Source organism: Amphiprion ocellaris, chromosome 16 (assembly GCF_022539595.1).
Source record: "Amphiprion ocellaris isolate individual 3 ecotype Okinawa chromosome 16, ASM2253959v1, whole genome shotgun sequence".
Classification (NCBI taxonomy): Eukaryota; Metazoa; Chordata; class Actinopteri; family Pomacentridae; genus Amphiprion; species Amphiprion ocellaris.
In genome coordinates this window covers 16817215-16956827 of record NC_072781.1, presented here as the reverse complement: position 1 = coordinate 16956827, position 139613 = coordinate 16817215, and the positions used below count along the sequence as shown (strand labels likewise).

Here is a 139613-nt window from a genome sequence, read left to right as displayed (position 1 = left end):
GCAGCTCGGCAGCCCTACAATGAAGAACCGCAATTGCCCTGCCAGCTTGAAGGTGTGAATGTGTCCAAGGCGCACCTGAATAAAAACAGTAATCTCATGGAAACTTTGCTCACTTAAGTCATTTAAAAGTAAAAGTCCAAAGTAAGATTTCAATTCAGCAGAACCACCAGACGACAGCGGAGGCAGCACAATCTGTTTACATGCTCAATTCTGTGGTTTTCACATTTTTGTTGTTGCCACAGGAGTATTTATCAAATATCCATTGGAGTGCTACCAAGCAACGCAAATACATAAATTGCAGCCCAGTGATAAATAATCCAAAGCTTGCAGAGGATGAGGGAGACAGTGAGTGAGCCATGTTGCTCTTCACACAAAAGCTATTCTGTTTTGCTCTCGAACAGAACTCAGACACTGTGGGTGAAGAAAATCAATCTAGTCAACCTAGAGAGGGAGAGAGAAAAGAAATGAGAACCGTGAGAGGCTGTGATTATTGTGATGGACTTAAGTCAGCTCTGCGAAAGCCACTTCATACGTCTCTGCTGTTTATCAAATCAGAAATGCATTTGCATCACATTTTCCTGCACTTGTGGCTGCTTGGAAGGAAAATTAGTTGCGGAGCCAGTCCCCTAGATTTTCAAGAATTTGACATTTTGATGAATAGATGTATTTTCAGTGAAGCCACAATTCAATCCGAAAGACACATAATTAATTGAATTGCAGCTGTCAAAAGCAAGAGCTTCAGTGAGTCAACAGAGCTGTCTGGGACAGATAGCCTCAGTCCACGATACTGCCCCTCTTTTCAGCAGCTGAGGAAAAACTCACAACAGTATTAGCAGGAGCAGCAGATGATACAGGATTTAGATGATTGGTGTCCACTATTCCAGACTAAAGTTGCAGTAAAACACCATCCAGTGGAGCCAGCCTGTGCGTGAAATCAGTCAAGGTCCCTCAAAAAAAGCAATGGCAGGTGATTCTGTAATAACTTGCATCAGTGGTTTGCCTCACAGCGTGTACTATTCGGCATGCAGGCACTGGTCACCTTGAAAAACAAACACATGGATCTGGTGCAACAGGAGAGGGCTTATGATTACATATACCGAGGACAGTAGCGGCTCTATGTTTTCTAAAGGTGGGGCCATGTGTATTGGGTGTGTTATAAAAAACGTAAGGAAATATCTAAAATAAATGGGAGCATGATCCTAGATAAGTCATCAGACTCAGTGTTTAACAAAAAGCATGAACCTACTAAAAACAGCACACATAACTTTTTTTCAATTACACCTGTATCCTCAGTAGTATGGAGAAATAGATAAATAAATGATGTGGAAATATACAGAGAAATAAAATGTGGAAATATAAAGTGAAATAAATAAAAAGGAAAATTTTGTCTTTGCTTTTCCCTTTTCACTTTTTTTCCTTTTATTTTTCCATTTTATCATTTTCTTTTCCATTTTGTATTTGCTTTTTCATTTTGTCATTCCTCAGTCCACCAAGTAAAAGCAAAGACAAATGCCTTTGCTTTTAATTGGTGGACTGAGCTGTCAATCAAATGGCTCTGGGCGGGGTTTTCTGTCCAGGGTGGGTAGTTGTACCCATAGGTATACAGACCCTTTCCAAAAAATTAGAATACCATGGAAAAGTTTATTTATTTCCATAATTCCATTCAAAAATTTCATAGATTATAGATTCAGGGCCCACAATTCAACCAATTTCAAGTATTTATTTGTTTATGAAAAGAAATTCAACAGGGAGCTTCTGGTATCCTGCAATATGAAGGTGCTCATGGGAAACGGCAATAGTAGTAGTCCACAAAAGAGAAGGTCCAGGCACTCATCGTTTGCAAATATGAAGATTTTTAATGGAGGGCCAGGAACATTAAAAAGCACACCAACGCGTGTCGGCTTACGCCTTCATCAGGATGTGAATACTCACAAACAAAGAGAGCACCTAATTATAGTCAATGTCTCCAGGTGTGCAGTCACATGACTGACAGGTCTGATGTAATACCTTTGTCAAGCTCTAGATGTAGACAATGGGCACAGAGAGCAGGAGTTTACAAGAGAATACAAATTTAACAGAAAAACTCAAGATTTTACAAAAAACTCAAGATTTTACAAAAAACAAGAAAGGTCAAAATCTTCATTGAGGCCAGGGTACACTGTGGCACTGAGTTCATGTATCCAGTAAGCTTCCCTCTGCCTAAGGCGGAGGACTTTGTCACCGCCCCTTGCATCCATAGTGATAACTTCAAGTGCCAACACTTTTAGAGTAGAGTCATTACAGTCATGTATATCCATATAGTGTCTTGCCATGGGGTAGTTTTGGTTTTTTGAGCGAATGGCATAGCAGTGTTCAGCCACCCTATCCCTCAACCTTCTTTTAGTAAGCCCCACATAAAAACATCCACATGGGCATTGGAGGCGGTACACTACATGGGTTGTTTGACAGTTGACAAAAGAATTAATGAAATAAGTTCTGCTCTTACCAATGTCTATAAAAGTATTAGTTTTTATCAAGTTATCACAATACCTACAGTGGCCACAAGGAAAGTTCCCTTTTGGACGGGAAAGCCATGTAGTGGGTTTAGATGAAGGAAGATAGCTCCTAACTAATCTGTCCTTGATTGTAGGAGCTCTTCGGAAACTTACTCCTGGGGGCTCAGGGAACACCTGTCTTAAAAGAGGATCACTCACAATAATATCCCAATTTTTTTGTATAACCTTTTTGACCAAGATAGCCTCCTTACTGTAACGTGTAACAAAAAACGGCTTTTGTGCTTGGACATTTTTAGGTTTGGGAGTGAGCAGTTCAGTCCTCTTCAGAGACAACGCTCTAGTGTGAGCTTGAGACAGCAGCTTCTGTGGATACCTTCTCTGAACAAAGCGTGCCTGCATGTCCCTTGATTGCTTGATAAAATCCTGGTCAGAGTCACATATACGTCTGAGTCGTTGTATTTGTCCTTTAGGAATATTGTCAATTAACCAAGGAGGATGGAAACTCTCCGCATGTAGCACTGTATTGCGATCTGTTGGTTTCCGGAAAATAGACGTATGAATGCTGCCTTGGTCATCTTTTGTAATATTCAAATCAAGAAAATGTATACAGTTCAGATCATACTTGAGATCTAGTTTCAGGTTAACATTGAGACCATTTACATAGAGGTGGAAGTCCTTCAGTTCTTTTTCTGAACCTGAAAAGAAAAGGATGACATCATCAATATATCTGCCCCAGAAAATAATATTATCCTTAAATGGATTGTGATCAGAGAAGATATACATTTCTTCCCAAAGGCCTAAAAATAGATTTGCATAGTTCTCCCAATTACTCTGGTAGAGAATTTGACACTAAAGTTGATCTCTTTCGATTTTATAGGAGTCTACATTTAAAACTGTGGTATTATCAGAATCCCCAGAATACAGTGTCTTACTCCACAAACAATGAAAATGGTTCTGTTAGAGACTACTCGCCCTTTCGACCCAAATCAACCTTTATACCTTGTGTAAATAACCCAACATTATCCACTTTCACAAAAAAAGTATCCTATGAGGTTGAGAAAATATTTCAGGGTCCCAGGGAAATAAAACGATACAACTTGACAAAAAATGAACATGATGCACTTGATTGGATATCAAAAAGAACTGATGTAATCATAAAAAGTGCAGACAAGGGTGGTGCCGTTTGTGTATGGAGCAAAGATAAATATGTGACAGAAGCGTTACGTCAGCTAAATGATGAAGAGTGTTATTCAAGACTATCTGTAAATCCTATAGACAATGTTAAGAAAGAACTTTTAGAATTGCTTGATGTGGCCAAAAGTCAAAATTGGATCTCAAATAAAGAGTATGATTTCTTGATTCGTGACAAACCACGGTTTCCCTGTTTTTACATGTTACCAAAGGTCCATAAAAACTTGATGAATCCACCAGGGCGCCCAATAATAAGTGGGAATGATTCTGTCACAGAGCCTGCTTCCAAGTTTGTTGACTATTTTATAAAACCTTATGTTCTCAAATTACCATCTTATCTTCAAGATAGTACTCAAGTACTCCAAAAGATATCACAAATGGGAAATATTGGCTCTTGTTTAATGGCTACTATGGATTTTGAATCTCTATTTAGTAATATAGTTCACAAAGAAGGATTAGCTGCCCTCAGACACTATCTGGGCAATAGAGACTCTGACCAAATGCCCCCCACAGACTTCCTAATACAACTAACGGAGTGGACTCTAAGGAACAATATATTTTTGTTTGAAGATAAACTATACAAACAAGAAAAAGGTACGGCCATGGGTGCTTGTTTTGCGCCGAACTATGCAAATCTATTTTTAGGCCTTTGGGAAGAAATGTATATCTTCTCTGATCACAATCCATTTAAGGATAATATTATTTTCTGGGGCAGATATATTGATGATGTCATCCTTTTCTTTTCAGGTTCAGAAAAAGAACTGAAGGACTTCCACCTCTATGTAAATGGTCTCAATGTTAACCTGAAACTAGATCTCAAGTATGATCTGAACTGTATACATTTTCTTGATTTGAATATTACAAAAGATGACCAAGGCAGCATTCATACGTCTATTTTCCGGAAACCAACAGATCGCAATACAGTGCTACATGCGGAGAGTTTCCATCCTCCTTGGTTAATTGACAATATTCCTAAAGGACAAATACAACGACTCAGACGTATATGTGACTCTGACCAGGATTTTATCAAGCAATCAAGGGACATGCAGGCACGCTTTGTTCAGAGAAGGTATCCACAGAAGCTGCTGTCTCAAGCTCACACTAGAGCGTTGTCTCTGAAGAGGACTGAACTGCTCACTCCCAAACCTAAAAATGTCCAAGCACAAAAGCCGTTTTTTGTTACACGTTACAGTAAGGAGGCTATCTTGGTCAAAAAGGTTATACAAAAAAATTGGGATATTATTGTGAGTGATCCTCTTTTAAGACAGGTGTTCCCTGAGCCCCCAGGAGTAAGTTTCCGAAGAGCTCCTACAATCAAGGACAGATTAGTTAGGAGCTATCTTCCTTCATCTAAACCCACTACATGGCTTTCCCGTCCAAAAGGGAACTTTCCTTGTGGCCACTGTAGGTATTGTGATAACTTGATAAAAACTAATACTTTTATAGACATTGGTAAGAGCAGAACTTATTTCATTAATTCTTTTGTCAACTGTCAAACAACCCATGTAGTGTACCGCCTCCAATGCCCATGTGGATGTTTTTATGTGGGGCTTACTAAAAGAAGGTTGAGGGATAGGGTGGCTGAACACTGCTATGCCATTCGCTCAAAAAACCAAAACTACCCCATGGCAAGACACTATATGGATATACATGACTGTAATGACTCTACTCTAAAAGTGTTGGCACTTGAAGTTATCACTATGGATGCAAGGGGCGGTGACAAAGTCCTCCGCCTTAGGCAGAGGGAAGCTTACTGGATACATGAACTCAGTGCCACAGTGTACCCTGGCCTCAATGAAGATTTTGACCTTTCTTGTTTTTTGTAAAATCTTGAGTTTTTTGTAAAATCTTGAGTTTTTCTGTTAAATTTGTATTCTCTTGTAAACTCCTGCTCTCTGTGCCCATTGTCTACATCTAGAGCTTGACAAAGGTATTACATCAGACCTGTCAGTCATGTGACTGCACACCTGGAGACATTGACTATAATTAGGTGCTCTCTTTGTTTGTGAGTATTCACATCCTGATGAAGGCGTAAGCCGACACGCGTTGGTGTGCTTTTTAATGTTCCTGGCCCTCCATTAAAAATCTTCATATTTGCAAACGATGAGTGCCTGGACCTTCTCTTTTGTGGACTACTATTTATTTGTTTATGTTTACATAATTTGGGCTTCCAGCTCATAAAACCCACGAAAACGGGAATTTAAAAAATTAGAATACTGTGAAGAAATCAGCCCAAATTTTGCAGGGCATGAATGTTTTAAACTGAGTGTCACACACTAATCATTTACTAAACTCAGAGCACCTGCACATGTTTCCCCAGGTGTCATTAAATTGTTTCAGTTTGGTTCAATTGTCTCAGTTTGGTTCAATATGGGAAAGACTGCAGACTTGACAACTGGCCAGAAGACCATCATTGATACCCTCCATAGGATGGGTAAACCACAAAAGTTCATAGCTAAGGAGGCTGGCTGTTCACAGAGGCTGGGTCCAAGCATATCAATGTAAAGTCTACTGGAAGGGCAAAATGTGGCAGAAGATGCACCAGCAAAAGAGATGACGTGGGCTTCAGCGGATTACCAGAGACGATTCAAGAATCTGGCAGAGATCCAGAGAGAGTGGAATGAGGCGGGAGTCACAGCTTCAATAACCACCACATTCAGACGCATCCGGGAGATGGGCTACAACTGTCGGGTTCCTCGTGTCAAGCCACTTCTGAGTCTGAGCCAACGTAAGAAGCGTCTCAACTGGGCCAAGGAGAAGAAGGACTGGACTGTTGGCCAGTGCTCCAAGGTTCTCTTTTCCGATGAAAGTAAAGTGTGCCTTTCATTCGGGAATCGAAGTCCAAGGGTTTGAAGGAGGACGGGTGAGGAATAGAACCCAAGGTGCTTGAGGTCAAGTGTGAAATATCCAGTCAGTCATGATTTCGGGTGCAATGTCCAGTGCAGGTGCTGGTAAACTCTGCTTTCTTAAATCCAAGGTCACCGCAACAGTCTACCAGAATGTTTTAGAGGACTTCATGATTCCTTCTGCTGAGGATCTGTATGGCGATGCAGATCTCATCTTCCAGTAGGACCTGGCCCCTGCCTATACTGCCGGAAGCACCAAAACCTGGTTTGATGCCCATGCCATCACAGTGCTTCACTAGCCAGCCAACTCGCCAGACCTAAACCCCATTGAGAATCTATGGGGCATTATCAATAGGAAAATGAGGGGCACCAGACCCAGAAACAAAGAAGAGCTGACAGCAAGCATCAAGGAAATCTGGGCTTCCATAACTCCCAGGCAATGCCACAGGCTGATTGCTTCAATGCCAGGGCGCATCGAGGCAGTGATTAAGGCAAAGGGATTCCCAACCAAGTACTGAAGATTGACATATCGTTTTGAAAGTACCATATTTTGATTGATTTGATGTGATCCTAATTTCTTTCTTTTTTTCTGCAAAAACTGAGAAGTAAATGGTGATTTCTTCACAGTATTCTAATTTTTTGAATTCCTGTTTTCATGGGTTTTATGAGCTGGAAGCCCAAATTATGTAAAAATAAACAAATAAATACTTGAAATCATTTAAATTGTGGGCCCTGAATCTACAATCTATGAAAGTTTAACTTTTTGAATGGAATTATGGAAATAAATAAACTTTTCCATGGTATTCTAATTTTTTGGAAAGGGTCTGTATATAGAAGACTAGATACGCTAGGGCGCTGTAGCAGCCAGCTAAGCTATGTGCCTACGTGGCGGCCATCTTGGAGGGGGCAACGCTCCCATTAAAAGCAATCTATGTACATTGAAAATAAATCATAATTTGCTCTTTCCTCAACCGATTTTCATGTGGTTTACTTTATTGTCAATGTCAAAACATGTGCTATTAATACAGAACATCTGATTAAAAAAACAGAAAGTCTTTCTACATTCAGTCATTACATACATAACTGTAAAATTTACATTGTAAATAATTAGATATATAGCTATATGAACAAAAAAAGAGAAAGATAAAAAATATACATATATAGAAAATATGTTTTTAGATCAAAAGATTTAATAGTAAAGGTAATCAAATAATAATTTATATTTATTTATCCATCTATCTCTCTCTACAGCTATAGGCAGTTATATACATGGAGATAGACTAGAACAGAATAGAGTTTATTGCCATTTACAAGAAACAGGTACATTGAACTGAATCATAAAGCATGACAAAAATAATTTAAAATGCTTAGACATATACACAATTGACATATATGTTAATAGCATGAAAGCAGGGATACAAGCAGATAAATATTATTTATTTAGATACAAACACAAGTAGGGTGAATAATAAGTGTGCATTGGGTCACAGTAGGTTATCTATAAAGAAACAATAAAAGTGTAAATTTTCATGAAAATAATGAAACTCAATAAAACTGAGTTGCTGCATCCTTGTCAATGATGCACCTACTCTTCCAAGATGAGCCAGGAAGTTTGAGTCCTAATCTATGCCTGTGTGTTTGCTTCTTTACACCGCTGTTAACAGTTTAGGCTGTTAGATTGTTCCAGATAAGACAAGTACAAGATTCTTCAGAGCCGTTCTACCACGATCCTGACAGGAAGAACTCCAACAGCTACTGAATGTTCCTGTGGTCCCCTCAAGGCTACAGGAGGAGCCCTACGAGGATGAGCCGGTCCACCTGATGGTGGCCAGTCGCTGCGGTTCAAAGCCAACACCGACTATGTGGACTTCTACTGGACCACATGGAGGCCTTCAAACCGGACCAAAAAGTTCACCGACTCCCCGACTCGTGGGTCTGAGGACGCCGCCGAGCCTCGGCCCAGCCGGCCTCCTGTCTGTGGGTGTTTGAATGCTGAGAGGTTTGTGGATGCATGTGAACGTTCTGTGTTGAAACAGCAGCTTTGGACTCAGTAACGCCGGGAAAAACCAAGAGCTCCTTTATTTGTGACTTCCACTAAAAAAACTGATGAAAATAAGTTTGCCAGGGTTCTGACTGATAACAGATTATTAAATAATGAAAATAATCATTTAAATATTCCTTTAAACAATCCTTTTAGGTCTACATTTCCTTTACACTGACTTCTTGGTATATGTACAAGTATTTTGGGTGGAATATACCATTAAGCCCAATGTTCAAGGGTTCTTCTGGGAATATACCATTAAACCAACCTTTTAGGTAAATGTTTCAGGATGTTGGGTAGAATATACCATCAGATCAACCTTTTAGGTCTACATTGGAAGATTTTGGAGTAGAATATTACTCCAAACCATCCTTTAGGTCTACATTTAAGGTGGAATGCTCCTTTACACCAAGATTATTTGGTCTACATTCAAGAATCTTAGGTGGAATATTCCTTTGAACAAACTTTTTAGGTCTACATTGGAGTATTTTAGGTGGAATTTCTTCCAAACCGTCTTTTAGTCTACATTTAAGGATGTTTAGGATGGTATATTCTTCCAAACCAACTTCTCAGGTCTACATTTCAGGTGGAATATTCCTCCATACTAATTTTTTTGGTCTACATTGAAGGATTTTTTCAAAACCGCCCTTTCGGGCCTATATTTGGGGTTTTAGGTGGAATATTCCTTTTAACCAGCCCCTCAGGTCTCTTTGAGGATTTTGGATGGAATACTCGGTTAAACCAACATTTTAGGTGCATGTCCAAGGATTTTTGGTGGAATGTTCCTTTAAGGTGGATGTGTGAGGACCTCGTAGGTGGAATACTTCCTGAAACCAACCTTTTAGGTCAACATTCAAAGATTTAAGGTGGGATAGTCCTTTAAATCAACCTAAATTTCATGTTTTGATCATTATCAAGTGAGAAACCTCAATCCAGACTCCTCATAATGACGTTTGAGATTTATGCTGCTGTTATTTGTTTAGTCCAGACTAAATGACAGAAATCCACAACTGTAATTTTATTTCAGGACTCGGTTATTAAATGTCAAAACAATCCATGTGACTCTATAAACTCAACAGCTTTACAAACTCTACGATTAAACTGTCCACAAGGATCCAAAATAAGTTGGACTAATACATGAGAGCTTTAATTATTCTTCATCTACTTCCTGATCAGTTTGGTCAATAAAAAAGACAAAAAATAATATTTTCAGCTGAACTAAAGACAGACTTTGTGATTTTTCTGCTCACATGTGTTGTTGTAAACTTACTCTTTCAAATAAATAGCCTCCTAACCCCCTGGAAACCAGCGTTTGTCCTGTTTTTGTGTTGCTCCTCGGCGACCCTAGACAGCCGGGTTGTAATTTTTTTTGAGCAACACACCATACTATGACGTTTTTACAATGATGGTTCTACTATGGAACCAGTTTGACATGTTCAGGTGTTCTTTGTGTGAAAACTCAGAGATTTCAGGTATCAGAAGGTAGTTTTCAACTTTCTTTGTTAACTTTCTGCTTCAACTTTAAATTAAATTTCCTTCACTAACCCAGCCCTCTGGACTTCCAGGAAGCTGTGTTCCTATTGGCTGTCCAGGTGGCTGCTTGGTGTTATCAGGAACACCTGAGCAGCTCAGTGTCTTCCTGCTTTATTAGTCAAACATTTCCTCTGCTTCTCTTCACCAGTGAACTGGGTTTGGCTCCGTTGTTTTAGTTTGTTTTTTAGGTGTTGGTTTGCAGCTTCCAGCAGTAAAATAGGCTTTAATGTGTTTCTTGGTGTGTTTTTGGGCTTTGTACAGGATGGTTGTCTTGGTAAATGTGGTTCTTTAGCCACAGTTAGCACATGGTGCTACTGTGTGCAGTGATTAGTGGATTTGGTGCAGCTGAGTTGTGTCTTTACCTTGGCTGTAGTGAGTCTTTAGAGGTTTTTGGTTAGACACATTCTGTATTCTTGTTTGTGAACCAGTGTTGGTTGTCAAGAAGGTAAGAGTTCCTGTCCTGATTCTCTGTTCTCAGAGGTTCTCTGGTAGGCTGCAGGAGACTTTAGCATTTGGGTTGTGCTGGTTTGGTTTTTGTACGGTTTCATTTGGACGACTATCTTGAGGCCCCTCCATGTGGTTTAGTGAGGTTTTCTGCAACAGTTCTACAAAGCAACCTGCAGCAGAAGAGACTTTTTAGGAAGTTCTGGAGACCAGACTTTAGAGCAGCAGAAAGATTTGTCAGCAGTTTGAGCAGGAGAAGGTGAGCTTCAGAGTAGAAATGAGACGGAAACCTTCTTGACCCCTGTGGTGAGGTCCTGTACCAAGAGTTTGAGCAGGTTGTGAAGAGTCGGTAGTTCTTTGGTCTGAAAGCACAAGAAGAGTCGACTAATTAAAGGAGAAAACAGGAGATATTGTTGGTTCTTCTGTCGCTCTGCAGTTTCCTTAGACTGAATATCAAGTTTATATTTTAAATGATTAACCACGTGAGCCCAAGAAGACTTCAATAAACTCCCTCCATCCCCTGGACACAACAGATTTTATTATGATGTTAAAAAGTTTTAATCATAGTTTTAGTATAGTTTTTTCTCTTTGCTTGTTTAGTTTTGTCATCTCTGTAAAAGGTGCTAAACAAATAAAGTTGAATTGATAAACTGAATAATTGACTAACTCATGATTATGACAACAGAAGTATTTTCATTGTGATTTAAGGGTTTGTTTCATTTTTAAGGTTGGGGTTAAAATCTTGACAGAAAAAAAGATTAAAGAAATAAACTACATTTAAAAAAAGCAATTAAATCAAAAAAACATTTAATACAATAAAACAAATTAAGCAAATTAAACATTAAATACAATTAAATTATATTAAACAGACAAAATATTTAATTAGATAATTAAACAGAAGATACAAAACATGTAATTATGAAATTAAACAAAGTTATTTAAACAAATATTAAATATTAAAGATGAAATATTTTAGATCATTAAACATTTAAAAAATTCAATTAAACAAGAATATTAAACATTTTAAAAATACAAAACATTTAATTAGGTTATTAAACCTTTAAAAAGACAAAATATTTAATTAAAAAATTTAATGTTGAATAAGAAAATTAAATCTTAAAGTCAATAAAACTTTAAATAGGAATTAAACAGAAAATACAATGAAGCATTTAAAAAGAAAATTAAACATTAAAGGTGGTAAAACATTTAAAAAGAAAAACCTTAAAGATTTAATCGAAAAATTAAACATTGGGAAAGAAAAGGAAATTTTTCAAACAAGTCGATAAAACATTTGAATAAACAACAATTAAACATTAAAAAAGACAAAACATTTGGAAATCAGACATTAGTTTTGCTCTTTTCTCACCTTTTATTATTTTCTAAACATTTAAGAAGAATCAAACTAAAGTCAAAACATTTGAAACGACACCAGTTAAACTTTAGAAGATCAAATTAAACAGAAGAGACAATAAAACAATCAAAAAGAGCAAAAACAGATAAAGTTCTTAAAGCGTTTTCTAATCTGAAATGAAAACATCAAGTTGTTTCTTCAAACATTTCCTCTTTCTATGTTCTTGGTTTGATTGTGGATAGATTTACTCAGAACTCATTTCAGAAAACTGCTTTCCAGATAAAGTCTACTAGTAGTTGAAGGCATTTATCAAACTAATGTTACCTTCTGATCTCCACAGACTTTACTGTTCAGTGAAGAGAATCAAAGTTTGTTCAGGATTTCTAAAAAACCCACAGGTGAAGGTCTGAGAAGAACTCGGATGGATGGTCTATATGTGAAATCAAGACTCATGGTCACACGTTTTAAGGCTTCTATTAACCAGAAAGTTCAAACTAATAGAGAAGTACTGAGAAACTTTTATAATTTCAGTCCTCAGACTGTCTAAAGGTTCAAACTAACAGAGAAGTACTGAGAAACTTTTAAAACTTCAGCCCTCAGACTGTCTGAAGGTTCACAGTAACAGAGAACTGCTCAAGAACTTTTAGGTTTTCAGTCCTCAGACTGTCGAAAGGTTCAAACTAACAGAGAACTACTCAGGAACTTAGAAGATTTCAGTCCTTGGACTGTCTGAAAGTTCAATCTAACAGAGAATTACTGTGGGACTTAGAAAATTTCAGCCCTCAGACTGTGTGAAAGCTCAGGTCCTGAGGACTCGGGAGGTGTGGAGGCTTTGGAAAGTCGTGAAACCGAGGGTTCCACCCTCCAGCACAAAGGCTGAAGTCCAACCTCCTGAGAAAAACGGTCGAGTCAAGACTCGAGTTCAAAAAAAACTCGAAAACGCCAAAAAATAGATGATAAATGCGCAAAAAAAAGAAGAATTAGTATCTGAGTGAATAGCTCAGGGGAAAAGAAGACAGACTACCAAGTGGAAGGTCGCAGGTTCAAGACCCGCCACTGGCCCTTTTCTTTCTTTGTCTTTGTCAGGATTTTGAGAAAATTTAAGAAGGGTCTGGTTTTGAACCAGCGACCTGCAGCTCCACAGGCAAAGCCTTAACTCACTGAGCTACAGATCAGGTGAAAATACATAATTTCGTCGTCCCTTTGTCATCGTAGTTTCCAAGTGACCACATGGGCAGAGCCAAGGCGGAGTCTGGGTGGAGTCAGGGCGGAGAGTAGGCGGGGAGGTGGGTGGCGGCCTCCCCCCTCTACTCCCCCACCTCCCACCACACCTTCCCCCGCCTGACGAGTTCTTTGAGTCTCGACAAGTTCCTCAAGTTGCCACGGGTTTTCCCGAGTTTCTTGAGTTTCCACGAGGTCGGAGGCAGAACAAGTTGTCATGAAGAGGTGTTGAAGTCGGCCAGGATGGAGTGACTTTTTACAGCGACTAGAAGGAAGACGCCTAGAAGAGCAGGTCTTTAACCACCATCCATAAAATCCATGGAGTCCCTCTAGAGAAATGAAGGGAGGTCAACTTTTATCAACCTACATCCACATGTTCAACTTGATATCTTTACTTGGAGATTTTTAGCACCACAAACCTTTAGTATCACACTTTATTATTATTTATTAGGACTTTAATGGAATCCACCAGCAAATTTAGTTTTTGTTGACAAACTTTATTCTTGTCGTCGTGGGACTGCAGTATTTAAAACTGTTCCTTCTATTTGACCTCATGTTTATTAGTTTTAGTGGAGAAAGTTATTTTAATTGCTGATTAGTCTCTTAAAAACCAAATAAATTGGATTAGTCAAGAGGTTTAAATTTCTTAGTCATATTTTAAATATGACAAAAAAATATAAAAATAAAGCGTCTTGAGACAATTTGACCTGTAATTGGCGTTATATAAATAAAATTGAATTAAAACTGTATGTATCTTGTAATGTTGGAGTAATTCAGCCATATATGTTGGAAAACACATTTTCTTTGTCCATTAATCTGTTGATTGTTTTCTCCAGTAATTCATTTCTTGTTTCGGTTTATAAAATGTCAAACCCATATATATTCAGTTTACTGTCATAAAAACCAAATAGATTTACATTAATGGTGCAGGAATCAGGCAGTTTTTCACTTTTTATCTTAGTTTAGTCAGAAAGATAGTTGATAATGTGTGAATTGTTGCAGCTTGTGAGCCGTAGAAGGTTTTAATCTTTAGGGACGAGTGTCAAAAAACATTTAGAAACCAACATCAACAAAACACTCAACAAAGATTTGAACATCATTAAAGGGAAATCCAACTTTTGCATGACATGACAATGTCTAATTAAAGGACATTTATTTCCAACGTGAACGTGTGATATTCATCCTCTGGAGCTTTCTCATCACATCGTCTTCCACCTGGACTGGTTTGGTCGGGAGCATGTGCAACAAACATTTGAAAAACTGCACTTTAACATCAATGAATGACACTGAAGTTTAATCGCTACATAAATGAGACTGAGTCTGGATGTGCTGCTCTGTCATTAACTCCTAAGTTTAGGGAAAGTTCAAACAAAAGAGGACAGTTTAAATAAGACTTGAGAATGAGCTTATTTTGAACAAACATCTCAGACTTTCTGAGCTTCAGCACCTCTAGCAAGATATTTTAACAACAAGCAACTCAAGAGATCCAGAAGTTGGAGAGTGTTAGCTTTAGCTGAGCCAAAGAACATGTGGGATGCTAACCTAGCAAACATTTCAGACTTTCCTCTGTGAATTCTGAGAAATAATTTCCTATTTAATGACAGCTACACATCTTAACTCAATCTCATTAAAACAGACTCTAATTCAGTGTCATCCATCCATATTAAAGTGCAGTTACCCAAAATGTTTGTTGCATGAGCTCCAACAAAACCTGTCCAGGTAGAAGGCCACTTTGACAAACAGGAAGTGGATGATTCCAAGCAGATTTATAGAAGGGGGAACCAGACTGTACTAAGTGAGGTCGAGTATAGAGGGGTGTTTTGTGGGTTTTTAAGGCTGATAATGACATTTGGAGTAGATATTCATTTGCAGTACATGAAAGTATTTAAAATCTTGGAATTAAACTTAGAACACAAACTCTAACAGAAAACTTTGTTGATATGTTTTTGTTTTGTATGCAGATGTTAAGTTAAAGGAGTTTTATTCGTGACATATAAGCAATCAAATCACTCCAGAAGACAGAGCGACCACAGGTAGATAAAGGTTCAGAGCCAAAGTAGCACCATTTTTAAATTTATTTATAACCATAAATCAGTAAAAAATAAAATACTAACAATCAGTAAATCAGTCAGCCCACAATTACTACAATTCTACAATGTATGTCTCTTTCCTTTGACTTGTTATTTGTACAATATACGATGTATATGATGCCGTTTTTTTCATACCAAAGGCTATACTATGATGTTTTCTAAGAGACATACTATGCCACTCGTAACGTAACGTAACGTAACGTAACGCAACGTAACGTAATTTCAATTATTGGTATGTCATGTACATATTGAAGAATTGACAATAAAGCTGACTTTGACTACTCTGTTTGTTCTGGCCCTGCACTCCTCCTCTGTTGTTTTCTGGATTGTACTCAGCTGCATGCCTTCGTCCACCTGGCCTCCGTTGACTCGTCCCGCCTGCCGTCTCTGGAGCTGAAGCTGGATTGGAACAGACCAAAGTACAGTCCAATCACGATGCCAGCTGCCTCTCAAAAGGCTCCTTCATCTGGTGGAACTTCTTCTGAAGGGAAGCTGAGCTGGCCCGGCAGAACTTTGGAGATGTGTTCCAGTGGTTGGTGGATGTGTGGGGAGATAGAGAGGGACTTTTGAATTGTTCACAAAGGAAAACAGGGAACCCATTGGTAGCTTTAGTTTAGGGAGCTACTGCAGTGTGTTTTTGGTTTTAAGAGGTGAACAGGAAGAGGTTTTATTTTGTATTGATTATCTTTTACTTTGTTCCTGGTTGGAATGCCCATCAATATCAACGTGAAGTTCACTTTTAGTTCTGTTTATTTTTATTTTACTAACATCCATTTGCTTTTAACCCCCTCACATGTTGTGTTGTTGTAAACTTCCTCTTTCAAATAAATACTCGTCTAACCCTCCGGAAGCCAGCGTTTGGACTGTTTTTGTGTTGCTCCTCACCTACTTCAGACAGCCGGGACAAAACAACGTTTTGTGGACTAAAGGCTTTTCTATGACGTTTGTTGGACGACATGCTATACTATAACGTTTTTAGAATGACATGCTACACTATGACGTTTTAGAGTGACGCTATATTACGTCGTTTGTTGGGTGACACGCTATACTATAGGCTTTTTTAATTGACATATTACTATGACATCATTTTGTTTCAGTTTTTTAGCAACATATAAGAATTTGAACAGTTTTAAAAATTACTATACTTTTACTTGTGCAATGTAATATTATTCTATAGTATTTTTTAGAGGACATATTATACTCTGATGTTTTCTTGAATAACATACTATTTTGACAATATACTGCACTATGACATTTTTGAACCACATCATACATGACAATTTTAGGCAACATCCTATCATTTTGCACTTTTTGAACCACCGAGTAATCTATGGGGTTTTTTTTGCCGACATGCTGTACTATGAACTACAGGCCATACTATGTTATTCTTGAGTAAAGTATACTATACTTTGACATTTTCTGAACTACATCCTATACTATGGCGTTATACACAGAGTGCTTCGGTCACATGTTGACTTATAATCTAGATTTTTTTCTGTTTTGTTTTTTGACAGGATTACCACAGACCTGACCGTGAACACCGTCGACACCCACCTGAGGGAGACGCTGTCTAAGATCTCAAGGCTGCTTGGTCGTGGTCTTTCTGGCACGTACTCTTCCAAGATGAGCTGTGAAGTTAAACACTGATGACACCAGGTCTAAGCCGACAAACCTGCCCAGCCCTGTCAAACTCACAGGTTTAAAATGATCACTGCAGAGCACCCACTCATCATTTGCAGCAAACCCCTCTCTCCTCAGAGCTACTTCCCACTTCCTCCTCAGCCCATAGTCTCTGGGAAACCTACATGGAGTAAAAAAAAGTAGACAGAGAAGTAAGTGAGTCTGTTCACAACATATTTAAAAAGAAATCATGCTAATAAATTAAGTACAAAGAACCAAATTAGCCAATATAATGGAGACCACAGCTATTTAATTTGATAAGTATAACCTTGTTTAGTAACATTTCAATTATTTGAGAGCAGTCCTAAAGAATTGTCTGTAATCCCAATTATACAATCGGTTTGGAGGAAGAACATAGATGGTAATCTGGATATACATGAGTTAGGCTTTATAACTACTATTAGTAGTATTGGTGGTAGTAATAGTAATGCGACTACTACTAGTAGTAGTGGTAGTACACCAACTACTGCTGCTGATACTGGCACTGCTACTACAACTTGTAATACTATTACAAATGCTGATACTATTTCTACAACTCGAACAGCTATTTATACTACTACTGCTTGTACTTTTAGTATTATTACCACTGCTTGTACAACTATACTACAGCCACTATTAATCGTCTGGTATTTGGTTGTCAAGCTGCTGGCTCGCGTTAGTGTTTTGCTAGTGGACAACTAGTTAGCTCTCATAGACTGGAAGCTCTCAATAAGATTTAATACTGAAAAAAGAGCCAAAAACTATTCTTACCTATGAAAAGTCATTCCAGGTTTACTTGTCTCAATCTTACGACACAGTGTGCAATTGTATGTAGCACAGTGAGACGGCATACTTGTTGTTTCCTTTACCACGCTGTCTACATCAACTGAATGCACTGAAACTTTGCCCCCACTAGCTTAGCCTCGCTGCAGGCAGCTCAAAGGGGCGTGTCCTATCTACTGATTCACATCTATGGGTATGACTACCCACCCTGGACAGAAAGCCCCACCCAGAGCCATTTGATTGACAGCTCAGTCCACCAATTAAAAGCAAAGGCTTTTGTCTTTGCTTTTACTTGGTGGACTGAGGAATGGCAAAATGAAAAAGCAAATGCAAAACGGAAAAGACAATGATAAAATGGAAAAATAAAAGGAAAAAAAGCGAAAAGGGAAAAGCAAAGACAAAATTTTCCTTTTTATTTATTTATTTACTTATCTTTATATTTCCACATTTATTTTATTTTTTCTCTTTATATTTCCACATTTATTTATTTATTTCTCTTTATATTTCCACATTTATTTATTTATTTCTCTTTATATTTCCACATTTATTTCCTTATTTATTTCCTTATTTATTTATTTATATTTTATTGTGGCACTCCTGTGACTCCATACAGTAGATGGTGCTGTGCAAAACTACAAAAACCAAACAGACAAGTCCACATGTTATCTTTAAAGGTTTTTTATTCAATAAATGCAAACAAGTCTTGAACTGCAGCACAGTGTCTCCTAACAAATACAACAGAATCACACTAATAAAATATAAGAAATGGGACTACTTCAGAACTCAAACCAGATGGAAACAGTCAGCAATAAAAACTAGAGCATCAACACAGTATTCCTATACAGCTGAGCATAAGCAGCATGAACGCTACTTAGCATACAATGCCAGCATGTTACATAACAAGGAGGCGACTGAGTTGCAGAGGTCTTTTCTTTAGGATTGGCACTCTGGCAGCTTAATAATTAAGGATCCCCCAAACCACACATTATACTCTGGAGACATCCTCGTCTTATTTTTAAACAGGGACTTAAGGAAACACATTCAGCATTCAACCGGCCCTATTTTCATTTGGTGGCAAAACAAGAAGAAAAAAAATACATTTATATGCACAGTAGTGCAGATCAAAAGAAAGGCTTTCAAGCTTTTTAGCCGTCTACGTATTTTTAAATTTTCAGAATAGCAAAGCTAACACCGTAAGAAATTTTCCATTTTATTTCATTTCCACTAACTGCACAGCTACACGTCGATACAAAAAATTTGTGATGTGTACAGTTAAGCAACACTTGAAAGATGCTATCGAGCACACAAAAAAAGAAAGGCAACATTTGGGGCCGCTCTGGTGTCTCACAGCTGCTGAATGCAGTTGAGGCTGTCTACCAGAATATAGATGCTCGTGTTCAGAGATTGACTGTGACTCAGCATAGTTTGTGAATGTAACATACTAGTGTTTGTAGAGCTTTTCAGGAATGTGTGTCTGCATCGCTGCATTAGCAAAGCATCCGTGTGCAAGGCTAATATGCAAGCCACGTGGGAGTACTAAGTTGAAGAGGTCAGTGGTTTGGGCTGGAGTGTGGCTCAATACTGGTCTCTGCTTTGGCCTCAGGCTCATGGTGCATTTTGCTGAGCTGTTTAATCAGACTTTCCAACTGAGGATTCCCCCCAAGCTCCCTAATGAGCCGGTAGGCCTCTGCCTCCAAATCCCGCAGAGTGTGACGGGTGTAGGCAAACGAGCCTACCTTCTCCAGGTAGTCCACACAGTATCGTTTGATGTCCACGTTCTCTGTTCGCTGCCTCAAGATGTTCTGCACCTGGGTACTCTCCGGACGTGACCATATGGCATGAATGGTGGGGAAAGAGAACTTGCCCTCAGTCAGGTCTTCACAGAAACTCTTGTTCTCGCTGTATTCAAGAGAGCTCAAGTTGGCGTAGTCATCACGGATCTGGAAAAAGAGGCCCAGAGTGTCCAGGAGGGGTTTCAGGTCCTGTTTCCAGTCAGAGAAGAGCTGCATGAGGCCTACAGCCAGGCCAAAGAGCCCTCCAGTTTTCTGCAGCACCATGTTACGGTACTCTTGCTCAGTGGGACAGGTGTAGGTGTCTCTCCAGTGGATGTCCAGGCCCTGACCACGGTGCAGCTCCAGCAGCTGCCGTGTAAACACTCGTACAGCCTCTGGGTGCTCCAGGATCAGCACCTTCTCCAGCCCCAGAAAGTAGACATAGTTGGCTGAGTTGATGACAGAGGGAATGCCATAGATGCTGTGAGCCACAGGGAAGCCTCGACGCAGCTTGGAGTTGTCCTCAATGTCGTCTATGAGCAGGCTGGCATTATGCAGCATCTCAGTCACCTCGGTGATCACCTGAATACGACACAAACGGATCTTAACATTAATACATATAAATATGCAGAAATGATCAAAACTATTTTTGTCAAGTATCTGGAAGTAAAAACACCACAGCCTTTCCATTTTACAGTTAGTATGTGTTCTACTTTTACAAAATAATCAATACAGAAAAAAATGTAATGAATACAAAAATCCTCTCCACTAAAAACTGACAGTAACAGGTTCTCAGGAGCTCTGTGTAAATTATGCACTACACGCTTTAAACAGCAGAGGGTGCCATGTCTACACTCTTGCCTACACCGCCTCACTAGTCAAAGTCCTCATCAATAGACTAAACAGTTGTTGAAACAAACCAGGTAATGAGAGTATGAAGAGCTCAGCAAAGACACAGTTCAGACTGGAACAGATTCAGATTCTGACAGAACTGCTGCTGTTTTCATCTGCTCTGCTTGCTCCAACACTCGGATGTTGCACACAAGAGAGCAACAGTGGCTTGATGAGTTTATCAGAAATGTAGTCACATGCTGACACAATTAGAGGTGTCACTGCAGTGCTTGGTACACTTTCACCTCGTGTAAAGAACGGAATGACAAAGGCCGAGTACTTAACCTTACCATTACCACAAGTGTATTGACAAGCTCCAACAGATTTAACACAGTATGACCCTCTCTCAACCTTAACACCCATGTACTGCTGTGGTGCCTCGACAGCTATGTGGACAATGAAGAAATTCTTGCTGTGCCTTTTTCACAGCACGACGCATTTCATAGAAGGTTTATTTGCTAGAATAAGGTCAAAAAATGTAGTCCTCTTTTATCAGCGAAGTACACCGCCACAGTAAACCATCTTCTGTCCATCAGGAGGAGCCTCAGCCTGTTAAACCGAAAACAGATTTGTTTCATGTCTATGTCTGACACAAAACAGACAGGATCGCCATCAGGTGTCTGCTGTCCTGAGCTGGCTATGCAGCCTGCTGGAGTGCTCTGCTGATTTAAGGGACAAGTGGTGTGGCCTGGTAATGAAAGCTGTGTTGAACGGGGCCTGGAAGCACAAAGAGAGACTCAGTGGGTCAGGCAGATGGCCAAGGCTGGGCCAGTTGAGCAGTTTATCCGCCAAACACAACCTTTTCTTCGCCAGGGTCCCGACACTCACTCACCCTGCAACCTCAGTGAGCCACTTACAAGACAGGGGGGTTGTGGGTACAATGAATGCACACATAAAACATGAAAATGGAATCTGTAGACAAAAAACATTACGAAACATTCAAAGGTTCATTGCAAACATGCTGTTGTGTTTGTGAATTGCATTCCTCTGCCTGGATAAAGGAACAAGGGCACAATCAAAGTAGAATTTGAAATTCACATCAACAACAGTTTCAGATAACAGCAGTTTTCAAACCTAAACACAAGCACAGACAATTTTCAAGTTTCAGACTTTAAAATGTTCTCCACTCTAATTAGTCAGGCTGTCACTGCATAATACAACTGTTTAAGTGCTGAGTGCAATCACTGCTTTCTCAAGACTTTATTGATTATCACCAGAGGTTACTAATGCAGAAACTCTGTTTGCCAAAGCTACAATCAGTGATCCATTAAAAATTCCTTTACAGAAATGCACGTACTACGTCCAATATCTTGAGGGGAAATAACTGAAAAACACAATTCAGCTGTGTGCTGGCATAAACCTGTCTCACTTCGAGGTACTACAACAGGCGCCAACCACAAGTACACCCAAGTCAGACTGCAGCACTGCTGAAGTCTAGCCAAGGATTTAACATGGTCATCCCACATGATCACACACACCTACTGGATTGTGTCATTCAAAAACACACCACTTTTAGTGTCTAAATAAAACAAAATGATTTTCAAGAAGCAATGTTATAAGCCTAATGTGGAATTGATTTTTTTTTTTGTTTTAAATACTGTTGGTTGTTGATTTTTTTCTCCCTCATCAATTGTGGCACTGATTGGGGCATGCAGCAGCATATTGTTGTTGATGCTGTGAAGTGGAGGATAAATTTTCTAAAATGTGGATAATGGAGCTCTGAATTAATTAACTGCCAACACACAGAATTAATATACTTTTGAGAATTAAAACATGAACAGTTCGGGAAAATAGAGGAGCTATTTCTTGCGGTGAATGCCATTATTTATTGAGTATAGATATTGCTTGTGGTGGCATCTGCTAATTAAGCACATCACAGATGAAATGTGTAAGGATCTCTCTTCTTAAATACTGCAGCTAAGCTTTGCTGAGAAAACTCGGCAATACAGATGCATTACAAATCAACTATGTAGCCTGATCCAGGTTTTACTGTGATACAATCTTCTCCTTCTTATCTCTTCCATGTGATGATAACCCTCCAACACACTACAGGTTATATCCAGACACTATCTAGCTTCTATATTGTCTATGTGAACCTGTCACCCAGTTTCTCATTATTTTCTCAGAGGCAGCTATGTTCTAATCTCTCTGTGTCACTTTCAAGCACACATGAAGCACCAAGCCCGAGGCAGCAGACACTCTCATGAACACATATTTTCACATAAAACGAAGACAGTATATAAAACTAACCTTTCTACAACGTCAGAAAGAACAAAAGGAAGTCAGTCAGCTAAAGGTTGCAAGGCACCTGATAAACACGGGGAATTTCCCCAAACATCCACAACCTGTGCTCTACTGCACAGTACAGAAGCACATATAGTGCCTTAATAAAAAAAATAATAAAAAAATGCAGTGCCAGATGAATGAGACAGAGCCCCCCTGTTGCTGCCTCCATCTATCTGAAGGTATGGTTGTTTCCATGGCGGCGACTCCTTGGCAGCAGTGTGCTAATGATGACGAGAGGAGCACTCTCAGTCTGTATGATGGGTTCAGCAGGAGTTTACAGAGCTGCTACACAGAGATGGAGGGAGCCATGGGGGGAGACGGGTCTTTGATACGTGATGTAGATTTAAACCGCAACTACCCACTGTACCATTGCGGTGAAGTTCTGTCTAAAGTGAAATTATCAGGAGAACATAAGTAGACTTGGATACAATCTGCATACGAATGCAAGCCGTACGAACCGACAACGAATCAAGAACTTGTCAAACAAAAAACTCTCAAGCAACATGTCATTTTATCTTCAAGGAGAATACGTGCTCTTGAACTGAAAACGTCAGCACTTCAATCAAGAAACAGAGCTATAGCCAATGTGAAAACAATCAAAAATGTCACTTTGAATGTTGAGTCGCTCCTTTTATTCATTTTTCAATCTGAATTCATTCATTTGAAGACATGCTACCCACTGTATCAGCAGTGTGAAAGCTGTGATTAAATATCTCTCTACTGATGCCAAGTGTAAGATGGATGCTGCTGCAGGGGAAGGTCTGACATGATAGGACTGATCTGTAATATCTAATAATTCCTCAGGAAAGGCTGACAATTTTATTACTCTTTCACATGTATGCACTTATTTTTTATTTGAGGCCTAAAATCAGACATCCCAACAGGAGAGGCCTTTTCTCTGTAGACTAGACAGTGAAATGACCACAGGACACAGCAGTATGACCTCTGAGCTTTGCAGCAGAACCAGGATTCCTCTGCTTGGGGAGGGTTTATAAAACATTCAGGACAAAGGGAGACCTGTTGAACGGCAAATGTAATGAGACCTGACAGGCTCAGCATTTAGCATTCTGCACCATGAAAGGAATGTAGATTCAGAAAACACAGATTAGATATGTTTCCGTATCTTTGACACTGCACACACAAGACAAGTATTGCGTCACTACAATGCTAATGCTATCAGTGCAATAAGGTCAATTACGTGATCTGCCTTAGGGGACAATGGTGAGGGTCCTACTCAATAAAACCAATAAATCCTGAATGGCTATTCTGAAATTACTTTTAACTGTGGAAAAGAAGGAATGCCTGCGACAGCCTGCTATCTGTATATGTTCTTCTGCTGCAGTCTAATTGAGCAGCATCCAAGAAAATGTTACAACACAGTACTGGATGAGTGGAGGCACAGGTTTTCACCTGGGAAGCTGTCTGTGGCTTGAATCATACTAATCCTTTTCTCACAAAGGTGATAAGGAGCACAAGAAGCTGAAAAAACAGTCATGTCCCACTGAAGATGAATCTGGGTACAGTATGTCTTAAACGCATAAACAAACAATCTCTAAATGCTGCCAAATACCTCCTTCAAACTACTGCATCATCTAGAATGCACTGTATAGAAGTACAAGTAGCTACCACAACCTACCTACTTTGATTCAAAGAGTATTAAATAAATGGATTTTAAGGTTTCTTTAACTCTTTGAACCCCAAAACCCTCCAGCAGGTTTAGAAGGCCTGCTGTCTGTAAAAAAAAAAATTACCAACACCGTATCATTTATTAGAGTCAGAATCACATAATACCGAAAGAATCATCAGATTTTCAATTTTCTGATGGTCCTTTAACTAAAAAACAGTGATGTTGCATTTGGTCTGCAAAAAGAAAATATCTAAGCCTAAAATTGTGATTCATCTACTTGTCATTTTAAAAGCAAACACCAAGAATAAAGTATTTGCAGTGACCAGATTCTGTAAAATTAATTAATCAATTAATAAAAATAAAGTCTGTGTTCGTCGGTAAAACTGAGAATCCACAAGTGACTCAAGTGCAGCCAAGTGACAAAGAAATCAGGGACTTTTCAGAACTACAGGCTGTGTTTGCACAGAGCAGATAGGATGCAAATAAATTGAAATTGTTAAAATAAACTGTAAAATATCTATATATTTAGAACAAGAATTAGCAACTCCTGTGGGAACTTGGAAAAAATTGGTACATTTTGATTCCATTTTTTTGTAAACAGAAATTCAACTTTAGCTTTTTCTTTTTCCAGTTATTTCTGACATTATGACGTTGTTATACTGCACAAAACAGATTTTTGAGTTCTTTCTAGCTCTAGCCATGGCTGTGCTGATTCCACAGAGGTGGAGGATTTTATGTTGCAGAGCAAAATGAACCCACACTAAGTAAAAATGTGGCATGAACAAAAAATGCTAGAAACTGCTTGGGTTTTAGAGAGTTGAAAAAGGCCATTATACTCCATTATTATTATCATTATGCAACCAGTGTTAATGACAAATCAAACGGAACTCAGGGGAAAAAAAACTAAAAAACACAGTGCTTTAGAGTCTTGGAAATGAACCAGTTTCTGAAATCTTGGCTCCACAGCTCGCATAGACAAAGTTAAACTGCTTAGAAAAGAAAGAACACCTTGCTTTTTTCCCCCTCCAGAAACAGTGCACTTTTTCATAAAAAACTCAGTTTGATAGAGACCGTGCCTTTTAAAAGCTCATTTACATTCACTGACCTATTCTAATAGATTTTTGTCCTTTTCAAAAGACGTAGAGGAGCATTAAGAGGAGAAAGAAAGACAGCATAAGGCAGACGCAAAATTCAGACTTGGGATGGGTGAATAGTGAACTTGCTCACCCAGTCCTCTGAGTAATAGCATTAGAAGGGGTGGCGTTGGGCGTCACATGACCAGCAGCACACAAACTCATGAAAACAATGATGTGTGCAGACCGTGAGCACCAAAACAAGAAATGGAAATTGATGGGAGGGAAAATATAGTAGATAAAGTAAACCTATAAACTCGCTGGCACTAAAGCTTTTATCAAAACAAACTGGCATTTTAAATTGTGAGCATTTTTTGCCAGCCACATTCTTAACACACACAACAAACTGGAGAGCAGACTCTAGGCAAAACCATCATGACTATACTAGAAGCAATCTGCAGTTCTATGCAAGATTTAAAAGCAGACAAAGGAGTGTGTGGAAATCCTATCATGTGGCAAACAGTAAACAAAAAACTGTTTTTGTGTGCAGGTCTACCATCTTCTTGGTTTCATGAAAACCGATTTCGAAAAATGGCAGTATTATATGTCTATTGTGTTGCACTTCAATTTTGTATGTATTGTAGCCAACAATGGCATTGTTAGCTGGCATTGGTTCACATATTTAATTAATTCTGGGCAACATTTTTATGTAAATTATTCTTTAGTCAAGTTTAATAAGAGTTACTTTGTTCTGTTCTGGGGGCGATGACTGCGTCATAAAAATGGGTAAATGTGAACACAACATAGCATGCCCTGATCTGACACAGTTGGATATTGTTATTCACATCAGCCTTTCTCTTAACCCACAAACCCTGATGAACTCTCTAGTTCCTCCAACTGGCTCAACAGCCATTCACCAGAGCAACGTGAGACCTTTTTGAATCATTGCATATAATGTGTGGCGTGGGTGGCAATTCAGGCATTTGAAACTGAGCTAACAGATCGTGTCTTATTGCAAACCTCACAATCATCTCAAACTCTTAATCAACTGACTGCATGTAACGTAAACAGGGTCACTAGTCATGCCAAACCCACAACCAATTGTGGTGCCACCCAAATCTGCAGCTCCATGGAGCTTTCTGCCTGCTACTGATTTCTTGTTTGGTTTTTTGGGTCCACAGCTCTACTATATAATGTATAAACCCGCTGTCTATAGCCAGCCTAGCACCAAACAAACAAACAAACAAACAATCAGTATGGGCAAACTGCACTCAACTTAAATAATTCATGAAATCCACAATAGGAAAAGAAAGGGAATTTTTTTAAAAAATCTACAGATGTCACAAATATAGAAAAGGATCCTCAGCTGCAATAATAACCTACTTGAAAAGAGAATTACAGATAATTTTTTCTATTCTACTTATTTTATTTGTGGCCCCTTTCTCTTTTACAATCAAAGACACCAAGTACCATCACACCTCATCACAGAAAGACAGGGGATTAATATCCACACTTACCACATACAGTTCAAAACTACCAGGCAAAATAGGAAACTGCACCTCTGGACCAGAAGGTAAGGCTAAAGGTATACATTCAGCGTCCGCGTTGGTCTATAGGATGTAAATGTTGTCCCCAAATCTGCAACAGTTCACACAGATTCCTCCGTGGACACTCGCATCCAGCCAAAAACTTGTGTGCACTAGAAAAGCAGTACTGTGCATGGATGGAATACGTAGACACTAATCTACTGAGCATGTATGGAACAGTGCTCCCAGTGGACTGCAAACAGACTAGAAGTAGCATAACAACAACAACAACTACGCTTCCATGGTGTCTGCAGCTGTCCACATCACCAAAGGATAAAATCATAAATAAATATTTTTTCACAAGCCAGAAAAAAAACATGGCTGAGGAACTTTCAGAGTATTACTAAGTATTTTGGACAAGGCACTGTTTACACAAAAGAAAGATAATAATATTACTAATTTTACATTAAACAAGGTAGCAAAGCTCTTAAGTTATAGTTATAGTAGGCCATAAAGTAATACTAAAAATGACTTCTTGAAACAGCTTTGGGAATTCCCTTCACTATGACAAATCTATTCTATCTTGGCAACGGAAAGCATCTTGTTGAGCAATCTCTTGAAACATGGAGAAGATGGAGACTTCCAGTTCAGTAATACTGATGTCACATTGATGTATTAACTACAACCAGCCCTGCTGTTGTTGTTTACTTGGAGCAACAAAATATTGCCAAATTACAGCCTGGCTGTTAGACCCATATTGTTGTAAACAAATAAAGTACAGCACAGCAGAAACTACTTAGTGCCAGAAAAACTGTGACAGTGATCCTTCAGCAGTACTACATCTATAGCATAAAACTACAGATATCCTGATCTGACCTCAATGATCTGACGTGAATGATTCAGACTACTCTACATTTTTTAAACTGTATTGTTTGGTATTGGTTTTATTGAGTGGGAACTTAAACCCAACCCTTGGTTCACGTCCACAGTCACACAGGTGCCTAACGGGAGAGCACAATTCTTGTCCATCTTTTGCAGCTTTTGGCACCACGGTACACCCCATGCTCAAACCACCTCAGACCCTATTGGAGTTTTACAAGTTTTGCAAATGCCTACATAAAATAAAGGGATGGCTTAGATCCAGAAATGTTTTCTTTCATTATAGAACAACTCTGTACACAGGCCAAGCCTTCTTCCCACAATCCACCGGACACTAAGACTCCTTGTAATGACAACTTAGGACATCAAATGTTTAGCACTTACAGAAGTAAATCTTTTTTAAAAAATGTGATGCTTTGGTTTGACACTCAATGCTCGAGAAATATGATTGAGGAAGGTGATATTTAGTTTGGCGCTGAAGGAATCACGCAGATTTGTTATCTATGTTAAGATCACAAATGCAGCACAGTCTCCCCTATCCCTCCACTCCAGAAACACTCCATTAGTGCAGGTTCGAACAAGTGATTGTATCCTATAAGGGTGTGTACTGAGACATTTGACAGTCCCTTTTTTTTTTTTTTATTTCATTCAAGCTCTTTAGAGGGTTTCTGAGAATGAAATTATGGCAAAGTAGTTTGTAGGAAGCCAGTGCTCCGGAAAAGAGGAGCAGTGGGAGGGAGATCTCTGAAATTGACATGGATTCAATTTTTAACCATAGAGTGGAAACAGCCCACCAGGAATCACCAGGCAAAACCCACTGCCAGAAGGTGACAGCCCTTGCATTTGCAGCCCAGTAGTTATGCCTGAATGTAGGAAAGGCATGGCCACCTTTGTTTACATTCTATTATAAGTGGGTTTTAGACATGCAAGGTGGTTTATTTGCCTGTCAAATGAGAAGATAACAGATTCCAGTTGTTTAAAGACAGACATCTATAAATAGTTATGGAGATGTTGGAAAAGGTACAAGATTATTATGGCATCATTGACAGGAGAAATGGTACTTTTAGTTTTTCTATTTTGTCCAGGAAATCAATTTCATTGAAAAACAGGAATGTGGATGAATATGTCAACGTCGGCCAACAAGTGTCCAGGATGAAGATCTCTAACATCTAAAATGATTCATATAAAAAAAAAAAAAAAAAAAAGCTTTTTGGAAAAGCTGCAAAAAGTTCATGCTAGATAAATCTGATCAATGCCATTCACGTTTTTTTTTGTGAAACTCCTCATTTCCTTGAATCTCTACAACAGAGGTGAAAAGTGCAAAGTCAGAATGGCCCATAAAGCCATAATAGGAACATTAATAGGAAATACACCAGGTCGAAATATACCATAAGCCTTCTGTAATAAATCATTACTGCTCTAAACTCCACACCCAAGCTTCACATTTACATTTGGTTAAGAAAAATTCAGCTGACAAAATGCTCATGTTGCATTATAAAATAAATTGCCTGTTCCAAACGAGCACAGCACCATTTCACCTTCTGGGACCTGTCTGCGGCAAATAAACATCAAACACCTTTGAATGTTAAGAAGCTTGAAATGGACCATTTCTCACCTGCAGTTTGTCGTCTGGGACATTGAGCCAGTGGTTAAATGCCTGGGCAAGTTTTGTCCTCACCTGCTTTCCTGCAGAAAGAGCAGAGCAGACAGTCAAATGGTTATAAAGTCAAAAGACATACACAGTGTGGTATGCAAAGTAAAACTCGAAAAAAATCCTTTAACTGCATCCTCCACAATTAATATTGTTGCATTCACTCTGAAATAGAAATTTCATTCTTACTGCTTAGACTTTGCTGCCACTAGTTTTTTTTGTTTAGTTTGTTTTTTCTGTTTTTGTCCTCGTGTTGCCAACATTAAAGAACGCACATCTTCTATGTCAGCACAGCTGTTGGATGAACATTACATACTTCCAGAGCGACCAGCTTTTAAAAACTGTGTTTTAGAACTTTAAGTCAGCATTGCACCAAACTCACCCTGTAGTGTTGCAGCTACAGGGCGCTCTGCAACAAGCATCTTTAGTGTCTAGTGTGGTCAATAAAATATTGGCCTCACACAACTTACCAAAAACAACTGAAGAAGACGTTGACATGAGGGTGAACACTGAAACTATTAACATTAGTACATTAGCTGTTGCAGAGCTCTTACCTGACTAGAACACTAAGAAGTTGCAGGTCTACATGAAGCACAGGAAGTTTTTTGTTGTTCAAAGACAAAGTTCAGGCCTCTCTTTGTTTGGCCCTATTGAACTCCGCTGTAAAGCTCTTTCCACTAAGTGGTCACAGCCACAATCTAAACAATGGAGGTTAGCAAAGAGTATAAAGCTGAATAAAAATAGGTACAGTCCAGACCTTAAGATTTGGGCGCTACGTGATTAAAAAAAACACTATTTCTCACTCGTGATTCCGACAGTATCATCACCCACAGACTCACATTCAAGCAAATACTTGAATTAGAATTAGAATTAGAAGTAGAATGGCTTTATTGTCATCATACATGGCATGATGAAAATATAAATAGCTTCCGCTGGACGGTGCACAACAACAACCAATAAGAAATAAAATATCAAGATTAAATAATAATAATAATAAAATCAAATGTACATATATAACAAAACAATAATAAAAATGACAACATCTGCAAAGGAGGCCAGATATATACAATATGGGAGGTAAATGAAATGGAATAAGAACCAGTAGAATATGATAAATATGTTATGAAATTGCACGAAAGCAGCAAAAAGTGACATTGTGCATTCAGGTGGACAGGTGTTTGGAGTTCAGGAGTCTGATGGACCATGGGTAGAAACTGTTCCTAAGCCTGTTTGTTCTGCATTTTGAGGATCTCAGTCTCTTCCCTGATAGCAGCAGGCTGAACAGCTTCCGGGCAGGGCACTTTAATGCAGAATCCACTGTTTTATCTCAAGTTCAGTCTGATGAAACAGAGTTCTAGACTGTACATTTTCCCAAACTATGGCAATAACACATAGGGTAAAAACAGTAGAAATCACTGGAAAAGTTCTGTTGCAACTCTTTAAAAATAACTAAATCTTATGAGCTTAAATGACACAGTGACACTGCCTTAGAGGAAACATCCCAACTAACTGAGATCCCAAGCACATGTCCTATTTACCCAAATAAAAATCTGGTGTTAGGTCAGTCTTTTCTCAACTGACAAAAAGTGACCAATCAAAACTGAAGAAACAAAAAAAGACTATCTCCAAAACAGCAGATAGTGGCCGTTTGGTAAAAAGAAATTTGAAGTGAATACGTAAATACAACCCATATTTAAGTAAAATCAATATGACAAGACTATTCATGTTTAAATCATCCTCTACTGATTCTACAGTGAAAATTAAAATGAAAATCATACGACTTAAGCCATGACAAAATAACACCCTTAACAAATTGTAACCATATAACCTGCAACACAAGTACATATTTTTAAAACTGAAACAAAATCATTCAGAACTTTGACTTATGTATGTTTACGGCTCCAGAACAGTGCAAAACAAAATTAAAAAAAAATGTGTTTTGTTATATGAACTGAATAAGTTATATTTTATTGTGAATATACCTTACGAATAATAAGATAATTCCCTTTTCCACTATCTGTTTTTGAGGATAAGAAACAGTTTAAGACTCATCCTTTGGAAAGTTTCCCTGAGATACCATTAGTCTAAGGAAAAAAGGTTCCTCATTACTTTACTCTCATAAAAAGTGAAACATGAAATACTGCAATACGCAAAACCCACATTTGTGTATCTTGTCTATCAGCCACTGACTCACACTCTCTGCTATCGGGCTCTTCAAACAGTCAGAATCATTTTTTCTCACAGTTAGCATTTTTTAGACAGTCTTTTTGAGCTCATCATCCATAATACCTGTAGTTCTTGGCTATCTAACAGCCTTTACTCTGTCTCATTTATGCAATTAAGACATCAGGAGACACTATAAACTCATTTTTCCTTATCAATAATTTATTTTGTCCACTGGAAAACACATTAAACAAGCCTTCAGAAAGAAGGGGGCCCACTAGCCTACAACCCAAAATGGAACACTCTCTGTAAAAAACAACGTTACTCTGGTGCTCTGTCAGTTCAAAAAGAATATTTCATGTTGAGAACACGTATTTGTCTAGACCTTCAATGCAAGATGAGATAAACTTCTTCACACCTAATTTTCAGAATGTGGTAATTGTCATCCTATAAGCCACAGCAGTAATATGCCGTTATATGAAATCAAATCAATCACCATTCAGATGCATGCCTGGGTGTCTCCACCTCTTCCGTGACCCCGCAGTCACTGAGAGGGTTAAAGACTCACCTGGAAGTTGCAACAAGTACTTGTATGGTTCCAACAAGATTCGGTCAGAGGCGGCCTCCATATCACCATCCACCACTTCAAGTCTACACAAATCTATATTGGAGAATGAAGAACACAAAAAAGTGAGAAAAATCAAAAACAGTTCTGAAGGAGAGTCTTTTATTTTTTAAGATAAACGAGCAGTCTGTAGTGTAATGCAATCTAATGGGGTTTGTACACTCTGCAGTCTCATAAACCTCTTAAAGATCAAACTAAAAAGAAGATGGGGGCATTGTTTAGAACAATGAAGATCAGTAATGCTTTCAAAATGGCATTTTCATGTTTTCAAGGAACAGGCTTCTGTACTGATAAAATGATTATTTAACTGATTCACATCTGGCAAGTGAAAAAACTAAAAGAATGCTTTTTTGGTCTTTACAAGACTTTACAACAGAGATATTCAAAATGTGAAAAAAAATAAAAGCTGAAATGCATAAACTGACAAAAAGGAGAAATATAGAAGAACACTTTTAAAAAGAAACAGAGTTTGCACTTCACCTTACATCTTCGAGCTGTGTTGTTTTTAATAATCTGATTGCAGAAAAATTGTTACATTTCAATTGATTACATATGACTTTCTGATATGATGCAGCAGCAGCTTCAAACCACAAGAAGGAGTCACCATCTAGTGTGTTGTTTAGGCATCAACTTAGAGAAATAACTGTGATATTATTGAGCTGTGAATGATAAAAAAAGGGTTGGTGTACGTCAAGTATGACACTAAAGTAAACAGAAGTAGTGATGAAGTGTATACATCTGATATATTCATCTCAGGTTACTTGTAGCTGCTATTTCTCACTTTAAATAAGCTCTTAACTGATAGACTGGGGAACAAGGGTTTTGTAAACAGAATCTTTGCACAAGAAATTGCAAAAACAGTGCGTTGACATGACAAGAACAATATCAGACTCTAAGGATGTTTTGTTTACTGACATTGGACATAACTGCAAAATGGTGTTACACACTCAAGTAGCATAGTACATAAGAACTGCGGAGTTATCATTTGCCAGGGGCACTTTTACCTGACAGTTACACTTTTCGGATAAAGAAGCACCTAAATGTGACACAAGAAAGAAAAGTATGCTTGATAAGCATCACATTTGAAATGTCCTAACTCATTTAATGTGAGACACGTGCGAAACCTCTTGCGCACAGTGACACACAGATCATCCATCACATGGTTGTATAATTTAAAATAATTACTAGTGAATCACAAAAAATGCTGAGGAGTGACTTAGCTGCACAATAGTTCGTGAAAGCTAAGGATCATCATAAAAGTCCCTCACAATCATTCTATAATATTATTAGGGAACTACATTTCGTAATCTGTTCACGGGTTGTTCAGTGTAATTACACACTTAACTGTTACAACCTATTATTTTCTTTCTTGGACGTGTCTATATAAAGTGCTTAACTACAGTTAATCACATTTCAATAAATGGCTATTTTCTTTTAAAATAGAACCATTTCTCAGTTCAACTGTATATATATTCCACATTCTTACATTTTAAATGCAGTGACCCTGACATTTAACCAAAAAGACAATGCAAAGTAATACTGAGAATGTGTTTTTACATCAAGTTTTTCCTTCATGCTGCTTTCTTTAAAGTAAGAACGTAACAATAAACACTATTATTGAATTTTAAGCTACACATACCCAGCAGAGCTTTAGAATAAAACTACTGCTGTGACATTTTGCAAGATGTGTGGGCTGAACTCCACCCACCTTGGCTGCTGTCTGTCAGTCTGCGGACTAACCGGTCCTGTATTCCGGTTAGCCAGGCGGCTAGTTAGCTAGCGTTAGCAGGCTAACATAAACGCGTCGGTATACCTCCATTGAGCATCTATCTCTTTGTTTTTCTAAATAAAATGTTCCACTTCTCCGCCGGTCGAGAAAGGCACACGATACGACCGTCACATCCGTACATTCATAGCACTTTAGGCTGGTGTACTTCTGGCTAATTCCCCTCAAGCTATACTAAACACGCTACCGTTATCGTTGCGCACTGCACAGACACTTTCCAACACGAGCTGATTTTGATGAGCTACATATATATGCTTCGGCTACGTTACAGAGCAGGCGCAGAGTGACTGTAACATGGGCGCCCCACACACTGTGGTGTTGCAGTTATATATCTACATAGCCCGGTAAACACATCTGAGCTGTGGAGACATAGGAAACACTATCTTTCTATTACCGGACTAGTCTGTGATACATATCGAACACACATGTTTTCCTAAACTGGGGTTTGTAGTTTTCAGCATTTTTTCTCTCTGTATTGTGACAACCACCCAGTAGGATTACTTCGTACACTTTACCATAGATATTTTTCTCTCGGATCAACGAATCGTGTGCAACTAAGGCGTTTTCCTTCACTGTATCATCCAATGAACCAGCTCGCCTTTCTGGAAGGCGGGACAAACGTCCCGTCGATCATTCTCAGGAGGCGGGGTGTAGATCACAGAAAGAGCTAGGCTAGAGGAGCTACTCAACAAGGCAAACAGCAGCTCTCTGCGAAAACCACTTTTACCCATCCGCATCCAACATCAACCGGGGGCCAACGGACGACGTTAAAACCTGTCAGCTTTTTCACATAAATGTTCCTATGGATTACTAATACACTTTCGTCGAAAAGCATAAGTGTTTCTCAACTTGACAGCATAGGTAAGGCTGCTTTTGTTCGGCAAAGCCATCGCTATTTTGAACATTTTTACTAGCTTGCTTCCCTGCTGCTACCAAGCCAACCTTGACGTTAGCTAACTTGTTAACTAATGCTGTGTTGTGTTTAGGGGGCTTTTGGGGAATGAATGAATTGGGCGACTGGACAGCAAAAAGCTGACGGCCGAAAATACAGAAAAAACTTGGTCAGCTCGATAACAAAGTTATGCTGTAGCCAGCCAAATTAAGCTGATGAGCACAGTGAGAGGTTATGCTACTCCGAGGGCGAATAGTTTCAAGTGTGCTGGACAAGCACCGGAGTGTTGTGTTGTTGAGCGGAGGAATCCTCGGGGAGGTTGTCGTCGAGCAGCGCCTGTCATGGTGTTCCTTAATAGCCGTCAAAAGTGATATTACACGAAACAATTTGCCACTGGTATACGCTCGACATCGTTGCAGGATGTGATTTGTCGACCGCCGAGCTAAACGGTGTAGTTTAACAGGTAAACTGCATTGTCAGGCTTTTCTTTTGTGCCACCAGTATCGTTAGCTTCTTAACGATTGACTTGTCCAGTGTAGGCTGGACCAGATGGGCTACCTCGTATCAAGAAACTCATCAGTTGTGGCTGTAAAACCAGACTAATTTCGCTCTGCTAGAGAGGACTGGTGTTATTCTCAATGCTGCGTGTGCGTGACCAGTATTTTTGCACATTTCCGTAACTGGCAGCATAGAAAACTGGGGAGGAATCATCAGTGAGGTTTAAATGGTGCTCGACGCTTTGGTTAGCCATGGTGCCAGGTTTTAGGACGGGGGGATAAGGCGATCGAGACTCGGGCTTATTGTTGGTAGTGGTCAGTCACTCCACTCGCAGCGGCTGGTCTAGCAAATTGTCTGGGGCGGATGACATTGTATCCTCCGCGATCATTCAACGCGACCACAAACGAGGGCTGCGACCTTGGCTTCTCTTCTAACAATAAAAAAAATGTTGTGCAGGATTTAACGCGATGTCGCTGCGTTGCAAAGTCTTCCTCGAGATTGACCTTGTTGCGAACCGTTCCGTCGACTTGTTTCTTTGTCAGAGGCAGCAACCCTCGCTCATCGCTGCTGAGTGAACAGTCAGCGAAATGCCAGACCAGTCGATAAAGAGAACATTTTGTGAGGAGAGAAAGTGACTTTTAATCGCGACTGCACGGCACGATCCTCACTTTGTTCCGACTTAACGTTGTTATTACGACACGGCTGGGAATATGACATTTGTGTGAAGGTCTGGCTCGGTGGCTGTGTTATTATCGCTCTATTTTTGCTGTCGAGTGGACTCTGCAGAGCGCAGCGCACCGAGACAAGGGGGAGAAGCGAAAACGAACGCTCTCGGAGCAGATTTCCTGCTCTGAAAATTAAAAAAAACCAAAGAGATCCGTCTCCGGAGAAAGAAATGGCTCTGATACGGTCAGGTGAATTGCGATCAGCGTTCCCGCAATTTCCAGTGTTTGTGCGCTCAAGTGTTTTCTCCTTTTTAGCCGACTGTCAGCTACAGAAATGGCGTCATCCTCTGCTGTAGTGTTGGTAGAGTCAGTGCAGTGCAGACGGCACCACGCTGCTGTACTCGGAGAACCGAGCGGCTTTTCCTCACTGTCTGTCACTTCATCTTAAACATTATCTCTGCATTTGTGCTCAACCGACACGAGACTCTCGCTGCTTTGGCCAGCGACTAGTTACTGCGCGTTGCCACAAGCCAAGTCAGCCCTGGTGACTGACAACAGTACACTGGGCATTACATAAACGGCTTTAAGGGCTCTGCGAATGAGTGATCAGCCTGGCCACGGTTTACTTTGCAACACATATTTTTTTAAGGGGAATGTGGCTGGAAAGCTCAGGCACACACACAGAGATACACACATCCTTGTCTTTCTCCTAAATCGGTTAAAGTCCTAACTCACTGCAAAATGATGTGCAGCCCCGATGTGTTTTTCCAAAGCCATGTAAAGTGTGCGTCTACCGCCCAGCTTTCTTCATGGCATCCAGCAGTGTAGCAGAAGAAGTGATGTCATCATAACATAATCGTATCTTGTTGTGGCAGACTGAAGTTGGCACTCAGTGTGATGCCTAACAGCTTCTTCCACCTCTGTTTTCAGCATCGGATTCGTTGCACTGGTCACCTAGAGGACTCATAGAGAGATGAAGGTATGTTCATTCATATTTTTTTGTCTCTTTGCAAACTCTTTTGCAGCTCACTTTCATTCAGCTCTTATGTAAACTGCAGGATTAAACACAAACTATTAAATGTGTTTCATATGCATGGCTTCGTCCCACTTTTGTTCTCATGAATATTGCCAGTGTGAACTTTTATTAAATGTAAATGTTGGTCTTGTTCAAACACAGCCAGGCAAGTGTCTTGGATACAGGCCAAAGTAATACATGTGTTTGATATGCATGATATTGAGTTTCCAGTGGCTTCAGCTGTATTTGCAAACACAAACTGAGAACTGTAATTTTGACGTTCTGCTTTGTTATGCTGTGTTATTGAATTATGTGCTGAGATGGGGCCTGAATGTGCAGTGATAATCTGAATCCATACTAAAGGTGTGGCATATATTGTGGATTTATATATGAATAGTGGAATAAATGAGCCGTGGAGTTTATGAAATATTCAAAACTCTGGCATTGTTTTCTCCAGCCTTATTCAATTTGATAAAGCTCCAGCTGTCATTGTTTGGGGAATATGCTGTGAAGTGAGCTATTTAATCTTTTCTTATACTTTCAATGGATCACAGTTGTGACTGTTGTTATGGCTGCAGGCTTTTGTGTCTTAACTTGTCAATTGTTGCAGTGCGAGCCGTGTGTAGCATCACAACCTGCAGAGCGGTTTCACTTTTCAGTTAATTAGTGTAACATACAGGAGCTTTGACAAGATCTGGTTTAGTTACATTTTTATTGGTAATGCATTGCATAACAGCATCAGAGAAGAACATGTGATCACTCTGACAAGCTTTATGATTGGAGAGTTTGTGGTGGACACATTAAACGCTGCTGTGGCAGTGATTTGTAATCTGTCACTTTGGCCCTAATGGTGTTATGCTTATTGTGGTTAATCAAACTATACCACCACCCACTAATAGACTTATCAACAGGCTGCCAAAGTATCCAATTAAATAGCAACCCTAAGCATTGTTGGATGTGAACATAATTGCCATATCTGCCATGTGAAATTGGGAAATAATTTTTTATCTAATACAAAGCTTTACTTCTTGTCTGCTTCCAAAACGCTGCATTCACACTTGTCCCACTAGTAGTGTTGAATTGATCTGCAGGATAGTTTGTGGTTATATAATAATTTGTTTGTGTCACAGGAAGGCGGTGGAATTCTGTTTGCTACGACTAGAAATACACTTCAATGAACTGAGTCATGGATGCTATAGGAAAATGTGGGTTTAGCAGAACCACCCATTTCACACTTTGGGCCTGCTTTGCTCCTTGATTTCCTACACAGACATTTGAAAAAAGGCTTAATATGTGAGAATTGAATAAATACGTTGCTGTTAGTGCCCGTGACAATTTCACAGTTAAAGTTGTCTCAGTTGGAATGCAGGAGGCGTATATTAGATGGTTATTATGCTTACACTGGCCTATCCGCATATTGCTTCTGAAAGGAGTGATGATTTCACATCTTCTTTCACATTTTCAGTTTAATGTTGTTGCATTTTGTTGTCGTCATAGTGATCGGCGTTGTCTGGGTCTGTTGATGCTGGAGGAGCACTCAGTTATTTTACCGCTGTGTGTAGGAGCATCTGTTCAGTGCCTAAACTGTAAACTGCTCTGTAACTAGGACAACTTTTCATTATATTCATTTAGCATTTCATATCACTTAGGCATATGGTGCACAGCATTTCTTCATAAGCTGCACGCACTGCTTAAACACCATATGCTGGATAAAATGCTCTAAGTATTAGACTTTCTACACAAAGACAAATATATTTGTGTGTTGTCATATTTGGGTGAGTGCTTAGCAGTAGTCTGTCTTTGTTATTTAGCAAATACATTGGCCCAAATTGGAAGAAAGAAAGGTAGCATTTTTACAGCCGAAATCTTGAAAAGTTCTTTTAATTAAATATTTGTAAAACATTAGTAAATTAAGTCATGTTTTGTGCTGGTGTTTATGTTGTTCTAAATTTACACACTAAGACTTTAATTTTTATGGCAAATTTTGTCTTCAACTATTGGTTTTGAGTGAGTGTAAATAATTGATATTGATATTGCTCAATCACCAGCCCAGGAAACTTCATAACATATGTATATGTATGCAAGGCAGTGGTACTTTCACTATATGTTCAAAACAACAAAAACTTCGACGTAGCCTATTGTACACTATATGACTATATCATAACACAGAGTGGCAGTTCAACAGGTGTAAACATGATTCTTTTTTTTTAATAAGAAGTATTTCACAAGGTTTTCTGATAAGAGAGCTTTTTGTATTATTAAAAAATACCTTTGACATGGTCTGACAATCAGATGTTTATAACAAACAAGATGAGTGGCAAAGTGAAGGTTTCAGGCTTGTAAGAGGGAGGCAGGGGATGTCTAATAAAATATGTTATTGAGTTGCACTATGGGAAATGTAGGATTTGGTATATGTATATCTGTCTCTGTTGTTTCCATTTTCACTGTTCTTTCTGAAATCCTTTTTTTAATTTATTTTTTTATTTTTTGGTGAATATTTTAAAATAGTAATTTCCTGGAGTAGTCCTGTAACTGCAATTGGCAGTCCAGAGCTGCTTTGTTGTGTCAAAACAAGAAAATTGATTTGCTTTGAGAGCAAAACATATTTTAGATGAGTTATTCCTGCATTTAGACAAGCTTCAGCTGCCATAGTGATGGTGAACAGCATGGGGTACTGAGGTAATTTGATCCAAATTTATGCATTTTGGAAGAGGGCCTCAGCAGGTCATGTACAGTAGGACGCTTAATATGTCCCTGCCTGGTAACAAAGTACTTTGTTAGACATTTTGCAGCACTTTAGTAGAGTCGTGTTTAGTCTGATTTACTGGCATATAACTAAGCTTTACTGTATATACTTTTAGCTGAGGAGGAAAGTTCTCCAGTCTGGTAATATGCTGGTCGATTTATACGTATTGCTTGGGTGTTGAATGTTAAAGCCATCAGAGATAGGTGCAAATAAGAGCAAGATACAAGTCTTATAGAAGGTAAGTGCAAAAAGAAAGTGTATTTGCCTCTAATAGATCACAGGTTTGCTCTCAGCGTGGGTGTCTGTGATTGATAAGGACATGTCAAAATCTTATTAGCCATCCTAAATTGACGCAAAATTTTATATAAATTTTTAGTGAAAAATAAGGAGTGGTTGGTGACCAGGGTGGAACAGTGCTGCTGACTGCCCTAAATTTTAGGAAATAATTGTGTAAACAAAATGCTTTAAGAATTTTTTTTTTCTAGTTTAAAGCTGCCATGGCATTGCCAAGGCAACTCCTGCTAAAGTACCAGTCACTGGAATTGTGGTGACTCTGGTTTGGACAAAGAGGTGATTCACAGCAGGATTATTGTACGTGTGAGCTAGGCTGGGAGGGAGCTTAATTCTTTCCTGCATGCCTCTTGCATGTTCCTTTGTTCAGCCTACAAGCCTATTCATTATAGTTCAATATAATGGGTCAGAAACTGCTGTTTATTGTGTTTACGTAACGCTGCCCAGTCCCTGAATATATTTAAAAATGAGCAGTTTTGTGTGGTCGTACAGACTTCAACACATTGCAGTTCTCAGAATGAAAATAATGGACTTGCATGGTAATACTGATTGGGCTGAGACATTTACATGTTACGTCCTCCTGTTTCGAGCACCCTGAGAGGTGCACAGTCTGGGCAGTAGCAACAGTAATGACCAAAAAAGCTGAGGATGTGAGGTGCATCACTGGTGTGAAAATGACACAAACTTTGACACAAACCGAGACTCCAACACTTATGATTTCAGTTGTATTTTGGGAATGACAGAATGTATGGAACAGCAGTATGCAATAAGGATAAGAAAACAGGTAACTATATTCTGTTAAAGTCACAGAACAACAGATGTAATCCGATTACCTATGCATTTAGTTAAAGCTTATAATTTGAAAAAAAATAAAAAATTTAAAACAAAGAACAAAGAACGATATGCCGCCTTGCTGCATCAATGTTGCCAATTCTCTCGCTTTTGGTGTGAGACACTTGTTTTCAGTCTCTGTCTCTCATTTTCATGCTGCTCAGACGAATCTCATGCCAAATAAGAGGAAGCCAAAGTTCCTCCTTAAGGAACAAAATATAGGTTAAACAGACTCTCTCTGCAAATAGGACGAAGTCTGAACATCAGGCATGTTGCACTATTCAGCACCAACATTGGTCCATAAATGTTACTGAGAGCACACACTGTTCAGTTTGTATGTCCTTAGTTGACTAAAGTGCACACACAGTGTAAGTTTTGCTTCATTTACTTTGCTCTACAATTTCCCACTCATTAATTACTTAATAGTATAAATTATCAATGGCATGTAGACAGGATCAATCAGGATCTAACAGTAAATAACACTGTGCACTTTTCAGACTTGAGACAGGTGAGCTGTCACACAGTCACAGTTAATAAGCTACAGCCTAATCATTTGTTGCATAGCAGTTGTCCTCAGGTTGACTCCTGAGTTCCATCACAGCTGTCAGAATGATTTTATTTTACTGTCAGCAAAAGTCTGATCTGTTTGCTAAAATCTGAAATATTTTTCTGGCCTGTCAAGTGTTTTATTACAGAATTTTTTAATTTTCACAATCGCACAGCGTACTGCCACTGGAGTGGCATTATTTTGTGTGTGGATGCTTCCATTAACTATATATTGGGCATGATCTCTCTAATCAATAAATGAACTAACAAAGTTGATAATAGGTAACTTGGTAACAATATAAATGTATTTTAAGGTACCATAAGATGGTGCAGTTGACATGCATCTTCAATGTTTAGGAAATATTCAATAAAGTAATAAAAAGATGTTGACAGCTACACAGTCAGCAGATTTAACTGATTATTGTTCATTTATTATAGGTCTTTTTAGATGAAGCTTTCCCCCTCAAATGCACAGCAACATCTCTTCTGCTGGTCTGTTTCAGGGTCAGTTCACCCAAATTACTGTTACGTTAAATTAATAATATAAATGAATTAAAAAGACTTTTTAGTTTCTATAACTAGTTTCTATACTGTGTTAGTAGTTTAATCAGAAATTATTAATGAAGTTCTATTTTTTTTTAATTTTGTCTTATTTAATGTATTTAAATCTGAAAGAGTCTGCATACTCACAACTCACCCAGGCATTTTCACCTCGGTTGCCTCATTAGAGGTCTTCTTAGAATGGTGTGGGCACATACAGATTGTGCTTAATTGACCCTTCCAATTGTTTTGTTGTTGCAGCCAGGATGGGAAGACACTCCATTACTTTTTCATTTCATTTTTATTAGACTGCATCATGCCATCATGTCATTCAAAGCAAAGCTCCACCCAATTTACACCCGAGTAGAGACCCAGTCAATCCAAAACACCTGTGTAGGTCCATAGAGTGTATATCTTGCAATGTAACTCATAAGTATAGCTGTAAAATAAGTGTAGTGGAGTAAAAAGCGCAACATTTTCCTCTGAAATATAAAGTGAAAGTAGCTGACATTGCTATGACTTTCCCGATGGACTTGTTGTGAAAATATGGGTCTGTCAGACTTGGAGTCAGTCCAACAAAAAGGGGAATTTAATGGGCCTGATGTAGATTTAGTGGAGATAACGTGTGAGCAGCCACACACTGTAAATAGTCCATGAAAGTGAAGAAAACTACACTGATTCTTCAACAAATGCATCGCAAATGCACGACTCATAATGACAGCATTGTTTCTGTTGGCTGACCATGCAAATTCTGAGGCTGGAGTTCAGCAAAGATGAACTTTGACTTGTGAATCGGTCTGAGCCAATAGTGTTGTTGATTGGGATGGTCATATCAGCTTTAACAGTAGTGAATGAGGGGCAGTGGGAATATTTTAAGAGACTTGTGTGAGTGTGTTCTAATACATCAGCAATATGCACAGGACAAGTCATGTGCACAGGACGCAGTGAAGTAGGGTTGTGTGGAGCAGTCCATGCCACTTTGTTTCCCATTTACGGAGCCAGGATTGTGTACCAACACTGGATTTTTTTTTTTTCAGCGTACACACAGTGTGGACTGCGAGTAGACCATGAGGAGATGTTTACTGCCTTTAGGGAATCCCTAGAGGCTTGCTTGATTCCTTCCCTAATAGTATAAAGTGAACCCGTACACATCACCCTACAACTGAGCCATCAGTATGGCAGCTTTAACTATTTGATTGCTGCCAGGGGGCGTCTTTTTACTGAACTGTAGACTGAAAATGCTGTAGTCGCTCAAGCTGTCCAAGAAATGCTCTATAAGCAGCCATTTATTTTCCAACCATGGAGTGGGCTGTTAAATTTTTCATGACCTGAGACTCTTTATTGAGCGCAAACCGAGCTCATTCTGCTGCTGCCAGTGTCACTCTAGTATGTTTTGATTTGGTAAAACTTGAATGATTTCAAAGCTCTGACTTTAATCTAGCATCGTTGCCTGTTTTGTTCCCTGGCTGGAAAGGCTTAACCACTGAGCAGGCTTTAGATCACCAGTAATCAGTGAGGTGCAACTGCTTAGCCTGGACTTACTTATTTTCTCTCAGATGTGGTGTATTAAAGCAAAGTCAAGCTGCAGTTTTTTGAAGAGTTCAGGTTTGTTTCTTGCCATCTTAGCCGCAGGTGCGTTTTGTCTCCTCATGCCAAGTCGCATTTGTATGTGTTTAATCAAGCACATGTGCCTGGAGAGTATTTTCCACATCAGTAGCGTTAGGTGAATAGATAGAACTTGTTTTGATTGTATTGCTGCTGTTGCCATCACGTTGACTTTTTGCATGTAGTGGCTGAAGTGGTGCTTGAGGCTTCTAATAAATACTGTTCTGCTCTTTTTTTCTTTTAATGACAAAATCTTAGGTGATAGCAGCTCTTATTAGGTCCATGACGTTATCTTGAGTTGGCGAGAGGATGTTACGTGTCCCAAAGGCACAGGAATTCCGCCTCTCTGAGCTTAGTCATCTTGATTGGTTGGTCTTTCTGAGCGGGGGAGACATTGTCTGTCATTCAGCACTGGCAGAGGCAATGAAAATAAAAAAAAGTAGTCAGTGTTTTTCTCCAGACAGCTGTAGGCAGAATAGCAATCTAATCCAAGGATTGGAATTTTCTTTCATAGTTTTAGCTCAGTGCAGGGAGGCGGAGAGTTATCAGTGGAGGCAACAAACTGTCCTCTATTTGTGTTGGCATGTGAGCACGACAAATGTAATTCAGGCTTCGGTAGTGTGTTATTACCCCGGCCTTGTTACGTTGTAGACATTTGACGACCACAGCTGTCAAGATAACCCAAACTGCCCTCTCTGACTCACTAGTATTTCTTTAAAAAGAAGAAAGGAGAACTGGCTTAGAGCAGAGGGAGCAAAAGGAGACAAGTATTAATATGAAAGAGGAGCCAGGGCAGTGTTTTGCACACAGTAGCGGTCCAGCTTTGTGTTGCAGCCATGACTGACAAGAGAGCTGGTCAGTCTCTGGAAATGGCTGCTGCGTCATGTAAACCCGGTGTTGGCTAGGACAGCCGGTGCTCGGGCCAGGCTACACTAAAGACTAATGAGGTGTTTATCTGAGAGGTGGGAAGGCTGAAGTGCACCGGACTCTGCCCCCTGAATCCCATCTGTCAAAATCCCAGAGACAGTGGAAATGAGGCACCCTGTCCTGGTTTAACTATGATAAACTATGCCAAAAAAAAAAGATGTCCTTGGATGTATTTGATATTTGTATCAAGTCTAAGTTGTAATTTGATTCAGTAGAGTTTTTCTTTGCAGTGAGACATTGATACACCTACATCTCCAAAATGATCTGTCATTTTATTGCACTTTTGCAGATCACTATTTTTAACCACAGTGCACAGAGAGCCTCATTACTAAGAGCTACGTGTACAAAGTCTTTTTCCCAGAGTGACATAAAAAAATTATGTGAGATGCTACTTCTAAATCAACAGAGCATCCCTGCAATTCTTATTCCACAAAGACTGACTGGATTTCAGTTGGCAACTAACCACTCTTATTTTTAGTGCACAGTACTGTATCTGCTTTGATATCAGAGCGGAGCATCCCTTTTGCTTGACAGCCAAATTGTGGTTCTCGTGCATGATAATTTGGCTGGCAGGCAGTTTTGGTAACACCTGTCTGATTAATAGAATGACAGTGTTTCCTTGTCAGATCACCAGTCTGCTTATCTAGATAATCTTCATCGCTGTTAATGTCTTATTAGACTAAATATTAGCAGATGTACACATAAATGAAGGAAGGATATGCAACCTCACAAGGGCAGCATTTTAGCCATTTTAGGATTATTAGCTTGGCAGTGATGACACTGATTAGGGGTGTTCTTATCATCATTATTTGAACCTCATCCTGAAAGGAATCTTTTAATATTCACTGTCTGCCAAAAACTAAATCCTTATAAAATATATATTTTCCCACTTAATTCAGCTGTAAAGCTATTTCTAAAGCAAGCCCACAGTAACACTAATAAACATAAATAAAATGGCTCATAAATGTGAAAATACAGCTTTGGGTACAGCTTAAAGTTTTTTCCTGGTGTGTTTTGATAATGTATTCACTGGTATGCCCAGTCAGTGGTTTTGGCAGAATCTGAATAACCTCTATTCCCGAACTTGAGCCAGTGACACAGACTCAAAAGCAGGATTCCAGCAATGCTAATGCTCGGAAGAGGTAGCGCACATTTGAACTAAACTAAATTATGTGACTCTGCTGTGGTGAAACACATCAGTGCTGGTGTCGATGTCGACATTTCTGCTGAATTTATGACAATCAGCATTTCATGGGTTGAAAATGGACAAATGTTAGCCTAGAGGTAGTTGTTGTTTGCCATAGTGAAGTGGACTTGGAAAATGATAACATGCAAATAGCGAAAGGAGTCAAGAAAACCATCTAACCAGAGCGGCCAGTGGCAGGCTTACATCTGCTGAGTCAGACTAACATAGAGTCAGTCTTTTGGGATTTATTTATGTCATGAAATTTCTATGTAAAAAAATAACATCGCCCTCTAATCAGAGGTAGGTGGCCTATTTCCTTCAGTGTCATGCTTGAGGGTAAATCTTTGAAACTATGTTCATTTTTAAAAAATCAATGATTGAGACGCTATTTTTTGCTAACCATCTTTTTAGTCATTTTCAGTTTGTTGCAGTGGTTCTGACTCATACTTTTGACGGCTGTAGAAGCACCACAGAACTGCATACTTCCCCCTTAAACTCTGCTGCTACACTCTTCCTAACTAACATTGCCACTCGGAGACTGCCCCCATCCTCCCTTGTACTGGCATTACCTCGGGTCAGAGAGCTCCGGCTTCAGGCTAGACCCGACGGCTCGATTCGATACAGCTCAGACCACCATGGTCCTTTACCACACTAATGTCCGCTTCAGGGGATGCTTGAGGGGAAAAGTCCTCTACCTCAAAAGACCCCATTGTGGCAAATTCTGTGTCATTCTCCATTTTTTCATTTTTCTCTCGCCTGAGAATGTCAGTGAGCAACTCCCGCTTCACACATCCACGTCTGCTTCCCTTCTCTCATCCCTTTGCCTACTTGAAACATTTTTCAAAATTATGATGTGGGTGGGGCTGCACAGTGCCGTAGTGGTTAGCACTTTCGCTTTGCAGCTAAAAGATCCCTGGTTCGCATCCCAGCCTTCCCGGGTTCTTTCTGCATGGAGTTTGCATGTTCTCCCTGTGCATGCGTGGGTTTTCTCCAGGTTCTCCGGCTTCCTCCCACAGTCCATAAATATGCTGAGGTTAATTGATTATTCTAAATTGCCCATAGGTGTGAATGCGAGTGTGATTGTTTGTCTGTATATGTAGCCCTGTGACAGACTGGCGACCTGTCCAGGGTGTCCCCTGCCCTCGCCCCAAGTCAGCTGGGATAGGCTCCAGCCTCCCTGCAACCCTAATGAGGATAAAGCGGTGTATATATAATGGATGGATGGATGATGTGGTTTGAGTTAGGCTCAGCGCTTGAGGTGAAGTAAACACTTTAATCCTCTGAACTCCAAGAAGTTTTGGGGTGATTTTGTTCCTGTTACATTTTTACTCACTGCTTTTTTCAGTGCAGTATAAAGCCTGGCATGTCTATATATTTATATATAACAGCACCGTTATGGCCACAAGCCAAGATAACTCAAACATCTCTTCAATGTAACATAAAAAAATTATAATGGTATGGATTATGAAAAAAAAAACCTCAATCAAATGCTGAATTTCTCATCCATTTTACAAGAATTTAAAAAAATGGAATCAACATTTACTGTGTTACTAACACTGGAGAACAAAATGGTAGCTGTACATAGTATTGATGTTTTACTGCTTACATTTTTTATTTGTTTTAATATTTATCTCCTGTCTGCTCTGTGTAAACAAAGCCAGCAGTTTAGCCCATTTCATCTGAAAACTCCCTGATTTTTTTGTGATGTGACTTTTGGTCATAACTGAGTGAGTCATGGTTTCTTAGTTGTACCAATGAGTGCAGAAGGCCTCTTTTTTTTAACAGAATCCTATTACGGTATATGGTTAAATGAGACATTTCATTTTCCTGATGAAAATGAAAATCACACACGATTTGTTCAGTGACTACCAGGAAGTTTAAACACCTACAGTTCTTCTGTTTTTACAGTTTCTGGCCATGACAAATGTCTTTCAAACCAGGTAGGTTGACTTCTTCTGGTGCACTCCATCAGTTTTGGAACTCCTCTATAAAAGTGCTGGACTTACTTATTTTCTAGTGTTTTTTTTTAGTGTTTGTCTTGTCACTCTACAGTTTCTTCACTTGCGATATATAAGGAAAAGGTTTAAGTGTTTATACAAAGGCAGTAGGTCTCTTTTGTCAGGTAGTGTACTAAGAAACAAAGGACATGACTTTGATTGAGATTCTTAAAGTTCATTAAAGTTACCTAACATCTTAATTGAAGTACATCAGAGTTGACAAAGGGACAAAGCCCTGCAAACAGTTTTCAGACGTGGATCCTTTCAGTCCTGAAAACGGCTCAGTCATGACACAAGTATGTGCCACAGAGGCCTTCAGCAGCTGGTGTCAGTGATTAGTTCCTCTTCACTGCTCCAAGCACCGCTAAACGCTGGTGGAGTTTTAGCTGGAATAGCAACCTGTTCACTGTTTGCTCTCCTCGTGGGAACAATGAACAACTGTTATGAATGACTCCCACAGTTCATTTGTTTGGGTTGTATCTGTTAAAGTGTTGAAAATGAAAGAAACAAACATAGAGTTTTATATCTTAGAGTTTTACAAGTAATCAGCCAGTAGTATGAATTATATGAGGCACAACTTGTCTGGAGGAATGGTTTTTCAGAGCAATGAGTGACAAACAGAACCGTCTTTCTGTTGTCAGTTTTGTAGATAGATGTTAAATTATGTGTTCTTGTTGAGCGTGTTCAGTTCACTGGGTGTTAATACACTTCATTCACTCAGAAAAGATGATGTGTTTTCTTGTTCAGTGCACATCCGAAACAGTACGTTTGCTGTTTTTGCACATTACAGGAGGAACTGATGTTTTCCTTGAGCAACACTTGAGTTAAAACCTGCTGTCAGAAGAAGCAGGAAGTGTGGCCCACTTTGGGGCTTATTCTAGAAAGATGTCTAAATATACCGCTGTTAGGTTAGGCCTTTCTCAAGTCTTAGTGAAACACCCTCAGTAAATTCATCTCCACATTACACGAACCACAAACATCATCTGCCCCCATCCGCACACAGAAAGTCTGTTTTCTCTGTGTACCCTACCCTCTGCAAATCGGCTCTTGAGGGGGGAAAAAAAAGGTTTGATAAACATCCAGTGATGACACAAGATGGTGCTATGTGTTTCGGATAGCTTCTTCTTTGTAGTCATCAAAGCTGTAGTGAAGTGGCCTTTTTGTTTGCTCCCTCAGAGGCTTGTTTTCCAATACCCACAGCAGATGGTATGTGTTTTCCATGGATGAATCACTGAGTCGGGTGGGTTTTGCGTTGCTGGCCTCGGCTATGTTAAGCTTATACGTGTGTCCTCCTGCTTTAGCTGTGAGAATACACCTGTGTCAGGAAACTATATTTATATCAAAAGGCTTTGAACTCACTGGATTTTTGTGTGTGTTTTTTTTTCTTCTATTTCCTCAGACTCTGGAGGAGCCCCCCTACCTGACAGTAGGGACGGATGTGAGTGCCAAGTACCGAGGGGCTTTCTGCGAAGCCAAGATTAAGACTGCCAAGAGGCTAGTCAAGGCCAAGGTAAGTCATATTTCAAAGTGGTCATGAGCCAGAATTAAAAATTAATTGTCTGTCTGTGTTGTGTGTGTGAAGTGGATTGCAGCAGGGCTAGGGGCCCTTGTCTTTGTGTCAAGATCACACAGCTCAGCTTTTATTGTACATCCAGAACAGTTTGTTTGGAGATGTCCTAATTTAAAAGATATTGTCCAAAACACTCCTTTACATGTTGGGTTGTCGGGATGATTAGAAGGGCCTTGTTATAGATATTAGAGGCATGTGCATTTAAATGGTTTTCTTGTGTGTAATGTTGCCAAAAATCCAGCTGTTCTGCTTACACGCTGCCACTCCACCACCTGGTTTACGTTGTTAGTACTGCTCATACAGTTGAAACACTAATCAGGGGCCCAGCTGTGAGAGATGCAGGCTCTGGCCTAGCCCACCAGGTATCCATCACATCCTCGGGCGTCACTCTTACCCACGACTTCCATGCTTTGTGGCGAGCACGGTGCGACTGCTGTTTCCCCATTGGTGTTGTGCGTCGCTGATGAGGGCATTGCATGATCCACGTAGTACCCTATCTCATTTCCCAGTGGGGCTGAAGCATCTGGATAATACAATAGAGACAGATCACTTGTCTCTCGTTCTGCTAGAGTGTGTGGGAGGAACAAAGATTGGATGCCGTTTTTTTCACTGTCAGTGCACTGTAGTTCCCTCTGTAGAGACAAAAGAGCAGTGATGTTCTGCTATTCTTGCTCACCGGCTGAAATCATCAAATGAAGTGCGTTTTTGTCTTACGGATAGAGACAAACAGCATGACAAAGTAGACCATGTGATGTTCTTAGTTTAAATAATGTGGGCTAAAACGAACCTAATAGGACAGTCTCGGCTCATAAATTAATTACCATACTAATTGGCTGAGTGCAGGGTTTGTTTTTGGGTAGCTGTGATGTGAATGTGAGCTCTGCTTCACAAATGTTGAAACATGGCGATTATTCAGTGGTTGCGAGTCTGAATATTCCACTGTAATGAATTCCTCTTTAGCTCTTTGGTTCATTAATCTCTGTCTGCTTGTTTAACAAAGTCAGTGGTTGCAGCATATGCCACTGGTGTCTTTTCAGTGATTTTAAGACTGTGAGAAGAGATCTGTGTGACGTTCTTATTTATGATGATAATCTGCACTAGAGGACCTGTACAAGTCAATTAGCACCATGTCAGTATCACTTACTGTAAAAGGTTCAGCACACATATTAGCAGTCTGGAATAAACCCTATGGCACAGTAACAACTAGTGTCAAATTAGTTCTGCGCGACAGTTTCTACGTGCTATGTGTCGATAGCACATTTTCATTTTTTTTTCCTTTAGATTTCACTGGCAAATGCAAAAAAGCTCTTCAATTAAAGAAATAATACAGCAACTTTTTGCAAAAGCGTATCTATGTGTTGTTAAATTTTAGTAATTACCTGATTAAATCACAATGCAAATGTATAAGCTGCCCCAAAGTACTACCAGTTCCATTTTTCCCAAAGCACTTACAGAAGCCTACTGTTTTTAGGACTAGATTCAACCAGTGATGACTAACTCTGTCATTTGAGTGCATTTAATCTAACTCTGAACTAAAATTGTATATTAAAATTGAAGTTCTGTTCATTTGTGGTCCCCCTGCTGCCTCAACAAATGACTTCAGATTTATTGCTATGGTAATGCTACAATACGTATCTCTGTTTTCCAAAAGGCAATGAAAATCTGCACCATTACCCACAATTGTTCTTGGGAGTAGATTCCAAACTATTCCCACAAGTACCTTTCAGATGGTGTAGTTTCATTATTATCCCTTTAGTACACCACTCTACTTTGCTCCATTTTGTGAACAATTTCAAAGTTAACTGAGAGTGAAACATGTCCAAGTGACAGTAGTTTTTGCAAATGACCCTAGAGGATGAAAACATGAAGCATGTTTTAATAACTGACTGAATTTTAAATTGGATTTGTTTATTACAGACCAAATATTTGTTTGTGTTTGTCATATTTAAACAGATGTTTGAGATTTTGAATGAGAAACCATTATGTAGAACTGCAAAAAACAAATGCAGTGAAAATTTAGTTGCATTTTACTGTAGCAAAGATGTATTGATGCAGACAAAGGTAATGGAAAGATGTTTACATAGGTGGATAAAACTGATTTACAGATACGCAAATTGTAATGGTACATACGCTGCATTTAGATGTTTTAGCTCAAGCAAAAATATACACTCACTCTGAGTTGTATTAGTGTATTTTACCCTTTTTAAAATTTATTACAAGGACAAAGCACAAAAAATAATTGTGCTAGTGCCAACTGACTAATTTTCAACTGAGGTCCCTTGACCACATTACTCATTAAAATAATAATGAAGTAAACACAATGAACAGAACAATAGAAGGCTTTATTAATGTGAACTAACAGGAACAGTAAATAATGAGAAAAAAAGTGAAAACTGGAGGCTTTTATCTGAGCTGTCACACATACACACATCAGCTACAACATTAAAACCAACTGCCTAATATTGTATAGATCCCCTGTTCGCCACCAAAACAGCTCTGACTTTTCGGGCTGTATACATCATGGGACCGCCGGGGATGTCCTGTGTGAATTCTTTGGTCCTGTGCTTTGCAATTGGGGTCTCCATTAATTGGCCTTATCTTGCCACATCTCACTGACACACAATCAGATTGGGATGTGGGGAGTTTGGAGGCCGGGTCAACAAATTAGGCTCTTCATTGTGTTCCTCGAGCCATTCTTGAGCAATTCTCGTGTTGCAGTCAGGTGCATTGTCCTGTTGTTGTCAGGCTCAGTTGTGCTCGGTCTGCAACAATGTTTAGGTGGGTGGTACATGTCAAAGTAGCATCCGCATAAATTCCAGGATCCAAGGTTTTCCAGCAAAACATTTAAATGCAATGAGATGTTCAATGTTCACTTCACCTGTCTGTGGTTTTAATGTTGCGGCTGATTGGTGTACAATAATACCTGTTGTTTGATCAGGGTTGAGACCTCTGGCTGTTTATGGCCAAAATCCATAGAATACACCTCTGCAGGCAGATTTGATTGAATAAATTAAGATCACTTAATGATGCAGTATTGAGTAGACAGCACAGCTGCACAGTTTCAAATTGGAAAACTGCTCTCTAACCATTTTGAATTTAGTGTGAGTGAGCTCACAGTGCTCACAGCTCAGTGTGAGCTCCTGATAAGCATGTCCACATCACATCAAATTTGCTGGACTGAGACTCTGTTTTATCAGAAATATGGTTTCATATCTTATTCCAATATTTGTTATCAAGTCTAAGTGGCTGTACCGTTTGTGTGTACAGCTACAGACCTCTGCAGGAGCCCAGCTCACAGTTACGAGGTTGTCAGGATAGTTAGGTGTTATTGACGCTCTCTAGCTGAGGCTTTGGACAGTAAGAGTCACCCTGCCTCTGTGTGTGGAGAGCAGAGCCTCCTGCTCGTTCCCGTAAAGAAAGGGATTCCTTTATTCCACGGGGCAGGAATGTTATTATCTCCATAACCGATGAAATGCTGCCTCAGGAAGCCGTTTATTCCTTTCCCTCACACCTTATTTTGTGACCTGACAGCATCTTACAGTATATATTTCTTTCATTCATTGTCTTGATTCTGCCTTCACGGAGAGACTTTGATTGCTGTTTCTGCTGTTGTTATGTTTGAAACTGACTCTAGAGAGCATTGTCTGAATTTGTTACCTGCAGGCTTGTTTTCTGAGACAGGGTGCTTAACTTTTTTTCTGCCCTTGTATGGCAATTGATTCTAAACTGAATCACAGTCAATAAAAGTGAAGCCAGTTTTCCAATATAATTATGTTACTATTTTACTTGCACAAGCTCTCAAAAATTACTTTAATTTCCCTCAGGAAACAGAGGAGGAAGCACATGAGCATTTTGATAACAGAGTAGGGAGGGGCATCTGTAATACTGAACAGATTCGGAGCCTCTGGCTGCTTTGAAACTTTTCACACAAGCTCCGTGAAAAATATGTGACAGTAAATGGCTCCAAGTGCGCGTGCCTGCCTTGCGGTCTTTTCTGGCACACAGCAATGCCAGGTTGGCATGCAGATGTAAGATTATCACAGCATGATCAGATTATGATCTGCTGTGGCTCTCTTAGAGGAGGCTGCAGATGCAGAGAGGGGGAGGGATGGTGGTCAGTTAGTGTAGTCCTAATGTTCACAGCAGAAGTCCACCACAGTTGGCATCAGCAGATGCAGCACAGTTGCCAACTGGAGGGTCGGTCACTCAGCGAAGCCAGAAAAGAGCCATGGTATTAGTATGTAGTCGAGTATTGCGTCCAAGTCCAGCAGCGTTAGTGGAGATGTGCTGCTTTTATGAAGGGAAGGATTGATGTGGCCTGGTCAGGTCTTCAGGGAGTTGTTTGTTTATTCTCATCGCTGATTCTCCTTTTGCCCACCACTTCCCCAGGTGACCTTTAAACCAGATCTGTCCACGGCTGAGGTTCATGATGAAAACATCAAAGGGCCTCTGAAGGTAAGGCAGGACAGATGCAGACTGATGCATTTTATCTTTAATGTCCCTTGATCACATTATTATTCATTGTTTTGAGTTTTTCTGCTCTGACTATTGGTAATTAATCCCTTGAGTTTAAAGCTCAAATTCTGTTTTTAGCTCCACTTTCTTTTGTATCCAAGCTGCACTTCTGTGTGAGAAGACTCTTCCATAGTGAATGCAGAAAAAGCACCAGAGCATCGGGCAATGAAGCATTAGCTTTGCAATTTAATTTCAATTAGAATTCTTGTAGCAGCAACATGCCCGTCTCATTACTTAAACACATTATTAGACTTATCATTAGAAAATAATGCTAATTACCCTATTGACAACCCAAATAACAGCAGTGTTTGCATCCCACAGGTGGGTGCTGTTGTAGAGGTGAAGAATCAGGATGGAGTTTACCAAGAGGCCACAATCAATAAGCTGACCGATGCTAGTATATATACTGTTGGTAAGTCAATAACGGACTGCTTTTCCTCCTCTCTCAGACACTTGTACTCTGAATACAGCTTGTTAAAAACATGTTTGTGCACAAATAGAATTACACAGAGTGGCTAGTATTTTCATTCTCCCTAGCAATACACTTACAGAACATTCTCCAATAGATGCCTAATAAAAGAGGAAAATAGAGTGATTTCCCACAGTGCTGCTATTTGTGTTATTAAAATGTTCAGTACAAATAAATTTGGTTTTAGCATTTTAATCTGAGGTAGCTTTAGAAGCTGATTGAGCATGGTTAGCATGCTGGGTCAACATTAAAAACCTTATACAGCATAAATTAAGAAGCAAGCGGTGCTGGTAGATGCTACATTTCAGGGTGTGACTACAGTTACTTGTTTACTAAGCTGCCTATTTTGATATTATTTCAGATAATGCTGAAATCATTTAGTACATGAAATGTCAACAAAAAGAAAAAAATGCCGATTGCTGTTTTCCAATGCCCGGAGTGACATCTTCAAACAGTCTTTTTTTTGTTTTGTTTGTTTTTTAAACCTTGTTAGCTTGTCCATATGGTTTTTATTGCTGGAAAAATACACTACTGTTCAGCAGTTTGGGGTCACCCAGACAATTTCATGTTTTACATGAAAACTCACACTTTTATTCATGTGCTAACATAACTGCACAAGAGTTTTCTTACCATCAATTAGCCTTTCAACATGATTAGCTAACACAATGTAGCATTAGAAGACAGGATTGACGGTTGCTGGAAATGTTCCTTCTGTACCCCTATGTAGATATTCCATTAAAAATTACCTGTTTCCAGCTTACTAGTCCTTTACCACATTAACAATGTTTAGAATGTATTTTTGATTAATATAATGTTATAATGTTAATGTTATCTTCATTGAAAAAACTGCTTTTCTTTCAAAATAAGGACATTTCTAAGTGACTAAAAACTTTTGAACGTTAGTGTATATTATGAACAAAATAAGCAGTCATGACTGAGCATTTCCACTTAGAAATTGGAACATACCAATGACTGTCTCAAAAATACAAATTCAGACTCACGAGATTTCATCGGTAACAAAATAAGAAACCATTCCTTTCAAATTGCAGGGTGAAATTTTCTGCATCATTCTTCTTATATGGTATTGGTTTCCGATTCGAACGTGTAAGGCTTAAGTCCAGTATTTCAGCTTGTCATTGTTTAGCACAGACAAGTTTTACAGTGTTTGAACAGAGTTGTAACTGAGCTGGTGTGCCAGATCTGCAGTGAGTAGGAAGGTGTCAATGAATGAGGCACAGACTTGATAGATCTGCACACACTGTAGACGAAGCAGTTTAGTTACAGTGAGGCCATCTTAAGGCTGGAGAAGATTATTTTCATGGAATAAACTTCTAAATATGTAACTTTAGTACACAGATATATGTTTTTAGGGGTTAAATAAACAACCAGAAAGGGATTTTATCTGAGAAAAGCAGTACATTCCCTTGTTGAGAAGCTGGAACCAGCAAATTTTAAGGGGGGGGGGGGGGGGGGGGGGGGGGTTTTATTGCAATTTGGAATTGCAAATTTGTCAGGAGTGCACAGTTACAGTGTTGGATAATCCAGAGTACATATTGTGTAGTCTGCTGCTCAGATCTGTAGTCTCCCAGCAGCTGCTCGTCACTTAAGCGCACCCATGGGGTTTTCTCTGCCTTGAAAACACTCATCTTGGCACATTTTCATTCTTTTCGTTCGCTGATAGAGAAAAAAAAAAACTTAGCTCAGTGTTGAAGTTACCTCAAGTGATTCCTCTTACTGTTGTCACAAAGTGTGTTTGAGCAATGAATAATCTGGCATTTATCTTTAATCTTTAGGAGCGATGAGACTGTCAAAAGTGAGTGGAAGGCTCCTTGTAACATTATTCAGATATTTGTTGTTATATTAAGCGTTATTTGATATCATTGTTTATTGCAGAAGTTAGTTTACAGAGATTTAATATCATAGATATGACTTCAGTTAACACATCAATAAAAACAGTAAATCCTCAGACACTTCTTCGCATCGCTTTTATTTAACTATTTGCTTTACTTTATGTGTAGCAGAGGATCCTTGAAGCTCTAGTAAAGCTGCGAGCTGATAGCGTCTCTGTCACTGCCTGCCGGAGAATATCTCCAGCCCTTAAAAGACAAGCATAATTTGTTTCCAGTGTATCTAAAGCAAGACGACATTTTGTAACTGAGAGGGGGAGTTTTTTTTTTTTGCCGTTAGTGTGTTTTTGTGTGTATGTGTTGGTGGACTCCTGGCCTACATACAGCAGCCTAAGAGTTTGTGTCTCATCTCTGCAGTGTTTGACGATGGCGATGAGAAGACCCTGAGGCGTTCCTCTCTGTGCCTGAAAGGAGCGCGTCACTTTGCAGAGAGCGAGGCAAGTATTGTGCTGTCCTGCAGTTTTAAAACAGACTCATCTCTCAGCTCTCTAGGAAAAAATTACCCATTTTATATATATATTTTTCGTTTTCTTTTAATTACATCACATAGAGTCTCGCATCCCTACTCGCAGTGTTCAAATTAAATTGCTGTTTATGAATGGTCCCATATCGGCATTTAGAAGTTCAGCTGTGAAATAAACTTGTCGCAGAAAAGTCATCAAAACAAAATGTCTCCACTGCTGAGCAAATCCATTTGTAAGTGAAGAAATCCCATGATGAGAATTCAAGGTTCGAGGTTTTAATACAGGGCAAATCTTTTATCTTCCAGTGCATTGTCTGACAAGGTGCCACTGAGGCTCTTTGTTGTTGTTTGTCTCCTCTGCAGACACTCGACAGACTCCCTCTCACCAACCCCGAGCACTTTGGCACACCTGTCATTGGCAAGAAGGGCAACCGCGGCCGACGATCAAACCCAATGTGAGTATCCGTCTGTGCACATCCCGCGGGGCTCGTATCAAACTTAATATATCAGAGGTCTGTGATGCTATGAGGATGGATTTTCTACACCGATCTACAGTCATCAGTAGCAGGCTCTCCCATTCTAAGTACGCTGACAGCAGTTGAAATGAAAGATTTACTCTCATCTCCATCCCCTCATAAAGAGCCCCCAAGGCCTTGAAGAGCAGAGCGCCTCCTCCAGCTCCTTAATCATGCCAGGCTCCTGTGTCTGCATGCATGCTGGAGAGGCATGAGCACGTGGTCCTGCTGAATGTTATCTCTTTTTTTCTGTGCTATAACTCAAATGTTCCAGTGGGTGTTTTATGCTCTGATGTCCCTGCTCCTGGGAGATGGCAGACTTTTCATCAGGGAATGGGAACTGCTGAGGGTTTTTATTTTTCCACTGGATATAATTGTGGCTTCTCTGTGTTATAAAGAGGACATTTGGCTACATGATTTTATACTTTGACACCCCTTGCTAATAGCACTTAGAGAATAAAGTCAATATTGTTCTAAACATTGATGCAATATTGACTTGGAGTGGTCCTAGCTGCACATTAGCACCTTGAACCTGTTGTCTGCCTTTGTACTAATTACAAATTACAAGGCTTCGGAAAACAATATAGATTGATATTATTGGACAAAGTACAGTGGCTTTTTTTAAGAATTAGATGAGAAGATGGATGCAACTCTCACATCTGTTGCTTAAATGTACAGCTACAGCCAGCAGCCCGTTAGAATAAAGAACAGAAAAAGAGGAAACAACTAGCCAGTAAATAGCGCACTTTATCTTGTTTATGTAATCGTGAGTTGGCCAGATGAGCAGCAGACACTGTCAGAAGTCATTGTTCTTGGCCAAGGAATTGTTCAGCAGATAACCCTCTTCAAGTCTTTTTACACTTATTTTTTTTTGCATTTGATAAAGCAATAACATAGAGGTTGTTTTTTTTTAACCTTTTAGACTGATTTCCAGTTCTTGTGTGATGCTAAGCTAACCCAGCTGCTCTTACTAATACAGAAATCCCAGCTTGCTGCAGGAAATGTTAAACTATTCTTTTAGATCACAGCCTTGTCAGTAAGGTTTCTTGTCAAACGATTCCCTGCTATCACAGTCATTATACATGCAAAAAAAATGTTTCCTTCATTGAGGAGTTTGAAGGCTTTGTTTATGACTTTGATTCACAGCTTAGTTGTTGTTGTTGTTGTTGTTGTTGTAGTTTTAGTTGTAGTAGTAGTAGCAGCAGCAGCCTGGCTGATTTACTGTTGTTGAGTCGTGCCAGACACTGTGTGTGTGTGTGTGTGTGTGTGTGCGTGCGTGCGTGCGTGCGTGCGTGCGTGCGTGCGTGCGTGCGTGCGTGCGTGCGTGCGTGCGTGCGTGTGTGTATATGTACATAGAGTTGAGCTCAGAGCTGGCCTAGTGAGGCATAAAAAGAGGACAGAGGATCTGTTTGCCTGCTGGTGCTGCTTGCATGATCACTCAGAGACATGGCTGGCTGTCTGCTGGCTGCAGTCAGGGCTCTGCCTGAGCATCAGGATGACTGTCAGACGGCAGTGAGTGAGTCGGCTTGTCAATACGTTGATCCTAATGAGTGAGCTCATCAGTAGAGCGAGCCTTATGTTTCACTGTGCTACATAATGATAAGCTTAGAGAGTGCGTGGAGGGTTTGCAGGGCTGCGGATTGACAATTGGAGATGTTTTCTAGCCGAACAGCAGTTAAATGAAAAGATGATTGGTTAGCAGAAATCCTCTTCCTGCCTTTATTGAGAGAAAACTCGCACTCGCTATTTTATTTTCTTAACCCGTTTATATATACATACATAGCATGGATTTAATATGAAATGCCATTCACTTTGCGTTTTTCTCTTTTAATACAGCAATGATACTCATGCATACATTAGGGCGATAAGTTGACCGCACTATCCTCAATCAAATGTCAACACTTTCAGCATTAAATCGGATTATGTTTTGGGACAGCGACCAGTCCACCTTATTGATGAACATATTATGATGATGACATGGAGGTGTTTGGAACCTGTGGAGGCTGGCACAGCTTTGTGTCTGTCCAGCAAGTTAGTCATACAATACTCTGAAGCAGAGGAGTTCTTCGCGGGATGATCATTTTTAACAATTACTTTCTCACTAATCTGATTCATCAATTTGTCAGAAAATGGTGATATCCAAGCTGACGCCATCGCATTTGCTATTTATTTAAACAGTCCTTTTTCAATCACAAAGAAAATCAACAGCTGGAACTAGCAAATGTTTGTTAATAAGAATCATGAAATCAAAACCGTCACATGGTAGTTGAATTTGTCGTATGTAATAAATGTAAAGAGTTTATGAGCATCCACGTACTCACTGTACCTTTCTGTAGTAAAGTCCACTGAGCAAACCGTCTTTTCCTCCCACAGTCAAGAGGAGGAGTTATCTTCATCCTCCAGTGAAGAAGAGGAGAGCGATCAGCGGCAGAATGAAGATCTGTTTGGCAAGGTGGTCTGTGTGGAGGGGGTTGCCACCGGTGACAAAAAGAAGACTACGTGGTATCCTGCTTTGGTGAGCTCATAGTCTCCCTTCCTTTGCTGCTCTCTGCTGCATCACTGTGAAGAAACAGGCACCACTGCTGCTGGGTCTCAGTACACTCGCAGCATTGTGCCATTTCATCAAAACGCCTGCTTATGTAACATCAGCAGGATTATGTTATTGCAATAGAATACACCTACCATGAAATGGTGCAACATGCCTGCCGTTGCCCTTCACCAGCTGATTTCTAAAAATAGAACAAACTTTTTTCTTCTGCAGGGTGAAGAGTTTGAGAAAGCTAATCAGCTCAATCATCAAAAACGATGACTTGTTTTCCCATCAATTTTATGTTCTCAGCTATCCATTTCTTTCCACTCACCCTTAACTCTCAGTCACTGTTAGCTCACAATGAAATGGTGACAGGCCTTGTTTGTTTGTGCAAGTGCTACAAGTCGAACTGGGAGAATGGGAGAGGGTGGGGAAAGCTGTCCCTTTAACTGTGTAGTCAACAGTGCCCCGCCTCCAGGATTTGTTGTTCTTGGCTTGCAGCTGACTGAGCTCCATGCTGCCTCCTTGTGACAGTCCAGAGAGGTGCACTCCTCAGTAGCCTGTCATTGTTTACACTGTGGCCGTATGGCAGAGGGGTGGAGTAGTATCCTGGTAGATGTCTCATGCAACAGATGATGCTTGGCTGTAACAAACAGTGTGATTTCTGAGTGGCTTAGTTAAATGAAAGTCAGAAGAAACGGGTCTGCATGTGTGAGCTGAGCACTTAGATTTGCAGTGCGGCATATGTGTCGGAGGACGAAATGGGATCACAGAACAAATGTGAGTCATAATGCTCAAGTGAAAAGCTTCCAACCTGCCAGCCTGTGTGTGCTTTATATACAGAGAGAGCAGGGCCTGGTGGAAATCAGATCTCCATAATGGCAGTGCTGCCTCCTCTGGGTTAGACTGGCGCTGGAGCAGCTCTCATTGTTGTGCTCCTCAACTTTAGTACACAGCACATGCTGCCAGAGGATGAACATCCCTTACACATCGCTCTTCATCGCTGCTGCTTGTTTGTTTTTGTTTCACAGACAGCTTATTTTGCAATCAGTGTGGCCTTTTGCAGAAACTACTTTAGTCATTTACTCTGACACCCCCCTCCTCTGCTTTGAGCGCACACACACACACACACACACACACACACACACACACACACACACACACACACACACACACACACACACACACACATCATACCGCATCATCTTACCTTTTTACTGTCTCTTTTCTCTGTGCAACAAGGTCATCTCCCCGGACTGCCACGAAGACATGTCTGTGAAGAAGGACAACATCTTCGTCCGCTCTTTCAAGGATGGAAAATTGTGAGTCATTAATAATGTGCTGAAAGACACTTTACATGCAGCATGTTGCATCAGTACACTAGTAGATCATATGACATAATTATAGACTCATGTTTTCAACTCATCGTGTAATAAATAAAAAGCATAAGTTGGGCCTTTTGAATTTATTACTTAGTTGTGATTGTTGGCTACAAATCTAGAGGGAATCAGTTCACATAAAGGAAAACCAAACTGTCTTCTGAGAGGCAGTGACAAGCAAATGACTGGCATTTTCATTTCATAAATTATCTAAGTTGTTCTTTATTGATTCTCAATTAATTTTCTGTAAGTCACTTAGCCAGATAATCATTTAGTACCACTGTTAAACATTCTCATCGCAAGTCTATGGATGTTTTTAATGGGATTGGTGTGCAATGAACCATTGCAATACAAGCACGCGCACAGTTTGGTATATTGACAAAGGAGATGCTTGACTGTGCTCTGCTGTGAGACATAACTACACAACATAATTTTTGGAAATGTTTCAGAAAACATTCGTGCTTTTATTTCTTATGCTTAGTGTTTTTCCTGTAATTTGGCTCAGTCAGATACCATTTATAGGTATTGTCTGATTAATATTTACTAAAGGAATTCAAACGTCTAATTGTTTTGAGTCTCAGAGTAGTATAAGCTCAGCTGCTGAGAGCCACAAACAAGATACTGTGTGACTTCCCCGGCAGCGCTGTTATTTTATTTGTCCTAAGGCTGTAAGTTGGTGGTGAGGTAAGGCAGGGTAGCTTCCCTGCAGCCTCCCCTCGGCATGGAACCACATAGCCGGATTGTTTTGTCTGTGGTAAAGAGAGAAATAAGTTCTGTCAAGAATGTGCACTCAGCTGGCGGTTTGTTATTGCAGTGTTTCTGGATGTGGGTAGCCCACACTCAGCGTAAACTAATCAGGTGTTTGTTCAGTGTTCCAAAGGCTACTTTTCCTTGTATTTGCATTGCACCGATGACAGAACAGCCTCGATGCATACTTTAATAGATGTCCTGCGTAACTCAGGACCCTTAATCTGCAGCTGAAGACGTATTTGCAGCACAGGAAGGCTTATCACTTGTTCTTTGGCTAATAGCAAGGTGAAGGGTAGAGCTGATGAGAGAGAAAACATAAGGAAAGATTAAAAAACTGGAAGTCATATCCTTCTGAAGTATTTCCTCTCCGACCAGGGCATCCACTGTAGCCATTTTCCTTTCTGTTCTGTAGCAGTTTGATTCCGCTCATTGAAATCAGCGCAGTGTATCCAAGGGTGAGTGTAACAAATAGCAATGTAAGAACTAGGAAAATCTATGTCATTGTTAATGAGATTTTCAGGTTTGTTTCCCTCCAATGTTTTAGCTTTTATGTGGATGGAATAACAAAGATGAAAGTGTGTAGCAATTTTGTAGCTCATGTGTAATGTGAGGGATGTCTCGTTTTGTTATGTTTGATATATCAGTCTTTTTTAGATGTCTGCTTCTGAGACAGAACAAAACTTTTTAAACTGAATCTACCACATGTAGTTATTGCAGAGAATGTGTCCTCTTTTTATTAATGCTACAGTGCTGCATCATTCCTTTTGCCCTCTCTGTGCTTTCAAGAGCTTTTCCATTCTTTTACAACGCACACGCTCCACTCATCATTGTTTGCTATTCTGCTTTTGATAATTTATGGCAGCCTCTTTTCAGCTATTATTATCAAGTTATTCTAACTTGCTGCTCCCTGTGTGATTTGTTTTTTGAAGAGTGGGTCACATCCATAAGCGGTGTGACCTCTCCCGCACAGCGCCGGGGTCAGCATGTTCACTTTTCCTCTGGAGGGTTTGGGATTGTTACTGATAACCATTCAGTGTGCCTTTCAAAAACAATGGCTTTGGAAAACATTTTTTTGGGGGGGAAAGCAAGGTCACATCCAGAGGGGAGGGCTGGTGTTTTCAGGAAGTGGTTATTCTTATTTAGTCAGATCTGGTTGCCGTAGTAACAATGGAAACAGAAGCCGTGTCTGTTTTTTTTTTTTTCGTCTTTGGCTGACCTGCAAGCTTGTCTGTGCTTTTGACGCACAGAGAAAAAGACAGCGTAATCATTGTGAGTAGGTTTTTAACCTTGGCTAAACAAAACTGGGCTGCAGAATTAAATAAAATCCTGAATGGGCTTGTTATTTTTACCCCTGAAAGAAATCAATGTTTAGTCAGTTAGTTTTAAAGTATATTGCTCTTTCATTATCCATCCGGTATTCTTTAAAAATTATCTACATACATTCTTTAACGTGCAACTCCCTTGAAAATGTGACCTCCAAATCTGTGATTTAAATGGGACTTGCCAGATTCAATAAAAATCCCATTTGGTTTGGCAAATTCACTACTTTCTAAACTAAATGAGCTATTATTTTAACAACGCTGCTTACTGGCTAATGAGAAGCAAATATTTTCAGCTTTAGTCCTGTAAGATATTTTAGTCAGGATGAGTGGCTGAAAGCTGCACTTCGTGTAAACTTTTTTTTAGTTTTGTATGCACACCAGTGGCATTAAGGGTAGCATCAGGGTGCATTGGGTAGCACAGTTGCCTCACAGTGTGAAGGTTCTGGATTTGTTGGGGCCTTTCTATGGGGTTTGCATGTTGTCCATGCGCTCCCACAGTCCAAACATGCATGTCAAGTTAACTCTACATTGGCAGTAGTAGTGTGACTTTGAACGTGAAGGATCGTCTGAATTAGAATGGCTTTATTGTCATCATACATGGCATGACGAAAATATAAATAGCTTCCGCTGGACGGTGCTGAACAACAAGCAATAAGAAATAAAATATCAACATTAAATAATAGAATCAAATGTACATATATAACAATATTAAAAATGACAACATCTGCAAAGGAGGCCAGATATATACAATATGGGAGGTAAATGAAATGGAATAAGAACCAGAAGAATATGATAAATATATCTGTCTCTCTGTGTTAGTGCCATGATTGACTGGTAACCTGTACAGGGTGTACTCCACCTCTTGCCCAATGTCGGCTGAGATTCCACTCCAGTGCTCTTCTGTGAGCCTTTACAGAATACACCAGGTATAGCTGATTGTATGGAGTAGTGCAAAGGCTTTAGGAAGGGCAATGTCGAATGGTCAGTGAGTCATTCCCCAGAGGATGAATGTTACTGACTTTGATGATCCATTGACTTTTCATCTTGCTGCACTATGAGGTTGACATTTGTGGTTCAGGGTGAAATGTCTTGGCAGCTGCTGGATGGTCTGTCTTGAAATGTGCTCCATATATTCATCAACCTCAGAGAAAGAATTCTAATCCTCAGTCGTTTTCATATAGTACCATCATCAAGGCAAAGATTCTCTTTTGTCCAGTATAGTGGTTTTTAACCAAATACCTGTAAAACTACTGGCATCCCTATGATTCTGAGCTGGACTATATTTACAGTTAATTAACAATTGCTACTAATTCTAAAAAGTTGATCATTTTCAAATTGAATTCAGCAGTTTGAAGCAAAGTAATTAGCAAATCACAAAGGCCACAATTGAGGATTTACATTATGCAGCATTTCTGACCCTGTTATTGTTCTTTTTCATTTGCAGAATTAAGCAACACTTTGATGTGGCTCCTGAGCTGTGAATTACCAACTTGTTTCAGTGTCAGAGTTTATTTGTAGAAAGGTCCCATTATTTTCCAATTGTATTTTTTTTTATATTTTATTATTATTACTTTGTTTAACTTAACAGAGTCACGAATTTTGTGGTAATTATTTTTTTTTCTATGCCATTTTAAATAATATAAATACACATCAGAAACAGTTTATATCTTTAAGTTTTCATCCTTGCATTAGAATATAAATCAGTGTATACATTTGGTGCAACATATAGTCATGATCCATCACACACTTTAAATCTGTTACACGGTGAATATTCAATAAGGCTTGACTTTAAATTATATTGCAACTTAGAAGATATTTTCCCCAAATTGTTCAGTCCTAAATGCCGCATGCTGAAATGGTGCATGTGTTGATGTGAGCATGTTAGTATTTAGCTCAAAGCACACCTGTTTGCAGCTCAAAATATTTTTTTTCACATTTGGGCATAGTTGGATGTCACTTTAACAACATACCCAATGCATTTTTATAAGTGATTATTTATAGGGCATGCCATCAAACAAAGCAGTCTGGGCTCTTTTAGCTGCACATGCTCGCTTCCTTAAAATTTCACTCCATGATAAATCTAGTCATTGGATCAGCTCAGTGGCGTACAGATACCGCGGCAAATCATATCTCTTGCACACCAGCCAAGCCTCTGACTGCTTTCAGCTTACAAGCTCCACTGATCCATCTATCTGCCAAATCGCCAACTCTTTGCCCAGCTGCTGTAGAAATGCTGTAAGAAAGTATCCTGTGAATGCAGTCATGACTGTTCATGTCATCTCAGGTTTTAAGGTTGTTATCAGTGCTGGCCTCAGTTAGAAAGTTCAAATACAGCTTTTCTCCTGTCAGCGTTCCAATTAACAAGACTGTGGGGGGTGTTCTTCGCCACTTCACACTTTGTTCTTATGGTCATAACTGTATTTTTTAAAAAGTCACACAATTCTGCTTAAAATTTTGACTGCCTTACATGGTTGAGCTCTTTTAGCTGAACCTTGATGTAACACTCAGTACTGTCCACTTGTCGTCTCACATTGTAATCAGAGCTGCTTTTTTTTTTTTTTTTGCAGTTACATGGTGCTGCGGAAGGACGTCCGCGAGATGAACAACGATTGTCCCCCAAAAGCCGACGCAGGGCTCAAACCAGGTGAGTTTAAAGTAAAGTTTAAAGAGCGAAATCGTGCTGAACTGGTGCATAGTGCGTACCTAGTCCCCGACATCTGTGGGCTGGTCTGTGTGCTGACAGACTTGGCAGAAAATGCTCACAGAGTGGTCTGCAGCGAGGCAGACTGAAGAAAGACAAGTTTTGTTTTTGTTCTGGGGAATGCAGCGGTGGAGAGCTCCTGTCTCTGTCGAGTCTATTTTTATTTGAAGTCCTCACCAGGCTTTTTATATAGTGCCCCCATTTTTCTGCTGCAGAGCTCTTACTCTCTCATAATTACAGTTAGGAAACAGCTTTGTATTATCACTGTCTTGGTATTCACAGGTGGTTGACTCACAACTGTGATATTTTCCGCGTTACAAAAGCGTAAAACAAGCATCTGCCCAGGTGGTTAGATGCTGCTTAAACCCACCTGTGACATTGTGGCTGAATGCTTCTGCTGCTCTGCGTCGCTGCAAATGCTGACAGATTTTCATGCTGCCGTCTTTTATTGCTGCTTGTCTTTTGAGTCTTTTTATACTGTCCTAGTTTTTCTATGGGTCTATTATTATGATAATTTCAAAGTTTAGATGTAGTTTTAAACACCTTCTCAGCAGAGATGTTTTTGTAAACCAGCGATGATTACACATATTTAGCCCGAGGACGCTCTAGTTTCATTTTAGCTTCTGTTATGTTGCACAATGTTAAGACCTGAAGACCAGGGAATGATTATTAGCACTTACAGGGATCGGATATTGTCATATAATCCATTTTCTTTATGCATTTGACAGCATTGGATGCAGCCTTGGAGTTCCAGCAGCAGTTGGTTGTACCCAGTACCTGGAAGACAGAAGTGAAAGAGGAAAGTTCTAGCAGTGAGGAGGATGATGAGGACGAAGAGGAGGAGCAAGAAGAAGATGCCAGCGGTGAAGAGGAGGAGGTAGAGGCAGAACTCACGCACATGTTTTTATCCCCACAACCTCCAAGTTTAAAGGATCTACAACAACTGTCTTGTTTCCTGCCGACAGGAGGAGGTGGAGCCGTTCCCAGAGGAGAGGGAGAACTTTCTGCAGCAGCTCTACAAGTTCATGGAAGACAGAGGTTGGTCCAGGGTGCTGGGAAAATTGATGTCTGCAGAGTTTCTTGGCCATTTGAGAAGAAAGATTTTTTGTTTCCCTTTTTTGGGGTTTCAGTTTATTGCAATTTTAAAATGAAGTACGTTTTATGAGTTTCTTTACACATAGTAAGATTAGGTTGAAGAAGGGATAACATGGGTGAGAAACAAATAGTAAAAGAAAAGTCACCCTACAATCCCAGATGTAGCTATCCTTACTGTAGCCCCTTTCAGAAACCTTCAGGTATTTGGTCATAATCTGAGCATGTCAGCTTGATTGTCAGCAGACACCTCGTCACTTTACCATTAAAGTTGCAAACCCAATCTATGTCGGACCCAGTAACATTTCTGTATCATTCTCAACAGGACACATGTCAGAACTGTATGCCGTCGCATTAATGGTTAAGCGCACACACAAGCAGCATACATTAAGTTGTGTGCTGTAATTTGGGGAAGACTTTCTGAATTTCAGCAGCAATATTCATCCAAAAACTTGCGCATGTCATACAAAAACAATAGCTTCATTATTGGTCATAATTGTCAGTTCTCAACAAGATGGAGTTAGGATTGGTCAGGATATAATCGCAACTCAATTTAGGTACTTTTCCTCACTTCCAAGTGTCACGCAGAGTCTGTTTATAAGCTGCGGTTTTGCCACTTGTTACATGGCGAGTTTAAATTTTGTCTTTTGTTTAATCGGGCATTATTATGCATTATTTCACTTAATGTACTGTCCAAGCTAATGTGGATGGCAAATATTGTGCCTCTCTCTGTCGCCATTGTGGGTATGTATGAAAGAAGTCACAAGGTCATGTTATGACATGAAAGTGAAGTATGTGTAAAAAAAACAGAATGCTGTTAGTTTAACAGACTGATGAAGCCAGCGATATCTGAAAAATACCTGTAAAGGTATATTTCTGCCACCTGTTCCTATACCTATTTAGCTTATTCAGTGCTTACATTCTAAAAGCCATTCAGAGCTCCAAATTTAAAGTTATTTTATTTTACTTTTGTCAAATTCAGTGAACATCTTCTCAAAGTCCGCTAGCCTACCAATTTGTGTATGTGCTGAAAACAACAAATCTGGTGTACGAACACAGCCTAGGATCTGGAATGGGAATCAAACAAAGTAGCTTCGACAGGTCCACACAAAGCTATTCCAGTGTGTCCTGTACACAAGCAGGAATATGGAGAACGTGGAGAGGGAGTTAGGCAAGAGCAAACTGGGGGAAAGGAGGCAGTGTACGTAACAGGCACAGTACATCTGGCACATGCAAAGTAAGCATGCTAAATAGCTAAATATCAACTACCATGTTCCAGAATCACACAAAAATATCCCATCAGCTTCTAAAATATAACTGATGATCAAATAAATAGCTTCAGTTAGCTACACCTATTCTAAAATACTGTGTGAAAACCTCACAGCGGGCATTTCTTCATTATGGATGCTTGTACTTCTGTATTTTTGATACAAAATGCTCAAAAACATTAATTTTGCAGCATTGCTACTGTTACTTAAGTAGAAGGTCAGAATACTTTCTCCAACACTGCCAAAAATGACCTAAGTTACAGTTACACAAAAAATGACTGCGCTCTCTTTGGATTTCTAAGTTAAACATCCATGTAAACCTGTGCCATGTTCCTTGTCTTCAGGAACTCCCATCAACAAGCGGCCTGTTCTGGGCTACAGGAACCTGAACCTGTTCAAGCTCTACAGGCTGGTGAACAAACTGGGAGGCTTTGACAATGTGAGTGCCACTTTGAAGGCAATTCCTCTTAGAGTAGTTTTGGTCACACTTGACTTGTTTGATGTTCACTCACTCTGAATTTGTCCTCAACTGTGTCCATTTTTCAACAGATTGAAAGCGGCTCCGTTTGGAAACAAGTCTATCAGGATCTAGGAATCCCTGTGCTCAACTCAGCTGCTGGCTATAATGTCAAATGTGCTTACCGCAAGTATGTACAGGCACTCATTCTGTAGCTCTATGCTGGTAAAAGGTGGCCTTTATTTCTGCTCTTCTGTGTTCTGTAGTTTGTTCGATTTGCTATCAATATTCAAGAGTTTTATTCTTTGCATGATTAGCTTTTTGCTGTGCATGTGTGTTTGACTGTGTACAGGAGCAATAAAATCCAACATAGGGACCCTTGCTGGATATGTTGACAAAGAATTACTCATCTTGCAGGTACTTGTATGGATTCGAAGAATACTGCACTTCCACTGCCATCACATTCAGGATGGACCTCCCTTTGAAGCAGGGTCCCAAGGGGGAGGTGAAGTCTGAGCAGGAGACGGGAGGAACAGCGGTTCCCACGTCATCTAACTCAGAAGAGCAGAAAGCCCAGGCGGATGGAGAATCATGCAGTGCACAGTCCGTTGTCTGCAAGGTGCATTCTCCTGAATATTGTTTGATTAGAATCAATGTCTTTACTTCATATGTTGGATATTAATCCAGACAGCACCTTTACTGTAGACTAACTTCTCCAGACCTGTACATGTTTCTCATAATGAAAGCATCCCTCTTCCACAGGATGAAAAACCTGATTTGACCGGAAACAAAATAGAGTCTGAACCACCAAAAACTGAGGGAAAGGACAGTGGAAACGACGATGATGACGAAGAAGATGGTCCCCATAAGGGAGACGCAGACGAGGGCTCGTCGACATCTCGCCTCGGAGCCGACACCATGAAGCAGGAGCGAGACGAGGAGCAGGAGAGCAAGGACAACTCTGGGTAGGTGGTCTAAAGAGATCCACCACGGTGGTAAAAATAAAATATCCTCATGGCACAAACACAATTTCCAAGCAGACCTCCTGCATTGTGAAGCTATTTTAAAATTCAACATCAGTATTTATGAATTTAAAAGTTTCTCCAGACAGAAGGACCTCAGGCATTCGCTGTCCTTAGTGGCAGTAAAAAGCTAAAAGACCATTAGCAGATGAGGAGCAGTGATCCCTCAGACCTTAATGACACTAATACCCAGTATACCCACAATCCACCTCTACCTGCTAACCAGAGAGAGGAGAGCTCTCCTCTGTCTCTCCTCTAACTAAGCTCTTACCCACTGCCCTCTGTGCTATTATTATTTCTCGTGGCTTAGTCGGCATCAGCTGGCAGAGACATCTTAGAGCACCAAAGCCTGACTGCTATCTTTCACCTGGCATGTCATGCTGTGCTCTCTCTCTCTCTCTCTCTCTCTCTCTCTCTCTCTCTCTCTCTGTCTCTCTGTCTCTCTCTCTGTCTCTCTCTCTGTCTCTCTCTGTCTGTCTCTCTCTCTGTCTCTCTCTCTCTGTCTCTCTCTCTGTCTCTCTCTGTCTCTCTCTCTCTCTCTCTCTCTCTCTCTCTGTCTCTCTCTGTCTGTCTCTCTCTCTGTCTCTCTCTCTCTGTCTCTCTCTCTCTGTCTCTCTCTCTCTCTCTCTCTCTGTCTCTCTCTCTGTCTCTCTCTGTCTGTCTCTCTCTCTGTCTCTCTCTCTCTCTCTGTCTCTCTCTCTCTCTCTCTCTTCGCTGGGATTGTTTGGCCGTGGCGAGCCTCCCTCACTCAGTGCACACAACATGGCTGTGCTCTTCTTGATTTCTGACCTCTCCTGATCTCTGTCTCTCTTCCCCCATTCCTGTCTTCTCTCTCATTTTGTGGCTTTTGATGTTCAGCTTTATTAAATGTTCCATGTGTGTGAGTGTTATCACTGATGCATTAACCCTCCAGTTGTAAAGTAGCGCTTCAGATGCAGTAACCATTTGTGGAAAGAGGAACTTTGAGTAAAACCTTGCTAAATGTTTGTTCTGGGTAGTTGTATGGTTTGGTCTCAGTAGATGCATTTCCCCTGCTGTTACCTGTCCACAGTGTCTATATCGCTTCCTTGGATCTGTGTTTGTTCAACCTCCAGAGTGGCAATTGTGTTAAGGTTGTTTGGGCTTCGAAGGATGGGCTAGACAGCCCTCCACTGGGAAATCTATCGGTCCTTGTACGTACTATACTGCAGTTTTTGTATCAGATTGAAGGACTGCAAAGTTGCCCAACAATAGGATGTTCACATCATAAGCTGTTGCTCTTTGTATCCCTCTCTGCAGTTCATATCACCTGTGGCCACGGCCCCAGTACAGTATTATCACGCTGATTACCATCACATTTGGACTTTCTGACAATCACAAAGTTCCCCATTTCTTTGGCTTTGTCAGGATCAGCGGTCCTCAGAGATTACGCGGTTGCGTGAGGGTTTACAGAGTCACTCAGCAGACAACCCACAGCCTGATCTGATCTGATCAGAGCTTTCCTGATGCTATCAAACCTGTTTGATGTTTACAGACTGTAATCTGGATGGACCCCTTGGTGTGTAAAGAATGCATTTCATTCTGGCAGCAGAGACTGCGTGTAGTCAGTGAAAGCAACAAGTTTACTGTCAACTTAAATGGGAAAATTATGTATTCATATATATCAGTGACAGTAGGTGATTATATAGAGAGAAACTCTGTTGTTAAGTAACTCCCTAAGTGCTATTCATCGTTGTGATGAAGCCTACGCAGCTGCTTTATTGAGAAATGTACAGTTCACTTGGACTGACTCTCAAGCAGTCTTTTTTGTGGCTTTTTATTCATAGTAATGTGCTGAGTCTAAAGCTGGAACTGTACATTTTTTGAAGAAGTTTGAAGTTTTGATGTAAATGATGCTTTCAGGTGATTTATTAAAGGCTGCGAGTAATTACAATTTTCAAGATGATATATCTGCTACTTATTTTTTGTTGTAATCTTATATGTGTGAATAATAGTAATATTATGATGTAAATGATATATATGATGTTGAGTCGAAGATAATCATCATTAAATGCCCAAAAGTCCGAACCACCAACATACAGCATTCACTATAATTAAGACCAAGAAAAACAAGATGTTGTCACATTTACGAACCAGGAACCAACATGTGTTTGGCATAGTTGCAGATTATTTTCTGTTACTTGTCACAGTGTGAACATATATATCTATTTTTTTTTCATCAAAGCTTTTTTAAATGTATCATGTGCAGTGTGCCTTTTAAATCCGTCAACATGCTGAGTGTAGTGTCTCCCCAGGGTTAGGACTGTACCAGTTTCTTCAGATGTCACACTACACATCTTCTTCATTTTCACTTGTTATATAAAAAATATCAGCAGAACGTACAGGCTCTGAGCAGGTAGCTATGTGAGGGATTACGTGGAGTACTGTGTTGTAGCTGTTCTCTGTGGCAGCAGACTGAGTTGGATCTCGCAGCCGTGCTTCCTCTCAATGCTGTAGTCTGGCTTTAAGTTGCTGTGCTGCCTGCCAAGTTGTGCTTTGCTGCCGTGCTAACCTGCCCCTGTGGCCCCTGCGCCTAAAACACTTACCGGCACTGCTGCACCGCCCGTATACACCCCAGCTTTGACATCTCCTGACTGTTTCCCACTAGCTCCTTCTTGTGGCTGCTTTGTTTCTTACAGTTTGTGTATGTGTGCGTATGAGTGAGTATCCCAAGTGTTTCGTGTAGGGTTAGATAGCCTAACAGTAGTGTTATTTCCCATGATCATTGATTTCTTTGCCATGAAAGAATGATGTTTTATTTGCTGACACACTCCATGTACTGTTCTTTGACTGGCTTACTATTAATGATGCAGCTGTTTATCCTGCAGTTTGCTGAAGGTTACACTGGTCTAGAGATAAGGCAGAAAAGTGGGAAGTTTATGTTTCTTTATAGATAAGGGCCTAGCGGTGTAATGGGACAGAGCAGGCAAGGGTGGAGCAAATTAATCAGAAAAGGGGCTTCCTAGCAGCAGGCAGTGAGTCGGGTGGCTGGGGGTGTGGGAGGGTGTTCTGTGGTGTTCAATGGGGCAGCCTAGGGCCAGGAAGTGCTGAACTGTTTTTCTTGCAGGGATGACAGCAGTCAGGAGGGGGAGGAAGGGGAGGAGTTTGAGTGTTACCCCCCGGGGATGAAGGTGCAGGTGAGGTATGGGCGAGGCCGCAATCTGAAGACGTACGAGGCCACTGTGAAAGAGGCAGACGTGGAGGGGGGAGAGGTGCTCTACCTGGTGCACTACTGTGGCTGGAACGTCAGGTAAGACAGGACCTGGGGAGAAATCACCTAACGTCTATATTCACCCTAAAAAAAAAAAAAAAAAGAAAAAGAAAACAACAAAAAAAAGACATCTCCTAACTTGTAATTCAACTCATGGGATCACCGCTACATGGGTGTCCCCGCTAACTATAACAGATACATCCCTTCTTCACAATTCTGCTTCGTCTGATCCAGTCCCATGGTCAGTACTCTGATTATGGAGAACACTGGGCCATCTAGTGGCAGAAACAGAACTGAGTACTGGGTCGATGCAGATTACTCCTCAGCTTCCTCACTCAGTTTTGACTGAATCCCCTGTCTGTCTGTCCCCCAGCTGTCTGTCTCTCAGCAAAATCTGCAGACAGGCTGAACTTCAACCAGTTTCATTCTGGGAATAATCAACCAGTGGTTTTTGGTTAAACAGTTTAATGTGATTTTTGAATGTGAGCTACCCTTTGGATCTCTGAATGGCCAACCAAAGTGCTGCTACACTCACCTCTACCTCTCAACCCTCTCCCCCCTCCCCAGTGGGTCAGGGTTAATGCAGTGTTAAGTAGAGTGTTAGGGTACCATGACACAGAGGTTAACTAGTGCAATCAGCATTTCATTGTCTCAATGTTGTTGTGTGGTCCTCTAGCACTCTATAAAAGACAGTGGGATGTTCTCTGCATTGTGTCTGTTGTGTGTGATGTTGTGAATCGTTTCATTTCCCCTCATACGACCCAAGTTAGCCCCCTCGGTACTGTTGGAACTCTGTTGAATATGATTTGTGTGGTGGTCGGTGTAATTATTGTTTCTTCCTTCATCATAAAGGTTTGTCTTTTTCCTCATACTACCATGGGATTTCTTCTTTTGCTGTTGAGGCTCATTGTGTCACAGCAACATGTTGGGATCAGACAGTAGAGTTGTCTGTGTGGTGGGTGGTGTGAGAGAGTGTTACTTAGCTCCTTTCAAAGACCTGAATGATGAAACTGTCTCTTGTCTTTGTACTTGATTTTAGATATGATGAATGGATCAAAGCAGACAAGATTGTGCGACCCGCCAATAAGAATGTTCCAAAAATAAAGCACCGCAAAAAAATAAAGGTACGACTTCGGAGAGTGTGCTCACTTTTCAGCTTGGCTTGATGTGATGAGATGATTCACTGATTGTGTTAAATTCTAACAGAACAAAACTGAGAGGGAGCGAGACAGGTTGGAGAGGCTCAATGACAGAGAAGTCCTCGGCCCTTCGCCCAACGCTAACCGTGTCCCACGCTCCAAGTGTGGCCTGAGTCAGGATGTCTTTTCCAAGATGGACGAGGGTGAGGACAAAGGGACTCAGCAGTCTCCAGTCAAGTCTATAGAAATTACTTCTATCCTCAATGGCCTGCAAGGTAGCAACACTCATTAGCCTGTAGTCTTCATGCACATTTACAGATTTAGCAGATTAGGACTGTTACACTTTGAAGTGGTTTATGGTGTCTGTTGATGTCCTGCTGAAACTAACAGACATTCTGTCTTGTTCACATCAGCCTCTGAGATGTCCACAGATGAAAGTGAGCATGAACAGGAGGATGAGGAGAGGGAGCATAATGAAGAGGATGGGCCTGGTTGCCGCGGCAGTCTCAGAAAAGGCCCACCTGAGCCGCCACAAATATCAGAGCACTGGGAGAGCGGAGCGCCTTCTGAAGGACCCAAACCTTCTCCAGTCTCAGGAAAGAACCAGGATGTTGTCAGCGCAGACAACGCAGATGTTGCTAAGCGCAGAAACCAACCAGAGACAGAGGGAGAAGCAAGCACCAGGAAGAGGAAATCTGACAGTGTAGCAGAGAGGACCTCAAAAGGCCAATCCAAAGCTAAGACCAGGAACACCAGGAGTGCTGACTGGTTACCTGGAGGCTCTCCCAGGAAGCTGGAAGAGAGAGCAGCTGGTCCTGGAGAGGAGAGGGGGGCCTCATCTAGCAGCAGTTCAGATGATGAGAGTGCAGCATTGGCTGAGTCCCAGGCTGAGGAAAGTGAGCGAAGTCGCCCTAAAACCAAAGGTTCACCTTCTAAGAAATACAACGGTATGAAGGAGAAGACCAAAGCTGGCAGACAAGCTGGCTTCTGGGAGATTCCTGAAAAGAGGGCCAAAGTTTCAGGGAATGCGGAGGAACGAGCTGCTGTTCGCCCTAAAGGACAGAAAGATGTCTGGTCCAGCATCCAGGCCCAGTGGCCAAAGAAGACTCTTAAAGAGTTGTTCTCTGACTCAGATACAGAGGCCGCCAATTCTCCTCCTCCACCGGTGCCCTCGTGTCTGGAGGAGCCCAGTGTCGAACAGGACGCTGGACCCGAGGATGAAGCCTCAGAGGAGCAGATGGAGAACGACAAACTCCAGGAGTTTCCAAGCAGTGGCAGCAACTCTGTACTCAACACACCACCAACAACGCCCGAGTCCCCCTCGGGAGGAGGCAGTGCTGTGGAGGACTCTGGTCAAGTGCAGCCTTCCTCTCCACCACCGTCTATACCTCCCGCCTTACCTTCAGAGCCGGTTTCTGAAACTCTTCCCCCTGGACCTATACAGGAGGAAGTGGCAGGTGGGCGTAGCGAGACAGACAGCAGCACGGTGGAGGTGGAGAGTCTGGGTGGGGAGCTGCAAGAGCTCCCTCAGGATGAAGGGGCAGGTTCCCCCTCAAAGGTGTTTGATGTCAGCCTCTCCTGCAACAGCAGCAGCAGCTGCAGCCTAGAGCTAAGCAACAGCAGCCAACAGGAGAGTGAGCAGAAGTCCAAAGGTATAAATACCAGCAAATCCACTGTATCAGGTGTACTTTTCAATGACAAAATTCATTATTTTTCTTTAGGATGGAACTCTGAAGAAACACAAGCTGACAACTCATTTCAGAGTCTGCCTGTTCCCTCACCGTCTTCTTTGCAATGTCTTTGTAGCGTCTGCAAGTCAGAAGCGGCAGAAAGAATCACAGACGGGTGGAGCTTCAAAGAAACACAAGCCAAACCGCAAGAGCCTAGGTGTGCCTCCCAAAAAGAATAGGAAAACAGGTAAGAACTGCTGTAGACAGAACCGCCGACACCCCGCTAACCTTCTCATTTCAAATGCCAGCAGTACTTTTAGCAGCCATAGAATTTCTATTTCATATTTACTGGTGTCTTGGTATCATATTACAGATTCCAGGTGAGAAAGGAAATGAGGTTTTTCCCGCTCAGTGTCCATTTGTTTTAATCTCTGCTGTCTGTGTTCCTCCAGCCAACAGCAGTGACAGTGAGGACCAGTCTGTTGTTGAGGGCACTGCCAAATCAACTGCCTCTAAGAACAACACATCAGACCTGAAGGCTGTCACTTCGCCCAAGTGTCACGGACGATCTCCCCCTTCGAGCCATAAATACCACAAGCAGGGTGACGCAGATCACACCCAGCACCGAGACCACGGAAGATCGCCTCGTGTGTACAAGTGGAGTTTCCAGATGTGTAAGTGTCCAACTTGAACTAAATTCTATTGAAGGTAGGGGTTGCTCTGTTGACTGACAGATTATCAGATCAGCATTATCATTTGCGTTTTTTTTTTTTTTTTTTTTTTTTAAATGATTCGCTGATTCCCATTAAAATAAATTATTTAAAAATACACAACTGTGGCTTTGATACAACCGCCTCTATCTGTAGTCAGCACTGGTCTCAAGCACCATCACAAGTTATACATCATGAATAATCGCCCGTCAGTACTGAATGATAAATATGGAACAGCTGTATGAATTAAACATGAAGCTAGTGTTATTCTAAAAATTGACACAAAGATTTTTATTTTTACTGTAAGTGTACATTGGTTTCAGATATGGGTTATCGGCCTCCTCGACTACCAAAATAATCTGTATCAGCCATGGAATAAAAACAATTGGTATTAAACAGTTAGAACCATGTGTCTTTTGAGATTTTTTTGACAATTAAGTATATCATCTTTTTTACAACTGATTGTTTAATTCAGCACTAAAAGTTGAGTTCTATGTATGTTTATGTCAACAGCATGTTCCTATGTCTCTGCCCTGTTGACCCTAAAGTCCTAAAATGAATTATTTTGCTTCCACTTAGCTGATCTGGAAAAGATGAGCAGTCTGGAGAGAATTTCCTTTCTTCAGGAGAAACTGCAGGACATCAGGAACCACTACCTCTCCCTCAAGTCTGAGGTGGCGTCTATTGACAGGCGACGAAAACGCATGAAGAAGAAGGAGCGGGAAAGTGAGTTGACTCATGTTAACTTCAGACTAGTGCCTTTATTAAATCTGGTTCCAACGTTAAAACTCAACTGTCAGTCGCTGAAACATCACTTTGAAAAATGACCTTCTTTCATGAAACAAAGGTGATACTAATCAGATGCTGTTTTTGTTCTGCAGGCACAGTGGCTGCGTCCTCCTCCTCCTCTTCCTCCTCCTCCTCACCGTCCTCCAGCTCGCTGACTGCAGCAGTCATGCTGACGCTGGCTGACCCTCCAGTATCATCCTCATCCTCTTCATCTCAGAACTCTGGGGTATCAGTGGAGTGCAGGTGACAGGACAAGGCACCAAGGAGCCACCGCACTAAGCACTTAACCAGCACCCTGGGGTCACCATCCCTGTTCCCTTTCAACAAGACGGACAAGTCAACCTACATACTGTAACTACTGGGGCACAAAAACCAGACCAGAGACAAAAAAAAAGAAGAAGAAGAAAAAACAAGAATCAAGCACTATTTTTTACTGACAACTGTTTCCTTGGCAAGCTAATGGCACTTAAGTGCACTTTTATGAAGATTGTGTAGGGGGATAAAAATTTGTCAAAAAATATTCAGAATTGTCTTTTGCGCTCTGCTTAATTGAACATTTACAAGAATTGTTTTTGCAAGCAATAATTGTTTCCATTTGATAAAGTCGTATCGGTAAGGGATGATTTCCGGTGAAGACCCCTCTGTGGTCTGTCCTCATAGGTCAGCGTGGTGCAGCCTGTGCTCGCCACGGTATTATGGGGAATTCAGAGGAACACTGCCACATTGGCATTAAGGGCATATGAGAGGTAGCTCTGCCACGTTTCTCTGTCCACCCTCATTAAAAAAGGCCTTCATGTGATTAAACCTGAAGTGGTTGATGACGCTCCCCTCGCGTACAGGCACGTGGTCCTGTACATGTTCGCATTAAGTCATATAGGTGGTGACTGATAGGGTTTCAGACCATCAGAGGTCCACTGACAGCCTCAGTGGGTGAATATGGAATGATACTGTAGTGCCTTTTTGTTCTTCTCCGTAGGGCACTCTGAGAAAGGACAGCAGTTTTATTTTTTCCTGATCCTCTTCTCAAATCAGACGGTCAGCTGGAATAATGTGTCCCTTATAAAAGACTGAAGAATGCTGTATGAGTGAGCAGCCAGTGAAGGGCTGAGTCTGACAAATAATGACGGATGTTATCAGCGTGTGGGTAACATTTAAGAATTGTAAAAGCAGAGCTCCTATACTGCATTACCTGTAATCTACTACTGAATACTCATCCAGCTTGGGTATTACTGTTGGGTCTGGCAGTATGAAATGTGCAATGATGGAGGTGGTGAATGCAAAGGTCACATTACTTCATTTCATCAGCCTTTTAAAACCTCATCTGCTTTATTTGATTGTGTTTTCATCACACCTCTCCCCCAGTCCTTTCATCTGCGCTGAAGATTTGATGATGCACATCTGCAACTGGATCAAGTTAACTTGAAGGCAGCCATAGGAGATATTCACAACACGTGCTGCAGTTCAGTCCGACATTTGCAGTGCTTAAAACAACATGAAGTTATTTAAGTATATTTTCGCTTCCTTAAACAAACCTATTTTTTTCACATCTCTTTATGAATTTTAGTCATGATCAAAATTGACCCGCCAGCTTCCTCTCATACTCATCCCAACCAAAAATGTTTTGGTTCCGTTTCCTGTACTATGACCAGAATAAAGGTAGAGATATTGTAAATGTGCATTTATATCATAAAGTGACGTATCTGTATACATTTCTGAAGACATCTCCAGTGTTTCCTTTGTATAGACCCCCTACTGTATGATAACCTGAAGTTACGTTTTGTTCGGCACTTGTAATTGTATGCTTTTGTTATACATTTGTATATTGAGAAGTGTTTTGAGTCAAGCTATTTAATATCTTGCACTGTTAATAACATGTACTTTTCTGTACAGACAGTTTTACGGTTTTAACTGTAGTTTGAGTGTAAATACTGAGGGTTTCAGCATGTATGTTCTCCCCCTTTGTCCCTTTTCTTGTTCTCTGGATTTGTTTGAGTTCATTTATGTTCTGTTCTTCCTCTTAATTATTTTCAAGAATTAATTTTCCTCCTACCTGTTCCGTTTTTTTTTTTTTTTGTTTTTTAAACTTAATTTCATGTTTGCTTTAGTTTGTATTCTGTTTTGTTTTTCTATAGCTTGTGCTTGAAAGAGAAGAATGCTGGTTTTGGATGCAGCTGAACTATTTTCCGACCTGTACATGGCCTGAAGCTAAAGCTGTATGAACCTGTATATGGAAAACAGTCTGCATTATAGATTAAGAGAAAGTAATGGAGCTTATTGAAAAATGCTCAATAGTATTTATTAGGCTCATCTGATGATGGTCGTTGTGTAATTTATTGTAAAAATGTAAGCAAAGCAGAAGCCTCTGTTTGAAATAAATGCCATAGTTTGTGAAGTACTCGGCGTGTCTCTTGCAATCAGTGGTGAAAAGCAACTTTTACTCAAGTGCTGTACTCACAGGAAGTACAGCTCTGAGGTACTTTTGCTTCAATGGTTTGAGGTTATTTCAACGGGAAGATTGTGCTTTTCAAATGAAATATTGCACATTATTTCACCCTTTACCATCATTGGTCACATATTCACGGCAAATTTTAAAAAAGTTATTTTGCAGATAGTTTTTACATATAAAGCATATGTCAGTCTTATAAAATGTGCATTGTCGTAGACTCACTGTAGTTGATGTTATCTCCATTTAATTTTGACTAATTGTAGCATTAATTTGCTAACAATGAGCATTGTTGCTGCTAATCCTATTTGTGCAGCACTTAATATTTATTCTTTGGTTTGTGGATTTTTTTAAAAATCTAAAACACAGCCTGGTAGAGTTGATAAGTGGCCCTGAGGCAAAGCTGACCAACCGAGACTCTATTAATGTCCTGTTTCTCCCCTCTCTGAGCATGCACGACTATTACAGGTTATTACCAGTCTGATGGGTAATTTAATTAAAAGTAAATTAATTTAGGAATTATTCAGTGTCTAAGCATAGCATTAGCTGAATTAATTACTGCATTTTTGGCAGTTGCCCACTTTTCACGGTTAGTATTCCAGCCTTGAAGGATCTGAATATTCTTCCACCACTGGTTACTGTGCATCTCTGATGTCACTGTGGATTCAAAAAACTGTCAATGTCCATTTAATGAACAACTACTAGGGACTAACGATGTAACAAACCAAACCAAATCTGGATCGATTTATTTCTTTCAGACTGTTTGTTAACCCATTTTATTGTACATGATAAATTGTATGAAGGTGGCCTTGGATTATTATTGGATGTGGGTGTGTTCTTTTTCCTCATGAAGCAGCCTAGCCAGTTTATCTTAGATAATGCTGAAATGAGTTCTTCCAGCAGTAATTAGGTCACATTTTCTCATTAAAAACATATAATGAGCAAAAATATATAAACAGTGTGTAACACTTTATTAAATTCTATCCAATATTTTCAACATATGGAAGTACTTGTTCCAACATACAGCATCTCTACATTAGAATAAGAGTCTTTATTTTTTAAAGAAAACTGGAAATGATAATGTGCACACGGAGAGAGAGAGGTCATAGACCAGAAATCACAAGCCAGTAACGAGTAAAACTTGAGACACATAAAGTGAATGAAATTGTTAATGCTGCTTGTAGAATGGTGTCCCATTCTTCCTGAAGGACTTGGTGAAGGTGGCTTAAATTTCTGTGGGCCAGGATCATGTTGTTGCAGCTGTCTCCAAAGATTTCAATCGGGGGCACAGTCAACCCTGAAATCTCATTGGCCACCACAGATCTGAGGTCAGCTTCATTCACTGAAACTTCAGTGTCTTCAGTGACTGTGATCCAACAGTAAAATACATTGTGCACTTTTCTTCACGCAGGTGAGCTGTCACACAAAATCAGTTTATCAGCTACATTTAAAACATTTGTTACACCCCTGAATCCTAAGTTTGAACCACAGCTGCATTTTTATTTTTATAATGTAAAAATTTAATCTGTTTAGTAAAGTCAAAATATGTTGTTGCCTGTCTAGTTAAATACTCTGCAGCATCTCTTCTCCCGGACTACTTTGAATAGCGGTCACCCAAATAACAAATAACTCATGAAATTAAACGTAAAATAAGAAACCTGGATATATCAGAATGTGCTACCTGCACTTTCATGTTCCTGAATTTGAGGTATGGATTTTGGTTTAGGTGTGCCAAACCAATATTTTCAGTAGCCCCGTCTGACCACTCCTATGAGATATCTCTGGAGGCGCTCTGGATAAATGGTGGAGATGTAGACATCCAAGTGTCTGGCTATAGCTCCCACTGACCTGTCAGCATCCGTCATGGCATCAGACTGTTCTCATCTTTCTCTTGTCATCTGTGGCATACTGTCATTTGAACAGAGCTGCATTTTAAGATGAGCTTTTATAGTATATGGTTTAAAGGAGTGTCTGTATACTGGACACACTATCTGAGCATTGACCCATAAAGAGACACCTAATTAGGCTATGGATTAACTCAATAGTATATTATTTGTCACAAGTTGAACAGCTCAAAAAAAAATGTATGTACAATTGACTTTATTTTTTGTATTTTTTTACGCAATAAAAATTATTTTTTAAAAATTCTCAAAGTCAAAAAATACCACCATTTTCATGCTGCCTTCGTATTTTTATTCAGTAAATTTCAATGCGTTAATCACCACGTGTTTATACCGTGACGCTGCGTCAACATACCTCTTACGTCATCACGTACTTCCTGTCCGTGCTTCCTCAGCAGCATGTTAGCTGCTAGCCGATGAGTAGTTTGAGATATGATGAGTGGCAGGACGAGCGCGATAGTAGCAGGGGTGTGTGGGGCCCTTTTCATCGCATACTGTATTTATTTTGACAGAAAGCGGCGGAGTGACCCTCAATTCAAGGAAAAGCTGCGTGAACGTAAGTGTTTGATGTGAACGGAGCAGAGAAAGTTGGCTCAACAGTCAGTTTAGCATCCACGTTAGCCTCCATGTGGCCAATAGACCGCAAGGCAACCAGCTGCAGCAAAAAGTCTTCACAGATAGTCTACCAAGCTACATTTTTTACTGTTTTCAGTTAGTCTTAGCGCAGGGATTTTTAGCATACACTCTGACCTGATTTTACTCCTCTACAGAGCGGAATAGATCATTCTTAAAAGAAACATGCTGCAGCCTACAGCTAAACTAACTCGTGACCATGTGTCTCTTGTTCTGTACCACAGCAAATCTAACATTCAGCAGAGTCTAAAACTACTTTTTTTTCTTACAGGTAGAAGAAAGCAAAATGTTTCAAGTGAGAAGTCTGGTCAGTCAAAGGTAGGACACATGGAAAACCCTCATTTATGCTCACTTTTTTGTTTCTAACTGGGGCCTAAATGTGCATTTCTGCCACCTTTCCACTGACTTGAAGCTGCCAGACATGAAGGACTCAGAAGCTGTTCAGAAATTCTTTTTGGAGGAAATCCAGTTGGGAGAGGAGCTCCTGTCACAAGGTTAGACACGTCTGTTCTACACTGAGCAAGTATTTCCTTGGCTTTGGTAGGTTTCCATTTGCGCTTTTGCAGGGTCATGACTTTAGTTTTAAAGTAGTTTGGTTAATCTCTATAATTAATAATTAAATAGGGTTTTAGCCCAAAATATTATGATAGTTAGGTAAAATAGTATTTTATATCATTTCTTTATTTTTATTATTTAAATTGCTGTGGTAAATGTACACCATAAATAGAACTGTAGTGTCTTAGCGTCACTACTTAGAGTTAATGGACTACTTTGTAACACCACTGTTATTTCGCAGAAACTGGTGGAAAGACACAATAGTTGTTGCTCTAAATGTGCATATAAATAATGATGGCTTAACTTGATAAGTCATCACAGACATCTGAGAGAGCAGTGTTCTTTGTGGCAAAAATAAATACTGGTGTGACTCATTTACCTACATAGTGCTTAATGGTTCCTTCAGCTTAAGCACTTACTTTGGAAACTTTGTAATTTGTTTTTAGTGTTTATATATATATATATATATATATATATATATATATATATATATATATATATATATATATATATATATATATATATATATACATACACACACACATGTTAAATGTTTACAAATACTTTAGCAATCTTTAGCAAAATTTTTTTGTGAATGTCTGACTTGCTTTTGGGTCTTTGTCTAATCATTTTCCAATCTAAACTCCCAGGTGACTTTGAGAAAGGTGTAGACCACCTGACCAATGCGATTGCAGTATGTGGTCAACCGCAGCAGCTGCTTCAGGTACTCCAGCAGACGCTGCCTCCTCCAGTCTTCCAAATGTTGCTCACAAAACTACCCACCATCAGCCAGGTAAGGATTTCTTGCGTTTCGTATATAAATTGCAGTGTGGCCAAGCATCCTTAGTAAACCCCCCGGTTGCTATTTGTGGTCTCTGGGACAAGGAAGGGTGCAAGATCAATCTTAGAATCATCCAAAGCTGAGAGCCATGTGTCAGTAGCTCTTGGTTATTTCACCTCTAAGACAAAACTATTAACAGTACAGTTGTTAATGTCATGTGTTTTCTGGGTTTTACACAAGTGTAGCTGTTGTGTGATGCAGGCACAAACTCTGAAAGACGTATTTTTTCTCATTTTTTTCAGCGAATCATCAGCTCTCAGTCTTTATCAGAAGATGACATAGAATGAATGTGTGTGAATGAGCGTGAGATTAAATCCACTATTCCATAAAGGGATTTCAGACACTGATATTATTGCACTGTTTGATACGTCTGACTGCAGTTGCTTGTGAGTTGTGAGTCTGGTTGTGACAGACCTCGATCATTGGATATCGTGTGAGAGTATCTCCCTCCATCGTGGCACTCCGAGGTTAAAGAACTTCCTCACAGTTACGCTTCTGGGAAATGTTAAATTCATTCCTTCTTTCTAATCCTGTTCCCACCAGATTTCATGTTTTCCAGCCATCTATTTGTTGTACTTATTTCCTTTGAAGGTAATTGTGCTTTGGGGGAGGAGGTTGCCAATATGTAATGTATTAAAAAAATATATGTAGATGATTTGTTACATATTGTTGCAAAGTTCATTTAAATGTGAAATGTGTGAAAGGAAGTCTACACTAAACAGACTTGACTTAATTGTGAAATACGAATTTTTCTGAAGATGTTCTTGCAGTGTCAGTTAAATGTTATTTTTATATTCCAGTCTTTCACATCTAGACATATTTTTCTGTGTGAAGTCCGACAATAAAACGTGAAAACACATGGGGAGTGCCCGAGTTTCCATTTACCAGTAGATGGCAGTAGCAATGCACAGGGAAACTTGAAGCATTTGCAGCTCCTAAGTATGGAGTGTGGACCGTTTCTGTTTGGAGAGCTGCACGGTTATTTTGCTGAATGGGAGGTGTTACGTGCAACAGAAAAAAAAAAAAGGAATATTCCTAGAGGTTAAAATATGAAGCAACATAATAAGCCAGTCTCACGGGATGCATACATCTGTGTGTGTTAAGTGCAAAAGAAATTCCCCTTCCATCTTTGTTTTGTGTCGTGAATCCTTGACACTTCTTAATATAGTCCAGACGCTGCCAAAACCAAGTTAAATTACCATCATGAGAGTACAGCATTTCTTGTTTCCAACCAGCGTGGTGAAACACGAGCTCGTGCGAGTCTGCTGAGCCACAATGTCTTTATTGTGAATGGCTTTATTGTGTGTGCAGGGGAGCAAAAAGTGGAGCAGCTCGTAGGGGAAGGGAGTAGGTCTGCTTGGAACTGTGTCTCTTGGAAGACAAATAGAGCTGTAATTATTTTTATCCCTGTCTGCAGCTGTTTTTCTAAGGGCTCTGGCCGGAGCAGCCTGGGCCTTTAGGTTGCCAGGAAACGAGAGCAGCGGAAAATAGTTTTTCTACATTAGGAATGAAAAATGAATAGCGGCCCAGAAATGTCGAGTGAAGACTAAATGGCAGACAGTGTTCCATTTTCCATGAACTCATGCGCTCACTCTGCAGTCTTTTCTTCGGCGCTCCTGCTGTTTTGCCATTTGGTGGAAAAGGAGAAGCCTGTCAGGGGCCTGCAGAGAGTCCACTAGCCCTGACTGAGTGTGTGCAGAAGAAGTGACTTGTTGTTAATCTGTCCTTTGGGGAAGCAGAGGAGAAAAATGACAGACTGTGTTGGAGGTCAAGCTGGAGTCGTGGTCTGCTTCAGGTTCAGATCCTTCCACATAATGTACCACTGGTCTGCTTCTCCTGTAAATAAACACTCAGTCCCCCGTAGGCTGGCGAGAGCTGAGGGGTCACTGAAGGATGCCAGAGCAGCAGTGCCTGCTCTGAAAACCTGCCAGCATAAAGTAAACCCAGTAAAACAGGCCTTGACACGAGGGCAGACACTGTTTGCTTTCAGGATGACACAGCAAATCTTTTGTGTTCGACAAAGCAAGCTCTGTGTCCTTACTCCTGAACAGAATACTAACGTAATGGATGAGCTGTTTGTTGATATTCTGTTAATGAAACATCAGTCTTTTAATTGCATTCCTGCTCTATTTCAGTCTGTATGAATGGGTTATGAGTCAGCTCTTCATATCTGATGAAGCAGGCAGGGGGAACAAACAAGGAATTGAAGGGACTCCCTAATGTTTTGCAGTAGGGGGCACTGTTGCTCCAAGCTGATTTAACAGAGCTCTATGGTGTTCCACTGAAGGACAACTGAATGGAGGGAGCTGAGAGCATAACAGTTCCAGTTGACAGCAATAACAATGGCTGTGCCTGCAGCACAGAGACCGTGTGCTTAGGAGGAGTGATTTTTAACAGTTTATAATCCTTTTTTCTAATGTGCACACGATGACAGATGCACCCTGTCACTTCATTACAGGGATGGGAAATAACCTGCTTTCAAAAACAGCATTAAAATCCCAGGATAGAAGCACAGAGAGGCTCTAAGCAGCCAGGGCCACAGCAGACTGACTGGCATTGTAATTTGTTTGCATGGATTCTGATCGTATGTCAAGTGTTGTGTTGGGAATATTCTAATCACTCTAATAATTTGAGCTCTGCAACTCATTACTGGAAATCCTGTCAACAAATTACCCACATCAGTAATGACCTTTGCTGTGTTACTGCACTGTGTGAGTTTGAATGTCAAAGCTTGATTACTGCTTCTGTATACTGAGCGCCATCTGACCGCTGGAGATGTCTGGTTATGTAGGAGCAGCTGTGTTTGGGAGTTTAAGGCAACCAGAAATAACTCGGTTGTATGTGGTTGCTATGGCAGCTTCACGTAGCTCTGCAAAGCGGCAGACTGTGCTGCACTGGTCTGAGATCCTCTGAGTGTTGCCTCTGAGCAGGTATTTGCTGCCTATAGCTCGCTGATCAGTAGCTGTCAGGTGGAGGTGTCCACAGAGGCCTGGAGTGTTTTGGAACATGTTTTCCTGCCTCCTGATGATGCTGATGTCACGGCTGTGGTGTCTGCAGTCTACTGTACGTTGTCATGGAGAGGGCAGACTGGGGAGAAACATGAGCCACGTCCAGGCTATTATAAAGACTGCTGCTCTCTTCTGCACTGCCACTTGTGTGCACAGCAGCAACACGGTATATTAATTACCCCGACGCCTTTTCTGTGTCATTCACCAGTGAGGGAAAGAAGGAGAAAAATTTCCGAGGCACGTCCTAAAAATAAAGCAGCACTGTACGTGCTCAGAGTATTAACTTCCACACAGATGACCCATTTTTCCATCTCAAAGGGTCTGAGGATGGGTGGAAAAAAGAGGGGAGGGGAGGCAACAGTGGAGCCAATCACGTGAATCTAAAGCAGGCTACAAATCCTGGCAGATTTCTCTTCCTCTGTGGGGTAATGCCTTACTGTCATCTGTTTTTCCACTTCTCTGCTGCCTTCTCTGTGGTAATTTAACTTCGACTGCTGCCCTTCCTCCAATGCAGGTTTTCTCCCTCCGTGTGTAGTTCAGCCTATTTAGCTCCGTTGTTTACATTCCCTGTGAGTGTGAGCTGAAGGGTGTGGACAGCCGCTCCCCCACCAAGCACCCAACCACCCAGCCAGGATTACTCTAATGTCATCCTGCCTCCAGCCTCCACCTATCTCCTCATCACTAGATCCCTGATAAGGCTGAAATTCAATAGCACTGCTCTGGCTGAGAGACGTAAGTGCATCACATGACCTGCGAATTCCTGTTTACACTGAGTGGTTTTCATATTTGGCTCTGACAACAAGCCTAGCTGAATTTGCCATGAAGAGGGAGCGGGAGGAGGGGGGCATAAGAGCATAATGGAAGAAAGAATGTATCGCTCAGCATCATCCTGTCATCTGTCATCAGCGTTATCTGTGCAATCTAGGCAAGGAGTGAAACTAGAAGAGGGAAGTGACGCCGAACAGGCGGGTGAAGAAAGGGTTAACCAAGCAGACTCTGTGCAGTTATTTTTTTCCCTCCCCTCTCTCTGATCTGCCTTCCTGTCTCACAAGCAGTGCAGTGCAGAGGCTTTGAACATCATGAGAGAGTCAGACAGGCTTGTTTTGCATACTGTAGGTCTGCTGCATTGACTTGTAGCAAATCCTTGCCCTCGGGAGGCACGTCAGAGGGGATTAATGGGAGGGCCGGGGCCTCACAGAGTTTCCCATTGTCGCAGCCCAGCCCTGCACTGTATTTTCATCCCGCAGAGTGAGAAAAGAGTGAGCAGGTGGGGTGGTGGTGGTGGTGGTGGAAGGAGGGGAGGTTTCAGCTTGTGTGTGTGTGTGCAATGTGTGTGTCAGTGTGGCCGGGGGAGTGGGGAGGTGGGGGCTATACAGTGGTGTTATTTCCCTCTGCCCTGATTCTTTGGAGCTGAGCTGAGGGGAGGGGAGGAGAGTGTAAATAATGTATTTGGAGCGTCGGGGTAGAGGGAGATGGAGGTTGACCGAGCTCAGAGGAGGCGACGGGAAGGGTTGAGCGGCCATGCTGCTGCACAGGAAGCTGGGGGCTGGAAGGGGGGATGTAGGAGGGGTGGGGAGGAACTGTACGAGCTACAACAGCGCTGTTGTGGTGCTCTGGGGAATGTGGGGCCTCCGCAAGAATGTGGCAATCCTCTACTTCCGCTCTGTTCTCTCAGCTTTGCAAAGACAAATAGTTTGCTGCTGCAGACTGCCATTAATAATGCAGCGTTAATAATAATGTGGGAGTAAGGTGACATGCTTTTTTCACAACAAGCCTGGAGCTGGAAGGGATTTCTCAGGAGAAAAGCTGGGAAACTGGAAACCAGTCTTCCACTTGCAAAACAGGGGACTAGTTAGATTCTTGTGTAACTGCTTTCCACATAGTCATCTAGGGAAAAAAGTTCTTTTTTCTATTAATAGTTTTGCATCTTGGGAAATATGCTCTTTTTTTTTTTTTTTTTTTTTTTTTTTTTACAGAAATTAGATAAGAGAATTAGTCCCACTCTCATTCTGTAGCTTAAGCCAATAGTGGGATAAGAGCTTAGCCTGGCTCTGTTCAAAGGTAAAAGCACTTGTAAAGGTGTGTTCAGACTGAAATTAAGCAATTTTTTTAATCATTCATGTTCATTCCCATTGCAGCAACCTCTAGAGCAAAAAATAAAAAAATCCAACGCAGAAATGCAATAAACTGCAATTCCTCGAATGACCACTTGGCGCTGCCTCCAAAAGCAAGTCAATCCTGATAAACCTCCATTTAAAATGACCAACTTCACAGCAGAAATATACACATTTATAGCCTGGTACAAAAAAAGTACTGTTTTTTTTTCCACTCAGTTCCCTGTTTAAGACAGCTATGCAGGGGGCGAATGGTGATATAAGACACCCATTTAAATTGTATTAAGGCTTAAAGTTGTATATTGATAATAATGGGAATTTCACTCACACTCCAAATGTTCAAGGGTTTATCCAGCTTTATGTACAGTCAATGATATTTGGACCAAATAGACAAAATACCAACTGTGAGGCATTAGCTGAAAGCCAGTTTGTAACGCAGGTTCCCATTCACACATTTTTTACTAACTAGACAGGCTGCTTTGTGCTTTGTCTAATTGTTTCTTTTAACTGAAGCATAAAAATGACAAACTGTCATTTTTATGGGGGTAGCAGTGTGGGACTTTCTGCGTCTTTATTCTTCTTCTGAGTCAGTTTCTGGTTCCAACATGTATGACTAAAATATTCCTGTATTACAACTTGCTGTTGCGTAATGTAGAGTAGTTTTACAGTGTTTGAGCAGAGTCACAGGTGAGCTGGTGTGCCTGAGCTGCAGCAAGCGGTATAGTGATGGGTGGTGACAGAGGTAAGGACTTAATAGATCTGCACATTCTAGAAGAAGCAATGATGTGGAGCTACGTTGAAGCCATTGTAAGGCGGGCAGGAATTACCGTGGTTACGTCCCAGACCCCTCCTCGATAGACGAAAATCTGTAAAGTAGCGATCATATTTATTTTATTGTTTATATATATTTTAAGGCTTTATAAACCTCCACACACACACCACAGAACCTCACAGAGCCACACTATGCTCAGTGATCAGATGTCTACGTGAAATGGACAAGGCCAGATGCTGAATGCTGCTATACGTGGGAGATAGAGGAGACTGATGCTACAGTCGCTCAGCCAATCAGCTTCCAGCGCTGTATGCACACATTTTATTTCGATTAAATAGGCTTTTAACATGTTTTAATTGTTATTTTTTTTATATTATTTTCAATTTTTTAGGCTAGAAAATGCTCATTTTACCACAAAAATAATTAAAATAATATAGCAATCGAAGAGCTGATCACTATAACTGAACTGTTGTGCTGCAATGCAACATGGGAGTTTGGGGTGTTGGGGGTTTAAATGTCATTATTTTGGTTTATGTGAGTGTTACAGTGTTATTAGTGTTTGTGTATTATTGTATTTTTGTGGTTTAATCAGCTGAGTTAGTTTGGTTAAGGCAGTGCCTCTCAAATAGTGGGGGACATTACAGGAGGGGAGCGAGCTACTGGGAGGAAATGTGGAACTAATTCGCTGAACTATTGTTTTAACGTCGGCCTGTTTTTCGCGGCGCACAAACTGCGCTGGCCATTGTGCAAGTCCGTACTTGCGTATTTGGCAAATAAGGACTACCGAGAACGCAAGAACGTATCGTTAATATGCAATTGGAACATCGGCGTACTTGGTCACGTCACCGCCTCGGCTCACCTATTCTGATTATTTAACCAGGGGTGTCAAACATACGGCCCGCGGTCCAAAACCGGCCCGCCAGATGGTCCATTTCGGCCCGCGGGACTACTTTGCAAAGTGTAAAAATTACAGAGAAGACGTTAACTGTAAACTGTAAATTTGTAAAACTGTAAATTTTAAATACTTTCTAGACCTTGACAAGTTGTTTTGATCATAAAGTAAAATACTAGATTGTTCAGTTCCAGATACCTGTGACTGAATGTTTTGTGATTTTGTAGATAAACAGTGATCTGTCAGTTGCAATGCACATGTGTAAAATGATCAACTGAGGCATAATACTGTTGAAATTGAACTTGTTTTTCTTAAGAAACTTCAGGGTGATCATAATGTTTTGTAAAAAAGATAATTCATTAAATGTGAGCATTTTCAGAATGCACTTTTTCAAACTAAAACAAAGGGGAAAAGTTGGAGTTGTGGTGATTTAGGTTATTATGCTGTGATTTTACTGGGGCTCACTTGAGATCTTATTGAGCTTTATGTGGCCCCTGGACTAAGATGAGTTTGACACTCCTGATTCTGACTGAAATTTGAGAACCACTGGGTTAAGGGTCACGTTGTCAGGATCGCGAGCCTTAAGTGTGGTGTGTTTGATGACTTCCTGCCACATTCCCTTTAGTGTTGCTCTTGATGTGTCAAAATAAAAGCATTGATTGTAGAGTGTCTGAAAAGCAGAGCTCCCGTTGTTCCACAATGCAGCTTGCCACAATAATAAATAAATAAAATTACCTATACTTTGCATAATCCTGCGAGAAAGCGAAAAATCCGTGATACAGTGAGAACACGGAAAGTGAACCAGGGACCACTGTATTGAAATGGAAAAACTTCTAAATATGTGACAAGACTCAGATAAGTTTTGACAACTTAAATCAATGATCGGAGACTAAATGTAAAATGAAATATCATCATAAGCCCGAGGTGAGTGGCTGTGCCAAAAGTTTTATTTGACTCTGTTACAAGCAAATCAATATGGCATGTTTTCTGTGTAAGTTGCAGCAGTTTCTTATTTTGCCCAGCGAATGTGTAAACTTGAAAATAACTGGATTTTATGTCTGCACCTGCCTGTGGGCTGTCAAGAGTAGGCATAGGTTAATGTAAACTCCACTACAAGGGAGACCCGATATTCTCTGTGCTTATAAAATATGTGCATATATTGGCATCGGCCATTGACCAAAGTGAGTTGGAAAATATCTGCAAAAATCCAATATCACGCACACCTACTGTATTCATCTTTTCATCTAACTCTCTGCTTGAATCCCAATAATCATATTTCCCAAAGAGTTGAATTGTTCCCATAAGGCTCCCCTCCCTCCGCGGTTAGAAAGTGATGAAACTGTTCACTTACACTATTATACCCTCCCCTCTTTATTTCTCTCCTTATCTCTCCATGTTGTTCTCCTCTCACTCTCCCCCGGCGTTCCCTCTCTCTTCTGTCTCCCACACCTGCTATGTTTTATGGCAACAATAAAAGAGACCTCAACCTTGAAAGATGATAGAGAAACCCCAACTACAATCATCTAAAAAAGAAAAAAAAATCTCTTCTGCTCTCTTTTACACACTATGTAACCTTGGTGTAACTTTTGAATTTTATCATCTTTTCTTGGGCTTGCAGAACTCTGCTGCTGTATCACTCTGTGCAGCTCGGCAGCTACAACCCACTCGTTCACCCGAGAACTACAAAGTGGGTTTGACGCCTTGCATCTTGTGTAACCATGCTCTTTGAAGACTTTGGCTTTGAGCTCTGTGTCTCATCAATTCCCTACACAAAACTAAATTTGAATCTGAGGCGAGCACATAAGGGGGTAGCTTATCTGCCCCACTCGTTTAATGTTATTCATTCATGCACGCTATTTTTTGACAGGCTGTGTATGCAGAACTATTTAAAATGGTCTATTGTTTATGTAACCATCGTCAGTTTGTATATGAATGTGTGTGCATGCTTAGAGATGTTCTTTACATGACGGACAGAGAGCACTGGTTGCTTTTGTAGGATGCATCAAAAGTGAGGGGCCCCTTAAAGGCGTAGTTTGTAATGTTCTTCATGAAAGTTAAAAGCTGTCACAGAGAAAGAAAAAAAAATATCATGAGTCTGGCCAGTTGTGGGTCTTTCTGGGTCATGCTTTGATGTCAATTCAACATGAGGGAGAGCAGAATAAAGTGAAACAGATATCCCTCCCTTCATTTCCAGTCTATGGAGGAGCCGCACCATAAAGTGAATGGTACTTATCACAGCAAATTCCTGACTTATTTGTCATCTGGGGCTCTGGATTTGTCACATCCAATCTGCTTTTCTCAATGAACTGGGGAAGGAGATTACAGGCTCATAGTCAGTGAGATAATAATGGCGAGTCAGGCTTTGACTCTCAAATGAAAGTCCTCAAGAGGGTGACGAGAATAGAACCACGTCGTATGCAGCGTTTCATTCTCATGGTGCGGATCAGGCTCATTTTTTGTGACCATCCGGTAATATGATTTATTTCTGCACCCGAGTCCATGTGAAGTACTGGCCAGCCTCGCCATTGTTTGGTGAACCTAAGCTGCAGAGCCTTGCCACTCAAATCAAGACTGAGCCGATGTACGTATCAGTGTAAGATCATGAGAGCAGTTATTATTCTGTCCTCTTGGTCTGATCATGCAATTAATGTGACAATTTTCACAACTTTTGCTTACCAAATGGTGTCAGATTTTGTCCCCTCCTCCGAACACGTTTGATATATTTCAGCATCATGTCATGAGCGCTCAGTAACACATCTGTGGTTTGCTCAGAGTCGACTCAGCTACATGAATATCCTCCGTCTGACCTATTTAACTTAAAGCCTTGATCTCCTTCCATGTTTGTTTGGAGTCTATTTGCAGCTGCTGTGATGATTTGATTTTGTTGCTGAAAATATGAGCAACTTGTTAGGTTGCTTTTCAAACCGCAGCAGTACTTTTATTAGCATATAAAAGACCGCTTTTGATATCCTTATCTTGTTTGAGGTGTTTCTCTCCATAAATTATTTTACAAACAAGGAGGGGGTCCATCAGAAGGGTAAGTTCTTTACCATATAGTTTCACCCTGAAAGTCCACATTGCTGGACTTGATTTGAATTTAATGGACTTGTAGATGATTAATGAATCAATTATTGAGTACAGCATCTGATCTCTGGGTGGCTGCAGAGGCAACACTGACAGCTTTTCAAATTGAAAGGAGCACAGTCGTTGTGGAGACTCACCGGCTGCCAACTCAATGTGGTCCTGTAATTATAAATGCATGAAATAATTAACAAACAACTCCACTGCGGAGCTGTTACACGCAGGGTCACCTGGGGTCAGCCGGAATGGTGGCGGAAAGTGGAGCTCGCAGATGATTGCACTCTGTCTGATGGGGACGGTAACGCAGATTGAGTTAATCTTGTAGCGAGAAATGCACTGAAGGCTTTTAGTCCAGATGACGCACAGTGTGAGGCCTCGCTCTCACATGGCTCAGTGAAAAGCTTAGCAAAAGCACTCCCACTACCACCACCACCTCACCATCCACACCCTGTCTACCCTCCCAACCCCCACCGCTCCATTCTTCCAGAGGGATGGCTTGTTGACATCCATTAGGAGGTTTCCCAGCATTGAGTCGGGCCAGGAAAAAGGGCTAATGATGTAATTCCCTGAGAGATGACATTAAAATGTCAAAGTGCCGCAGATGACATCATCCATTTAGCACACATTTTCCTATAACATACATTTGTCTTCCCTTTTTCCTTCCCTCAGCTTTCTTTCCCTGAAACTGGAGCTCCACACCCATCCCATTGCCTGCAGGCTCTACTTAGGTGTGCAGCCACACAGTGGAGGACAGACTAGAATCAAAGCGTGTCTTCCCCTGCAGCTATAAATGCCCTGCTCCAGAAAACAGTGTTTTGAACAGGCTATATGTGTCACGTTACATTTAGCCCTCCTTTTTTAAGGCTTCATCTGATGCTAATTCATCATGTCTGTACAACAAAGACGCTCACGCCCTACAATGCTCTTTCCTCCAGCTCCTTACGATTTCCACATGTGGGAATGACCTGTGAATGATTTGAGGTTAGATGTCTGAATTATTCCTCTTTAAGAAGTGTGATCTAATCTGATTGCATTTACATGTGCAACAGAATGAAGACAGCATCTTGGACAAATTGCATTTTTCTACCTGCCTCATACTGTGACCCTGTACATTTCCACGCCAGTCAACAGGCACACTGTTTTTCTTAGAAAATGTAGAATGTGAATTATATTTCTATGAGGGAGACTTGACAGCTCTCTATTCTCCAGCCCAGTGAGTGGGCAGGCTTGGACGTCAATAATGGATGCTTGAAGGCAGAGTAAGTAGACGTGAACTGGAAGCAGAGAAGGGGGCTGCGCCTCACTCAATAATGAATCAATTGATCCCCCTGCAGATGATGGATCAGGTTGCTATGACGACAGATGCGGTGTTACCCAGAGCGTGGAGAAGAGGTTTGTTTCCCAGAACCACACGCTCAAGGCTGTGAGTCGATCTCGGCATTAAATGTACGGTGACACAGGGCGAAATTAATAGAGGAGGTGAAAACAGAAAATGTTAAATGAATGCTGCCAGATGGATATTCTCCGAAGAGGAATTACTGTGCAGAATCAATGATCCATCACATCACGCCGTACACCACCAAATCTATTTTTCTCTATTTTTACCAAACATGCAGATGTAAAGATGCTGCAGGTGCATGAGATTATACTGGCAATCATTCCCGCTTTGATTAATCTGGGCGTTCCTCCTTTGATGGATGTTTCAGCACCGAGTCAGAGCTGAATACACATGTGGGTTTTTATTGTGCATGTAGTGCTGCGTTCTTTAAAAACCGACATGTTTACCGTGTCTGTGTGTGTGCGTTCTGTTGCCGTGGCAACGCGGCTGATGCTGGGTCCAGCTGGGACCATGTTGCCAAGTAACAGCTGAGTTATGAGAGTGGAGGAGAGCAGCAGCGTGGGCGTTGGGAGGGGGAGTGGGTGGAGGGAGTGCAGAGGATACGAGGACTTCTACAAAGACAGCAGCCAGCAACAAAGACTGCAAGCAGGAGGGGGGGAAATATCTCTGAGGGTTACAAAAAAAAAACAAAACGTTTATTTAGGTTACGGGCTCTGGATTGAAAAATAAGATGGTTTTCATCCCTCTCTGCACCTTCCTGTCAGAGAATATTAATACTTCGGTGCATCTCTCGTCTCTGGGAGAGGCACACAAACAAAGGCAGCAGCGTAAGCTTTCCGCTCCATGCTAAGCAGCATCTCCAATAATTCCCCTCATGTGCAGAGAAATTGGAGTAATGAGTGTAATCCTGTGTGCAGATCTGACTGCACTGACCCTGCTTCTGACACAGAAGGCTTCCAGCCTGGAATGACTCACAAGCAGGCACAAATATCACAAACAGTCCAACTCCTTCAGCTGTAAACGGTGGTGTGTCCTTGTAGTCCAGGAGGCTCAGGTGTGGAGCTGCAGCCTGTTGTTGAGTCAGCACTGGTTTAGCAAACATGCAGACAGAGAATGTTACGCTGAACTCACTCCTGAGCTCAGTTGTTTGGTTTTTAACAGCAAAAATGTGGTCTGTGATCAAGTGAATTACACGAAGGGTTAATGGTTTGTGATAACAGCAGCTGGTCATGTTTTTCAGCTTTCATTAAGATCGTTTCAAAGACAGGTTACACCCATTAAATGCCATCTGTGTGTCAGATGATTAAAAACGAAGCACGATGGTATGTTTTTGCAATCCATCCACTCCTCTGACCTGCTTGTTCACACAGATACTCTCAGTAATCATCGAAATCCAGCCTCAAACCTGCCTCACTGCATCCTCACGCTCGCAACATGATTATGCAGTTTTACTGTCTATCAGTATTTATTTCCAGCTCCCGGTTGAAACGCTTTTGTTCGTGCTCATTAACAACTAATTTTTCCGTCTTCCACTGGCTGGGCAGTCTGATTTGTTGTCATGGAAACTGATCCTGAAGTGCCTCTGTGCTTCATTTGGGACTAATTGTCATCCCCAAACAAACATGCATGCTCTGAGCCTCGCATTCTGGTATCACAGCATTCGTCGCTCGCTTTGTTCTAATATTCTCATGCTCCAGTACTTCTCAACAATAAACCTCTGACACAAGGCCGACAAAATCCTGCGCAAGAGTGAAATAGCTGCAAACAACTAACTCACAAAAAAAGAGAAAAGAAAAAAAACAGCTATTGAAGTTCCTGGATTTGTTCCCTGGCTGCTTGATCCAAATATGCTTGATGAATGTTCCCCATTTGACGCCGAGTGCTTTGATCGACACATTCGGTCCTCGGCTAAAGGGCTGCCTTATGTGAAGTGTCAAAGATCAGAGGGCCGAGTTGTGCAGTTCAGGAATTACAGGTGGAGAAAGGGCGAACCAGAAAAACAAAAACAACGGAGCCAACGTGGCCCCGTGCTTTATATAACAGAGCTTGCCTGTGGCGATTGTGCAATGCGGTGCAGTTGTCTGGGCTGATGTAAACAGAGCCTTAGTGCCTCTGGAGGCTCAGCCATGTGCCTTGATGCAGCAGTTATGGGCACATGCCCTACTTTCATAAATCAGAGCTGGAAAAAAAAAGAAAAGGAAACAGCGTGATGGGGAGAGGAGGGGTGAGAGGGGATGCCGAGTGAGAAGGCGAGGGAGGGAGGGAGGGAGAAAGAGAGTTTTAGAGGGGAGGAGGGGGAGAGACTGAACAAGGCTCATATTGATGTTCCAAACACAGCTGCAAGCGTCAGCTGACTAGCTGGCCTGGAAGCAGCCCCAAGCTCTGCCTCCTGCCTTTATCAGCTTACACTGCGACCTTTCTCTCTCTACTGGAATAGATTCCCCCCTTCCTCCCCCCCTATATCTGGCCCTTCACCACACACTGTCCACGCAGCCCCCTACTGAGCCCGGACCCCCGTCTGTCCTTTCTGACATCTGACTTCTGTCGGGGGGGGGTTTCTGTATCTGCATGCCTCCAGAAACACTGGCTCTCTTTTCGCCGCATCAGCACTTTCACTTGTCTCACATGGCTCGCTTTTCAAGCCTCGCCCCACGCTCTTACACAACTCACCATGAAGTCACTGTTACTCCTCACGTCCGCACCCGATGGCGGAGGATAAAGGGAAGAGTGATGATGAAGGGCTCGGTTACTGTGCAAATACATGCCAGTTCAGCAGGATTGTTGTGAGGCAGCGTGTGGTCCTTTTGTGTCAGGTTGCTGCAAAGTGTTCCTGGAAGCACAGACAGACAGGAGGATCTGGATACTATGGTTGCGCTGACAACTCAGGTTTGGACACAGTTGGTGTACCTGAAGTTAGCAATAGTTCAGGGGCAGTTTGAAGCAGCAGCTGTTGTCAGGAGTGTGTCCCTGAGGGGCAGTAATCAGCAGAGTTAAATGTCAATCACAGGTCCACCGGGCTCATGGGCTTTTTCTCAGAAAGACGCCTCCTCCACGCTCACACACAGCACACCTCCCCTTGATGACGCTCTTCAAGTGTTACTGGATAGTGTTTCTATGGGAGCTGTCCACCCACACACACACACACACACACACACACACACACACACACACACACACACACACAGCAGTGCTCCCTCCCCTCCTCACTGTTTGCAGGAAACACTCATCCTTCTCTGGAGATGTAGCTGGCGGCAGCTCATGCACTCATAAATCCTGGGCTCCTTTCTGGGAAATGAAGGGCTTGAAAGATACATACATACACACACTGGGAAGGGGAAAGAAGAAGGAGGGCGCTGGGTGCAAAACACAGCTTGCCAAGTATATCTCCGTCGCCTTTTTGACAGTGAAGAGGTTGGGTTGAGTGTCTGCCTTCTGTGGGAGGCAAATAAGGAGCACATTCTGCTCTTCCCCGGTTACTGTGTGAGAATCCGAGTCACTGCGGTATCTAGGCAGACCTCAGCGATACCCAAAACATCACAGGAATGACAAGTGTTTTGGCAGCGGAGGACAAAGAGGGACGGATGGCGGGAGCAAATAAGAGGGAAGGCGAGAGAAAGAATAGAAGCGTTTAAAAGCATCCATCGCTGGCTTCAAATGTCAGTCAGTTCCCGGTCAGACAATGGAACACGGCTGTTGCTAAAGCTTTGAACTGCAGCTGCCTGTGTGTCGCTGGCATTATTTGTGTGTACATGTGGTCACAGGGATGTGTTTGAACATGGGATGGCTATAAAGTATTATAGGGAGATTAGCGTGTACAATATTCAAATGTAAGAGGGTGGATCGAGGTCATGGGGAGCTGCGGAGTGACACATGAGTAGGTGGCGAGTATGTCAGATGCTCCTGATTTAGAAACCCTCCAGCAAGAAGCAAGAGATGAGGAGAGGTGGGGCGGCGAAGAGGCTACAGCGCTCAGTCTGGAGTGGGCTGTAATGGTTCAGGGGTTGAGGGTCAGAGAGGGGCAGGGAGATGAAGGACAAGGACATCTAACTCTAAAAGAAATAAATAAAAAATCCCCATCTGATTGAGGGCTGAAATAGAATTCGATTGCTTCTCTTAGCGGGTTCGTGACGGCGGCGGCCACAGTGTCCGTCACGCCTGCAAGCTCCTTCAAGTGCCTCATTATCAGTGTCATCTGTGGATCATTGGAGAACATCGCTTCCTCATCTCGGCTGCTTCTTTGATCATCCTCCAGACAATGCGCCATTAGGCCGGGGCTGATTTTCTACAGCACAGCTCAATTACTTAAGGGGAGGCTCATTAGCATATCAGAAAGCGCAGGCGTGACTCTGCAAATAAAAGAACACATTAGATCCCCTCACAATATGTTTCAATTATTCATATAATCTAAGAGCGAGCAGGTAGAACTGAGTTCCACTTTGATTTCCATTGAACCGAGGAAATTTTTGGAGCTCTTATTGGAGCTTTCAAAGTTTTTGCTCAAACATGTCGTTTGTTTTGCTTGTGCTTCGTCGCACACAGGTAGGTATGACAATAAATGTCACTTTTCATGCTACACCATTTTGTCACAGTAGTTAAGAGTGCCACCCAGGGTGCCTAGTCAGCGACTGCTCAGCTGCACAAGGCAGGACTTCTCAATTATTCATAAGGGGAAACACACACACATGGTTTCGCTTTGTGTATCTGGAGAAAGATAATAGCATTCTCCAGAAATGATCCCTCTTGTTCTGGCATTTTAGCCAAACAGGGGTGATGAAATAACAATGAAAATGTCAGTCGATGCCATTCATCCCAGAGATGCTCGCAGCAGCCATCGTGATAAATGAAAGCACCTCTCTGTGTGGATCAGATGAATCAGCAATATTTTACAAGACTTTGGAGGAGAGGAAAGTAGCCAGAATATCTCCTGTTTGTGAGCGAGATTAGAGGATGAAGAAGCTGCGAACTTCAACTGGAGTATAGAGGGAGTTTCCCTGAATAATATATCAACCCTTTGATTCAACCTTTTCTTTTTTTTTTTGCATGCATGAGTAAATTCCTCTGCGTGCTACTGGGCCTGCTGCAGTGCAGTGCAGGGCTCTGTGTTGTCGTACATAAAGAATGTGTGTGTGTGTGTGTGTGTGTGTGCGTCAGCCGCTGACTTTGTGTTCATTCCACAGTAAATTGATCTGGCTGCTCACTAGACTGGATGGAAAAGGGCCGGGGGCGAGAAGTGCACACTGCATCAGCAGATGGGAGAGCCCACTGTGTTGCCATCACACAGCATTCCTCCTCACTGGGCATGCTCAGAGGGCCACGCCCCACACCCCACCACCTCCGCCACCCCCTTCCCTCCCAGGGCCTGTTTGAACCAGTCAGTCGGAGGTGGCAGCGGCGCTTTCTCTTGTTTCTCATCTGACCTTCAAAGCCAGGCATGGGGACAGTAGGCTGACGGGGGAGGAAGGGAGGAGGGCTGTTTTTCTAAAAGCTCTTTGGGTAGCAGGCCTGATGTGTCACTCCTTATTTCCACTCGGTGCTTTTGCCCTGTCACAGCCCTGTGAGAAACACGCAACAACCTCTCTCTCACACACACACACACAGTATAACACCCAGCCGAGGAGAATACAGCACAATATGTCACCATCAGGGTGCTCGATTAACTCCTATCTGTTTACTTATGAACTAACAGCTGATGATAAATCTCCTAAATATGTACGTCTTCTTGACTGTGGGAGAAAATACACCAGTAGGCGTAAAAAGGGAACTTGTATAGTGCTTACCCAAAAGGGTAAATTACAAGGAAGTGAAATCATTTTAGTCACTCTATGCTTCACTTACGTAATATCTCAGTTGTGCAACCTGATAAAAAAAACGGGAATTAATTTAAATCATTTAGTCTCACATATACGCTTGAAAAAGACGTATACAATGAGAGGTGTAAATATATGCAGGAGCCGGGTTTCTAGACTCACAGCAGCAGTTTAATATTTCAAGGTGACCCCAGATCTCATTCACAGTTTAACAAACTGGATATAAATATAAAGATAAAATAAAATGATAATGTTTTATCCAATACACCGCAGTGCAAGAATACAATAGAATAATTATAATGTGCTTCTAATGTATGACTGGCATCATTCTTTGGTCTCCTGCCCGACTGTTGCCAATACAAACACACCATACTTTACACATCATCCCCATTATCATTGCACAGTGCCTGCTGACAATGCAGAGAACTGAATCACAGGCTGAATTCCTCCATGAGTCACATGGCATGCTACAAACAGAAAGACTTTTTTTTCTCTCTCTCAAATCTAAATCCCTCAGGCTTTTACACATTCTCTCTTTGTTTTGCCACCACATTCTGCTTGTCTCTTGTCCTTCCGTCTTTGTTCGCTCCCCTCTCTGACTTGCACGACTGGCTTCCTGTTTATGTCAGGCGAGCATCAAGCCAATCAGCTGTGAAGGCTGTGATCCTCCTCGTAGCTATTTACTACCCCGTGGTCTGTTTTAAAAAAAGACTGAAAGCGAGCTGAGCTCTGTGCAGGCTGCTGAGTAAGCAGACACGCAAAGCTCCAATCAGTCTGCAAATGACCTATATACATGTCAACCCTTCTGCTTTTGACAGTGTGCATCTGCCTGTGCATTTTCACTTTATGAAATGTACTCCTGCTCACTGGCTTTATTTGCTTGTGTTTCTCGCGGCGCAGCAGGATCTGCACGCTGACATTTTTAGTTGCCGCTGAGGGCTGGAATGTGCTGGTTTGAAGATAACAAAGCAGCATGAGGCGGCTGCGTGTAAACTTTGGATGAGGTCACGGTCCACCAACACAGCACGCTGCGACATGAGAGGGGATTTTGTTCTGGATTCTCCCTTGGTGGTGTCATACCTTTGCTCTGTCTCTCTCTATTGCCCTGTTTGCTCTGTGTGCACATTCACATTTGCAATTGCAGGTTATCCAAACTGCCAGCCTTCACTGACGTCTGTTATTATATGGCTGGAGTAAAGTGCAGCCTGCATTTGAAAACAACAAGAATAGCAGAGTGTGCAGAGACCTGTTTGTGACGCCAGCTAGTGGAGTTCACAGTGTACTATAAATCTGTTAGACAGGGAGAAAATATAATCAGGGCTTTGCTAGGCCATTTGAGTTCACTGCAGGCATTACATGAGCACTAACGCCTGATTCAACACTGGCTCTGGCAAACATGCCTGACATCCAGTGTTTACACCCCTCAATGAAAGCTGCTAGTCAGACAGACTGATAGCTGGGGTTGGAATTAGATTCAGGAAGTCATGAGATTTCCAGGTGGCTTGGCTTTCCTAGAATTGTTAAGCAGGGATTTTTCAAAGTGTTGCCAACACACATTAAACTAAAGACACCCTTCTGTAAGGAATAACACAGATACGTTTCCTGCACTTAGCACATGCCAACGTGTAAATCCTCCAAACATATACTGAACTATTCTGAGAGGAACATTCAAGCGCAGGGACCTTTTCAGACAGAAAAAGGCTCCATGGTGCCATCATTTGGTACACAGAAACGCATGAATAATGAATTTGTGCTGAACTCCTGCTGAACTCTCTGCACCAGCACCGAGGCAGAGATCTGCACCACATGACATCCAGGCAACACACACTCATGCACCCGGCGACCTCTGCAAAGCTCCAAACATGCGAGGCAGTCTGCTGTGTGAATCATTACACTGTAGTGCACCTGGCTGCAGTCAGAGGAGAGGGGACTTTTCCTCTGATAAACCCTGACAACTGTTGGGAGGCGACGCAGGACGCGGCCAGCCGAAGTGGAAAGATAAATACAAACTGGTGCTGCAGCGGTTAAAGCTCCCGCCCTTTTGGCAGCTGAGGTGTGTGTGTGTGTGTGTGTGTGTGTGTGTGAGTGTGTGTGAGCGGTTCAATGTTTAACCCTTGTGTCAACAGCACACATGTGTCACAACAGCATTCCTGTGAGGCGCAGGTCTTGTGACAGAGCGGTTTCATAATGGCACTCGGGCTGCATTGTTTAGTGGCAGAGAGAAGCAGGTTTGTCTCGGTGCACAGCGACTCGTAGCATGACGAGTTTCATGTTCCTGCACGTCGAGTGTTAATGAGCAGAGAGGCGAGGTAGTGAATAGCCGGGTTAACTAGTTCACACAGCAAACACAGCCGCCTGTTTACCCAGAATAAGCCTCTCTGTCTTCTTCCTCCCTGCTGTAAATGGTTAACTTGGCAACGATCATGTGAGAGCTGGAAAGCTGCTTCTTTTTTTTTCTTTTCAGTTACATGGGAGGTGAACTTTGCTCGTCTTGTTTGTTGGGCAATGGCATTTTTGATCAGAGCGATTTTAATCATGAGGGGAGAAAGCAAGAGCCACGTCACACGCCCTCAGGAAGGAAGACAGAAGTGAAGCTCTGCAAAGATGAACAGAGCAGATGTGTACATGTGAAAATAAAACTGTAGAAGTAGAGGGGAGGGCGCTGGGTCGTCGTCCTTCAGGGCAACCCTGGGTGTAGCTAGACTTGTCAGTCGGTGTGAGACCGTTTCCTCTTCAAGGCTGTCTGGCTCCTCCCTCCCATTGTGTGGCAACGCAGCGTAGGTGAACTTTATCCCTCTCTGGTGAAAGAAAAAGCTTTCAAATGATTTGCATAGAGCAAGATCGAGTTACACATCTGTGGGCCTGCTGAACAATGTGGATCCCATCACCTAACAGAAGGAAGGCTGGGGGGGGATAATCACAACCTTTCATATGTTAAAACAGTTTGAAAACAGCCTCTGCACAAACCTGACACACACACCCAGTGTAACATTACACTCACACACTGAAATGGCACAGATAACATTCACCACACCCAGCTCGACCTGCCCTTTGGACAGGCACTTTTTTTTAGTGCAAACACATGGTGTAAGACGGCTCACTATCAGCTCTGTGCTTGTAGTCGTTACAAATTTGCACAACACAAACACGCGGGTTCATATCACCTTGGGCGTTATCAGGCTCCTTCAAGGGCACCGAACTTTCCCACAGCGCTCTCCCCGCTCCGTCCTTCGGGACTTTGCTGTTGCGTCAAGGCCCTAGTAGTCACCCCATGTGCTTCCCACAGTATTACTGTAGCCTGAGTTCAGCTGAGCCTGTTGTGGTGACTAAACTCCTCACTATGTGCCTGTTAGGAATAATGATCGTATGCATGACAACATCTGTCTTTGTCTGTGTTGCAAAACTAGTTTGTCACTGAAATTCACAGTGTTAAGCAATGTGAGCTTAAGGTCCCAAACAGAAGCTGTCACCACTTTCATTTCAGCAAAAAATAAGAGCTCTAATAGACAAAAACACAGGAATAGAATTGATCTGTCTTCATGGGTAATTCCAATTTATACTGACTTGGATCCTGTTTCTGTAGTTTTGGCTGAAGATTTCACTCAACAGAGCCTGTCGCTTTCTTCACAGAAAAATATAATCTGACTAAAGTAATACTAATAAAAAGGTAATGATTTGTTTTGTAATAGATTCAAATTCAATATACTCATAAAATATGTTACGGATTTACTGTTGTCCTCTTGAATGACGAGTTAATGCTGCTGCAAGGTAAGTAGCTGCTGTCAGAAAACAGCCTTTTATGGGATTTTTCCATCTGTGTCGGTGAGTCTTCTACAGGTCATTGTATTTTCAGCATTGCTCACTACTTTGTGTCCTAGCAAAGACAACAACATCTCAGTTTATTTATAGATTGACACCACATATAGCAGGTCATATGGACAGAGCATTTGAGGAATGTTGAAGTACAAGATCTTTTATACTCACTAAACTTGTCCCTACGCACACTTTGACTGATAATATCACACCATCCCTTATATTATTAGCACTGCCACAGAAATTCTGGACTCCTGAACAATCTTTCCAACTATTTTTTCCTTGTCAGCAGTGGGACCAGGTTTAAGTAATTGCATTTGTGAGTCCAGTATTATCACTGCAGACAGAATTAATGCCCAACACAATGAAAAAAAGGACTCAAGTTGCAATAATATCCTTCAGTGTGTCTTAACTGTCCTTGAATTCACATGCACACGGTTGAACTTGTCATCAGAGCTCTATTTTCTATTTCGGCTCCTCGCAGCAAGCTGTTTTCTGAGACAAGGCTTTGAAGTGGATGAGGGAGGTGAGGCGTCGTGTGCCCAGATGCCCAGACGCTGTGGTTAAGGGGTCTTTATCATGCAGACAGGGGGACGGCACTCAACTCCTGCCCTTCTATCTCTCCCTGCGGCGGGAGGCTGAATGTGACAACCAGTGCTCTCCAGCTGCTCGGGAGCCAGGCCTGTAAAACCACAGGCGGATAATGAATGCCACACCATCGTGACAACTTGCACTTTTATGGAAAAGGGGAGGAAGGACACTTCTGGCACGGACGCTCGCAGTGTACGGAGGAACATCCTCCATAAACCAGACAATCAAAGAGAGGGCAGCGAAGCATCTGAGGAATCTGTGACGGGAACCTCGGCTGATTTATGACCACTACTGAAAAAGGGCTGTTTCCAAGCAAACGCATTTCAAGCTAAATTGTGGGAAAAGAGAAGAAATATCACTTTCCAAATTTAACCACAACATCTGTAAACGATACATTACAGTTGATTATCCCTGATCTTCCCTGCTTCCCTGAACCCAACAAGCCACATGCTATCTATGAACAGTTTCCTCCAAAATGAAGAGGCTTGAGGTTTTCCAATTAGGTCAAACTTTGCTATTCTTGGTTTTTCTTTCCTCCCACAGTCAGGTTATTTGTATTCTATACATCATAGAAATTACTCTGTATATCCTTTTGCTTTCAAGGCAAATGTTACTAGAAAAAGAGCAGCTTTGATCTTCCTCCAAAAGCAACTCTTCTAAATAAAGGAGTTATAAATATGCATGTGCATGCGTTCTTTTAAGGATTATTTACCAAGGTTTTATGCAATTTTAGCTGAAAGAATGAATAAATGCAAAAGGAGCAAAGGCAAATCAGTTAACAGAAAAGAACAGCAGGGATGTGAAAAAGACGCTTGAATATATGACATCCTCTGCATGTGCAAGCTGAGCTCTGAGTGCTGCTTTAACTGCTGCACCAGGAATGTCAGAGTCCATTTTCTAGCAAGGCAGCTCAAAAATAGACAGGAGCTACGGTGATAAATAACCCTACTTTGGGAAAGTTTTATTTTGGCTCAGAGGGAGAGGTTACATAACGCATGAAATACTCTTCATTCTTCACGGTTCAGCTACAGAAAAGGAAAGAAATATAACCTTCGTCAAGGAAAAGAATGCCATTTGTCCAAATATAAACACCCCTCTAACATAGATACACACATTCCCACACTTACTGTACATACACAGTATGTACTACAAACATCCTTATGATGTGTTAAGTCCCTCAGCAGTGTGTGTCATGATCCCTCAAGGTGTAAGAACAAACCAGGTGCACAGAAACTGCTGCAGTGCTACTGTCGGAGTGGCTGTGAGCGATGGCGTCCTTCTGGAAATTACAAATGTGTGTGAGGGGTTATGCAGCAGAATGACTTTTGAACATTTTGTGTGAGTAAGTCGCCAAGCTGAAATGACTTAACAACCATGAGTCAGGCTCCAAACTGCCTTTTAAGGCAATAAATAAGAAATCTTTGACACCAGCATGGCCACATAACCTCAAATATACAAATGCTAAAGGTGCATTGTGGTTTAGTGAGTTGGAGTTATGTGCAGATATACAAAAAAAAAAGGCCAGTGAAAGGTTGTTTACATCAGCGTCTGCTTGTGACTGAAAATATATGGGGGTTTCCGCTGGACAGGGAGTGATGTCATCAGCTCACGATGCATGCGAGTCTGCTTAAGCGAAGCATTACAGAAGCAAAGTTCAGGTCTTTCTGGTCCCTGCTGCCAAAACTGAATCTGCCCTACAAGCCACCGAAACTACCTGCTGTTTAAAAATGGATATGAAAACAATGCTGTTCATTTACATTCTTCTGCAGGGATTTTTTTCTTGCCTCCACTTTCCCCTCTCAGCCCTTTTTGCTATTTACCGAGTCGTCCGTCCCCTGACAAGCCCGGCAGATTAAGGGGATATGTTACCATCTTGTTTTTTTTCTAAATGGATACACATGTGGCACATCTGGGTCCAAGCCTGACTCATTACTCACTTTTTTTTTTTTTTTTTAATGTTCCATTCTCTGCAGCCATGGCAACTGCTGCATGTTTGGCAGAAAAGCTTTTGAAGGCAGTGGAAAAAGAGAGAGGGAGAGAGAGAGAGAGAGAGAGAGCCCAGGGAGGGAGCATAAAGGGAGAGAGAGAGGAGGGAGGGAGGGAGGGAGGGAGAGCTCTCAGTAGTTGGCCTACATCCAGTGTAATCATGCCATGGAGCTGAAATGAGGCCTTTGGCAGCACACCAGGTTTCTGAGAACAAAGATGTGAGCTTCTAATGTTGGCGGTGGGGCCTGCTTGGCATCCTTTGCCATTTCCCAGCAGCCCTTGCCTTGGCTGAGTGCCAGCGCTCCCCTCTCCTCCCCTCCTCCCCCATCCTCCTCCCCCCACCCCCTTCCCCTGCTGGGACTGTAAAGAGGATCAGAATAAAGAGAGAGACTTGTTTTTCACTCGCCTCTTGCTCTGGCCCAATGACATCACCTCTGCAGCCTCCAGCCCCCAGATTCCAGCCGCCCAGCACATTTTTCCCTTTCGCCGCCGACCCTCCATTTTATTTGAATTCCACCATTTTATACCTATATCAAAGCTGACTCCTTAGGATGCCTCATTTTTGTTTTTGTTTGAAATTGCGATTTATAGTCCCCGCATAATTTCACCGGATGCGGAATCAGAATATCAATAAAACATATTCAGACTAACATCTCACTGAAAAACAGGAAGTGGCTAATGAGGCAGATGGATGCTCATTATCTTTCAGAGCTCACCAAATTTTTTATCTGAGCTCTAATCCTTGCAGTGCAAAACTGTGGCTAAAAATAGCACCGTAAACAGGATATATATGGTAGTTGGGGTACTGTGATAATCTCCATGGTTACCTCTCCCTGTTACAAATGCAGGAACTCTGTAACTCATCGGTCCTTACATTTACTCTCCGTATATATTCCAGCCTTTACTGCTTCTCTGTAGCTATTAATCTCCAAGTCGAGTCACTGTTTAACGTCACTAATGTGCTCTCACTGTCCTGTTGTAACCTCCTTTTTGTGTTGGTGCAACATGTTACAGTGTAGTTTGATGCTCGCCTCAGCAGTTGAGCTACAAAGATTATATAACATAAATGTTGGTGGGGAGAAATGCAGAAAAAAGACATGGAAAAACATCCAGTGCTGTGCTCCGCTTAGGCAGAAAAACTTCACAGAGAATTTGTAATGATTCGCCTCCATGAATAAAAGATGGCCAATATAAAATTGAACAGGCTCAGAAAGCAATAAAACAAAAATAACGTCATCTCATCAGGTCCGTGATGCTGTCACATGCTGGGTATTCCCCTGGCCGTCACCTACATCTCACGCTTTATTTAGCTGCTTTACGTCTCAATTTACATACAGCACAAGAAAAAAGAGAAGTTCAACATTTGCTTTATACAGCTCCTCCATCTGGTTTAGTGGCGAGACTCAAATGAGACGGCCACCACCCGGGTCACACTGTGGTGATTTTACTGTATACATGGTTCATATTGCCAATCAGAGCCATCTGTGCATGTCTGGCTTCCTCTCAGACCTTTGTTGCCTCTGCTCTGTAGCCACAGCAGCATTTCTTTTAATTCTCTTTTATTTTAAATCAGTGGATCTTCTTATTATAGAATCAGGTCATTTAGGATTTAATTGAATCTCAGCATGCCTCCGTCTTGCATAATAGCTGTTTGGCCGTGCAGCTATTTTCTTGCACAAACATCGACTGAGTGGAAACCAAAGGGATCAAAGCATTAGGCAACTGTTTCCCACCAATCTCAAGGAAAGAATTTGTTTAGTTTGCCCCCTCGCAACAGTCATTTCCTAACCGTGTCATAAAGCCTAACAGCACTTCCTAGTGTTGTTCAACTCAACAAGGACTGAGGTTTGAGAGAAAGCGGCGATGGGAAAACAACGTGCTAATACAGTAGTTTACAGTCAGGGCACTGGACCTTGTGACGTCCGTAAAGGCTGGAAGGGGAAATATCATTGTGTAGCACTTTCAGTTGATGCTCATTCATACAAAATCATATGGTGGTAACAGATCAGCTACATAAGTGGCTTATTTTGTTGATGGAAACCCTTTGAAGGGGAAAAAAAAAAGAACGCCTCATGCCACAGTGCACGATCATGGCCGCAGGCAGGGAGCCAAATGGCCTGATGTTCCGTAGATGGGTGAGGCGGATGAGGGTACGTGACTAAACATCTTGCTTCCTCTTTCCAACGTCACATGGACTTGCACAAACATATCCTGCTTTGTGTCTGCAGGTTTCAGACGCATTGCCTCACCCAAAGCCTGAGGCGAAGCTGCAATGAGTTGGAATGAGCCCAGATGAGAGGGAGGAATCTGAACTTCTGGGACACTCCTCCAGTTCAAACCTACACTTTTACTTCAGGGGATTTTGGCTGGGCTTCTGGTATATGAGCTGTTTCTAGTAATGTCCCCCCCCCCCTCCCCCCACTTCACGTAATAATAATAATAATAATAATAATAATAATAATAATAATAATAATAATAATAATATTAATAATAATAAAAATACCCACACAGCCAACACACAGTTTAAGCCATTAATCTCTAAAAAAAAATCTTTTCACTGTTAACTAGTCTGGGTAGCTGATTCATCCGAGTGTAATTTCATTTAGTGGTGACAGATTTGGACGATTCATTGCATGAGAATAAAATGTGGGCAGAGCTATACTCATGCTGTAACCCCAATCCATTCAAGTTTACAACACACTGGCTGGAAATCCCCACCTCATGACAGAGCTTCCTGGTTACTGGCTAATGGAGGCGCCTTTTTCTTTTCTGTCTTTTCTTTCTTTCTTTTTATATAAACACGCCAGGAAAATATTATCTAACCCTCGCAGAGAGCCTGGGTCAGTACATTTTGAATTCATGCTGACACAAAAAAAAATGAGCAGTGGAGGAAAAATGTGGGCTGTAAAAAAAATCCTTCTATTAATCCTAAAATATGCCCTATAAATGCTGCCCTTGTGCTGCTGCTGTTTAGAATAATAAAACAGGAGAATTGCAGTTAAGCATGCAAGTGTGCAAGAGAAGAAATGTTGCAGCACATATAATTTTTTTAAGCTTCTATATGTGTATAATCTAAGAATTGCCATTGGATTAGAGGTGTTGTTTTTCCTTGGGTAGACCCACCTCATTCATTGCACAGCAGTAGTAGTAGCAGCTCATTGCGTCGAGGCTGTGTGCATTGAGAAAAACAAGCTGCAGCGCGTTTTTCAGCCTGAATTTAGGACAAAGCAGCAGCAGCAGCAAGCAGGAGAATGAAAGTTACAGCCACAAAAAACAACATCCTCTCTCGTCGCATGCAGGCTGGAATCGGTGATATTTCGAAGCAGATTCGGCGTTGAGAATAATAATAATAATAATAATAATAATAATAATAATAATAATAATAATAATAATAATAATAATAATAATAAGACGGAGCTGTGGGTTATTCCCTTCGAGTCGGAGGCGGTGGTGTTGTGAGGCTGAGCTGTTTTTTTTTTCTTTTTTGGCAGAGGCTCAAGTGATTAAATTAAAATAATAGACGTAAAAAAAAAATTAGCGAGAGAGAGAAAGAAAGCAGTGAGTGACAGAGGCTGCAGTAAAGCGGGGGGAGGTTGGGGGGGTCTGTCGAAGAAATCAAGTCAATAGAAACTGAAGTGGAAGCAGGCGTTTAGAGCTCCGTGGTGACGTCGCTGCTCCACATTGAGCCAGTAGTAGAGAGTCAGAGATAGACAGAGGAGCGCCGGAGTAAAGTACACACCGACATGAACTTCTCCCTCTAAAACTTCAACCGTGTTGCTCGAAAAGTCAGGAGAGGACGAGTTTACAGGGTTTTCTTCATCCCCTCCTTCTCCACCACCACCGCCACCACCGTAAGGAACTTGCTCTTTATTCTTTTTTTTCCTTTTCTTCTTTACACGGAGCTCAGAGGGGGGGAAATAATAACAAGAAAACGGAGGACAAGAAGGCGCATTTTGGGGTTTTACTTTTCCAAGGGGGGTCGACGACCAGCGCTATGTCGTCCGCGGCGGTCGCTGCTTCTTCCAGGAGGCAGTCGTGTTATTTATGCGACTTGCCCCGCATGCCTTGGGCCATGATCTGGGATTTTACCGAGCCCGTCTGCAGGGGATGTGTCAACTACGAAGGAGCAGACCGCATTGAGTTTGTCATCGAGACGGCCCGGCAGCTCAAGAGGGCTCACGGGTTTCAGGAGGGCAGGTCTCCCGGGCCGGGGAAGTCGCAGCTCTCCGGGAAGGAGATCCAGGCGATCAACCACGCTGCGGCGGCGGGAGACCCCGGATCCCGGCCGCCGCAGCCGCTGGACCGCTACCCGCTCTCCTCCGACCGCCCGCCCCGGCTGGGTCCAGAGTACCAGCCCGGCAGGCAGGCGAACGGCATCCCGGTCCCTAACGGATTTCCTAAACCCGACGAGCCGCCAGAGCTGAACCGCCAGAGCCCCAACCCGCGCAGGAACAACGCGGTGCCCCCGAATCTAGTGCCTTTGGTTAACGGGAACATGCCCCCGGTGCACGCCGTCAACGGCAGACCGGGCCAGATGGGGCTTCCCTCCGCACTGGCGGCCGGTAGTCCCGCCGACCTGGGCAAGAGACCCGCCTCGGTCTCCAGCACCGAGCACGACAGAGAGGTGAAGGAGAAGCACAGACCGGACAGCCTCACGCCGGAGATCTCGGAGAGCCACAAAAACAGGGCAGACCCGGAGTGGATGGGCAAAGGCAAGACGGTCAGGGACCTGATGGCTCTGCACACTTTCGACAGCAGGTTCAAGAAGGACCATGCGGCCATGCAACAAAGGGTTATGGGCTACGAGGCCAGCGCCACGGCTTCCAAGTCAGGTAGGCACCCGTCACTGCCTCAATATTTAGCTCATATTGTGCAGTTTTCATCTTTTTTTTTATCACATTCATCGACCTGTTTGGGCTGTGGGGTGGGTTAGTGATGAGCAAATGATAAACCGTGTACAGTGTCTGCACATTTAAAGCTGCATGGATGCATTTTCTTTGCTCCTTTGCTGTGTTTGTTATTGTTTTGTAGCCTGTGGTGCAGCACAGAACAGCCAAAAAAAAATTAAAAAAATGCACGTCTCCCTTCCTCCAGTGTAATTGTTGTCGCTCGTGTGAGCTGTGCAACTCAACTCTCGTGTTTAACCCTTTCCCACCTCCAGACAGAGGCAAACACCCCCGGAGCATGAAGAGAAAAGCGTCGCCTGAACCAGAGGGAGAGGGGACAGCTGCCAAGCTCAATGGAGACGCACAGCAGTGGTTACCACCGCCTACTGACGGACTCAAAATGCCTCCGGTCCCCCCGCCAAGCTTCGCCTCTCCCCCTTCCACAATATCCCCCCACTCCCGCACCACCCCACCTGAGGCCGCCCAGAACGGCCAGTCCCCCATGGCGGCGCTCATCATGGCGGCGGACAACGCAGGTGGGAACAGCTCCCCCAAGGACGCCAACCAGGTCCACTCCACCACCCGCAGGAACAGCAGCAGCCCCCTGTCGCCGTCCTCCATGAACCAGAGGCGGCTGGCGCAGAGAGAGGCGTCTGGTGCAGGTACCCCCCATGTGCCAGGCATGGACCAAGTGCACCCCCAAAGCATTCCGGACTCCTCGGTACCCGGCAGCATACCTCTGTGCTGCACGCTGTGCCACGAGCGTTTGGAGGACACGCACTTTGTTCAGTGCCCGTCTGTGCCCTCGCACAAGTTCTGCTTCCCCTGCTCGAGGGAAAGCATAAAGCAACAAGGTGCCACGGGTGAAGTGTACTGTCCAAGTGGAGAGAAATGTCCCCTGGTTGGCTCGAACGTACCGTGGGCTTTCATGCAAGGAGAAATCGCCACCATCCTTGCAGGAGATGTGAAAGTAAAAAAGGAGAGGGACCCTTGATTTTGTCTGAACACTTCTTTGGGGAGGGGAAGCAAAAAATATGAGTATAAATATATAAATATCACATACATACCATTCAAACAAACTAACGGACTTGTACATATTGGACCCAAGGGAAGAGTATACTTCGTAAACATGGTTGTATAATTTTTGATTTTTGAATACATTGTGTTTCTATATTTTTGAAGATAAAGGTATGTACTCATTATAATGAACTACGTTCCTCTTTGTTGATGTTTAACAAAATTCTTGATGTACTTCTAGGTCTGGTGGCAGTTCCTGTTTAACGTAGAATGTGACTAATGCTACTCTACGAGCACTTGGCAAAACTAAAATGCTTTTAGCTGTACTTGTATGCACTTGTTTAAAAATTGCCAAATACAATTTCTGATCTTGTATGAACTTATTGTCTGAGCTTGCTTCATTTGAGTGAATAAGCTGCACAGGGCTGTGGACAGATGATGAGATAGGGGCTCTCAGCTTGTTGTGACGGCTCATGAGACTTGATTTACGCAGCACAACACAAGTAGGCTACTGTTTCAAGCTGCAGGGCGGCAGCCTCTTCTACACACATGCCTTTCTTGATTCATGGAAAAGCTTGGCTGGATTAAAAACAAACGACAACAACAAAAAACTAGACACATTTTCCCAACTTTGCTCCAGTTTGCATCACTGTAACTGGCTGCAGCGTTACAGAAATAGGTGCCAAGTCATGTTCAGTCAGCTGGAATCTGTTGAGTCAGTAATGAGAAAGTGCATGAATGTCTACGTGATACCATCGTGCAACCACGTTGTGTAACCACAAATTTTGCTGAAATTAACCACTCTGAAGAACATTCTTGGCTTTTACAGTGGTGCCACATATTTTCAAGCTTGAATGCAAATTGTGTTTCATAGTATAAAGATATTTGGGTGTTTTGTTTTTTTTTTAAATTTTAGACAATACCTGTCGTCAGGTACTTTTGATTTCACCCAGCAGTTGACAAATTCTGAATAAAACCGCTACAAATTAAGTCCAAGCATGGATTAGGCACATTAGCACTGCAGCAACACCCGTATTTGCTCCCACTTTGAGCATTTCGTGTGGTTTCATTGTGCCACGCTGACGCCAGCTATCAATGCAACACGCTTCCACACGCTAAGAAGAGATTTTCCTCCTCAGTGTGACTGTGGGTCCTATCAGCGTAAACATGTTGCTGCCTTACATACCAACCTGGCTCTGTATCTCTTCAAATGCAAATTTAACTGTTGCAGATTCATGACAGCGTGGCCATAAAAACAGCAATTCTGTCTCCGTAATGGCAACTAGGCAGCCAGACTCATCTCTACAAGCACTGAGCGGCTTATGGGGGTCGTTAAGTGACAAACTGCAGTTACTGTGTCTGCAAGGGAGAAAGCAATCTTCAGGCTGTTTTTGCTCTCTCAGACAAAGAAACTCTCACTCCCATGAAGCTGACACTGCACCAAACGGACCCTTACGCTGGAGGATGATGTCTAGAGGAGAGGAGGACTTGGTGTAGTAGGCAGTTGCGTAATTATTTCGAGGCGTAATCTGCTTCTTACAAAACAAAGCACATTCTTTTTTAATTTTTTGCAATCAGGCCCCCAAAGAGCTCTTACACTTTTGCTTTATTGTGTTTCTAATGTATTTCTGGAAAGCAGTGATTGGACACTCCTTAATAAGCTTCATGGCGTTCTGATTAACTGATTGATTCATGATGTTGAATGAAAACATAGCCTTTGCACCTCACTATTTTGCCAACTAAGAAGGGCAGGGTATAATTATCGTCCCCGAACTGAGAAGACTAAAAAGGAGGCCAGATACAAAAATAACACTCAGAGCAAACAGCAGCTTTTCTACAGAGTGATATAAGGCCAAGTGTCTTTGACTGACAGAAGCCTGTTTTTATTGCATGAGTACACATTTTGAAGGCAGCTGTTTGTTTATGTGTCCTTTTCCGTTCTTTGGAAAGTTATCTTATCAGTTGGACTTTAAAACCAGAAACGCAGCCCACTTTGATAAAGGGTAACACTTTGCTGTGCTCATCAACAACACACCCACTCCATATTCCATCTTACATACTGTTCTCAGAGATTTTTTTTAATTGGTTGGCTCTTTGACCTACTTGTTCCTTATCACACTTTACTGGCAGCCAATTTAAAATTGCCACAACTGAAAATATCCGAGAGGAGAGCCATGTTTTCGTACTTTGAGTTAAATTATGATGCAATGAGACACGAAAGAACATTTCTATCTCTCTCTTCCCATAAAGACTTATAGCAGCAGAGCCAATACCTGTTTGTTCAGTGGTGACTAAAATAGCCTGCAGCATATCTAATACAGTGATAATGTGTCCCTGGAAGTGGGTCTGTCATAACACAATGCTCTGCCGTTGCATAGTTACCGGTGAAATCGGTGCACAGCAGATGCTCCGGTTGCAGCCTGTCGATTCGTATGCAGGAGGGAACTTTATGGGGAGATCTCAGTAGACAACCAGCATGTGAGGACAAGGTCACGCAGAGTTGATGGCGTGGAGTTCAGCCATCATTTTTATGATTATATATATTTTGTTTATGCTGCTACTTCAGTGAATCATCTTCTCTGTTTTCAGTATAATCAAGCAGGAGCCATTTGTGGTTAATGACTCACAGGTTTTCCTTTTTGTTTACCTACAAGAACCTTCAGGGCTTTTTAATGTTTAAGCTCCCGCTCATGAGGCAAACATTGTTTGACTTTGATGTGCCTCTTACCTTCAAACTCTTTTATGGAAAACCTCGTAAGACATTTCGTCTGAAGCAGAGCCAGGTGAAACCTCGGGCAAAGGTTCATCTAGATTCCCTCTCCTTCCGTTGCTTTATGATAGCAGCTTTTTGTCCAAAGTACAGTTGGGTGTACAGTCATGCAGTTTGCAGGATTAGAGCCAAGCATGTGAAATATTCCCAAAACCCAGACACTCTTTATCAGCCTGCTGCAACACAGAGCACAATCAATGGTCATAAAATCCTTCATTGACTGTTTGATTGATTTACTTGACACAATCCTGTTAATCAAGCTAAGTGAAAGGCAATAACAGACAGGTGAAGCAGGGAGTCTGTTGCCTCACTGCCTCTCCTTGTAATGGTTAACTCGGCTGTGGCTAATATGTAGCGTTACACATTGACATTGATGTGACAGTGAAGCCGTAACTCAGAGTTCATATTTGTTGTCTTTAGAGCACAAGGTGTGCGTTTTTTCTAGGACTTGCCTGCTCAGATATATGGCACTTTCTTCTTCAGTTAATATTTGATGAAACACTCCGTAATTACACAAAACAGTGTCGATGAACTATAATCGTGTTCATTTTGTTGGAAAAAACAGCCAACCGTAACGCTAAAACTGACAACATGATCGCTGAAAAACACAAATTTCTAATCCTCAGGCGCTTATTTTACATAAAAATGTTGAATATGGTCCAGTGGGTGGGTGGAGGGAGGGAAGGCCTGTGTGGGAGACAGTGAAGCTCTCAATGTAGCCAGCTGTTTCGCTAATGAATCTATGTTTAGCACAATAAATCAAAAGGCATGCTCGTGCTGCTGTAATCCCCTGAAAGCGAGCAGAGACAGGGACGCGCCAAAAGGAGAATCTGGTCTACATTTCTCCACTCCCAGTATAACTGATCCGTTTGGTTAATTTTAGACCTGTCAGGGAAAACAAGGTCACAGCAAATGTTGTATCGAGGACACGCTCAGATCTGCCTCGTTTTCTTTTCATCAATCAAAGTTTCCCTTTGGAGCTGGGCTCAGGCTCCTGTGAGACTAGTAATGACGGTTTCTCGTCTCAGCACCGAGGGAGAAGCTGGAGCTCCAACTAGCAATTAGGAGGAGCACGGCTGAATCCGCAGGATGTGTAAAATTTCCCTTCTGATTCTTGGCTTGGTCCGTAGAGGGGGGTTTACATCTGACTGGCCTGTTTACCATGAAGGCCTGCAAAGTTAAGATGATTACAATGCTGCTTGCCAAATGTGATTTTACTCAGACTGGTATGAGACCCAGGTGCTGCAAGAGGCAGATGAACTGTTTGGCGTTTTCTCTGCTGGAGTTTTTTGTGTTGCAGTTGATGTAATTTCTATGTCGAGTACCAAATAAAAACAGTGTCTTTAAGAGGTCACACAAACATGATGTTCTTTTTAAGATATTTTGGGGACAGTTTATTCTTCCCTCCACTTTGTCTTTCATGTCTGTCTCTGCATTTCTACACTATTTTCCTTTTTTTTCCCCCTGCGATCTAAGCTCTGTGCTTTCCTTATCTTTCCATCCTTCCTTTTCTCTGACTGGTGGTTACACTCAGCCTCTCCATTTTCCTGTATTCTTCCTTTATGCTGTGAATCAAGTCTGTGAAATGGAAATGAGGACTCTCGCTCTCTCTCACTCTCAGTCTCCCCCTCTTTCCAGACATCAGAACGAGGCTATGCCTCCAATGTTTTTCTCAGATCTTGGAGTGCTGCCAAATCTTATAAGTGGAGCAGAGAGAGAGGTGGAGGGAGAGAGTGAGCAGAATGCAGAGGAAGGAGAGGAGGCGTAGGACAAAAAGATGAAAGGAGAGAGGATGAAAAATGAACAAGGGAAAGAGGCAACGTGAGAGATGAGGACAAAGCATGGGACTGATCCAAGAGCATTTGGGCTTTTTCTCATATTATAGCCAAGCCCAGCACAATCCTTCCTTTTTCTGCTGAGCAACTACTCCTAGCTTCTGGCTCAGGATCAGCTGATAAGATGGCGTGCTGCTACTATGCCAAATGAAAAATAGGAGGCAAGTGAGGGGAGTGTTATCTCCTGCAATCGAGAATATTCAGTGCGTAAAAATATGGCTGTAGATTATAGCCCTCAAGAGGCTCTCATTTAGCGAAATTTGTCATGTAAAAATTCTCCTGCAGATTTTAATAATAACAGAGATCCAAATGTGTTTGGGAAAAGTCGTGATTTCCATTCTGCTCTGACTGATCTCTTCCTTCTAGACATATATTTTGGGTCTCTGGAAGGTGCATGCCGGTCACAGTAGTAAGATGCTTGTTGCCACCTCTGACACGCCGAGCTAAAGTTAGATTTGGCTGTTAATATGAGCCGTGCTAAAAGTAAACATGAGAGCAGCTAGCACAGCTTTGGTTTAGAAGGATCCTCAGCCAACTGCTCTGCCGTAAACTTTCAGAGCTTTGGAAAATCATAAATGAGTTATAGTTCATCAACATTCAGTGTGAATTCTGAAAGACGGGGAGCCAGACCTTTTCAAAAACACTGATGCAATCATAGTGATTGACTGCCTGCTGGTGTGTTGCCTCAAAAATGTCTTGCCTGTCTTGCTCTGTATGGCTGCTGATTGAGCTGAGCTGTCAGCTTGGTGCTGGTTGTGGTGTGTGTGTGTGTGTGTGAAGGCATGCGGGGGGGTAGCAGGTGACTGCGTCTCTGCACCCCCGAGATGCTTGTTTAGTCAGCTGAGAGCCTGGATTCAAATGGATGTGATGGCTTGTGAGGGCCATCTGCGCTCTGCCTGTAAAGCTGAATAATGACACAAAGCCCACGTAGGGAAACGCAGAATGGGCCTGTGGTCACAATAAAAAGGTTAAGCAGATCATTTCAGACAATGGACTCATTCAGAGACGCATGTTAAGATAAAATGGAATCACAACAGCAACAGTGATGCGATGCAGTGGAAAGGTTTTAGCTGACCGCCAGAACGCAAACTGTCTTTGCTGTTCTGAATGTCCTGATACAGGGACGGACTGGTGGTCTGATGAATGGCTCAGTTTCTAGGGCGTGTCAGCAGATCTGTGGTGATGTATTATCAGGCGCTCATTTCCTGCTGTCCCTTTCTGTTCTCTCCTCTGCAGAGCTACGTCCAGATACGATAATCACCAGTTCAAGCTGGGACACAGCCCTTCAGTGTCTGCATGCAACATGATCAGCTGCCTTCACCGCAACCACACAATTAAACTTTCACCATCACGTTGCCAAACAACAAAGCGCCACAAAAATATGTCTGAGACAACTTTTATGTGCTGCACAAATCCAGGATTCCTGAGAGATCCTCAGTGTGTTGTACATCTCCTCTCATCTCCTTGAAGGCATACAGTTGTCAGAAGATAAGAACAACACTCTTAGATATCCTGTCACTTTGTTTTTATCTGGGAATACGTCATGTGTACATCCCACACACACATACACGAGCACATGCACACTAATAGCCATCCACAAACTCGCTGTAGTTTCTTTGTATGTTACATAACTGTGAGTGGGAGCTATTTCTCCTCTGAGTGCTAATGTTGTTGTCAGTCAAGGCTTATAGTGGCAGCCACTGCACAATCTCTACAGAGGCAGAATAAAGCTTTTATCGCCTTTGTTCAGTCTCTCTTGCCACTCAAATTTCTCTTGCTTTCCCCTCCACCTCGTGCTCCTGCGTCTCCTTGTTTTCTGTGTTTGGCGGAAATAATTTTCCTGAGAATTGTTTACGTTGTCTTCCAGCCATGGAACATTTGAGTTAAGGAGCGAGGAGGAGGTCAGGTCAGCAGAGAGAACAAGCAGGGCCTGTGTTTGACAGGTGTGTTCTATTATTGGAGCCGGTGACTTCTAGTGTGTTACACAACTGTGTCGCTTGGACAGGTTTATTTAGACCGCTAGCAGAGCCTTTGGAGTATCTGATAACTTGGGAAGAGCATGTCACGACAGGTGTCGGGGGGATAATGGTACAGTAAATAAGAGAAGGGTTTTTATAGCTCAAGGTTGATAGATTGAAATTCGGAGTGCTCGGAGAAAGCATTCCCGAATTTAATTCTGCGGTGCTGGCACCGAAGCAATCCAGCTATTTAGATCCAACAAAAGCACACTTGTATTTAGCCATCATGAAATAAAGTATGCTAATGACAGGTTGTGCTTGATATACTGTATACATGTCTGCTACTCTGTAATGATATAATCACAGAGCAGAAACAGCAGCCGCTCCCCTCCCTTGTCCTCCTCTTTGGCTGGAATGTGCAGGGGGAGAAAAATGATCCAATGTCATCCGGAGTGATGGAAGCTTCTCTGTTGATCTGTTGAGCCAGAGGGATATGTTCAGGGGAGGGACGGAGGGAGAGAGGGAGAAGGAGGGAGAGCGGATATTTCTGGTTGAGTGTGAGTTTGAGTAAGTCCGGGCAGCAAGCCAAGCATGCCGATGGAGCGGAGGGGAGGGGCGGGAGGGTTTTGGAGAGAGAAAGGAGAGAGATAGAAACCCTTTTGGGCTGGCACACTGTCAGCTTCACTAGCACACAGCTGCTTCTGGAAAATTCTGCACCCTGCCCTACTAAACCACCAGGCATGACATGAATAACAAGAATGGCCTAGCCATCAACAGCGGATACTTTTTCTTTTGACGTGGGCCTAGCAGACTGGTACAAATGCCCTGGCCTTGCACATAGTGGAAAAATCAACAATGAAGGGGACACCGGGGCACAATGTGGAAATGAAATCCCGGGTTTAGAAGGCTTTGTCTGGACAAGGACACAGTTGACACAGACCCTGAGGGCTTTGCGAAAGGCCGTGTAGCAAAATGCCAACTGATGTGTTTTGATGGGGCTACTTGTTCATCAGCCAGTCACTAATTGGGGAGCAAGAACCCACTAAAATGTTCTCAGATTTTGCAAATATCCCTTTCCAACCTGCGTGCCTTTTCGAGAAACGCAGAAAAACAACGTGGCATCTGAAAGGACACGTACTGGCTGGTTTGCATTGCGATGCTTGTAACCAGTCAACACTTGCCCCTGGTCTCAGTGCAGTTATACCAGCAGTGTGTGAGCGCTGCTCTGAGATGAGATAATGCTAGCCCTTATCCATCCTCGAGGTTGTTAGCCATGCACAACCCTCTGTGGTGTTGACATTTTCCTACCCAGGCCATGCGTTCACACAGGGCCACCGAGGCTCCTCTCAGGCTGCCTGTATCCATGGCTGAGAGAGAGAGGTGAGTCAGCCACTCATCTTTCTCGTTCTTCTCCTCCTCTGCCTGGCAGTACTCCTACCCTTAACCCCCGTCATCCTCGTTCACAAGGCCTTATGTGTACATTCAGCACATGGTGGATTGTATAAATAGCAGCGACCACGTGGCTCGCCGCTGACACCTGACATTTTCATGCCCCAGCAAGCCGCTGATACATTTGGCGCTTGGCACGCATTCTTCTACCGGGTTTATCCATCTGTTGATGTAGAGCCCAACCCCCCAGCCACTACTATGTTCTTGTAACATAACACAAGGCTCGCCTTTCCCTCTATTCATCTTAACATGCAAGCACTGCATGGCACAGACTTCACCCCTCCCTCCTCCATGTTTTTCTCTGGCGCTCGCTCGCCCTCCCTCCCCGTCGTGCCGTCTTTCTTTTCCTCTCTCTGCCTAACAACCCCCAACAAACACACACACTACACAATCCACCCAAGTCATTAGTCTTCAGATTGGCGTTCAGCTGGTCTCAGAAACCCAGCAAGATGGGGAACAAAAAAGAGAGATGGGAATTGCGTGAAGCTGGAGTGATAGTGCTGGCAAAAGACAGAATGTGAGATTGTGTGCAGGCAGGGTGCTTCCTGGCTGCCTGCCAACATCCAGCAGCAGCACTGCAGCATGTCAATATGTCCGTTACCAGGGAAACAGGGAGAGCACACACAGCAACACGGTCCACAGAAAACCTTATCGCTACACTTTCCCCCGCCGTCTTCTTTCAAATATAAAAAGCTCTATAAAATTGTACTGCTCTCCTGTCCGGCGAAGGGCGTCACCACGAGGACACGACAAAACACCCACAAATCTCAGCCGCCCTCTGCACACGGCCAACCAGGAGGAGCTGCTGGAAGGCCAATGACACGATTTGTGCCCTCACTGGCTTCCCACATATGAATGCAGCCAGTTGTATTCATTGTGTAATGGTGAACAAACAAAAGTATCATTACAGGAGGTTGATTTGAGGTCTTTGCAGTCATACTTTAAAGAATGTCATCCCTTGTTTTGGATGAATCTACCCTAACGTGCACAATAGCACATGGTATTTACAGCCAGCTCCAGGGAAATACTTTTAAAATACTCCAAGAATGTGCGATCAGAATTACTGTATTTATAATGTTGTAAAACATTATAAATACAGTAATTCCAATCACACTCTATAAAGGACATATCTTGATCACAAAGACATTTGAATGAGAATATTATATTTACGTCCTTTATAGAGTGTGGATTTCTGTTCCTCCTTGCACATGTTATTAGGTTGGTGATTGCACCCTGCAGCAAACAGTGTGGCTGTGAATTATTACTGGCAGGTCCGTAGTCCTCTATCAGCCATTGTGAAAGAATGACCTCAGATACGTCAGCCAGCGACAGTGGCTCTGTTGCAAAGTCACAACTTGCAACATAAGTCATGTGTTTCAGTGTGTAGAGTGCAGCAAACTAATCAATCTGTCTCAAGCTGTGACCTTGATCAAAGCTACATTCTCTATCTCTCTGCAGACGCTTGTAACTGTTTTTTTTTCCATTTAATAACGATAAAGTAGAACTATATATATATATATATATATATATATATATATATATATATATATATATATATATATATATATATATATATATATATATATATATATATATATATATCTCGCTGCCTTCTTTGTGCTTTCAGTATGTCACTCTGGAGCAGCCTGTATTCGAATCTGTTTGAAACATATAATTTGTAACTCAAGCTGTCTAAAGTGACCACAGCAAGAAAATGCCTCCCCTTCATCTCTGTATTTGTTCTCAGCTCTGTCTGCTTTGTGGCTTTTTATTAATAGGTGGTGATTTACACATGAATGAGCAGGTAGAAAATGTGTCTAACAATGTATCTTGTGGGCTTAGATTGTAAAATCTACATTTATTTGGCCATAAACTCATAAATTTCACAGATTGGCTCACAGTCTAATAGCAACCACTGCAAATTGTTTTCACGCGTAAACGCTGGGAGTGTCTTCTTCATTCAGGGGAATTTTTGAGTGTAGCTGAAGGACAGCTAAAGGACAACTCTGTCAGCCACACCTAGCTTGGCACTCTTATCCAAGTCTGGCTCTGTCTGTGCTCATATCACTGGAGGGGGAAGGGGGTGTGCCAACTATAGCACCTTAGTACTTTTCAGAACTCTATCTGTGCCTGCGAGTGGTCTAACAGCTGCTGCTGCAATGCCTGAGCTTGCTCAGGGATGCAGATGAAAGTGCTGATGAGTCCTGTTATTTTAGGTTGTGTGCTGCCCCGGGGGCTGAGGAATTTTTGGAGGAGACCGGGTAAGATTGTTAGAGGGTGGGATGCGGGTGGGAGCAGGGGGTGGGTGCGTGCCAGAGGGGACATAGCAGAGAGTTTCTACCAGAATGCAATGTGACCCTCGTTGCCACATGGCACTATGGGAATCCTGAGGCGGGGGGAGTGGAATTGCTGACAGTACCAGACTGAGCGATGGGCACAGGCATGAGCACAATGACTGGACGTACTTTCTGTCTCTGATGAGTGGCAGCATTTCTGGCTGCTTTTTATACATGGAGGGAGCGTCTGCTGATGGCCTGTCATGCTACAAGTTTAGCACAATGTTTGATCAAAACTACAGTTTATCTTAAGTTTCTAAGCTCATTCCTGGCATTAAAAACTACTCTAACTGTCCATTTAGCTGTCCTTTTAGCAATGTTTTCATCAGAACAAGGATTTTGAACACTGAGACTGAATTTATTTAAACAGACAAGTCATTTTGTCAGCTACACTTTATCGTTTATAGCATTCTCATTAGGCTCAAATACTCTATCATAAGTCATAATACATTATATCTATATTATATTATGGTAATAGAAGGAATGGTTGATCTGATACAACCTGATGTCACCTAGTATTTGAATTAACTCTCCTGTTGTGCTCATTTACAGGCACCAAAAAATATTGTTTCCTTGTCTGAAAAAAATTCAAAAATTCAGCAAAAAAATTCCCCAAATTTCTGAAAATTTGCAAAACCTTCAGGAAGAAAATTCCAATAATTACTTAAAAGTTTCCCTTAAAAGTTTTATTATAAAAAAAAAAAATCCCCCAAATTTGGCAAGAAAATTCTTGTAAATATTTTCAAAAAATGAGTAAAAATCTTCCAAAAAAATCCTAAAAATATCTAAAGTGATTACATATATATCAGTAAAACTTCTAATAATTTCTTTAAGAACATTCACATAAAAATCAACCAAAATCCAGCAAAATTTGCTGGATTTTGGTTGATTTTTTTGTGAATGTTCTTAAGAAACTTTTTTTTCATTTCTTTTTTTCCACCAAAAAATTTTCAAAAATTTCCCAAAAATGTCGAAAATGTGGACATCAGAAGATTCACTGTGAAAATATATTTTTTTCCCCACATTTTCAAACTTTAAACCGGATCAATTTTGACCCGCAGGACGACACGAGGATTAATATGATAATTTTCATTATTATAACCAGATTCAAAAAATCCTATAGAAACTGGAAATTGGAGTTCCATCTCTAATCAGGTGCTCAGTCAGTTATTACAATACAGAACATACATAACGACTGCAATATAAAAAGACCAAAAACCAAATCCAGTCTTCAATAATTATGAGTGCTAATACCAATCTTACTTAAATTCTCTCTCTTGTCATTGATTAAGCTGAGAAAAACCCATTTCTGAGTATCAAAGCTGCACATTTACATATTTACAAACACAGACTAATTTAAATATTACATATTTAGATTACTTAGATCTAGTGCTTTCCATGAAAATATTCCATTCCTGTCCTAAAACGGCTTAGAAGTGACTCTACACTGTTTCGTCCATGCCTCTGTCTCCTCTCTCTCCCTATTTGCTGCAGCTTGAGCAAACCAGCTCACCTATGACTCCACTCAAACGCTGTGCGTTTCACAATGACAAGTTGTAATACTGAGGTAATTCAGCCATACATGTTTGAGCTGGTTTCTGGAGAAGAAGAATAACACAGAAAGCCCCAACCTGCAGAAAGCTGGCAGGGTGGGTTGCTGGAAGTTAGTATCATTAATCAGCATTCTTTAAACAAAATCATCAAAATTTATAGTAGGCATTTCTTTAGGTAAATAAGCATTCTCACATAACAGTATCTTCACCGACTTTTACCTGATGATTCAAATAATCCAAAAATGTTCTGACCTCATTGTTCCTCATGTTTCTCCATAATACAAACATTTGGGAACAAAGAACCATTTCTCACTGGCTATCGTGCAGCACTGCTGTGACAGTCTGTAATGTTGACTTTGACTTTGTAATGTTGGCGATACATGAATCTCAGCTCACTCTACTTAACTCACCATGCATCTGTTAGAAGCTCAGCTGCATGTCAGCAGCTGCCACATGCCTGTAATGTTAATGTCAGCCATCACACCACCATTAACACTCTCTGCTGGCTGTAAATGTTATCATAGATCTTTGCACAGACATAACGCTCCCATTTCCATTCAAGTCACACTTGGCAGCGATATTACAGCCCGTTTGGCCTGGTGCGTGAGAGAAAGATGCCATGTCATTTACTTAATTACACGTCCCCTATGGCTTACACCTTGAAAAGTACTTGATTTATTTGGGTGCCACTCACTGAAAATTGTCCACGATTTCCAGTGTCTTCTCGTTCTGTACTTCATCACAGAAGCTGCGTTCATGTACAATATGACACTATATTAATTAAGAGGGATACTCACCGATTGCTCCATAAATCATTTTCACTCACATTTTCATGCTCGGTCTAACATTGCAATTTGCATCTTGTTCCCCTCATAACAACCTCAGCGAAGAGGCAGCAGACAGAAGACTTCAACAGCTTCATTGTCATGTTATCCTCAGAGGAGTTCTTCAATAACCTTAGAAGGATGGATGACTGTGCTGACTCACTGATGTTGATATCCTCGACATCTGGGACATTAAAGAGGCAGTTATGCCGGGTTGGAAATGAAAGTCATGAAGCAAATACCTGCATCTAGCTTTTTTTTCCACAGCAGGCCCAGTTGAAGACATATTGATCCTTTGTTAACTTATTTTCTTTTGTACCAATAAACTACATTGAGTCTTACACAATTATTTTACAGAAACTTTGAAAGAAAATTTTTTTTTTACTTTTTGTAGAGCCTCCTTGATCCATATCTAAGAAGTAAAATGTGACTCTGTTTAAGAAGAATAGCTGCTATATGTGTGCAATAAAGCACATTGTGATCTCAGCAGACCCCGCTTTGATAGCCTGCCTAATTTCATCCTCGAGTCAGATGACAAAGCATGCCATGCCACATTTCTGATTACAGTATTGCTTATTATATTATTTGCCAATGCTGCTTTAGTTCTTTGGAGATCTGAATCACATGAATGTGTGTAGACAAAGACCCGAATCAGACTGCTTTGTTATTTTAGCCGCTCATGTGATCAGCACTCAACACCAAAGGGCCGCTCTCAGCTCCACATCCCCCCTCCAGTCCTCTGCAGACCCACAGAGAGAGTCTGTTACCAGAGAAACAAAGGTCAGTGTACTGTGTCGTCACATTTTCCACTCACAGGACGGATCTTGAAAGAGAAAAGGGGGCCGCATACAAACATCCTTTTGTTTCTGCTATAACAAGACCGTGTTTGTTGTTGTGCTCTCGGCTGTGATGTCATTGGCGTGGTTCATCCTCTCTGTGACCTCTGGGCCGCCGATTCCCAAATAGCTTCATCAGGAGGTGCGCACCAACTAGAGCATTGATCTCTTTTCATTGTCACACCTACGCACCCTCCCCCCTTGCACAAACATGCATGTATTCATCAAATAACACAAAAATAGAGTACAGTGAGCTCAGTGTTCTCTGATGTCGGTCGTTTTCCCCTGTGGAAGCAGCGCTGCATAGACGCTGTAGCTCCACAAAACTTGATGATCTGAGGCAGAAGGAAGGCTAAGATGCATACAAATGATTATATTACAAGAAAGCGATTTAATACTTTACAGTTAACTCTTAAAATCGCTGCACGCCCAAATACTACAGCGGGTCTTTCACACAGGAAGCCGTGATCACCTAATGCAGCTGACCTTTGAAAGTGTAAGTGATGTAATTCTCATGATAGATACGTTAGGCTTTGGCCTTAGGCTGCTCTGAATGTTCCACTCCCAGAAGACCTAGCAGGGTAAACGGACCAAAGCAGCCCCCATCAATACATGACCAAGCAAAGCATTAGATCACCTCAACCGCTGCGATTAATCTCGGCCTTGTAACCAGCTGACAGGCCTTTATCCAAACAACAAACAAAACAGGCACTCTGCTGCCTGTGGACGATGGCAGGGGCCAGATGTTAATTTGGCTGTAGCTCTGCTGTTATCATCCTAATAAGCGATGCTGCACACCGCCTTTACCTGAGATTAAAAATTCAAATGCAGCGTGATCAAAGTGGGATTACCGTGCTAAGCTCACTGTAACAAAAGCAGAGGTGGAATATGAAGGTTGGGAAAATGTTGTATTTTCCCTCCTTCTGCAATACTTGTTAATGTGATTTATACAGGAAAGGATGTTTTTTTTTAGTTGGCCTTGTTACCGTGCTAGTCAGTTTTAATTTACATCACAAATGGGGTAAAAGCGACTGAAAGACGGTTATAACATCACACTCAGAATTAAAATGACATTTCTTTTCTTAAAGGATTATTCAGATATTTTAGGAAATGTGCTGATTTGCTTTCGTGATAAGAGCTAGATGAAAAGATTGAGATACTATCGTGTCTGTAGGTTAAATACGGAGTTATATTCATGAGATGGTTAGCAAAAACGTCTATTAGTAGCTGTATAGAGGAAAAATGCCGCACCTCTGTAAATCCCAAATTTTAGCAGTTACAGTTTTCCCTCGGGGCTATGTGTATTTCTTAGGATGGAACAGTGACTTCCTTGATTTTTTTATTTTTTTAAATTTTGGACAGAGCAAAGCTAAGTGTTTCCCCCTGCTTTCAGTCTGTACGCTAAGCTAAGCTAACGTCTCTTAATTCCTGCCTCATATGTAACGTGCATATATGAGAGTGGTATGGATTGTCTTCATCAAATTTTTAAAAAGAACATTTGCCAAAATATTAAACTATTCTTACAGAGGGGAAGTCTGTTTTCTGGAGAAAGATTGTTGCTATTTAGCTAGTTAGCATATTAACAAAGGTAGCATCATCCCTCTCACCCAATCTGCCCAATTGTCTACTTTTTGACAGCTAAACCAGGAAACATCCAACTAATGTGTTGTTGCACTTATGCAAGCAAGGTGTTTTGAAATGGTGCTCTTTGCATAATAGAAGTGTAATCTGTGGGGAAACTGACTTTTCAATTTTATTTTGGAACAAAGTCCGCTGTCAGCTTGAATGTGCTATATTTGTAAGCTGACTCATTGGCTAGTTAGCCAGCAAGCTTAGCTCAGTAAACATTCAACTTTGAGTGGCACCATGGAGATTGAAAATGAGTCAAGGTAGCCTGTTGTTACTATTTTAGTATTACAGTAAAATAGAAATAAATGGGATTGTTAAAATGTTGTATTGTAAAGTGTTCTACCTGATTCAGTCAAATGCTGCTAGCAAGGAATAGCATCCACACAGCTAAACCTTGACAGATGACAGACGCAGCTGCATGTGATTATATCTTTATTTCAGCACGTGTGAAAGCAAAGTCGAGCTATGTCAGTCGAAGGATTGCATGACTTTGAGAAGTCACACACGCTGAAGTAAGCTGTGTAATTTTAAGCAACCCTTCCAGTTTTATGTAAATCAGATTTTAAATTAGCTCCCACAATGAGCCGCCGTCTGACTGGAGGACGATCCGTGACCTGCTTTGAATACAATAACCGGTGCAATGCAAGGGAGGTTAAGAATTACATAACTGCATTGTTTCCTAGATGCATACTATGTTTTGAACTCATTAAATTGTGATTTGCTGTAATGGGTACCATGCCCAACGAATAATCAGCTGAGTGCGCCATGATGATTCAAGAGATTGCATAACCTCGATATTTCATGAGACTTCTTTGGTGTTGCCTCATTCTTGAGTGTGTTTATAGTAGAAGGGTATGAGGAATGAAGCTGTGAGTCAGCACAGAGGAATGACAGCGAAAACCAGTATGAGACAGAGGTCGGATTGTACAAGGTGATGCTTCAAAGGAGGAGTGAACGTCATCAGCCCAGTATGTTCACATAAATTCTTATTAGATAAGTGAGTTTTCATTGTGACCGAAACTTTCCAAGGGCCCTCTCGACTTCTATTATGGTAGGTTTGTCACACTGTCATGAGGGTGGCTGTGTCGATTTGCTACATTTGACCATGTCTACTGCTGATAAATTGTAAACAAGCAAGAAATAATGGTGTCCATACAAATTTAAGGCCATTTAAGGAGCCTGGTAATGTCCTCGCTCGCAGTCGGATGGATCTTATTATGTAGCCATAAATGGGTTTGTCCCCTCTAATGCTAATACAGAGCTATGCAACATTAATTTGATCTGTGTTGGATGAGGCAGATCAAAACCAGAGAACAGCAGATGAACACCATTTTGTACAATTGAAATCTCCTGAAAAAAAAACTGTTTGACCTTGAGTTTGGATTGTTAATCAAACTTCTGTTTGCAAAGTCATGACCTAACTGAACTCATTATGATCTAATTGTGAGAGAAAATGCCATGCACTATATCCCTTCTAGTCTTAATTACCACAACATAAGCATCTTCCTCTCTTCATCTGTTGTGATATAAAGGAAATATTACAATCTAGTGGTCTAGTGCTGTTGTTTTTTTGAACTTGTTAGTGTTATCAGTTTGGCTAAAATGGGATAAATTAATAAATGAACAAGTTTACAGTAAAGTGGAAAAGAAAAATGTTGATATTTAAAACTCAGAAAAAAGAGATTTTTATGATTTTTGTGGCTACTGCACATACAAACAGGCCAGATGGAAAGAACTTGTCCTTCAAGACTGTTGTAACCACCAGGCTAGTGGGTCCACATCAGACACAAACACTGAAAAGCTTACCGTCAACTTGCTGCCCTCAACACTACAAAATAGTGTTATGTCAGCGCGCAGAGAAATAACAGTAAATTGGGAAGCAGAGAGGTACAAAGAGGTGTGGAGGGAGGAGGTGGAGAGATGCGAGGAGTGGGGTGTCTGAGATTCAGGCTGTACCTGAGGCATGGAGGGATACATCATTATTCAGAGCGGCGCTTTGATGTTGAGGCTGGGTGGATCTCAGGGAGCAGGCAAGAAGCAGCTCTAATTAAAACAGTAACAATGCAGCCCGAGTTGCCCGGCAGAAACGGGGGCTTTGAAGAGTCACTGAATGCCCCATTTAGAGCCGGCTGTCCGTAGATAACAGCAGATATTACGTTGACGGACTCTAAGGCCTCTGTCGCAAAATGTGTATTTTTTGCCACAATTTCTAAAGCATTTCTCTCAGTGTGTGTGTGTGTGTGTGTGTGTGTGTGTGCGACGAGTTCTCAGTGTCCTACTTTCTGGGTTCTTTGGTGGCGTTGTGGGCCTGACAGGAGTGACAGATTGAGATGGGCTGTGGGTATTCAGAGGCCAGGCAAAGACAGGAAAGCCTGGGGGATCTTGGTATGACAGGTAGACAGAGGAGAGACAGAACTTCATTATAACCGCTGCAGAAAGGAGCTCGGAATATCAAATTAGCGTCCCAAATCAACACGAGAGAAATATTTGTGCTTTTGTATTCTTAATTGAGTACATTTCACCTGTAAAAACATCAAATTTAAATGCAACAAACCCAAATTTTCCTTATAACGTTGATAATGCTGTTCCCCTGACTTGTATAACAGATTTTCCCCTGTCCGCCACGCATGTTTATGTCTCTGCTCATATCTACTGAGGCATATTGCACTAAAAGGCACAAGTGGGCTGTGGAGAGAGCTGAGTGATGCTCTGAGACAGAAGCAGTTCAAAGAGACTGTCTGCATAGAGAGAAGGGTCTAATTTTAACTCGGAGACAGAGGGGCTCATGAAACAGCTCTCTGCCTGACTACAGCTCAATTATTCATCAACGCGAGAAGTCTCTCAACTAAAAAGCCTGACACGTTCTTCAGTCCCTCCCCTCTTCTCCGATGCCGTTTCATTCACACACACAAAACCAGCCGCCCACACACAAGAACCAAAGCTACCCACCCTACCCTTGTCCTGAACCACGCAGTGCCCTCCAGAAATGCAGGCATGCTTTGGTGAAGATGAGTCAAAAATACACATAATGAGGTGTACACTGTGCGGAGGAATTTTACAAAACCACGCCTGCAAAAGCGGTGGTTCAGAAGGGTGAACTTTTATTTTGAAAATGATTAGTGAAACCCTCTGTTAATTAAATATTTGTTAGTGAAAATTACATTAAAACAAGCTTCTTCCTTTTAATTCCAACAGATTTTTCACTCTAGAGTCAGGTTGGTTCAGTGTTTATTATGCTTCAGTATAAATTACTGATTAAATGAGGCCAAGTTGTTCGGAGTAACCTTTTGGCAACCTTAAAAGTATCCAGGTTTTCACAAATTGTCAGCAAACTCAGAGCTAAGGACTTGGAAGCTTCGCCCGATGACTCAATTTCTGTTTTGAACAAGTTGCAGCAGGCTTCATCTCCAACAGATGACCAGTCATGTGACGCCAGGCTGACTCCACCGTAGCTGGCCGTGTAATAAGAGAAATTACAGAATGAAGCACAGTCTGTTTGTGTTTTCAATCACTCTGTCTTTTTCCCTGAATACGAGAGCTCGGATTGTCATAAATTTTCTGTTGCTACTGGAGTAGTGACACTCTGGAGGATGCAGCTGAGCAGTATTTTCTTAACTCGGTGACAGCAAATCAACAGAAAAGCCATAAACCATTTCACTTTTGTAATTTTTTTCCCTCTGCACTAAGTTGCTGCTTTAAAAATCCCACCAAGCAGCAAACCTGGCGTCTCTTGTTGACTTCGCTGCAGCCACAGAAAACACTGCAAACCTAATTATTCAACATGTAGGTTAAAAGCATCAACCGCTTCGAGTCATATGACTGCAGCTGCACATAAGCTCTGTGTGGCTGGACTGTGACCGATTTAGAAGCAACCTGTCGACCTTCACACAAACAGCCACAGATTCCTGGTCAGCACACGCAGCAGCTCGTCCCTAAGCCCTCTGACTGATGTGCGGATGCAGCAGTCTGAACCTGTTGAATGTTTGTATTAAGTTTATGGCTTTGGAAGTCGGTGGGTGGCCTAAGGTAAGCAGTGCAACCTCAGGCAATCTGGAGAGAGGATTTGTGCCTGCTGTGATAATGACACCATTTTAAGACCCATCCAGACAAGCTGACAAATTCACGCTGAGGTCGTGTCTTTATGTTGACTAGCAACTATAAGGCAAACACACAAAAACACAAAGATCTGAATGTCTGATGGACAGAGACGATATAATGACGTATGACAATTTATGTTTCATTGTAAAAGGCTTTGTGTAAATGTCTCTCTCACTATGCCTGTCACATTTTATGTGTTTTCAGCCACGGACAACAAATCCAAGTGTGGGTGCATAAATCTACAGGATCAATAGAGAAAATACAATAACGCGTCCTCTGTATTATTGCTCTGCAGCAAGTACTTCCCTGAACATTTTTCATTATGAAGACTGAGATCTATCATCGATTTCCCTGCCATAACACATAACACTGCTGAACTTTGTGGTGTGTTTGCATTTATGTGGACATCCGGCTCAATTTAGTTTGGGCTACGTCTATCTGTGACAGGCAGCAGGTGCTGTGTATCACGCAGCGAGGGAGATAGCGCTGGCTAAAGACAGTCAACTGTGGTGCTGTTTGTAGATAAGGCCACAGAGGCTAACTTTAGCATCTCACATGAGAAAGGAAAAGCTGTGATTGCTGTGACTGCTGGCACATTGACTGCGGAGATGGAAGTGATTTCTGAAAAGAATCTTATCTGGATAGTCACTGATCAGCCACAACATTAAAACCACCTGTATTTTATTGTGTAGGTCCCCTTGTGCTGATAAAACAGCACAACAACATGATTCAGGGCATGGACACAGGGCATCTGGAGGTGTCCTGTGGTGTCGGGCACTGAGAGATTGGCAAAAGGTCCTCAGGGCCTGTGGGGTGTGGGGTGGGACCTCTGTGGATCCGGATTGTTCTGGCCCATCCCATGTATGCTGGACTGTATTGGGATCTGGGGAGTTTGAAGGTCATGAGTCAATACATTGGCCCCACATTATTTTATTTTCATCAAACTACCTCTTCACTTTGACCACTGTGTTTAATGGACCCATATGGCGAAGAACCATTTTTGTGTATTGTCATTGTTACAAACTTGGAGGCGTAACATAAAAGCTGTTAAGATACTCACATCACATCTAACTAACCAATAGTTGTCCTGCTCAAACAGATGCAGAGAGAGTGTTCTTTCTGAAGGAGGCGGCAACAGCAGCATCTCATTGGTTTTCAGGAAACAACAGCCTTAAAACCAGGGGTCATACAGCCATGGTGAAATGAAACAGCAGTACTTTGCGATTTTGGATGAAAAGGGGCACATTATGAGACCTTTAAATTATGCTCCAATTGTCTGCAAACAGAAGTAACAGCACTATTCTGGACATTCACAGATCTCATATACACTACTGTTCAAAAGTTTGGGGTCACCCAGACAATTTGTTTTCCATGAAAACTCACACTTTCATTCATGTGCTAACGTAATTGCACAAGGGTTTTCTCATCAATTAGCCTTTCAACACGATTAGCTAACACAATGTAGCATTAGAACACAGAAGTGATGGTTGCTGGAAATGGGCCTCTGTATCTCTATGTAGATCTTCCATTAAAATCAGCTGTTTCCAGCTAGAATAGTCATTTACCACATTAACAATGTCTAGACTGTATTTCTGATTAATTCAATGTTATCTTCATTGAAGAAAAGCTTTTCTTTCAAAAATAAGGACATTTCTAAGTGACCCCAAACTTTTGAACGGTAGTGTATACCAATTAAAGTATAGGACCTAATCCTGACCCTTGTGGAACTCCAAATTTAACCTTTCAAAACTGTTCATTACCAGTAAACTGCACAAACTATTGCCACTTGTCCAAATAGTGTCTTGATTGCTTGTAAAAGTCTTTCTATTTTGACAAGCTTGTAGGCTGGATCGTAATAAACAGGAATCCATAGGTTTGAATGCATTTTCTAATCAGTAAATACCCCCATTGTGTCACTGACAGAAATAACAAGAATGCTTTTTGTCTTCCTCTGCCTCAAATCTGAGACCCATTGTTTCAATATATTTTGAATTTATTTTGAAGAACTGCCACCATCACCATTTGTGCCGTGTGTGAGCAGAAAGCTTTACATGGTGACAGGGCTCAGCAAATGGTCAGTGGTAACTTTTCCATCCTAAGGGAGGAGGTGATCACAGGTAATGTCCCATCTTATCCACCACAGTAAGGAGGTGTGTGTGAATAATGTTTTTTTTTCCACAGTGGGAGGAGATAGACTGCAGGACACTGTGACAGGTGGGGATGGACTACAGGACACTCCACAGTTTCCTGGCTGCACGGAAAGAACAGGGCACCCCTGCTCTCCTCAACCCTGAGCCGCTATCTGCTGTCTGTCTGTCTGATGATCGGGCTAAATGCGTCACAGCACTGAAGACTCTGCCAACACCCTTTATCCTCACAGCCACCTCCACCTACCAAACCGTGTGTTCTCCTGACAAGAAAGTGTCATCTCACATGCTAATGACATGATCTAGCCTTGCAGATATTACTGTTTTCGTGCATCGTAAAATCGCTTTGATGTCTCCCTCCAGTTTTCAGCGCTGTAGGAGTTCATTCCGAGTTTTTTTTTTCCTGCACAAGTTTGTTTTTCCTGTGTCGAATCTTATGCGATGGTTTGGCAAAAAAAAAACCTCTCTGAGCAGTGCATCATCCCTTTAGAAGCTGAATGCAGTGCCAGGCAAGCTAAGTGTTTGGCTGCAGGCGATGAAAGCAAGAAACTTCTTTTTTGCTTAGTGAAATAAGCAAACCCAAAAGACACAGCATTAATTATTCACCCTCCCTGCACCAGTCTGACATTCTGATTATGACTGGAGGTGGTTACAGGGTATCAGTAAGGTTGCAGAGTAGGCATGACAGAGGTTCAAGCTCTAATATGTTTGCTGCCAAAAAATACAGGCTTGTATGATGTGTAAGCTGCCTGCAGGGCATCAGAATGAATGGTAATAATTCATCTGGAGAGAATGCAGCCTATTTCTTGAGCCACTCCCCTGGAAGCAAAGACAAGGAAATTACTAGTCACACTATTTTGTAAATGACATTGATGGTCATTTTGTTTCCATAGGCAGCACAGGACTGATTACTGCCTAAAGCTGGAAATGGTTTGTTTCCTTACGTAACCAACACACACATACAGCGATAGAGATGGTGACTGATACTCTGATGCTTGAAAGAAGGGTGTTGGCTCTTCTGGTTTGATTACAGGTGAGAAGGTTTGTCATTGTCTGCCAAAATGCTGAAACCCTGCCAAAACAACCAGCCTTGAACCCTTGAGGCTAGTGAGGTGGTTTTTGGGCCAACCCAGCACAGTCATGTTTGTTTTGTTGGTGCGCAACACAAAAATACCATTGTAAGGCTCGTCACATTATTACTGCGACCTTTGTTTAGCATCAGAATATGATCTGGAGCAACAGCTGTGAGAGCAGGGCAGAGAGTTAAATCACTACGCAGCCAAGGTGGAGCTGATTGAATTATAAAAGCTATTTACAGCCTTCCATGGCAATATAACAGCCTCAGGCGACTGATGAGCTTGTGTGCCGTCCCGCTGCTCACAGAAGCATATTTTGTCAAGACTGGGCAAAACAAATCCACATCCTGACGGTAAAATGTTGCAGCACCACTTCCCAGCAGCATCAGTGCAAGTCTTTCCTGTGGTGTGGAAGTTGAACTGAAGTGTCGGTAGTCTTGGCAGGCCTGCACAGAGAGGGGTGTGCTGTGAAAACTGGCATGTTGACGCTTTCATGCCACTGTCACGCTGTTCACAAGGTGCCCTGGAGGAGTGTCACAACGCATTCTTCTCACTTAGTGGAGCATGTCCCTGTCACACTCCAGGTTGCCGTAGTCAGACGGCATTCCTCTCCCGCCATCTGTCTCTGGTATTATAGTCGCATGCGATAGTTATTCAGATCACCTAGGTTCAAGCTTTTATCTGAGGTGTGGCTACAGGCTTCAGTGGGTTATGCTGATGCCACAAAAACAAAGGCAATCTTCTTTTTAATCTTGAATCTTGTCTACAGCCAATTAAGGGCAGAGACACGTGTCCAAAATATCACTCCATTAAGCATACTGGAAGTGTTTGTGCTGGAAAAATGCCAGCAGGAAGTCACAATAAACTCAGTCTCCAGCATTCAAAGGTCTCTACCACCAACCTCATCACAATCTGCATCTGAGCTGACAGTAACAAAGCTACATATCCCAGCCTTCAGATAAAATACCACAAAGAGGAACTCCTTGTATAGTAGTTTATGTGTCAAACGGCAACCCTACACCGACTGAGTCTTCCCCGCCTGGCTCCGGCTGGTGTGACAGTGTTATTAGTGCAACATTTGTTGTTTCCTAACCCCGTCCCCCACCGGCCTGTCCTCCAACAGCCTCCAAAGCTGTCGAGAAGGCACCACATGGTATGGGTGCGTGCAGCACATGGTTTCGGTTACAACCAGGCTGCACCCCAGTTTGCCATGAACCAGTGTCCGCGCCTTTCTCAAGGCCAAATCATCTCACACGAGTCGGCCCACCACCCAATGTTTTTGCATGCGGCAACATGGACTCTGTTTCCATGTAAATGTTCTGTAGTGTTTGGCGATGTGTCTGCTCGTGTGAACAGGATTACATGAGTCAGACGAAGTAGGTAAAAGGTGAGATTTAGTGCTGCTAGGAGCTTTAACTATCACACACTCATTATTTTCAGAATACCGTATATTTTGATATGTGACTATTTTCATACCATCATAAACTCTCTAAGTCCTTATCGATAAACTACATAATGACAATTCAAATACACAGTGAAAGCATTCGCTCACATGAGACCAAATTATGCTTCATTATATGTCTCATGCTAAGACAGGGAGCTGTTTATATTTATGTTGTGCTCAAATAAATGTGCTGCAGTACAACACTAGTTGGATATATACACCAGAGATGAAAGTGAAGCATATATACAGCACCTAATTGCAATCAGGACTTAAAAGGCTGCAGCTTGGAGGAGATGGTGGAATATACGATGTGATGAGTGCATAAATCAGAGATAGAAAAAATGCATTATGCATCGTTCAGATAAGATGGACATCATTTGTTTACTTCCATCTGGAGTCCAGGCACTCAAGGCAATTTGACTGCAGTGTTTCTCTTCAAAAGAGATCCATTAGTTATTGGCAGAATAGCTCCAGGGCCAATAAAACACATTGACTTCCACCTTTACATCCTATTTCCTTTCCTGTCTGAGACCTTTCGTGGTTCATGTTCTCCCATTACAATTCAGAGAGCATGTCTTGTTTCCACATGAGGGGTGTCTTCAGTGGAGTCCTGAAAGCGAACATAAACCACATTTGGAACTATGGGTAAAGTGTTGAGTGCCTTTTGGAAAGTAAAAAAAAAATAAGAATTTGATGTGTCACCTTGGAGATGGCAGTTGACAGCTGTTTCATGCACAAGCTGGGCTTAATTGGCGGGGAAATTAGCCTGACCTTGACTGCGGCGGCGCGGCCGATGAGCTGCCGCTGCCTGCCACTTGAAATGACATTGTTGTAATTTTCGACAGCAGCGAGCAAACACTCTGAGCATTAATTATATGGTGGAATGTGCCTTGGTGCAACAGACGCACACAGTGAATACTTATGTAAGCTGTCGCTCCAGTCTCCATAGTAACCCGCAGCATTCTAACACATGCCTCCTCCGATCTACCTCCCCTGAAGTGGGCTGTTTCCATGGAAACCAGGCAGCTGCCTTTGATGATGGCTCTCATGAAATGACACCCGCTGATAACGCTGGCTCCTCCGAGTCTCCGAGAGGGAGGATGGATGGGTGAGTGGGTGTCGGTGAAGGGGGATGCAGAGAGAAATTATGGAGAAAGGAAAAGCGAAAGACAATTATTTCTCGCAGGAACTGAGTCACGTAACCACAGCACAGCTCAGCTCACATTGCTTCCCAGCCTCAGTAGTTTACCTGGCTCCAATTCAGGCAGTGACAGGAACATTGTGAACCAGATGAGGCGTAGCAGAGACGGCTCTCAGCCACATCAGGGCTGGCATGATTCACATGCCTCATGTTGATTCATGTTTCATAAAAAAAAAAAAAAAAGTGGCATCAAATTTTTGTGCCTTGGCTGTGAGGGTAAGAGATATGTTGAGTAGAAGTTCATGCACCGCCATCTGCTGCGCTCTTTTATCTACTTCTTCAAACAGATAAGTGTCAGAACGCTTCCCTCCTCTCCTTTGCATTCATGTCGCTTGCTCTGCAATCATTTGGCAGCGGCGACACAACCAATATTTTTCCACTGCAACTCTCTGTGTCAGCTTTCTGACCTTCCCTTTTTTTTTATACTGAAGCACCTATTGTGTGTAAGATCCTGTTGCATCAGGAGCAAACTGTTTGTGGTTAGAAGTAGCTGTTATTCATCGCTGTTGTGCAACATCCTCGAATAACCAGATACTGTTCTTAGCAATCCTAACTGAAATTGGCTCGGAATTGGCTCCGCCTCCTGTTAGCTGTAAAGCGTGCAGCGTGGGTTTAGTAGGCGCAGTCTGAGTGTCAGTAGGCAGATCTAACCTGAATATGTGTCTCCTGTCTGTGGGCTAATGCAGCCTGCATACTGCTCGCTGGATGGAGAAAATAGCTTTGGCACTGGCAAGCAGATCAAAGTGATCAGACAAGTAATCCCCCATGAGTCAGAAGGGAACCAACTGGGGGGGAGGGGAGGTATATATGTCTGAGTGTGTGTGTGTGTGTGTGGGGAATGCCAGAGGAGCTTTATGCATCTTTTTTGATCACTCTCCCTCATTCACACTGATACAGTACACAAGTATGTGTGTTGAGACACATAAAATCCTCCTCCAGTGTTTCAATTTGATCTTCCTGTAAGCAACTTTGAAGCTAAAGGGTAGTTTTGCTTTGACTGAATCCGAAAATCACCCAGTGTAGAATGTAATTTCCCCTTTGTGAGGAGAGCCAGCTGTGGCATGTTTAGCAGCTACACACTCGCATCAGACACACATCTAATGGAGTGATGGCCTTTATGTGTCTGAAACTGAGCTGCATCACTCTCACAAGCCAAACGATCTAACCGCAGTGACACAGACGTTACCGGTTTGTGGTAATGTGTCATGATGGGGATCGAATGAACAGCCCAGAGAGAGAATGAAAGGAAAAAAGAATGAAAAAAAACAAATCTAAAGGAGCAGCAACTGCCTGAGACAAAAGATGAGATTAAGCTCAGCTGCATATCTTGACTGCACACTCGTCATTCGGTCCGACTTTCATTAACGGCGTCTTTGGTAGGAGGCACCACTCAGCTCTTCCCTCACGACTGATATGTCACTGATATTTAAGATGTCGAGCTTCTCGGCACAGAAATGATTATAAAGTTGTGAAGTTTTAATAGTGAGCCTGAGACGCTTTCTTATAATTAAAGAAAGCTTCCTGGGAGCCTTCTGTCATGCCTTTGTGTCTGGATTAGTTGGTAATGGAGAAATGTCATTAGCCAGTCGACTCACTGGGAATTTCACAG

At 41.7% G+C, this 139613-nt stretch overlaps 4 protein-coding genes and 1 non-coding gene across 10 annotated transcripts; 4 read left to right on the top strand and 1 right to left on the bottom strand.

Moving 5' to 3' along the window:
- Positions 1 to 18316: 18316 nt before the first annotated feature.
- ggps1 (geranylgeranyl diphosphate synthase 1) lies at positions 18317 to 34222 on the bottom strand. The gene is made up of 4 exons (XM_023278027.3): positions 33856 to 34222; positions 32091 to 32183; positions 29324 to 29394; positions 18317 to 20008 (listed from the first exon to the last, which is right to left on the bottom strand). Exons 2-4 carry the CDS (start codon positions 32149 to 32151, stop codon positions 19205 to 19207), a joined length of 936 nt encoding a protein of 311 aa, XP_023133795.1. The 5' UTR covers positions 32152 to 32183; positions 33856 to 34222; the 3' UTR covers positions 18317 to 19204.
- Positions 34223 to 34602: 380 nt separating this feature from the next.
- On the top strand, positions 34603 to 79564 carry arid4b (AT-rich interaction domain 4B). 5 transcript variants are annotated; one of them, XM_023278011.3, is made up of 24 exons: positions 34603 to 34794; positions 36919 to 36967; positions 49072 to 49182; positions 53632 to 53697; positions 54079 to 54169; positions 56491 to 56570; positions 56960 to 57051; positions 59485 to 59626; positions 60884 to 60963; positions 65660 to 65736; positions 66522 to 66670; positions 66759 to 66831; positions 68498 to 68592; positions 68703 to 68800; positions 69028 to 69229; positions 69373 to 69575; positions 72718 to 72900; positions 73901 to 73985; positions 74068 to 74203; positions 74414 to 75652; positions 75807 to 75917; positions 76123 to 76344; positions 76960 to 77106; positions 77262 to 79564. In XM_023278011.3, the coding sequence occupies exons 2-24, from the start codon at positions 36962 to 36964 to the stop codon at positions 77414 to 77416; spliced, it is 3843 nt and encodes a 1280-aa protein (XP_023133779.2). In that variant the 5' UTR covers positions 34603 to 34794; positions 36919 to 36961; the 3' UTR covers positions 77417 to 79564. The 5 variants fall into 5 exon arrangements, with proteins under 5 accessions (XP_023133779.2, XP_023133778.2, XP_023133780.2 ...); XM_023278010.3 differs by having other exon boundaries at positions 74068 to 74275; XM_055018426.1 differs by lacking the exon at positions 34603 to 34794 and adding an exon at positions 35190 to 35288 and having other exon boundaries at positions 74068 to 74275.
- A 2335-nt stretch (positions 79565 to 81899) lies between these two features.
- tomm20a (translocase of outer mitochondrial membrane 20) lies at positions 81900 to 111034 on the top strand. Of its 2 annotated transcripts, none has more exons than XM_055018493.1 (5): positions 81900 to 82069; positions 82418 to 82464; positions 82559 to 82640; positions 83352 to 83494; positions 109174 to 111034. In XM_055018493.1, exons 1-5 carry the CDS (start codon positions 81946 to 81948, stop codon positions 109219 to 109221), a joined length of 444 nt encoding a protein of 147 aa, XP_054874468.1. In that variant the 5' UTR covers positions 81900 to 81945; the 3' UTR covers positions 109222 to 111034. The 2 variants fall into 2 exon arrangements, with proteins under 2 accessions (XP_054874468.1, XP_023133804.1); XM_023278036.3 differs by lacking the exon at positions 109174 to 111034 and adding an exon at positions 83785 to 84401 and having other exon boundaries at positions 81905 to 82069.
- LOC111573746 (small nucleolar RNA SNORA14) lies at positions 83537 to 83671 on the top strand. Its single transcript, XR_002746569.1, has one exon. It is a non-coding gene; the product is annotated as a small nucleolar RNA SNORA14 (small nucleolar RNA).
- Positions 110940 to 113227, top strand: irf2bp2a (interferon regulatory factor 2 binding protein 2a). Its single transcript, XM_023278035.3, has 2 exons — positions 110940 to 111777; positions 112107 to 113227. The coding sequence occupies exons 1-2, from the start codon at positions 110940 to 110942 to the stop codon at positions 112823 to 112825; spliced, it is 1557 nt and encodes a 518-aa protein (XP_023133803.1). The 3' UTR covers positions 112826 to 113227.
- Positions 113228 to 139613: the final 26386 nt, after the last annotated feature.

Coding starts and splice junctions, on each gene's coding strand:
- tomm20a (XM_055018493.1), top strand. CDS start 81,946: ATGATGAGTGGCAGGACGAGCGCGATAGTAGCAGGGGTGTGTGGGGCC. Junction 82,070..82,417: donor CAAGGAAAAGCTGCGTGAAC/GTAAGTGTTTGA, acceptor TTTTTCTTACAG/GTAGAAGAAAGCAAAATGTT. Junction 82,465..82,558: donor AGAAGTCTGGTCAGTCAAAG/GTAGGACACATG, acceptor ACTGACTTGAAG/CTGCCAGACATGAAGGACTC.
- arid4b (XM_023278010.3), top strand. Junction 66,832..68,497: donor CAAGTTCATGGAAGACAGAG/GTTGGTCCAGGG, acceptor CCTTGTCTTCAG/GAACTCCCATCAACAAGCGG. Junction 74,276..74,413: donor TATCCTCAATGGCCTGCAAG/GTAGCAACACTC, acceptor TGTTCACATCAG/CCTCTGAGATGTCCACAGAT.
- irf2bp2a (XM_023278035.3), top strand. CDS start 110,940: ATGTCGTCCGCGGCGGTCGCTGCTTCTTCCAGGAGGCAGTCGTGTTAT. Junction 111,778..112,106: donor CGCCACGGCTTCCAAGTCAG/GTAGGCACCCGT, acceptor TCCCACCTCCAG/ACAGAGGCAAACACCCCCGG.
- ggps1 (XM_023278027.3), bottom strand. CDS start 32,151: ATGGAGGCCGCCTCTGACCGAATCTTGTTGGAACCATACAAGTACTTG. Junction 29,395..32,090: donor GTACTTGTTGCAACTTCCAG/GTGAGTCTTTAA, acceptor CTCTTTCTGCAG/GAAAGCAGGTGAGGACAAAA. Junction 20,009..29,323: donor TCCCAGACGACAAACTGCAG/GTGAGAAATGGT, acceptor TGTCGTATTCAG/GTGATCACCGAGGTGACTGA.